Source organism: Dipodomys merriami, unplaced genomic scaffold (assembly GCF_024711535.1).
Source record: "Dipodomys merriami isolate MVZ:Mamm:240054 unplaced genomic scaffold, mDipMer1.0.p SCAF_12, whole genome shotgun sequence".
Classification (NCBI taxonomy): Eukaryota; Metazoa; Chordata; class Mammalia; order Rodentia; family Heteromyidae; genus Dipodomys; species Dipodomys merriami.
The window spans coordinates 1,316,009-1,460,187 of record NW_027202493.1 but is presented as its reverse complement, the minus strand read 5'-3'; the positions used below and the strand labels follow the sequence as shown (position 1 = coordinate 1,460,187).

Genomic DNA, 144,179 nt, shown 5'->3' with positions numbered 1-144,179 from the left:
CAGAGGGACAGAGCATGGGAGGTTGGTTTTCTATAACAGCAACTTTCCTTATCACTTTCTTTCATTGCCTTCCTGCATCAGATGTTCGGGGGAGATGGCAGGTCTCTCTGGATGACCTGGGACTGATTGTACCAGGTCCTTTCTAAAGAAAGACTTTAGAGGGGCTGGGAAGGTGGCTCAGTGGTAGAGCACTTGCCTTGCATGCCTGAGGCCCTGGGTTCGATTCCTCAGCACCACATAAGCAAAAAGAAAAAAGCCGGAAGTGGCGATGTGGCTCAAGTGGTAGAGCGCTAGCCTTGAGCTGAAGAGTTAAGGGACAGCGCCCAGGCCCAGAGTTCAGGCCCCACGACCAGACCTCCCCCCCCAAAAAAAAGACTTTAGAAACAGAAGACAAAGAATGTTGGCAAATTCCTATTTACTCTTTAATGGTCTGGCATGTCTAACAAAGGTCAGGTATGAACCAAAGCTGAAGTTGTTGCTATAATATTCATGTACATGTCAATCAATGCAGGTTTTGCTTATGTATCTTTTAATTCCTATAATAGTTTTCATCTTGTTTAAAACTAATGAATGTTTTCCATATGCCAGGTACTAATATGTGCTATGAGTACATTATTTGATTTAATATCCAGTGTAATCATCTGGGGTAGATATTTAGTTCCATTTCATAGATGTAGACTAGGTGTTTGGAAGGTAAATTGCTTGCCTAAGATCACAAAATTTGCTGAGTGGAGATACAAATATCTGCTTTTGACTCCAAAGCTTATTTTATTAGTCAACTAGGTTATTCAGTTTTGCTTAAGATACCTGACTCATTCAGCAGATTTGTGCAAGTACTACATTATGAGTCCCTAGGCGTATTAACTGTATGTCTTATCATGAAATGCCTTACACAGAGCAGGGAAATAATATTTGCCTATTAATCAAGCAGCAGCCTGTTGTACATACTGATCATCACAGACTATGTGGATTTGTTTCTCCCTTTTTATGTTGAAAATTTAAGAACTTACTGGAACATTGCAACAATAGCATACATACCTATTCCACCTAGATTTATTGTCATATTCTTTTTCTTTTTTAGACCATCTGAGAGTTTGTGGCAGACACACTTCTAAATATTTCAGCGTGTATTTCCTAAAAACAAGACCTTGTCTGCCTAACCAAGATACATCTCCTTCAGAAAACTTTGCATTGTTATAATACTGAGTAAGTTAGTCTTTATGTTGAAGTTTCTCCCTCCCTCTCTCCCTTTCTCCTTCCTTCCCTCTCTTCCTTTTTTTCTTTCTTCTCTGGGCCTGGGTGTTGTCCTGAGTTATTTTGCTTGAGGCTAGCTTTTTTGCTTGAGGCTAGTGTTCTACCACTTTAACCAGAGCTCCACTTCTTTCTTCTTTGGTAGTAAACTGGAAATTAGTTAACTTTCTTGCCCTGGGCCTAGTTTTAACCATGATCCTCAGATCTCAGCCTCCTAGGATTACAGGAACCAGCACTTAAGCTAGCCCTTTTCCTCCTTAATCTTTCATGAAGCCACATTTTTTTTTTTTTTAAAGTCTGGGCACACTTGTGTCACGATTAGAATTTGACTGCTTCCACAAGAATAGAGACAAATCACACTTTGGCAAGAACATTATCTTTTGTTCTGCACGCATCAGGTGGAGCGGGGTGCTTCTCAGTTTCTACCACTCCCGTGATGTTAAATTTGGTCACTTAAGGGTGATTTCCTTATGTACCATTACCCTTTTCTTTTTAGTAAATAATCTATGGGGTGACACTTTGAAACCACAGGAATACCCTCAGCCATTAATTATTTTGGCACCAATGTGAGTTTTTACTTCTGTAATTTCTCCTACGTTGATCACTTGGTTTTCTTCTCGAAAGAAAGGCCATTCCCTTGTCCACCTCCTTTCTTCCTTTGAATTATAACCTACTGATATCTTCGTGATCTTGATTACGTCATTTTCCCCCCTGGAAGCTTGTTTTCTCATCCTTAGGATGAGGAAAATAAGGATCGTATTCTTGAATTTTAGTCAGTCTGAAATGAAATTCCCATAAAGACCTGCAGAGAATCAAGGACGGTGTGATGCGCAGGAGTCACATCTTCTCTTCGCGCGGTCCCCCGCCCCTCCGTGGCAACTGTAGCTAGGTGCCTCGGGGCGATCTCGCGAGAAGGAGCCCCTGCAAGGCCGCGGTCCCTAGGCCTCTCCCTACCGCCCGCCCGTCCACACCCTCCTGCGCACGCGCCCGCGGAGTCGGACAGTTGGTGGCGAGTGTCGCCGGGCTGCTGAGCTAGGCGCCCGGACCCGCGACTCCGCGGCGCGCTCGCGTTCGGGGGCGGCAGGGCGCGCAGGCGCCGCGGGGGGGAGCGAGGCCGCGCAGGCGCGGACGGCGTTGGTTCGAAGAAGACCTTCTGCGTTGCCCTGGCGGAGCGGGCCGGGCCCTCGGGTTGTAGGTGAGGAGGATGGTGGCGTCGGGCCGGGCGGGGGGAGGAACCGGGGAGTGGTGGGCCGCAGTTGGGCGGAGACCGACAGTGGTAGGCCAACGAGGCCGGGACGGAGAGGCTAACGGGGCGCGGGGCCGGCCCCGCGAGGGACGCTGGCTCCTGCGGGACTGTGCTCGCCGGCGTCGGGGTGGAGCCGCCGCCGCTCCGGCTCTACCACCCGGCCCGCCCTGCGGCCAGGCCCGCTTCCCCAGTGCCAGGCCCGGGGGAAGGGTGGCTCCCGGGGAGGCTGAGTTCCGGAGCCCAGACCCCCTCCCCTCCCTGCCCTACCTGCCGCCCGCACGGGAAAGGGCGGCCGACGGCGGCGGGCGGGGCCGCCCTGGGACCCGCGGGAGGATGCTGGACGAGCAACCCGTGAATCAGAAACTGGGAACAAAAGGGGCTCGTTAAGTGGGAGGTTGTGTAGAGTGGAGTTACCTAGTTTACACCCCCATCACCGCGCGGGTCGAATGCAGCTCGTTGTACAGTGCACGTCTACAAATAAGTGAATTTTGTAGAGCTAACAGAAATGTGTAGTTGTCTCTCGAGTAATGCCGTCTTCGTGTCACCTCTATTTTTGCTTGATCATACCAGCAGTGCATTTGCCCTCTGTATCATGGGCCTGAAAAAGGAAGGTTGAAATGGGCAGAAGTGAGATCAGTAGTAAACTAAGCCAGCTACTTGGCCTGTACTAGTTTTGAAAAATAAAGCGAAATGCTGAATTATCTATATATGGATTCTTATTCATATTTCAGTGTGTGTCTTGTCGGTATGAAAAACCAGACTAAAGCTTTAAACACTTCTTAGTAGATATTAACTCCGTCTCTATACTGACCACCAAACGTGGGGGCTTGTGGCAAAGTTTTAACAGACATCAGCATTGATTGTGATCGTAAAGAGCAATAAAATCAAATTTGAACTGAGAACATGTAAAAAGTCCAGAATTGATCATTTGAGCAATTACGTTGTAAAATAATTGCTCTAGAGGTGAACTGTGCAATCCCCTTAGCTTATTGCAAAGTTTTATTATGGTTTGAGTTAGTACATCTGTGTCACTCTTAGTACCTTTACTGATTTATTTTCTGTGCTGGGAAATCAAACCTAAGGCCCCACACATAGTAAGCAAGCACTCTACCACTGAATTATGCCCCCTGCCCTCTTTTCTTTTACTTTATGTGTGGGTGTGTGCTGGTACTGAAGTGTGAATTCAGAGCTTGGGTGCTGTCCCTGAGCTTTATTGTTCAGGCTGGCATCCTACTCCTTGAGTCACAGCTCTACTTTACAAATTTGCTGGTTGGTTGGAGATAAAGAGTCTTATGGACTTTTCCTGCCCAGGCTGGCTTCGAATTGTGATCCTCAGATTTCAGCCCTCTGAGTAGCTAGGATTATAGCTGTGAGCTACCAGTATCCAGCTCATTTGTGTAATTTTTATATTATACTTTTTCCTCTTAACTTTATGTCATAGTGTCTGCTGTATGTGACAGGTTCAGGGTAAAGCACAGACTCAAAATGAAGTACATCATAGATGTATAGATAAAACTTAGCAGAAGTCTAGGTTAAGACTGGGACTTTTGGGGCTGGGAAGGTGGCTCAGTGGTAGAGCGCTCACCTTGCATGCTCAAAGTCCTGGGTTCGATTCCTCAGCACCACATAAGCAAAAAGAAAAAAGCCGGAAGTGGCGCTGTGGCTCAAGTGGTAGAGCGCTAGCCTTGAGCTGAAGAGCTGAGGGACAGCTCCCAGGCCCAGAGTTCAGGTCCCATGACCGGACCCAAAAAAAAAAAAAAAAAAGACTGGGACTTTTTATAAACAAATAGCTTATTTATTTCAATAGTTTGTATAGATAAATGATTCAGAAATACTAAGCAAAAGGGCTAGCTGAGACTCTGGATTTTTCTGGTATGTAAAATCCTGCTAATAAGACTGCTTGTGGTGGTTCTGTAATTCTTTAGACAGCTTTTGAGTCTGCAACAGGGAATAGATGAGAACTAACTACAAGAAGAGCCTTCCTTTATACAAAGAGGGCAAAGAAGGAATGTTGTGCTCAGTAGCGTTGGTGGCTCTGGAGAATTTGGTGTGAAGGTCATACTGGCAATATAAAAAAGCTGGGTAACTACAGAATAAAGCTAAAGCACCTTGGGTTTTCAATTTAAGTTCATACCATGTTAGGCTCTTTTCTATTTCTGGTTCATGGGTTAAATTACAACACTTTAGAAAGAGTTTTCGAAGAAAGACAATATTCTGGGTAAATATATTCAGTTGTCATAATTTTTTAATTAAAAATTTCAATTAGAGTTGTAAGTTTTTTTTTTTTGAAACAGTACCTTCTTTTGCAGCTCAAACTGGCCTTGAGTTTTTGATCCTCCTGCTTCAGCATCCTGAAAAGCTGGGATTATAGGCACTAACAAGCCCTATCGCCTGGCTTTCCCCCCCCCCCCCCCCTTGGTTAGTTGGTTAGGGGACTTGAAATCAGGGCCTGGGGGTTGTCCCTGAGCTCATTTGCTCAAGACTTGGTGCTCTACCACTTTGAGCCACAGCTCCACTTCTGGTTTTTTGGTAGTTAGAGATAAGAGTCTCATGGACTTTCCTGCCTGGGCTGGCTTTGAACTGTGATCCTCAGATCTCAGCCTCCTGAGTACTAGGATTATAGGTGTTGAGCCACCAGCACTGAGCATGTGGCTTCTTTTTAATGGTGTTGAGAATTGAACCCTAGTGTATATTATGCAGACATTTTGCCACTAAACTATGTTTCCAATTCCAGCCCTGAGGTGTTTGGCTGTATAGTTTTATGGTTTCTTAAAAAGTGTGCTTTGTCTCTCTACACAGCTTTTTGGCTGTTTGACAGGTTTTTCTAAGGTAAGTTTTGCATTTTATTTATAAAGTCAAGTTTATAAAACAAAGCATCTCTTTCAGACTGAGAACTTTGCATTCTTTGGAATTTAATCAGAAAGATAGATGGCCTCTGACTCTCATGAGAAAACTTTTAATTTCTAAAATTCTGGAAAGTTTTTCCAGGACCAGAATGCATTCTTTGAATTCTGATTGCATTAAGTGCATAAATTCAGTGACAGGGAAGAGGCAAAGACTGTGTACCTCTTAGGATCAAAGAGTAAGACATGCAATGAATGAATGTTTTTTGTTTTATTTTCATTTTTGCCAGTCTTGGGCCCTGAACTCTGGGCTTGGGTGTTGTCCTTGAGCTTCTTTTTTTTTTTTTTTTTTTTTGTCGGTCGTGGGGCTTGAACTCTGGGCCTGGGTGCTGTCCCTCAGCTCTTCAGCTCAAGGTGAGCGCTCTACCACTTGAGCTACAGTGCCACTTCTGCTTTTCTGGTGGTTTATTGGAGATAGGAGTCTCACGGTCTTTCCTGCCCGGGCTGGCTTTGAACCGCGATCCTCAGATCTCAGCCTCCTGAGTAGCTAGGATTACAGGTGTGAGCCACCAGCGCCCGGCTCTTGAGCTTCTTTTTGCACTAGCTCTACCACTTGAGCCACAGCTTCATTTCTGGCTTTTTAAAGTAGCTTATTGGAGATAAGAGTCTCATGGACTTTTTGCCTGGGCTGGCTTCATACTTTATTGCCTGGGCTAGCTTTGAACTGCCATCCTCACATCTCAGCCTCCTGAGTAGCTAGGATTACAGGTGTGAGCCACTGGCACCCGGCTAAATGAATATTCTTTTGTTTTCTTTCCTTTAAAAGATATGTGTAACACACCGACTTACTGTGACCTAGGAAAGGCTGCCAAGGATATCTTCAACAAGGGATATGGTAAGTAGGCATTTGAACATTTCCAGGTTAGCCTAAAGAGTTAGTGTTGAAGGCCTACTATGTGTAGGATACTGTTAATAAAATAAGGGTAAATAAATAATCTACTTCCCAGGTCTTAAGGAATAATTAACAGATTATTAGATCATATTCTTTTTTTTTTTTTTGCTGGTTGTGGGGCCTGAACTCTGGGCCTGAGTGCTGCCCCTCAGCTCTTTAGCTCAAGGCTAGTGCTCTACTACTGGAGCCACAGCCCCACTTCTGGCTTTTTCTGTTTATGTGGTGCTGAGGAATTGAACCCAGGGCTTCATGCATGCAAGGCAAGCGCTCTACCACTGAGCCACCTTCCCAGCCCCTAGATTTCATTCTTTAAAAGTATAGTCTCTTACAGCATAACAAGCAATTATGTACAAATACACATGTATATATATGTACATATTTTGTCTGTAACATGAAATAATATATGTATATAACACTTATATATCTTTTGGCTGGCCTTGGGGACAATGAAAGTACTTCCCATATAATTTTTTTTTCAGTTTTCATGAAGGGAAAGATAAAACTATATATATTCTTAGATTTAAATTTATTTTTTTTGCTGCACACATTTGGCTTTTTTTTTTTACTAATATTAATTATATTTTAACTTCGTGTATATATATCATCTGGTAATTTTCATTCTCAGAATTCTTTTTTGGTGCTGGTACTGGTGCTTGATCTCAGAGCCTGGGTGATGTCCCTGAGCTTTTTTGCTCAAGACTGGCACTTGAACCACAGCTTCACATCCAGTTTTTTTGCTGGTTAATTAGAGATAAGAGACTCACTAACTTTCTGGTTGGCTAGTTTTTTTTTTTTTTTTTTTTGGGTCCGGTCATGGGGCCTGAACTCTGGGCCTGGGTGCTGTCCCTCAGCTCTTCAGCTCAAGGCTAGCTCTCTACCACTTGAGCCACGGCACCACTTCCGGCTTTTTACTTTTTGCTTATGTGGTGCTGAGGAATCGAACCCAGGGCCTCATGCATGCAAGGCATGCACTCTACCACTGAGCCACCTTCCCAGCCCCTGGTTGGCTAGTTTTGAACAGAGATTTCCTCATATCTCAGCCTCCTGCTTGGCTAGTATTATAGTTAGAAGCCATTTACTGGCTCATTCTTGAAATGTTTTTCATTTGTTATTTAAAATTTTAAAGTATGTCTTTTTTTCATTTTGATGGGATTTAAAATTGCTCTTGGTTACAGTTCAGTTGGAATTGAACAGGAATACTATGTATTTTCATGTGATGGTACTATGTATTATTTTCATATTTGTTGAGTTAAAAGAAAACTGGAGTGTTACATTTTGTGCATTACTTTGTTTTTGTGTATTTGTATCTAGGGTTTGGCATGGTCAAAATAGATCTGAGAACCAAGTCTTGTAGTGGAGTGGTGAGTACCTAATACATTTTGGTAGATGTAGTGTAATTAACCTAAAGGAACTTGCTTTAAAATCATTGATTCACTATGTGAAGCAGTAGACTTTGGCACTATGTTATCTCCCGTACAGCTTAGTCCTACTCTCACATTTTAGACTATGATGTTGAATTCTGGGGGAGACATTGGTGCCTGTGATATAAAAGTATTCTGCATATTACTCTTAGAAGTTATAGAATATCAATAAAACCCCTTTTATACAATTAGTATGTATAAAAAGCAAGATTATCATATTTCATGAGTATGTATGTGTATTTACATATATGTAGGTGTGTATGTACTAAACTTCTATTTTCCATGGAGAAATGTAGTTAATCTGTTTCTCATGATTAAATGAAATGTAAAAATAAGATACATTTGTACATGTGTGTATATAGGTTTTCTACATTTTTTTTTTTCCTGTCAGTTGTGGAGCTTGAAGGCCAACTTGGTGCTGTCTCTGAGTTATTTTGTTCAAGGCCAGCATTTTGCCATTTTGAGCCAGAGTGCTGATAGAAAGCTGCTTTGTTCTCATAACTCAATGTTACTTCCATGGTTTGGCCCACTGACTACCCTTCTCCCTAGGGGATTTTCCCTAAATTCTCTAGCCCAGTCTCCAGCCCAGAATCTTAATCTAAACATGAAATTCTAATTCCCTACCCCCACCCCAGGTGATAGGCACCTGAATTTCTAGAAGCATATGGGGCAGAAGACTTAATAAAAGTTCCTGGACCTACCAGATCTGTACCATAAACTCAGGAGATTCTGAACACTTGAGCTCCCTGTGACCCTGCCCCCTCACCATGACCCTACTTAAACCCCTCCACCCCTGTTGCCATCTCGCCTGCCTCATGTCTCCTGACTCTTCTCAGGTCACCATGACATCTCTTTTCAACTCCTCATTAAAGTTGATCTGGTCTGTTGAAATCATTTTCTGCTCTTTCTTTATTCTGATACCCTCATGATTCAGTTTCCTAATAAGCACCACTTCCAGTTTTCTGGTAGTTTAATTGGAGTGTCATGGAATTTCCTGCATGGGCTGGCTTTGAATTGGGATCGTCAGATCTCAGCCTCCTGAGTAGCTAGTATTATAGGCATGAACCACCACTGCCTGGCTGTTCTACACTTTTTTTTGTTTTTGGTCATGGGGCTTGAACATTGGGCCTGGGAGCTGTCCATGAGCTCTTCAGCTCAAGGTGAGCATTCTGCGGCTTGACCCACAGTGCCACTTCTGGTTTTCTGGTGGTTAATAGGAGATAAGAGTCTCATAGACTTTCCTGCCCAGGCTGGCTTTGAACTGTGATCCTCAGATCTCAGCCTCCTGAGTAGCTAGGATTATAGGTGTTAGCTATCAGCGCTTGGCTGTTCTATACTTTTAAACTGATGTTTTTAACTTTTTTTCTTAGTGGAAATTAAGAATATGGTAAAGAGGGCTGGGAAGGTGGCTCAGTGGTAGAGTGCTTGCCTTGGTTCGATTCCTCAAGCACCACATAAGCAGAAAAAGCCGAAAGTGGTGCTATGGCTCAAGTGGCAGAGCAGAGCCTAGCCTTGAGCTGAAGAGCTGAGGGACAGTACCCAGGCCCAGAGTTCAGGCCCCACGACTGCTCCCCCCCCCCAAAAGAATATGGTAAAGAATATGTTGACATATTTTCAAGGTATCAGTCATAGACCTTTCAAAAATCTCTGCAAATAGAGCAGTTTTTATTTTTTAAAATTTTTTTTAAAAAATTATTTTTTTTCAGTTGTGGAGTTTGAACTCTGGGCCAGGGAGCTGTCCCTGAGCTCTTCAGCTAAAGGCGAGCAGTCTACCACTTGAGCCACAGTGCCACTTCCTGTTTTCAGGTAGTTAATTGGAGATAAGAGTCTCATGAACTTTCTTGCTTTGGCTGGCTTTGAACTGCAATTCTCAGATCTCAGCCTCCTGAGTAGCTAGGATTACAGGTGTGAGCCACCGGTGCCCAGCTAGAGCAGTTTTTATTAATTCACCTTATTTTCTGATTTCTCCTTATTGGCTGCATTTTTTGTTGGTATTTACTTATTCAAACCATGTGAATTTTATTTTTTAATATAATTTAATTAGAAGGATAAAAAGCATGTGAACCTCCATTGATATTTTGTATTGTATAGAGTACAACCTTGGTTTGTTACTTTCATTCTCTTGGTTTTTCTAGCATAAGTGGATAAATGGAGATACATACATACATACATACATACATACATATATATATATACATATATATATATATACATATATATGCATCTGCCTTATGAAGGTGGGCATATTATGTGTATAATTCTGGTAAAGACTGAAAAGTTATATGCATTTTGATTAGATTTTGAAATTTTTACAAGTTTGTATTACAAAAGTCATCAACTAAATTTTCTCTCCCTATCATGCTGCTGTGGTATGGTAATACTCATTCAGATGGTAAGGAACAAATGCTATTTTTATGCATGTTTTTGTGGTTGCTTGGTTTCTGGTACTGACTTAAAATAAATTTTATTCATTCACATTTCTTAGATTGTATCTAGGTGTTTTTTACTGTATGTTGCCTAATTGACAGTAACGTTTTTGTTGCTTACTGACATTTAATGTAGAGCTAAAAGTGTCATATGTATGTCATAAATGACGTTTTTACCTGATGACATTGTGAAATTAGAACACAACTGAATTAGAACAAAAATGATAATAGCAAGTAAGACATGTTGCCTATTCCATCACCTTAATTTTGTGTTTTCCCAATGACAAAACGAAGATTTATATCTGCTATACTTGTCATAAATGTAGAAATACTCAACACTGGATAGTTGGAGCTACTAAAAAAATTTTTTTCACATTAAAGAATTACTTTAACTGTTAAACATGACTAATATTTTATCAGTTTTTGGTAATGCTTTGCCCTAAGTATGCAGCATGATACTGGTTGAAAGCTTTCTGTAGGGTGTTGATAGAAGATCACAGTCTCCCACTGTTTCATTGCCTGTGGACTAGAGTTGGGCCATGATGTTTAGTAAAGGGAGAGCTCATTTTGTAGGCAGTAAGACAGAACTGCTCAGGTTTGGCAGCTTTTTATTGCTGTTGGCAGTATTTCAGAAATGGGCCAATCAACATGTTTTTTTTTTCCTTCCTTGACAGACATAGATTACCAGTGACAGGTGTTGACTGTTTCCCCCTTCTTGAAGAAGGTCTATTTTTAATTGCTGATGGTCATATGACTGAAAGGACACTTAAATTGGAAGGATATACTTGAGGCATTCCAGGAACTATTTGATAGGCCCATATTAGAAGACCACAGGCTGGTAGAGGGAACTGGGATAAATTAGCCCTCCATTTTATTATGAAAACAGACCATTGTAAATACCGAAATTACTTATGTTGAAAGTTTTGCAGATAGCTTTGGGACAAAAGCAGTGCTTAATGCCACTTTATACTTGATGGTTGTTAAAATGGTAAGCTTTATATTAAATGCATTTTTCCACAGTAAATTTCTGTCTGCCTGTCTTTGTCTATCTTGCAGAGCTGGGGATCAAACCCAAGACCTTTCACAAAGTAGGCAAGCACTGTACCACTATGGTATAGCCCTAGCCCACAAAAATCAAGTTTTAAAAAAGCATCAGGCTGAGGATGTAGCTCAATGGTACAGTACTTACCTGGTGTGTGTAAGTACTCTGTTTGATCCATAGTGAAACAAACAGAATGAGATGATAGTGTTTGGGGTTTTGTGGATCTCTAAATTTGATAGTTGTGTGAAATGTATTACAGAGATCATCTCTGTAGGCCATCAAAGAAAAATACTTAAGAAAGATGTTTAAGTATTTTTGTCTTTTTAGAAAAGACATTTGTTTATAGAAATATTTTTCTACTAGCTGGGTGCTGGTGGCTCATGCCTATAATCCTAGCTACTGAAGAGGCTGTAATCTGAGAATTGTGGCAGGAAAGTCCATTAGAAAGCCCACCAGAAAACTGAAAGTGGAGCTGTGACTCCCAGTGGTAGAGCACTAGCCTTGGGCAGAAAAGCTCAGGGATAGGGACCTGGCCCTGAGTTCAAGCCACACGACCAACAAAAATATATATGAATTTTTTCTGCTAAAGAAAAATATAGGGCTGGGAAGGTGGCTCAGTGGTAGAGCGCTTGCCTTGCATGCCTGAGGCCCTGAGTTTGATTCCTTAGCACCACATAAGCACAGAGAAAAAAGCCAGAAGTGGTGCTGTGGCTCAAGTGGTAGAGCTGTAGCCTTGAGCTGAAGAGCTGATGGACAGCGCCCAGGCCCAGAGTTCAGGCCCCACGACCAGACCCCCCCCCCAAAAAAAAAAAAAAAAAAAGAAAAAAATATATCCAGTGATAGTGAATGGAAAAATAAATATCAACCTTAGAGTGAAGTAATAGAAAGATGTAAAACTAGTTAAAATATTTAGAAAGAGAAAAAACAGGAACTGTGGTACTGTAGAGAAAGGGCTGTTGTGAAAAGTAAATTGTATTGGTTTCTGATGCAGTTGAACACTGCTTTGTAAGTGTTTTCTATTTTGTGGGATTATTTTAAAGTGATTTTTTTTTTCTTACCAGGAATTTTCTACTTCTGGTCATGCATATACTGATACAGGGAAAGCGTCAGGCAATCTAGAGACCAAGTATAAGGTCTGTAACTATGGACTTACCTTCACCCAAAAATGGAACACAGACAATACTCTTGGGACAGAGATCTCTTTGGAGAATAAGGTAAGAGAAACTATTAGAACTCACAGTTCATTATCTCTGGCACAAATGGAATGATGATTAAGCCTAAAATGTAATCTGAATGAGATCTTACAATCCTATATATTAGCTGTATTTCTTCTCTGTATGGGGCGTGTGTGTGTGTGGGGGGGGGTGTGGGTGTGTGTGGGTGTGTGTGGGTGTATGTGTGTGTCTTGTTTCTAGAAAATAAGACTTTGATTGTGAGTATGCTGGCACATTGCATCTTTGTTCTGACCAGTATTTATTCTGTTACATAGCTAAATCTCTCCTGAATAAAATACACTATTTATAGTAAGCTTAGTTTTATGAACATTGCAAAATTGGCTCTATAGAAAATTGTTCCTAAAATTCTTTAATGTTTTCAAGGAGAAAATATATTAGCAGATTCTTGTCAGGTGCTCACTGTGTACAGGGCACTGTTATTTAAGGTATGTCTGTATACTCATTGGCAAATGTAGATAATAAACAGGTTCACCTGAATAAGTTGTCTTATTAAGGATTGGGTTTTATTAAGGGATAGCAAGTTTATTATTATTTTCTTCTGATCGTGCAGCTTGAACTCAGGGTCTAGATACTGTTCCTGAGCTTTTTTTTTTTTTGGCTGGTCCTGGGGCTTGAACTCTGGGCCTGGCATCTGTTCCTGAGTCTCTCTTACTCAAGGATAGTGTTCTACCACTTGAGCCACAGCCACATTTCTGGCTTTTTCTGAGTAGTTTATTGGAGATAAAAGTCTCATGGACTTTCCTGCCCAGGCAGGCTGGCTTTGAACTGTGATCCTCAGATCTCAGCCTCCTGAGTAGCTAGGATTACAGGCATGAGCCACCGGGGCCTCGAGCTTTTTATAGAATATTTTTTATAGGAATATTTTTCTGCTAGCTGGGTGCTGATGGCTCATGCCTGTAATCCAGCTACTCAGGAGGCTCCAAAAGAGCTACTCTACCACTTGAGGCACAGCTCCACTTCTGGCTTTTTGCTGGTTGACTGGAGTTAAGAGTCTTATAGACTTCCTGCCTGGGCTGGCTTTGAACTGTGATCCTCAGATCTCTGTCTTCTGAGTCTTTAGGATTGATTAAAGGTGTGAGCCACCAGGTGCTGGTGGCAAGATTATTTGTCATGGAGAATTCTGTTCTTTTTGCACTGTAGTGTATGTTACTTGCTGTAATAGGATTTAGTGTATATGTTGTAACCTCCCTTCTTTTTGTGCCATTACTGGGACTTGAACTCAGGGCTTTATGTTCTCACTTCATCTTTTCACCCAAGGCAAGTGCTCTGCCACTTGAGCCCCAGCTACACTCTTGGCTTTTTGGTGGTTAATTGGAAATAAGAGTGTCACAACTTTCCTGCTTGGGCTAGCTTTTTGCTGTGATTCTCAGGTCTTATCTCCCAGGGATAAGCCATTTTTCCTTTTGAGAGGAAAAATACCCAACACACCTGAGGGGTCTGAGTTCCCAGGCTAATCTAGAACTCCTGGGTTTAAGGGTTGTTCTTCTTCTTTTTCTTTTTTTTTTTTTTTTTTTTTTGGGTCCAGTCGTGGGGCCTGAACTCTGGGCCTGGGCGCTGTCCCTCAACTCTTTAGCTCAAGGCTAGCACTCTACCACTTGAGCCACAGCACCAACTGGCTTTTTTTCTTTTTGCTTATGTGGTGCTGAGGAATCGAACCCAGGGCCTCAAGCATGTAAGGCAAGCGCTCTACCACTGAGCCACCTTCCCAGCCCCCTAAGGGTTCTTCTTAAATCATTAGGAGTCTGAGGATGAGGGGAGGAGTTAAGGGGATAGGGAAAGATTGGAGGTAATTATTTGTAATTTAATATGTAGCTCTTTCTTTTTTTGGTGATGTTACCGAAGTAGTCAGGAAACTTAAAATTTGTTTTTTCTTTTTTGAGTCAAAAGATTGAAAATTACTAATTGTTAATTTTAAATCTTTGTTTTTCAGTTGGCTGAAGGGTTGAAACTGACTCTTGATACCATATTTGTACCGAACACAGGGTAATTATCCAAGCCCTATTTCCTTAATTGTTTTGAAGCCTTAGAGCTTAATGTTTTATAACAGACTTGCAATAAAAAGTATAGAGGTAGGAGAACTCAGGAGACTGCTGTTAGAAACACTGAAACCCATGTAACGATAGAGTGTCCCCCATTTGAAAATTGAACAAATGAACAAGAATTTATAAATCTATTCCAGAGAAGCACACCATATAAAAGGTCTAAGATCTCGAAAATCTGCGTCCATAGCAATATCCTAAGTTTCCTAAAGATTGAGGGATGTAGTATTCTGCTGAGAAGGTAGTTTCTTAGGAGTGTAATCTAGACATATAACACTGTCACCTATGGGGTTTCTTTAGCCTTTATAAAACCACCCTGCACCTCAGTGTGTTTCCTCATGAAAATCGGGGATTGTGTCATGTCCTATCGTCTTGACATAGTCCCTACTGTATGAAGGATGGAGTGTGTAAATGCATATATATAACGACAACAAGTTATATAACAACAAGTTCTATCACTTTTTTTCTTTTTGGTCAGGTACCAGGGCTTGAACTTTTTTTTTTTGGTCAGTCGTGGGTCTTGAACTCTGGGCCTGGGTGCTGTTCCTCAGCTCTTCAGCTTTGAGCCACAGTGCCACTTCTGGTTTGGAGATAGAGTCTCACAGCTGGGCTGGGAAGGTGGCTCAGTGGTAGAGTGTTTGCCTTGCATGCCTGAAGCCCTGGGTTCGATTCCCCAGCATCACATAAGCAAAAAAAAGAAAAAACGCCAGAAGTGGCACTGTGGCTCAAGTGGTAGAGTGCTAGTCTTGAGCTGAAGAGCTGAGAGACAGTGCCCAGGCCCAGAGTTCAGGCCCCACGACTGGACCCCCAAAAAAAAAGAGTCTCACGGCTTTTCCTGCCTGAGCTGGCTTTGAACCGCGATCCTCAGATTTCAGCCTCCTGAGTAGCTAAGAGTACAGGCGTGAGCCACCTGTGCCAGGGCTTGAACTTTTGTACCTCCATATTCTTCTCAAAAAATGTACTTCTCTCCATAATAGATTAATAGTGTACTTTGGGTGTTACTCTTTGTGGTATTTGGGAACATTTAAAGAGATCTGATTTTGTGTGTGCGTATGCACATGCACGCGCACGCTGGTCTTGGGGCTTAAATTCAGGGCCTGTGCTATGTCCCTGAGCTTTTTGTGCTCAAGGTTAGTGCTCTACCACTTGAGCCATAGTTTTACTTCCAGTTTTTTTTTTTTTTTTTTGCTGCTTAATTGGAGATAAGAGTCTCACAGGACTTTCCTATCTAGGCTGGCTTCTAACTGTGATCCTCAGATCTCAGTCTCCCAAGTAGCTAGGATTACAGACATGAGCCACTGGTGCCCAGCAAGTTCTGATTTCTTATATATCTAAACATACATTTCCAGATTATTAATTTGGCACTAAAGCATCTTACTTTTTTTATATAAATACATTTGACAATGCTATATATACTTATGGGGTGATACTCAGTGTTTCAATACATTTGAATATTGTATAATGTTCAAATCAAGATTAGCCTATCCAAAGCTAGGTGCTGGTGGCTCATGCCTGTAATCCTAGCTACCCAGGAGGCTGAGATCTGAGGATCACGGTTCAAAGCCAGCCCAGGCAGGAAAGTCCGTGAGACTCTTATCTTCAATTAACCACTAGAAAACCGAAGTGGAGCTGTGGCTCAAGAGGTAGAGTGCTCGCCTTGAGCTGAAGAGCTAAGGAACAGCTCCTAGGCCCAGAGTTCAAGCCCCACAACCGACATTCATCTTTTTTATGTGTGTGTAGTGAAAACCTTCAAATTCTTTCTAGCTTTTTTGAGTTATACAGTTCATAATCTGTATTTGTCTCTACCATACAACAAAACATTAGAACTTATGTTTCGAGTCTTAACTATAACTTAGTACCCACTGACCATCCTGTTTCTCCAAGTTTATGTCTTCAGGAAATTATCAGATACCTTATTAATTGGGCTTATAGTGAGGAATATATAGTAATAGTATATCCACTTCTAATCTTAATCTTATTTTAGAGCTAATCTTATTTTAGAGCTAACTCATGTGAAACATTTTTACCAAATATATGCCATCTACCAAAATAATACTTACAATGGAAGAATGAGTCTTCGTATAAAGATTCTATAATAGAAACTCATTTTTGTTCTCATTGTTCTTTTTTTTTTTTTTTAATAGGAAGAAGAGTGGGAAATTGAAGGCCTCTTATAAACGGGATTGTTTCAGTCTTGGCAGTAATGTGGATATAGATTTTTCTGGACCAACCATCTATGGCTGGGCTGTGTTGGGTTTTGAAGGTTGGCTTGCTGGCTATCAGATGAGTTTTGACACAGCCAAATCCAAACTGTCTCAGAATAATTTTGCCCTGGGCTACAAGGCTGCAGACTTCCAGCTGCATACTCATGTGTAAGTGTAATTCAGTATAGCCGGGCAGTTTCTCCCAATTTCTGGTCATAAGCATGTTGAGAATGTCAGAGTGATGGTAATATACTTTGGTAGGTACCCAGCTTTGCTGTGCTCACTGGTTTTTAATTTTTTTTATTATTTTTTTTTATGTCAGTCATGGGGCTTGAACTCAGGTCTTAGATGCTGTCTCTGAACTATTTTTCAAGATTAGTAATCTACCACTTGAGCCACAGCTCCATTTCTGGCTGTTTTGTTATGTTTTTGGTGGTTAATTGAAGGTGTAAGAGTCTTTTGGACTTTCCTGTCCAGGCTGGCTTCCAACTATAATTCTCTCATCTTAGCCTCCTAAGTAGCTAGGATTACAGGCCTGAGCCACTGATGTCTGGCTTGCTGACAAAGCAAAGCATTATCAGAAAGCTTGTGCATTGAGTTCATTGTATTGTGCTACTGGTAGTTACTGGCCTCAGCCTTCTCCAGACTTTGGGAAGCTCTAGAATTTCTAGAAATGCCCCAGGGCATACATTACTCCTGATAAAAGGGACCTTTTAGAGATACTCTGCTTCCTGTGGTTTCTACATGTTGACCACTAAGAACACTCACCAAATTGATTTGAGTTTCCTGGAGTATGCCCAGTAATTCTGTGGAGGCTTTTAGGTATCTTTGATGAGAATCCAGCTATCCCTATTGCATGTAGAAGTTACAAGAGTCCTCTAAGCTGTCCTGAGTTCCAGTTACTCAGGTTGTATTCTGTTGGCTGAGTGAACTTGAACTTTTAAATTGTATTTTATCACTTGGCCTATTGGACACAGCAGCTATACTAGGAAGCAGAAGCAAAGAGCAAGTTGTATGTTTCTGAAATCTGGCAGACTGCTCTCCTTTAGATAGGTGCCAATTGATTTATGATGCTAGAGCAAAGTCACCCAGTGGTATATAAACAATGGTATCAAAAGGGAAGAAATGCTATTACTAGGAAAAACATTGGATACTTCAGAGCAGTAATTGAGGTATCCTACAGCAACACCTTTGGGTATTGTAAGGAATTTGCTTTCTCATTTGAAGAGTATGTTGTTAGTAAGATCCAGCATTACCTTATTTATATACTTTTGCTTCTCTGTTTTTGCAGAATCCTTATTGAATTCTACTTGAAGTATTTTAATTCTGTAAAAGAGAACTATAGATCATATTTACCTGAAGTGTCTGAATAATTAAAACATGTCTAAGTAATTTTACATTATACAGAGGAACCAAGTAAATAAATTAAGTGCTTATATTTTTTAATTCGATATTTATAAGTTGCTTCGTGGGATTTCATTTGTTTAGTAGCTGTTTATGCTGGAAGTTTACTTAAATCTGTAGTTGCAAAGTGGAATCTCTGTTTAAATAACCTTAGAATTTATTTCCTTGTCATAAGGAAGAATGGTACAGACTAATATTTATGGCTGTTTCTTACTCCATGAGAACAGGAATGATGGCACTGAATTTGGAGGCTCCATCTACCAGAAAGTTAATGAGAAGATTGAAACATCAATAAATCTTGCATGGACGGCTGGTAGCAACAATACCCGTTTTGGCATTGCTGCTAAATACAAGCTGGATTGTAGAACTTCTCTATCTGTAAGAATATGCTTCCAGATTGGATCTGCTCTTAGATTTTCATCCAGTTGTAAATGAATGTTGAGATATAGTTGTGGTTTCATGTTTTTTTATTAACTCTAATGAGCTAACTCATTAAGCATTAACATAACTGAAGTTTTTTTTATGCCTAAAGCAAAAAATGTGGGTTCTAGCCCTAGTCCCATTTATTTGACTGTGGTCTGAACTTATGATATAAGTTATCCATTTGGCCTCAGCATTTTCTTACTTAAAAACTCATAGGATTAGGTTATTTATGTCTATAACTATCATGATTCTTACTAATATTAATAGAATTGAACCCTTAAATATCAGGTACTGTGCTAAGGTTTTTCATGTATTATTTCATCTTCACAAATTTCTTCATGTGGTGAAAAGTGTTAATGCTCATCCAGGATTTCCTGAGGCTTAGAAACTAGGTTAAGACCAGTAGTAACTAACAATGCCAAGATTTGGACCCTTTTTTTCCTCTGTCAAAGATCATATACTGGCATCTCAAAGAATTTGATACACAGGGTGTTTATGCTTTAAAATTTTACTTAAGGACTTTAAAAGGTGTATTATTCTCACAGTTCCTACCTTTCCTACGAGTCTTATTGACGTAGGATTTATCTTTTTTTTTGGTTGGTCATGGGGCTTGAACTCTGGGCTTGGGTGCTGTCCCTGCGCTCTTCAGCTCAAGGTGAGCGCTCTACCACTTGAGCCACAGCGCTACTTCCGTTTTTTTTGTGGTTTATTGGAGTAAGAGTCTCACCGACTTTCCTGCCTGGGCTGGCTTTGAACCTTGATCCTCAGATCTCAGCCTCCTGAGTAGGATTACAGGCTTGAGCCACCGGCGCCTGGCTTTAGGATGTATCTTTTATCTATTCAGTTTTCAGTTTCAGTAATTCTAGATTGAACTCAAGGTGCTTTTTAGCTTAGGAAACTTTATGTGTGAAATAGTGGTTTTTTGGACTTTTAAATTATGAAATTGATTGTTTTCTATTTCCATCTCTTAATCTTAGGCTAAAGTAAATAATGCCAGCCTGATTGGACTGGGTTATACTCAGACTCTTCGGCCAGGTATGTAAGGGGATTAGGATAGAGAGTGGTAGAAGAATAATGAGATTAATTTAGAACAGCTTACAATAACCATGGGACCTTGACTCAGATTGTTTTATAGCAGACTGTTTTGATTTTTCAGGCAGAAAGTCTGAGAATTTAGAAAGTCTGAATATTCCTGTATATAATCAAGATGAGCTTACTATTGCCTTGGAGTTTGCTGCCCACTCATTAATACTAACCTCCAAATGTAATTCTTTGTGATACTTTACTCATTATAGACCAGAGATTTCTTTTAGATAGTCTCTGCTGGTTTAGTGTAGCTTATTTTAGCCATTGACTTTACTCAGAATTTCTAGAGAATTTTAGTCTGGTTATAATACTGACTGTAAGTGATTTTGGTGTTTTCTTCTTTCCAGGAGTCAAACTGACCCTATCAGCGTTAGTCGATGGGAAGAACTTCAACGCAGGAGGGCACAAGGTTGGGTTGGGATTTGAACTGGAAGCCTAGGTTGATTTTTGAGTAAAGCAGCAGATTTGTCCCTACAAGTGAAGAGAAATGAACCCACTATGTTTTGGCCTTAAAAATTCTTCTGTGAAATTTCAAGAGTGTGAACTTTTTATTCTTCCAAAGAATTGTAATCCTTCTTACACTGAAGTCTAGAGATTACAAGTCCATCTTAAGGGAGGTCCTTGAAGGCATGCCTGGAAGTTGTCATGTTTGTGCCACATTTCAATTGAGTTGTGCAGTGTTAATTTAAATGTGTTCCTCAGCGACAATGTAGTGTCATGTTAAAGGAAGTGACCCGACCCTCCAGTTTGCACATCACGCCCTGCATGTCCCACACTTTCTCATGACCTTTTCATACATTGGTCTCTGTGCTATAGTGGAATCTTTGGTTTTGCATCAGAGTAAAATAAAATAAACCCATCACATTTGGAACATAACTGCTTATCTGATTTACTAGTGGTAGATTTTTAAAAATATTTGATGTGATTTGTTTTGAGAAATAATTTCTCAGGTGGGGCTCATGTTTGAAGTGGTATGTCTCAAATAGTTGCGCTACTGACTGTCCCTTGCTCTTCTGTTTCCCACCCTGCTCTGTGAGGGCAGAGCAGTACCTCTGAGAAAACCTGGATTCCTATTGCGGGGTGCTAGTGAGTGTCACACTGACAGTGTTACAGAGCTGCTGAGAAGGCTTGCTCCAGGGTGTGAGTTTGTGAGATGAGGCAATGGGGGATATAGGAAAGGGAAGAGATATGGATAGAATGAGGTCATAATGGGGTACAAGAAGAAACATCTGGCTTTTCCAAGTCTTCAGGAAAGGAGGTTCTACGATTTGAACTCAGGTCCTTGAGCTTGCTGGTCCATACTTCCAGCCCTGGTTTTTTGTTTTTTCTTTTTGCTGGTTACTTTTGGGATAGGATCTTGTTTTCCTGCCCAGAAGAGTGCACCTGGGTGCATCCTACCAGTGTTAGGTTTCCCATTATGGCTAGGATAGCAGGCATGTGCTCTGCACCTAGCTTTCAGTTAAGGCATTCTCATGAAATTTCCTACCTGGGCTAGCCTTGAACTATGATCCTTCCAATTTCAAACTCCAAAGTAGCTTTCTTCAGTCCAGTGTGGTTAAGGCTAAGGGAGAGAAATAATGAGGACAGACTAAAGAGCTATCTTTGAGGCTGATTGTTACTTATAACCTAAATGAGATAAAGATTGTTGTATGTTTGCATTTTCTTCCCTTATGCTTTCTTATAGATGATTTAATTGTTAATTCAGAGTCAAAGAGCCACATTTTTGTACAAGAATCCAAATAGGAATTTAAGTATTAAAGTGCAGGCTGGCTAGGAATGTACTGAGTGTCCTCATCACTGAAGGAGCCACTAGGTTGAAAGGAAGCCCATGACTTGTGTCCACATACAATGTCGCCAGCATGAAATAATAACTGCAACCCTGAGTCCAGGAGTCTACAAGAAGTGTCCCAAAGCAGAACACCTCTGTGGTGTCTCATAGCTCCTCTGCCCACCTGAAACAGGCCCACACTGCCCACATGCGCTTCCCTCCCTCACTGACCTACTCCAGCTCTCCTCTACATCTCCCCTCCTCCCCCTTCCTGGCTAAGCTGAGGAGCTGCTATGATCACAGCCATCTGACTTCATGTTTTCAATTGATCTAGCACCCCAATCTCTACCACAGCCAGTGAGTTTGGCATCTTGGAGCAAAATGTGACATGTATATGTGTATGTATTTAATGATAGGGTGCTGTTTTGAGTCAGTGCCTCTTACAAATTTGCATCAAGGGAATAATCAGAGATGCACAAGGTTTATGAGTAAAGTTACTCAGTTCAGTGCTCTTTGAAATGGTAAAAAGTTGATAATCAAGTGTGCATCAGTAGGGCATTGGTTAAATAATCAGCTATTACAAATCATGTTTCTGAAATGTATAATGTTAAATAGAAGACAAGGTAAAAATGAACTTGTATTTTTAAAAAATATATTTGCAAATACAGGACTGTAATTTAAAAATGTTAATATTCATTATGTTAAAGAAGTAGAATTATACTTTTTTTTTTTGCCAGTCCTGGGGCTTGAACTCAGGGTCTGGGCATGTTGATGAGCTGCTTTTGCTCAAGGCTAGCACTCTACCACTTGAGCCACAGTGCCACTTCCGGCTTTTTCTGTTTATGTGGTACTGAGGAATTTAACCCAGGGCTTCATGCATGCTGGGCAAGCACTCTACCACTGAGCCACATTCACAAACTAGAATTAGAAATTTTAGTTTGTACTTTACTAAATGTTTCCAGTTTTTTTGTTTTGTTTTTTTTGGTCAGTCGTGGGCTTGAACTCTGGGCCTGGGCGCTGTCCCTCAGCTCTTCAGCTCAAGGCGAGTGTTCTACCACTTGAGCTACAGCGCCACTTCCGGTTTTCTGGTGGTTTATTGGAGATAGGAGTCTCAGTCTTTCCTGCCCCTGCTGGCTTTGAACCGCGATGTTCAGATCTCAGCCTCCTAAGTAGCTAGGATTACAGGCGTGAGCCACCAGCGCCCAGCTATATTTCCAGTTTTTTAAATTGGAATTTATGCCATGTTTAGGAGGAAACCCTCTATCAAGTGTCTCTAAGACAGAGGCCCTGGGGTAGCACAACAGGCAGCAAGTCCATCTGTGAGGGGGCCTGGGCCCAAGGCAGTAGCCAAGGATAAAGCATCACTTCCCTCTTGCTATTCTTGAGAGAGATAGAGAAGAGTACTGGTGTTACTTTTTGGAAATTTAATAGGCCTGAGGTTATTGAATGAGATTTTTATTTTGTTATAAAAGTTAATATGATGGGGCTGGGAAGGTGGCTCAGTGGTAGAGCGCTTGCCTTGCATGTCTGAGGCCCTGGGTTCGATTCCTCAGCACCACATAAGCAAAGAGAAAAAAGCTGGAAGTGGCGCTGTGGCTCAAGTGGTAGAGCGCTAGCTTTGAACTGAAGAGCTGAAGGACAGCGCCCAGGCCCAGAGTTCAGGCCCCACGACCGGACTCCTCCCCCTCCCCCCCAAAAAAAGTTAATATGATGTAGTAAATATTCTATCTGCATGTGACCAAGAAGGCATCATGGTCCATTTCTAGTCCACCTTCACATTCTGAGTATCTGCTCAAAGGATAGAGTTTCAAAGTTTCATTTGGTCATGAAATGTCCTTGGAAATTTGCTGCTGCTTGGCTGAGCCTCAGATTCGAGAACATGTATAGCAGGAGTTCTAAGAGTTGTAGCTATTTCTCTGTCATCCAATGTCATGTACACGTGTTTGAGGATGGGTGTGTTGTGGTAGGCCATCCTTCAGTTTAACCTGACCTTTGGTGGTGCATGCATGCCACTCTGTTCTGCTGCCTTTGCTGGTTTCCCCCTTTTTGTTCTCAGATACTGGTGTTCTCACTTAGGTACTGGCATTCAGGTTCTGTCCTCACCTTTGCTAGCTGTGCAACCTAGTTCTCCATGTGTATGCTTGTGGGAAGCACTTTTCCAACTTTGATCTGTTGCTCTGCTGCTCCTCTGGGTCCTTTTCATTACCTGTCCCGAATGGCGTGGCAGGGGTAATGTGCTCTGAGAGCAACTGACTCCAACACCTCCAGCTCATTCTTCCAGAGTGATTAGGGCAGTCTACTTCTTTTCTATGGTGTTCAGGAGTCTGTGATCCAGGCATGTGGACAAGGTAGATTAGTGTGTATGTGCTTTGAGTTGTAGTCCCTACCTTGTTGCGGAAGTTTTGTTTGTCTACTTAAAGCATGAGTCCAAATCTTAAGGTGGCATGGCAAGTGGGATGTCCTCTGATCCTTCTTCCTGGTGAGCCACACATACTACTCTGGCTTTGACCACCACTGCTTTCCTGAAGTCTGCCTACATCAGAGAAGTTCCTCCTGACCACCAGACCCTCATTTCAAATTGCCTGTCAGATGTTCTTCGGATGTCCAGAGCCAAAAATGAATGTGTGTCATCCATGCCCACTCTGCATGTGCATCTCACATTTCTACCTTTGCTCTGGGAACTTCCTGACCTCCCATAGTAACTCATCAGCTTCTCCCCAGGGCTGCGGCTCTCTGGAAATGCCTTCAGGATGACACTACTTTGCTATTTCTTTCTTGCCTCTCAACCCCACGAATACTGAGTTTCTAGTCAGGTCCATGCTAGGTGCCATAGGAGTAGTATGCACTCTGGATGTTTGCTGAACAAATGGTGGCAGATGACTCTGGTTTAGCTTCCTAGGACAACACATCTCTGCAAGGAAATTATAGCTCCCCACGATGATCTATGTATATGTAATTCACAACCATTTTGTGTGTGTGTGTGTGTGTGTGTGTGTGAAAGAGAGAGAGAGAGAGAGAGAGAGGAGAGAGAGATATGGGGCTTGACTCAGGGCTCTACCACTTGAGCCACAGCTCTACTTCCAGGTTGTTTTTTTTTTGGGGGGGGGTGGCGGTTAGAGTTAAGAGTCTCATGAGCTGCCTGCCCACACTGGTTTTGAACCATGATCTTCAGATCTCAGCCTCCTGAGTAGCTAGGATTATAGGCATGAACCATGGGCACCTGGGTCTCAAAACCTTTCTTGCAACTCTGCATTATGTTAGAATTTTGTTATTTCTCTGCTATTTAAAAGGTTCTGAAGATAAAATTGCAACTGAGCTTGACACCACTAGGTGTCACTGTTGGTTACTGTCAAACAAATGGAATAGCAGTACCTAGTCTGTTTTCTGCCCTTTTGATCTTTTTCCTTTCCCTAGACCCTCTAGTTTGGAGTATCAGACTCGGGATTACATTTAATCTCTAAATGCTATGTGTGGGTAAAGGCATGGAAAATTTCCATTCTACTCCCTTCACAAGCTAGTAGAGTTTTGTCTCCCACTCCTCCCCCCTACACACTGGGGTTTGAACTCAGGAAGGTGCTCCACCAATTTAGGCCCATAGCCAATTTTTACATTTTTCAAACAGGGTCTCGTGTTTTTTTTGCTAGGACCAGCTTGGCCCAGGAGTCCTATTTATATCTCTTGGATAGCTGGAGGGTTACTTACATCCAGCTTTTATTGGTTGAGATGGGGGAGGCATCCTTGCTTTTTACCCAGGCTATCCTTGAACCTCTATCCTTGATCCTCTCAACCTTCCAGTAGACGGGATTATAGATGAGAGTCACTGCACTTGATCCCTTAAGTAAACTTTGATCTCACTACCCAAAGAACTGCTAGTCATTTTCATTTTACCAGAAACTCCTTAATTAAAATAAATAAGCCCCTTCTTTTCTTGACTTTGTCCCAGTTCTCAAATCACCTATCCCGGGTCTCCCTGTGACCTTCCTACAGGCTGCTGTGTCTCCCTCCCCTGCCCCTGAGTTTAAATTTATCTTTGTGATACATGTATATTTTCAGTAACAATAAAAAATAGACTTGATATTTTGAACTAGGTTTACAAAAAAAGCAGAAAGTAGAGTGTTCCTATATACTCGTTCCCCTCTTCACTTGTAACCATAGTCTCCATTATTAATGGAGTAGCTTGTGAGCCCATAGTTTCCATCAGCATTCCATCTCGTAACCAACCCCCTTATGGAGGCTGCCGCTGATGGAAGCTGTAAGTAACTGAATTTCATAGCTTCTATTTTTTTGTGGAAACTGAAAGAAGAACATTAAATGTATACTTAGAAAAGGACTTCAGAGGCCAACTTTTGAGGGGTACTTTTTATTATAAATTTATTATGGTTGATTAATGAAAAATCACAATGAAGTACCAAGAAAATGTTTGTCAATATAAAAATTTTAGCAGCATTTCCAAAGTGTCAAGCTCTTACATTAGTTCTACTTCCTCCCTCTTGCTAGCAACAGAGAATCCAGTGCTCTCTATGAGCCTCAGCTGTTCTGATTAGTAAAGGCCCCGAGGAACTCAAACCCAGTGTATTTTGAATTCCTCAGCACCCAAATTTCTAGAACGTGAAAGCACACAAAAAGCCTCACTGGCTTTAATGTTTGAGACAAGATCTCAACTTTTCAACTGCAGGGGAAAACAGGGATGGAAGTTTCACTGGGATTTGATATGTAGTGCTTAGCCCTCATCCTGTACCTGTACATTCTCCACGCTGGTGACAGTGAAAGGCCACTGTAGTGCTGACTGGTATCTGGTATGTGGCAGCAGGGGGGCTGCTGATGAGGTGGGAATCCACAATGGGACATGTACATGGTGGGCAGCTGGTACTCAGCCACACCCTTTGCTCTTGGCAGATAAGAGCTTGGCTGGTCTTTCACACCCAGGCAAATGGGAGTGATGAGTGACAAGGGAGACAACAAGAAATATAATACTGGCAAACTATTCCCCTGCTTCTTTGGTACTTCCAAAATCCTCTGATCAAAAATGTATAAGGGAAGCACACCATTAAAATTACAGTTTTAAGTATTTACAAAAGAAAGTATATATTATACAGTAACCCATTTGTACTATGTGAACACATTCTGCCAGGAAAGCACTTGTGAGCCCCTGGCCCAGTTTTACATGGTACATGCAGGCCTGTGTACACTGGCCTGACTGTAACCCGGATCTGCTAGCTCACTTTTTTACAGTATAGAAAAGGGAAAAAAAATACCAGTTGGAAAAAGAAATTATTTTCCAATCTACACTTCGTTTCCAAAATGTTCTTAACATTTGCCACTGAAATTATGTACAAGATTTATTGAATATTGAATTCTAGGCAATAGTCTCCACTCCCATCTTGAGTATGTTTGAAATAATGCTATTTGGTATATATAATATATATTTAATATATAAGTAACTGCACCACATATCACCACGATACCAGTTTAATACATACTACTATGTACAGTAGTTAAGTTAGCTCTGGAAGATGAACCTCTGCAGCCTGGGAGAGCAGTGTGGCATGGGGCCATCTGAAAGGGATGTGCAGGGCTGAATGGGAGACAGCCATGCATGTGAGCGTGTGCACGCATGTGCGTGTGCATGTGTGAGAAAGAAAAGAGATATGTCAGGGCACATACCTCCCGCACACCCATGCTAGACTATCTACCATTTTACTTATTTACTGGTGGGAGGAAGACAAGTCACACCTATGGAAGGATCCCATACATGAGAAGAGCCATGACAGCAGCGCTGAATAACCCTGCCACCGGGACAGTCACAAACCAGGCCACAAAGATGTTCCGGAAGAGGCGCCAGTCCACGGCCTTCCGGGAGCGGATCCAGCCCACAGCAACCACTGATCCCACCTGGAGAAGCACGAACATTTTAAAGTGAAAATAGCATGTTTCAAGGTAAAATGCATAATCTATACCATCAATGTCAATGGCTAAGCATGGACATAGACATAAACATAAAATGAAGTTGCCCATTATTTTCCTTAGTTTGTAAAAAGCTTTTAAAGGTAGTTTTGATTGTTTGGGGAATATTTTATTTTAGTTTCCAGTCCTGCTGTACATTTTCACCTACATTCTGCATAAAAATGTATTATTGGATCTATAGGTAATGATGACTCATTAAATGGTTTGGTATAATAGATGAAAATCAAAATGTTAATAGAGTAGGTTTCCAAACACTTGCAGGTCACTTATGGTTTGTTAAATTTTTAAAAAGTAAAAGAGATATAGCTTTAAGTGTCCTAGAAAATGAAAATGATAAGAAAACACAATGTTGGCTGGTGCTGGTGGCTCATGCCTGTAATCTCAGGAGGCTGAAATCTGAGGATCATAGACAGAAAAGTCCGTGAAATTCTTATCTTCAATAAACCACTCAGAAAACTGGAAATGGCAGTTGCTCAAGTGGTAAAGCGCTAGCCTTGAGCTGAAGAGCTGAGGGACAGTGTTCAGGGCCCAGAGTTCAAGCCCCACGACTGACCGAAAAAAAAAAAAAAACAAACCAAAACACAATGTCCACATTTTATACCTCATATGAGAAGTATTTAAATTCAAAGAGTTAACAGTGCTCTTGGTCACACTGGAATTGGATATTTAATAATTCCATGAAAAATATGTTGTTTTTACTGATCTTCTCACACTTAATGGTGGCTAATGACATTCAAATAGGAAAGGCAATTCACAGCATCAGGAGTCTAACTGGAGAAAGGGAATCACTAAAAACTACAGTTTATTGAAAGGCGGTTAATCTGATATTCCACTAACCGAAGCCAAGATTAACCAGCAACTCTGGTGCATTTCCAGGGAAACAGCTAACTGCATATGGAAAGGGTCATCACAATGACCAGTTGTACTCAGTCTTTGGCTATAATTAGTATACTAAATTAGAAAATAATAGACAATGATTTTTCTATTTCCTAAGCAATGGCTAGATTCTGCAGATCCACGGAGCAGCATAGACAATAGCCTTCGAGTATAAAGTCTTCTGCTTCTTCCTTGTGCTAATCTATACATTCTTCTTTTCTTGTTAACACTTTTTTTTTTTAAAGAACATAATATAACCTTATAGCAAGTCTTTAGAAAGATCATGTAAAGAAGGGCAGACTTTTGGTGGAGATGCCTGAATTTCTTTAACCATTCCCAATTTGTTTCTATTTTTTCCTTATCAGAACTAGATCTACCGTGACATTTGTTCATATAGTTTATCTTTAGGCTTTAAAAGTAGTATTCTGTAAAAGAGATTACTAATTAGAATGCAACATTTAAAATATATCTTAAAATAATTTGACACTTTGAAATCTTAGGAACTCCCAATAAGTCAAATTCACCAAATTTTAGCACATTGCTGCAATATATGGAGAGAGATACATTTCCATTACAATAGCTGTCTTCTAAACAAGCCTTTCTTTTCTGCTAAAGTTTTAGCAATTTAGTCTTTATTTGCAACATGGTGACTTCCTCTTTCCCTGCCTATCATCTACTTTGAGAGTGTTCCTTCCTCGCCAGTGGGCTCAAAGTTGCCACACAACTTTGTGAAAGTTATTATGGTGTGAGACCTTCCATCATTCTGGGAATCTAGAACATTATAACCATCTCCTAAATTGTCCTCATGGATTACTGTCATTTTCTTTCTCTACATTTTGTGATGCTAGGGATGGAGTGCTACTTGCTCTGTCACTGAGCCACACACCAAGGCCTCAGATGTGTTCTACGACTGAGCTATACCATCAGTCCAATACATACAGCTATAATCATGACTGAGGCCGAACCTTCCCTTATTTACCCAGTGTCATTCCATCTGGTTTTTTTTTAAACTTATTATTTCTGTTTGAGGCTTAAACTCTAGGCCTGGGTGTTGTCCCTGAGCTCTTTAGCTCAAGGCTAGCACTCTACCACTTGAGCCACAGCGCGCTTCCTGCTCTTTTTGTTTATGTGGTGCTGAGGAATCGAACCCAGGGCCTCATGCATGTGGGGCAATCACTCTACCACTTAGTCACCTTCCCAGACCCTCCATCTAGTTTTTAACATCTTGTCATGATTTTTGCTTATTTATGTAGTGAAATCTAATGTGTCTCACACTTACTTTGTGATTATTATTGAATAATGTTATTAACTTTGTGATTCTTAATACAGAGATTTTTCTTAATCTAGTATTTGCTTTGTTTTGCTTCTTTCTAGTTTCATGCAATCAATAAGATAAGCTTATGCTTTTCTTCTGTGATTTCTACTTAGCTTGAATATCTGATATGTATTTAATTCCATTTTTAGTCTATTTTTTCTTTTTAAAACTTATTAGTTTAACAAAGCAGTTTGTAAATACAATATATCTTGATCGATGTTATCCCTTTCAACATTCTCACCCATCCCTCCTCTACTCTTCCTTCCTTCATCTTCTTAAATTTTTAGGATATACATTGGATTCTTGACTGCATTCTCGCCCTTTCTTCTCCCCTTTTCCTCTTCTCCTTTCCCCTTGACTCTACCCATCCCCTTTGAGTACTCATTTCCTGGTGTTTATTTTGTTTAACTTTTTATTTTACCTTCCCAAGAAATTACACTATTTGAGTTCTCCCTAAATATTCTAACATTTTAAAAGTAGATTTTATTATACATTTAAGGATATTTAAAAATACTGAAGCCATCAGATTTATGTTCATATATCTGAAGAGTTAATTTTGGTGCTAATTTTGTTTTTCTAGGTTTATATCTGTGTTACTTTCTGGTTAAGTTTTTCTTTTCTCTTTTTTTTGTTGGTTGTGGGGCCTGAACTCTGGGCTGGGCGCTGTCCCTCAGCTCTTCAGCTCAAGGCTAGTGCTCTCCCACTTGAGCCACAGCACCACTTCTGGCATTTTCTGCTTATGTAGTGCTGAAGAATTGAACCCAGGGCCTCATACATGCAAGGCAAGCACTCTACCACTGAGCCGCCTTCCCAGCCCAGTTTTTCCTTTTTCAAAATATGCCCATACTGGGTGCTGGAGGCTTACCCATATAATCTTAGATATTCGCGAGGCTGAAATCTGGAAGATTAATGTTCAAAGCAAGCTAGGGCAGAAAGAAAATTCATCTACAAAATAAGCAGCAAAAAGCTGGTCTGGAGATGTGGCTTAAGTGGCAGAATACCAGTTTAGCAAGCAAACTGAGCAAGCACAAAGCCCTGATTTCAAATGTCAGTACAGGCAAAATAAGGAATATAAATATATGCTGATATGACAGAACCCATCTCTTGGCTGTCTCTCAATTCTTACTTAAGTATTGACTTTTTAATTATTGTAGTTAAACATGTGTAACAAAATTAACCATCTTAAGTATTTCTAAGTGGACAAGTAATTCTAAGTGGACACTGTTGCATAATCATTCCAAAATGTAAAGTATAAAAATAAAAACAGTGAAGGCATCTGTGCACTGGTGGCTTACTCCTGTAATCCTAGCTACTCAGGAGGCTGAGATCTGAGGATCACAGTTCAAAGCCAGCCTGGGCAGGAACATCTGTGAGATCCTTAGCTCCAATTAACCACCAGAGAAAACCAGAATTGGTGCTGTGGCTTAAGTGGTAGAGTACTAGCCTTGAGCTGAAGAGCTGAAGGACAGACAGCGCCCAAGCCTAGACAGAGTTCAAGCCCCATGACAAAAAAAAAAGAACAGTGAAGGAAAAATAGGAGATAGGCCTTGCCCCCACCAACTTTTGGCTCCATATAATAGGTAATATGCTAGTGTCAGAATCTCTTCACTTTTCTTTTAAAATTGCCCTCCCCCACAACCTGTCTGTCCTTCCATTCACCCATCTTCATGGTACTGTGGTCTGAATCCAGAGCCTATGCATACTAGGCAAACACATGACCTACATTATTCGGTATTTGTTTTATATTTTGTTTTTAAGATAGGTTCTCACTAACTCTGCCTCAGCTGGCTTCAAACCTGTGAACCTTCTGAGTATCATTTTTTCCTACCAAAATAATATTACTTTGTAAAGTTCCAAGAAAAGTTCTGCTGGGGCTATCAGTGGGGAGAACAGATATTTACAGAACCTGCTTTTCTTGGTCAGCCACACAGCATGTCCCAGATTCCACCTAGGTCTGGACTTCCCCTATCTAGTACTCCCATTTCTTTGTAGAATTACTCTAAAGTAAGTGTTTTCTATAATTTTTTTTTGGGGGGGGGTCCAGTCGTGGGGCCTGAACTCTGGGCCTGGGCACTGTCCCTCAGCTCTTCAGCTCAAGGCTAGCGCTCTACCACTTGAGCCACAGTGCCACTTTTGGCTTTTTTCTTTTTGCTTATGTGGTGCTGAGGAATCGAACCCAAGGGCCTCAGGCATGCAAGGCAAGTGCTCTACCACTGAGCCACCTTCCCAGACCTGTGTTTTCTATAATTATGAAGGGATTTTCCTTTACATTTTTAAATTTGCTGACAAATGAGGTCTCAACTTTTGAATTTCTGAATGGGGCTTACTTTGTATCTAATGATATGTTCAAACACTGGTACTTTAGCCATATATCATAGATGGTTGCATTTGTTCTGAATGAATTGCTAGGTGAAAAATGCCACACATCCTTCTGGAGTTCCCTCAGCATACCGGGCAGAGCCCTGCCAGGCCAGGCCCTGCAGAACCAGGTGGTGGTAGTGGTGGGACAGGTTTGGTGACAAGCCCTGTTCACTAACCTTGAGCAGAGCTCAGCTCAGCAGATCTGTTTGGTCTTGCTTAAATGTTCTTAAATTTTTATGTCACTATTCATTGGTTACTTGTGTGATTTTAAAACTAGGTTTTATTATTAGGTTAATTCAGTATGTGCTTTAAAAGAATGTAGAAAAGATTATATAATGGAAAAATTATATCTTTAAAAAATGGAAAAGATTAACTAATGAATCTAGAATAGAAGAAAGAAAACTGTCCCTGTTGCCTTTTTGTTTATTAGGATGAGAATGTTATTGATTGAGGTAGTAGGGTTAGAACTCAGGGCCTTGCACAATTGCTTCTCTTGCTTTCTTGGCTTCCAGCTCCTCTTTTTTTCCCTGGTTATTTTGGAGATGGAATCTCATGAACTTTTCTACCAGGGCTGGCTTCAAACCATGATCTTTGGATCTCAGCCTCCTGAGTAGCTAAAATTACAGGTGTGAGCCACCAATGCCTTGTTAAATGATTTTTTTTTTTTTGAGAATTCTGTTGTGTCCTATTGTTCTGGTCTCCTACTTTTTTCCTCAGCATTTCTTATGTATATTTTTTCAGAAAGTAATGTACACTGTAGATTCTCAAAGTGGTAGCCACTAGCTTTGAGCATGAGAGCTCAGGGACAGCTCCCAGGCCCTGAGTTCAAGTCTTATGACTGACCAAAAAACAAACAAACAAAAAAAGTTCAGTAAAATAAAACAACAGGAAGCAGATACACAAAAGTGGTGAGGTGAGTTATGGAAAAATGGGTAGACAAATTAGAAGAGTAAAGAATGCAGTTAATCCAATGTAAATGGGAGAGAATGAGGGAAGGTGTGACACTGTCCAAAAAGAAATGTACTCTTTACCTGTCCTATATAACTACAATCCCTCTGTATATCATCTTTATAATAAAAAAAAATTTAAGTAAAAAAATAGAAGAATCCAATGTATAACCTACAAAACTAAGGAGTAGATGGGGAAAAGATGGTAGGAATGTTGATAATGGATGACATAGATTGAGATATACTGTATTTGTAAACTTCTTTGCTAAATGGCAACTCCTTTGTACAACTATTTAAAGATAATACAAAAAAAAGAAAGAAATAGGAAAAACCAGGTGTTGGTGGCTCACGCCTGTAATCTTAGCTACTTAGGAGGCTAAGATCTGAAGATCGTGGTTCAAAACTAGCCTGGGTAGAAAAGTCTGTGAGATTCTTATCTCCAGTAAAATATTCAGAAAAAGCTGGAAGTGGCTGGAAGTGACGCTTTGGCTCAAGTGGTAGAGTGCTAACCCTAAAAATAAAGAAGATCAGAGACAATGCTCAGGCTCTGAGTTAAGCCACAGGACTAGAAACAAAACAAAACAAAACAAAACCAGCTGGAACTGGAGCTTTGGCTCAAGTGGTAGAGTGCTAGTCTCAAGCAAAAAAGCTCAGGGACAGTGCCCAGTCCCTGAACTCAAGCCCTAAGACCAGCACAAAAATAAAAATTAAAAAAAAAAATTAAACTATGCACTTAGTCACAGAAGCATGAAGTAAACTTCTACCCAGAAAAATCCAAAAGCTCATCTTAAACAACAGCTTTCATATTTGTTTTCCTGCCAAGTTTTCAACTTTGCACAGGTTTTAATGGTGGTCCAACAAGAAACTTCAGTCTTTAGCATTAGATAACCATTTCTGAGCCTCTTGTGATTCTGTTAGACTCTACATAGATGTCCACATCCTTTGAATGTTTCCCCATTCCTGACTCACAGAGACCTTGTTCCCAATGCCTACACATAGTTTATGTACACACAGTAGTTGCTAGAAAGCCCGGCCCTGGCCTTGTCTTAAATGTGCTAGCTGACTTAGAACACCCTCGTAAATATCATCTGACCTTAACATCTGTGGCATTTGCTATCTATGTACAGGTGGTGCCTATTCATTAAGTAAAATCTGGACATAGCTCTTATTTTGTTGAGGCTGGTTGGTGTTTGTACCCAGGAGGTCCATGGGGAGGGAGATCTCAACATTATCTCCAGGTACCAGGAAACCTGGCTGAGGACCTGGCAGCTGTTCACATCTAATTCCCTAGTGCTCACAGCACCTGGAGCCCACTTCTTCTCATCATCCCTCAGGGCTCCTCCTGTTCCAACATTCCACCACCCTGACAACACACCACCCTCCTATCCAGCTCTGTCCAGCTGGCAGAGGGAATAGGATAGTACTCATTTGGAATCTACTGTAAGGCAAGAATCACTGTGAACATCATATTAAGGAAAAACCCAGAGACAACAGTCTTTGAATTCTGCCAAGCTGATTTGTTTCCTTCCATTCCTCTCTGCACGACAGAGGCCCAGCCCCCTGCCCTAGGGAAACACTGTCAGCTCTGAGGGGAACTCCAGTAAGGGTTAGTAGGGGAGGCCCAGGACTAACAGGGAATGGGGGTTGGAGAGGCACCATGGGAGGATAAGTGCTTAGTCAGGGTCAGACCCTGAGAAGGCTTAGTCTGAACAACAGAGGTTCACACTGAGGATCAGGAAAGACTCAAGGACAGTTGGAAGAAAGCAAATACCCATCTCCAACAATGCTGTGATAGAGCATTGCTCTTTCGCACATATCACCATGCACAGAATGCTGCCAGCTTTCCTGGGTTTTGTGTGTGCTCTGACTGCCCTGGCCTGCCCCGGCGGCTGGTGGCAGGCTGTCTCCCTTCACTGGCAGAGGCCTACCTTGCAGTGTGTGGTGCTCACAGGAAGCCCGATGTTGGAGGCGATCACCACGGTGAAGGCTGAGGCCAGCTCAATGGTGAAGCCACTGTGGGGAGTAGAGGAAGATATGTCACAGGTGCTCCTGCTCTCCTCCTCTAGTGCTACAGGCACTCCAGAACATTCTGTGGGTCAGCGCTGACTGCTGACTGGGCCAGATGAACATTAGCAGAAGAAACTGCTGCATAATGGCAACAGTTCACGCCAGGACTTCACATTATCCTGTTGCCAGCCCCAACAGCCTGCTTTCCTGATATGTTTTCAAAATCCACACACTGCAGGAACTGGGTCAGAAGTGCCTGCTGTGTAGTAAGATGATAGAGTAGTCATCTCTAAAGGAACAGGAAAAACTATGCCCTCATTTTTAAAATGTGCTCAGATGACTAATTTTTCTTCAAATTAATCTTCTAAAAGAATCTTTTGCTCAAATGAATTTCAAGAGGGGAAAACTAGGAACAAAAGGAAGTTGAATCCTCCAATCTCTTTTTTAAAGAGAAAAAATTTTCTTACAATGGGTAGTTCCAAATTTTAGTTACTTTCTCTCAGTTCTGTTTTAAGCTTGTTATTTAAGCTCTGAATAGACCTAAAGGCCCCACAGTTGAATGAAGCCTCTGACCTCACTTTTGACAACAAGGACATGTCCCATGTGGCTGAGCTTCCTGGACAATGGTCAAGTTAGCCCTGGAAGGACAGCAGATGGGAGCTGGTATGGCTGAATTATTTCTGGGAAAGTCAGTATTGTACTTTGGGTCTGGGATGTTCACCAAAGGCCCACACGTTCAGGTTATGTGAAGCCTGGCCCATCCATCTTTGGTGGGGGGAACCTTTATGAGGTGGGTCGCTGGGGATGTGGCACTCTTGCTCTTTGGTCCTTCTCCCATTGCTCCTCTGTCATTCTGTTCATCAGCCAGGGAGTGAGAAGTTTTGCTCTGCCATCTATTCCCTCTATGATGTACTTCCTTACCATAGCCCCAAGAATGAGGCCAACTATTGTGGACTAGCACTTTCCAAACTGTGAGCCAGAATGAACCCATTCTCTTCATAAACTGATTATCTCAGGTATTTTGTTAGAGTGACAGAGAGCTAACTAACACAGAAAAGAAGCCAGATGGGCTGTGGGGGCAGGAGAGTGGGCGCAGTTAGAGGATTCTGGAGATACAGATTCCAGGTGTGTGATGTTCATGTCCTGCCCTCTACACCTGCTCTCTGTACTTCCCACTGCATAAGGCCATCAGCAGGGGTGGATGGGGCTGCTGCCTGCTTGTCCTTTTCCCTTGCTGCCTGCTCTGTCTCTGTCAGCTTCCTTTATTCTACTGCCTCTCACAATAGGGCACTGGAGATGGAGGCACAGAGTGCCCTTTTCCTCAGGACTCTTGACATATTGACATAGGTCAGCAAAGCTCAGCAGGCAGTCGACCTCAGCTGTCAAACTGTCTTCCCATGCCACACCTGCTGGCTTAGCTCACCTGGATGGTGTGATCGGAGTGAGGTCCTTTCCCATGGTCTGGATCACTCTTCTCCCCCAAACCCAGAGACCTGTGCAGATTCCAGCTCCACCATAAAACAGCAGCCAGACAGGAGTGGCTGCTTCTTGCATTACTCCACCTTGTTTATAAATCAGCCACAAAGCCACCAGGGGACCAATGGCATTACTGGAAAGAAGAGAAGGTTACACAGATATAAACATGGCACTGTGGTTCTCAGTTGTGAGAATTACACTTATGTTCACCTGCAACATGCGGATATAGTATACAATCTAGTAGTAAAGAGTTTATTTCAGCATACTACAAAATTTGGAATTTTAGCCATTTTAAGTACATAGTTCAGCACTCAGGCCTTGAGTTCAAGCCCTAGTAGAATATACAGGTATAAAAAAAAGTTTGCATTGGGACAAAAGGTGAAACAATTCAGCAGTGATGCTCACTAGATACTATGTTGGAAATGAACTGTACAACTTGGGCGGAGGAGGGGAGTCAGGAAGGGAAAAACTGGGAGAAAATGAGGGAGTGACACTGTTCAAAAGGGAATATACTCATTACCTGATCTTTACAACACATTTTTTTATACATATAGTTCAGTAGTGTTAAGCATATTTAAATTGTTGTCAAACAGATTTCCATAAGTTTTTCTCTTGCAAATCTGAAATTCTGTACCCATTAAACAACAGCCCTGTGCCCTTCCCACTGATGCTGGCAACCAGCATTTTACTTTCTAGTTCTGTGCTGCTGATTACTTTAGATATCTTGTGTATTAGAATCAGATAGTATTTACCTTTTTGTTACCAACTCATCTTACTTAGTATTATGTCCTAAATGTAACAGGCACTCAGAACTGTTTGCTGACTAACTTAAAAGCTCATGAGCCAAGGTGTTTTGCAGCTTTGAAAACACACTTGAATAACAAGAATCCAAGTCCAGGGTCCATTGTCTTTTCTTAGATCACAGTTACTAACCTCCTAATGGTTCCCATCTGCTTCTCTTTAGTCTATTTGCTGAACAAAGACAGAGTCCTGGGAAATGAATACCACAGCAGTCTGCGCTAAGCCTCTGGTGGCTCCCTTTTTCTAAGTAAAAATACTTCATTTTGAAAATTTATTTTTTTCTTCCTGCTGTGTTGTCCAACTTGGCCTTTAATTCATGGACTCAAAAGAATTTCCTTTCCCCAGACTCTTAATAGCTGGGATTCCATTCTGCATGTGACCCTCACTTCCTGGTCTGGTAACTCCTAAGCACTCCAGACCTCCATGACCTCCTACTGACTAGTCTCTACTCTCCCCTCCAGGGCCTACCTCCAGTTTTTGCAACTGCTGCTCCCTTTTCCTATGTGGCTACCTGGCCTGGTCCCTCAATTCCTTCCCTGCACAGCCCATCCACACTGCACCCCTTGGGTTCCCAGATCCCTTCCTACTTTTCCATAAGCCTTCTCCTTGTCCAGCATGCTCTGTGCCTACCTGTGCGTTTACCATCTGCACAACTCTCCCGGGGGTGGGGGAGTAGGAATTTCTATTCATGCTCTTTATTGCTGAACCCTAGTGTCCAGTGCTAATTCCCAATGCATACTTCTTGTTTGATTTTGGTACTGGGGTTTGAATTCAAGACCTTGTGCTCATTAGGCAGGTGATCTATCACTTGTACCATACTCCAGCCCTTTTTGCACTGGTTGTTTCTTGGAGAGGGTTTCACACTTGTTGCTTGCCATCCTGGATCACTCTCCTACTTCTGTCTCACCCATAATAAGACAAGAAGTGTGGCCACCAAGGCAGGCCCCATGTTGCTTAGTGATTTAATGAATATAGTTACCTCACGTCATTGCCTCCGTGTGCGAAGGACCCAAAGCAGGCTGTGAGGACTTGCAGAAAATGGAACAGCAGGTGGACCTCAGGGGCATCCTTCTCCTGTTCCTCCTCTGCAGGGTCCTCCCGAGGCTGATCAGGGTCTGGAAGCTCTGACGCCAGCTTCATCTCCACACCACCCTCCTCAGCCTCGATCTCTGCTTCCGCTACCGCATTGCAGTAGCTGGAGTAGCTGTCATAGCGAAGTCTCTTCTTAGAATAGGCCACAGTGTCCCCCACCAGCTTCTCACTATCCTCCGGGGCCGAGGCTGAGTCAGCTGCCTTGAAAGTGGCGTGCACGGGCATCCCACAGATGGCTGCGGTGTAGCAGGTGTAGCTGTTGTTGCGCCGCAGCAGCCGGTAGTTGTTCTCAGGGGCCGGCTTCTCCTCGGAGCCCCGGTCCACGTGGATCTTATGCAGCAAGTCCTTGTAGAGCCCCGAGTCTTTGTGCACCGTGTGATACACGTGGCCGTCACTCCTTGTGTGGCTGTCGAAGCCAAATGTGCCGTTGGAGACGGGAGACTTGGCAGAGCTGGGCGTCATGGACAACGCCCTTCCTGGCAGGGATTTAGGAGAGTTTGGTTTAGGGCTGGGTGTGGCTCAGGAGTGGGACAGGTGACACCTATAGAAGGTCTAGAAGGTCTTATCCTCCAGCCTTCTCAATACAAAGCTGTCTACAAAAAAAAAATGCTCTCTAGCAGCTCATGGTATTGATGTCTGGAAGGCTGGATTATGGGTGATTTAAATATTTTTATTGACATACCAGGAGGGTCTCATCTCAACAAATCTATTCATGTATACAGTGCCTCTTGGTCCTAACTGACCCTTTACCATTTGATCTTAAAAGTAACTATAAATAATATATAGTAAGGCCAAAATTAAAACAAACTTGTGAACAGAGTAACACAGTATATCAAAAACAGTATTAAGGGGCTGGGAAGGTGGTTCAGTGGTAGAGTGCTTGCCTCGCATGCATGAGGCCCTGGGTTCGATTCTTCAGCACCACATAAGCAGAAAAAGCTGGAAGTGGTGCTGTGGCTCAAGTGGTAGAGCACTAGCCTTGAGCTGAAGAGCTGAGGGACAGCACTCAGGCCCAAAGTTCAGGCCCCACGACTGACAAAAAAAATGGTATTAAGTTCTGCTAACGAGAATCTTTTAGAAATCACTGCAACACTTTCTTTTTCTAATCAACAAAGGGAGGAACTTCATAAGGAATTTATTGCAGAACACCTTCATACATGAGACAGAGACCTGTTCAAGGGAGACTGAAGGGCTGTCTGCTTCCAAAAGGCCATTCATGCCCATCAGAGGCAGTGCCTGTGAGGTTAGCAGTGAAGTTGATGTGCTTACTTTGCAGGACTGGGAGTGTCCAGCATGTGCTTTTGGTTCAATCCTCACTACCGCAAACCCATCTACTTGCCTTGGGCTAAGTTTGAGTGAACTCCTGTGGAAAGCAGGTGCTGGCCTCCACCTTGCAGAGGCAGAAGCTGCATGGATAGAATGGGCAGGGACTGGAGCACTGTCCATCAGTGTTATGAGAGTAAAGGATGGCCTGGGATGGTCTGAAGAGTTTCTAGAGTCTCTGGATCTATGGCATAGTCATTAGGAGAAATGTCTTTAGTCTTCAGCAATTTGGTGAAGATAGGCTCAGGTAGCTGAGGGTGCTCAGTACAGACACTTGCTGTGTCAGACACCCACTATGTAGGCCTTGATGCCTTGGTAAGACTATAAAAAGCTCCTGGAGAAAATCACAGGCCAAGAGGAAGCCTCTCTCGGTAACTGTGGAACCATCTCGAGGTTGCTTAGGCCTCTAGGTTTTATTAAAACATAAAATTGGGGCACTGAGGAAAGAGCTCAATGGTAGAACATGAACTTAGTATGTGTGGATCATCTCCACCATCAAAATATACAACAGGAAATTGGAGGCTCTTTGTGCCTGCTCCCAGGTTCGGATGGTCATCCCTGAGAAGTTTCCTGACACACATAAACCCGGTTTCCAGGTAAGCCTTACCATATGAGGCCCGTGGGTGGTTCCCTGTAGATGTGCCCTCTAAGGCCCCTGTGGTCTCCCCAGGTGGCCCCGTGAGAGGGACAGTGCTGTCATCATTGGCCTTGGCACCTGGAAGCTCCCTAAAGACAGGAGATTCCACTTCTTGGACTTTACTGAGGCTTTCGTCAGATACTCGTGATAAAGCACCTTCTTTTTGTAATTTGCCTAGGAAAATAGAGTCGTAACTATAAATTCTGGAAGAGAATTCTTGCGACTGAATAATAATAATGAATGTTAGAAACTGTAGCACCTACTTTGATAACAAAACAACAAAAAAAGGTTCTATCTAGATTAAGAAAATAAAAGTAGAAATCAACTATGTGGAAAATTCAGCTGTTGAGGAAAAGACATGGGTACTTACGGTCTGAGTCAAGAGGGTTAGACATGTGACTTAGGCAACCTCAGAGGCAACATTCTGTACCCCTACCACTGACCAAGCTGATCTATGTTCTTAAACTGGCTGCAGAAGCCCTGAAATGTTTATCCATTTTCTCTTCAAAGAGATTTGTTCTAGCCATGGTGGTTTTCTTCTGGTAAATAAATTATTGGTCTCAGATTTTTTCATCATACCAAATTTTATGAAGGAAATAAAATTTTTAGGGAGGTCCTACTTACTTAAAAAATCCTTGACTTTAAAATGAAACAAGGATGGCAGGGAGATGGCTGGCACTTATAGTCCTAGCACTCAGGTATAGACTAGGTAAGAGGACTATTAGAGGCCAGGAGTTGAAGACCAGCTTAGGCAATACAGTGAGACACTGTCTCAAAACTGTAAAATAGCTGAGTGCTGGTGGCTTACACTTTGTAATCCTATTTGGGAAGTTGAAATTGGAAGGATCATGTTTTAAGGCCAGTCCTGGCAGAAAAATTCATAAGACCTCTTCTCAACCCACTACTAGGTACATAATTGAGATCCTAGCAAAACCAGGAAGCCTGATTGCAGTTCAGAAGTGCACATGAATAGGAAGAGAAATCCTACCCTAAAAATAACTAGTAGAAAAAAAATCAGAGCTGGAGGTGTGGCTAGTAGAATCACACTCAGTAACATAACAAAAAATGATGAGCGAAGGATTTCTAAAAAGCTGTTTTAAACCCCAATAGTTTCTTTTAAATCAAATCAAATACATAGTGCTGTTAACTCAATTATCTTGTTGTTTGGAAGTCATCTGGCACAAATTTCTACGTTCTCACAAAGAACTGAAAAGAAAACACTCACAGATAATCTCTGTCTATGTTGCTTGCTTCTACAGATAGTGCTAAGACTATGTCCTCTATGGCACAACAGAAAATGGACATAGGATCTCTGATCTCAAATTGTTTATAGTCTAGATGAGAGAAGACAGTATTTGTACAGGTAATAATAGATTAACATTTATATGAGGAAGTTATTTTCTTGATTGTAAATAAGCAACTGAAGCACAGTGAGATTAAGTTATTAGTCCACATTAAGTTATTGGCCTAAGTTTCCATAGGTAGTAAGTGGCAGAGCCAAGTTTAGATCTGCGGTCCATATCCTATGTATTATTTTTGTACTTAAAATAATACAAACAGAAGTGTATATTAGTACATCAAAATACACGACTGACGAAAAAGTCTCCTAGGAAGCAAGCAGGAGTATGAGAATTTCCTGCTGTGACATCATAGCCAGAGAGCTGGACAGCAAATATTTGAGGGCCTGAAGTTAAAGTTTAGTTATTAGGAGAATGTTTAAAAACCAAAGGATTTAGTGACACTTTAGCACTTCCCTTGGGGTAAATCAGGCAAGCAGTGCCAGTGGAGCTCATGGTCTGCACATATACTGGAGGTCATACTTACTCTCAAAAGAGACCTGGATCCAGATTTATGGGAAAGGAAGGAGGGTCTAGTTTTTAGCCCATTAACAACATGACTTTAAAAGTTATCATTTCTTAATACACACAGTAAACTGACTGCATGTGGGTGCTTGAGTCTTCAAAGATACACTGACTTGTACAGTCACCACCACAGGGAGATGTCAAGAAAGGAGTCAATCAGCCCCCCAAACTTGGATGGCACAGTCCAAATCGAATCACCAGTGACTGATCTGGTCTCTGACCCCACAGCTTTTCCCTTTTTACAGTCATCTAGATAAGAATCACAAACTAGATAATTTTTTCACTCAGCAAATGCCCTTGAGATTTAACCACATTGTTACAGGAACTGACAGTCTGTTGCTTTTACTTGGTGAGTAGCATTCCAGTGCATAGAGCACTAGTTTGTATATTCATTCTGTGCATAAACTGGTTTGTTTCCAGTTTCAAGTGAATATAAATAATATATAGGACCATAAAATGAAAGTATATCAAAATGAACTCCAAGAATTGGAAACAAGAGGTTCTAATTATGTCTTATATGTAGTTATTTCTTTTTTTTTCTGTTTTAGTTTTCTGTACCCTTTGTCTTGTATGTAAGTTTATCTGATTTGTGGAAGGGAAAGCGACTCACAGAAACAGCAGGACAAAGGATGAACTAATGCACTAGACACTATTATGGAAATGAACTTTACAACTTGGAAAGGAAGGGTGTGGGGAGGGGATAACAGTGTTTAAAAATAAATGCACTTTGCACTGGCTGAGAATGTGGTTCAGTAGTAGAGTGCTTGCCTAGCATATATGAAGCCCTGGGTTCCATTCCACTGTGGCTTAAGTAATAGAGTGCTATCCTTGAGCAAAAGAAGCTCAAGGAGTGCCCAGGCCCAGAGTTCAAGCCCCCAGGACTGGCCAAAAAAAACCCCCAAAACAAAAAAAAAACAACCCACTTCATTACCTTGCTTATGTAACTGTAACCCTCTTCTTTATCAGCTTTACAATAAAGATATTAAAAAAAATAAAAATACTAACTTGTTTATGCAAGTAAGGGCAAATGTACTTCAAAAACTTTGGGAATTATAAGAAAAAATAATGGTGCTACAAACATTCACAGATATTTGTGCTAGTTTAAATGTTCATTTCTCTAGGAGTGGGAAAGAGTATGTGATGGCAGCAAATTGCCCAACTGTCTTCCACTTCCTTCATGTGTGATGACTTGTTACACAGAAGTCTTAGATCAGGAGCATTTTGTAATTCAGAAGAATAAAAATGGCACCTACCTGCTATTTTCCTCCGCATCCATGGACACACAAAGAGCCACACAAAGAGGGCAAACAGCAGACCCACACCAAAGGAAATGAGCACTATTGCCCACACCGGAAGAGTCAGGCCCAGCACTGGGAAAGGAAAACCAACACACGTATCACTGGTGAACCTGCATATCAATGTGCTTTCTGTTCCCCAATCTTAAACAAACTACTCCCTGATTTTGTACTTAATAAAACTCTCAGACTAAAGACATAGATCAGCAGTAGAGTGCCTGGCATGCACAAGACCTTGTATTTAATCTCTACCACCATAAAAACAACCTCTCCCCCAAGCAACAACAAAAATGTCTCCCAACCAAAGCAAACATGTTGTTTGGGAATAGAAAGGCCACATGTTAAAGATACACTCCATGTAGTGGATATTATAGTCTTTCTAATTATCAAAATGCTACCGATTTGGTACAAAGAGCATATTAAGTTGGACATAAAGCTGTTAATTTCATCTTATGCTTGCATCCTGAGTAGACAAACATGGACGAGGCACAGTTTGGGCTACTACTGCCCTTCTGGTTTCCTGCTTGTTAGAAACTCTGCTTTGTAAATGGACTTGGTTCACTGGCCATGCACATAGGAATCTTTCTTAAATCAGCTTAGGAGTAAAACATTGTTCAAAGGACTCTGACCTTCGAATGTGACTCTCCTTTGAAGCATCAGCTTAAGGGATTACAACACAGAAAAACTTCCAATAAAACCAAATAATGCACACTGAGTAACAATTACACTAACCAATAAAAGAGCAGAAGTAGACATGGCTCAGGGACATCTTCCCTCAGCACTGCTTTGTCTGCATTTTGGCCATCTCCCCTTATGGGGCAACAAGCACCTACCAGACACAGTCTCAGAGTACAACCTGAATGTTAATGCACACACATAAACATACAACATATGACCAAAAATACCTACATAGCACAATCTGCAATGGTAAAATTCTGCAGAAAACTAATCAACTGTCATGGAAATGGAAAATAATTAGAGTGCACAGTCATACAGGGAAGCAGGTCTGTGTACAGGTAGGGAAAGAGGCCTGAGATTCTGTAAGTAATACAGCCAGCTATATGATGTAGATGCAACAGGGTAATCCCTGTTGAATGTGTGAACACACTTTCTTCTGGAAAACTAGATAGGCTCATTTCTTAGTACATATACTTTCACATTGTATATAAAATATATAATAGAATATTTGCGGGGGGGGGGTCCTGGGGTTTGAACTCAGGACCTGAGTGCTGACCCTGAGCTGTTTTGCTCAAGGTTAGCACTCTTGAGCCGCTTGAGCCACAGATCCACTTCTGGTATTTTGGTGGTTAATTGGCGATAAGAGTCTCATGGACTTTTCTGCCCAGGATGACTTTGAACCACGATCCTCAGCTCTCATTCTCCTGAGTAGCTAGGATTACAGGCATGAGCCACTGGCACCTGGCTAAAATATTGCTATAAATTAGTTATTATTGTTAAAAAATTATGGAACCCTTCACAAGTTTGCATGTCATATTTGTACAGGGCCATGCAAGACTTCTCTGTATTGTCCCAATGTTAGTGTATGTGCAGCCAAAGTAAGCACACTTGCAAATTATTAAACATTTTTACTTTTCTTTTTCTTTTATCCTTCTGATACTGGGATTTGAACTTGTACTTGTCACACTGCTTGCTTAGCTGGCGGCGCTATCACTTTAGCCATCCATACCTCGTGTTAAGCTTTTTTCCAGCTACTGTAGAGATGGGTTTCATAGACTTTTCTGCCTAGGCTGGCTTTGAACCTCAGTCCTCCAGCTCTCAGTCTCCCAAGTAGCTAGTATTATAGGTATGAGCCATTAGCTGAAATTTTATTTTTCCTTTTTTTTGGGGGGGGGGGAGTCCAGTCGTGGGGCCTGAACTCTGGGCCTGGACACTGTCCCTCAGCTCTTCAGCTCAAGGCTAGCGCTCTACCACTTGAGCCACAGCACCACTTCTGGCTTTTTTCTTTTTGCTTATGTGGTGCTGGGGAATCGAACCCAGGGCCTCAGGCATGCAAGGCAAGCACTCTACCACTGAGCCACCTTCCCAGCCCCTTTTCCTTCTTTTTTATTTGTGTGTGTGTGTGTATATATATATATATATATATATATATATATATATATATATATATATACACATATATACATATATATATACACATATATATATACACACACATATAATATATATATATATATATATATATATATATATATATATATATATATTAGTTGCACAAAGGGGTTTCAATGATGGTATTTTCACAATGCAGCCAATCAAATTTGCTCCCTCTCATTCCCCTTCCTTAAAACCATTTACATGGATTTCATTTTTCTATTTTCATATATGTGTTAAGTACTTTGACCACTTTCATTCTCAAAACCCTCTCTTTTTCCTTCCCTATTTGTTTCTTTTGAAAGAGTTATTTATGAAAACTTTGCTCATATATTTAGTGATGTAAGCTTTGTTACCTTATTATTTTATACAAACAAACCAGCTCAAAGTTACTCGAAAGTATTACTGAATATTTTGATAAGTGGAAGAGGTTTTAGGATGAGAAGCTGATATTAGAAATGGGGAGACAGAATTAATACATATAAATATTATAAACGAAACCCTAGAGCTCTAGCTCATGTACTAGCTAGGGAGTCACAGGTTGGAATCCCAGTACTTTTACTGGTTACCCCCAAACTCTAGTGACATTACCATGCCAGGCTGTGCTGTGTTAGCCAACAGCCAGGCTGTGCTGTGTTAATAGGCAGCCTGGCTCCCCACAGCTCTGCCTGTGAACCTGAGCCTGAACTGCTGGTAGAAACAGCACTCTCTCTATCCACTCTGGGGTATGCAGGCCGGTGGCCACAGCAGCTGGGCCTCTGTTTCATATCAGCATGTTAGTGTCTTCATACATGTGACAGGGTCACTCCAAGGCTGTTTCCTGTCCAACTGAGTGGTAGCTACTCATTGTCCACATCAAACTGATCTGCAAACATCCTACCCACCATTGGTTGCTTCCAAGCATTTGGTTTCTAAAGTGGTTTCCCCTTTGTGGCTTACTTGATAAAACTGTTACATGTGCTACTTTTGGCTTTGCCTACTGACCTGATCTAAGAGAGGCAAGGCCTGCATATTGTGGAGAAAGATAAATGATTTGGAATAAATTGTTTTTGTTAAATGAGTGAGCACTTTTGCTATCAAGCCCTATTTTTTAACATCCATGCTAAGCAGGCCCAAAATAAAAGTAAAGAGCATTTTCCCATGCTTCTCCTGAGCCAATCTCCATACTTCTAAGTCAGGGCCCACATGGTCCTACCAATCAAAATGGGAAAGTGAGGTTGGTTACAAGATTTCTGGATCCTTTACTTAGACAACAGGACACCGTATCACACCTGCCCTTTGTAACTTTGCTGTCATACCTTCCATTGACAGTGATTTGGTCTGGAAAATAGCCAGAAAATGATGAGATGACTCTCTGTGTCATGAGAAACTAGAGGGAAACAGACAACGCCTGGGGGCAGAAGGGTACAAATATGAGGGAAGAGGAGGAAGAAATGGAATCCAGAAAAATGGAGGGAATGCTGTTCATAGTAAGAGAGGACAGAGGACCAGGATGGAATAGCAAATTATCCTAGCAATAAAGAAATGTACTTAACAGATTAGCAAAGAACATTATTATTATTATTATTATTATTATTTATTTTTTGCCATTCCTGAGGCTTGAACTCAGAGCCTAGATGCTGTCCCTAACTCAAGACTAGTGCTCTACCATTTCAGCCATAGTTCCACTTCTGTTGTTGTTTTGTTTTATTTATTTATTTTTTGAATTCAGTGGTTAACTGGAGATGAGAGTCTCAGGGACTTTCCTCCTGGGCTAGCTTCAAACTACAATCCTCAAATCTCAGCCTCCTGAGAAGCTAGGATTACAGGCATGAGCCACCAAAGGCTGGCCACAATTATTTTTAACACCTACATAAAATAAATGAAATTGACATTTATGTTATCCAACTCCAAAGTAGACAATCAAGATTTGATAGTTAGAATCTATTCAGTACATTTAGTTTACAAAAGCACTAAGCCTGGAGTGATGGCTCACACTGGTAATTCTTCCCAGTACTTAGGAGGCTGAGGCAGGAGCATCATCATTTTCAGGACAGCCTGGGCTTTTAAAAGTTTTCTTCCTGTTTTTTTTTTTTTTTTTTTGTTAAAGGCTCTTGAATTAATATACACCTAAGGCAAAACATTTTTCAGGCTTTCACATTGTTTCCAAATAATTACACCTTCAGAGGGCACTGGGCCTGGCTCTAGATTCCTTCTGTGGAAAGACAAAATAGGGCACAGCTTGAATTGCTCCTGTCTACTCAGCCAAAAACAGCGTCCAGGCACCAGCACCGGGCTCTCACCCTCTGTTCTCTGCACCAGCCACTACATGGCCTTTCAGCTCAAGCTCCTTTCATTTTCTAAACAACAAAATATGATGAGTGATTTAGCCCTAACCTCAAATATCTTTACAATTCCGTCCCAAATCCCCGGAATATCAGATCATCATCCAAGTCATTTAAGGAAGAAATGAATACAACCTTTTATATATATAAAAAAAGATTCTATCTCCACTGTCATTACTTGATTTAACCTTTAGTTTTTCACAGGTCACGATCATTATTATGAGCTGTACAATGTCATATACCTCATACTTTTTTGTTTTAATTTTATATATAATACAGGCTTATTGTAAGGATATCACAAGGACCCACATGGAACTGTCTGATGTACAAATATGATATTCCCTGCTTGCACTCACTTCCCAAAGAAAAGTGTGTGTGGGGGGGACTATCTGCTGTTGTCTTTTCAGGCATTTTCTAGATCACTACAAATACACAGTGTGATGCTTGCATGGGTTTCTTTTTTAATGTTTTACCTCTTCATATAACAGCAATAGGATTACACTATGCACATGCTATGCTTTGTCACACAATGGTAGACTGTGGGCCACCCTTCTACACGTTCACACATGCACACATAGGTTGACTTGCTTTGCAGGTTCTCCTTACTAGCCTGCCTCACTTGAGAAAATTCACTTACTGGTCTTTGTTTTACACCAACTTTTCAAACATTTGAGGAACCACCAACAAAAAAGAAAGGCTGGGAAACTTAACAAAAACATATATTTAAAAAAATGCTAGCACTGGGGCTTAAACTCAGGACCTGATTGCTGTCTTTCAGAAGCCTTTTCATTCATGGCTGGTGCTCTACCACCTGCACCACAGCTCTACTTCTAGAATTTTGGTACTCGGAAATAAGAGTCTCACGAACTCTCCTACCAGAGCTGGCTTTGAACCTCAATCCTGATCTGTCTCCTAAAAAGTAGTTAGGATTACAGTTGTGAGCCACTGGCATTTGGCAAAAATATGAAGAATACTTTTGAAATAAAATATGGCCTCAGTTGTAGAGTGAGGAAAAAAAGAAAAGCTCAGGGACAGTACCCAGGCCCTGAGTTTTTGCCAGTACCCGCAAAAAAATAAAAGATTAAAAAAAAAAGAGTGACAGTAATGATCAACATTAAGAGCTTTTGATAAGTGGCAAGGCAAGAGGATCACTGTGGGGTTTGAGGTTACTAAACTGTAAGCTGCACTGGTGCCATTTTGGCTCCTTATTGAAATACAAGTTGCTGGACTGCAAGTATTTCCTAGGCTCATGCTTGGCCTAGAGAATCAAGTTACCAAGTGATACTGATGTGGCTGATTTTTGGCTCTCATTTGGACTTAGAAGCTCTCTTAACTACCAGAGGCTTAATCATGAGATCTATTTTGCCTACTCAAAGAGCTGTGATCAAGTAAAGCAACCTTTATCTAACCACTGAACAAAAACCAGGCCTCACAGAAAAGGTATTTTCAATGAAAAATAAACGTTTGGCTTGTATACAACTGAAGTACATAAGCACTTTATTTTCTAAGGTTATTTTTGGTTCTTGTTAATCATATTAAGGACAAAAATGCAAAGACTTTTTAAAGTGAAAACTCAAGTCTCTGAAGTATAAGAATGATTTTTGAGGTAAGTCATGTCAGATGCAAAGCACAACAAATCAAATTAGCTTAAGCTATAAACAACTTCACAATAATTTTGAGTGGAGGAACAGAAGAAACCAAAACGAAATACTATAACTCAACATCCAGCAAATCCCCATTTAACTCTTTTCCATGCATAACAATGCCACTAATCAAGATCTCTTAAGGTTGATAATTATTGTCACTCTTTTTTTTTTTTTTTTTTGCCAGTACTGGGGCTTGAACTCTGGGCCTGGGTGTTGTCCCTGAGCTTCCCCCCCCCCCCACTCCCCCACAAGGCTCACACTTGCCACAGCACCACTTCCAGCCTTTTTTTTTTGTTTTGTTTTTGAGTGGTTTACTGGAGGTAAGAGTCTCACAGACTTTCCTGCTCGGGCTGGCTTGGGACCACAATCCTCAGATCTCAGCCTCTTGAGTACCCAGGATCATACTGGTGAGCCACCAGCATCCAGTATTGCCATCATTTTTGTTGAAGAACTTTTATATTTTTATTTCTGTAGCTCCTACATATTGCATAAAAATATACTAATGAAGCAAGGAGCCTAGGAAGAATAAATTGTAGGCATATAACAAAGAAGGTATTTGTTAAGGGACAATGGACTTGGTCACTCTTCTCAGCTCAGCCTTGTCACAAATATGTCACTATGGCTACTTAAGCTACAGCTGGCAGGAAGATACCTATATGAGGAAAGAGTGTGTAATTAAAGGGCAAATGATAACCTTCAATGCTTGAAGAGAAAGTTTGGACCCACCTACTAGATAGTCTAAAAACAGAGTATTTTTAGAACCAAATATTAACAAATCTTTTTGTTGATTATTGCTGGAATGAAATAGTAGTCTTGTGAAGTCATGACCTTTCTTTTCTTCCTTGTCCTCCATATAAACCTGGAGGAAACCTGTCAAATTATGACTGAAAAAGATGCAGTGATAAATAGCCACTACCTAACACACATTAGGAGCTTACTTAGTTATATAAGGTCTTCAGTTTTGTTCTGGAGCTGACCTTGAACTATGATCCTCTTACCTGTACCCCACTGTGTAGCATGGATCACAGCATCACATGGTCATACCAGCCTTGTTAGTTGACATAAAGGTCTAATTAACTTCTCCCTGCTCTCCTTGAACCACAAAATCCTCCCCATCTCTGCTTCCCAAGTACCTGGGGTTTCAGGCCAGGCCCTACAGATGGCTTCTGAGCTCTCTACACCTGATTATCAAATGCTGCTACTTGCTTGTACTTGTGCTAGGTGTAGTGCTACCCTCTTCTCCTGGCCCACCAGAGCTCAGTGGTTATGCACAACATGAGACTCAGAAAGGCTCAATAAACTGCTAAGCAACACAGGTAGGTAACTAGTGGAATGGGGCTTTAAATGTTTAAATTCACTTGGTGCCTTGTAGTGTACATGTCTCTCAGCTACACAAAACAAGGAAATAAAAGTCACTACTCTATTTTACAGCTCTTGAATCATGAGCAATGCAAGTCAATACAAGTCAAGAAGGGCATCTTACCTGGTGCTCCTGTGTACATGATGGAAAAGACATTTATTGCTATCGTAGCAGCATAGAACAGAGGAAGTGCTCGAAGACCATTGGGAACGGGGTCTTCCTACGTGATAATGAGATAGAGTAAAGTCAGAACAGAGAGCATCAAACAGACAAATAATGGAAGACACTGCTACAGCAGTTTCTCCCAAAGGGATGCGGCTCTAAGGGCTGCCTGTAACCTGCTGCATGGGCCAAGGCCATCTCCATGTAGAGAAGTGCAGTTTCAGAGCCAGCATTGTGACAGCAGACACAGGAACACTAGAGTCACATGAGCTGATGTCAGATTTAGAAACAGAACAGCACTGTTACAGACACCCATGCCTGGGGACTGAAGCCCAGAGCTCAGAACCTTCTTCAAACCCGTGAAGCCAAGTTCAAGTTTGCCTCTAATTGTCTACGGCCAGCAAATATTCTGAGGCTGTAATATTTGAGAACTCACTAAGAGGTTGAAGGACTTAGTCAACATAGTACTACTGTTATATTTTTCATAAGTCTATGGCAGAGTATGTTTTAGCTATACAAAAATGCACAGTGCTGGGCTGGGAAAGTGGCTCAGTGGTAGAGTGCTTGCCTTGCATGCATGAGGCCCTGGGTTGGATTGCTCAGCACCACATAAGCAGAAAAGAAAAAAAAAAGCCAGAAGTGGTGCTATGGCTCAAGTGCTAGTACGCTAGCCTTGAGCTGAAGAGCTGAGGGACAGTGCTCAGGCCCAGAGTTCAGGCCCCACGACCGGACCCCCCCCCCAAAAAAAATGAAAAAAATAAAATAAAATACACAGTGAATATTCTCTTCCACATACTTTTCAAAATGTCTTCTTAAAGAAAAGAATTTAATCTCCAACTATTGTAAGTTAAGAAGAATTATGTGTTTTTATCTAATAAAGTATTTGTAACTTTAGGCTTTTGTGACAACATTCTCTCAATGTAATGCAAGAATGGACTGCATGTGTTTGAAGTTAACCACATCTGAGAAACAAACACGTAGGATTTCCTGAGTCTCCTCTGGCAGTTGTCATGGGCCCCCTTCATCACTCCCATTCAGTAGGAAGTAGCCAGAACACACCTCAATGCCCTCAATGTCTCAACAACAGTCAAGGAAAACTCGGGGGGGCGGGAGGGGGGGGAATAAAGGAAAGTATCAGCCAACTGGTTCAGGCCAGCTTGTCCCCATCTCAACCAGTGGCCACCATCCAGGAAAAGGTCTTGGGTCTTGCCATAACCCAAACTGGCCTTCCTACAAGCCACATTCTGTGGCTACCACCTAGAGGGTCTTACTTTTTTTTTTTTTTTTAACAAATCAATCACTATCTGAAAAATTGCCAAGAGGGAGGAGAAAAAGGTGGGAGGGGCAATACAAAACATTTGTTGAATAACTGGTTTCCTGGTCCCACTGCTCACTCTGCTGAGCGCCCTTTACTTTCTCTTTACTAAATAACCCTTATCAATTGTGCAAAAAAAAAAAAAAAAGTAGGATTTGTTATATGGTTTGCTTGCATGGCTGGTAGTCTACCACTTGAGCCATGCCTCCAGATTCGTTTTTTTTTTTTCTTTTTTTTTTTTTGATTTTATATTATTTTATTTGAGAACATACTGTACAGAGGGGTTACAATTACATGGGCAGGATAATGCATACATTTCTTACCAAGCATTGCAGCCTCCTCTTTTGTTTACCCATCACCTCCCTTCCCAGCCTCCCCCCTCCCCCCCACCCAATCATACTCCCCTCCCTCCAGATTCGTTTTTTGTTGGTTATATTGCATATGGAATCTAAGCAGACTTTTCTGCCTAGGCTGGCTCCAAACCATCATCTTCTCAGTCTTACCCTCCTGAGTAGGAAAGATTATAGGTATGAGCCACCAGTGCCTAACCAGAATTATAGTTTTAAGCAGGCCCACAGAGGATTTGTGAAGCACTCACATGGGCCAAGAACTCCTCAGTGTAGCACTGACACATAAATGTTACAAAAATAACCAATAATAAGAGAATGTTCTTGTAAACTTATATGAACATGTTGCCTAACATCAAGATAAAAAGGAAAATTAGGTGTAGAAACTGAGTTGAGTTCTAGAATTAAGGATTAGCAAAGACAATGTGAGAGACACATTGTGTGTCCAAAGATGAGGCTTTTTGCCGTCCTTAGGAACTGATGGCTGCCAGGTGCTGGTGGCTCACACTTGTAACCTAACTGTTCAGCAGGAGGGTGACATCTGAGAAATCATGTTTCAAAGCCAACCCAGACAGGCAAGTCTGTGAGACTCTTATCTCCAGTTAACCATCAAAAAAGCCAGAAGTGGAACTGTGCTTCAAGTGGAAAAAGGGCCAGCCTCAAGAGAAAATGCTAAGGGGATAGGTCTACTCAGGCCCTGGTTCCAAACTTCATTACTGGCAGGCAGGCAGGTATGCGCACACATGCACAAATTATCTTGACAGTTCTCAAGAGGACAGGCAGTGAGGTAAAGGAAATGTAAGGGCAGGAGCAGGACATGATTCAATTGACACAACTGTGTCGTGCTACAGCCAGGATAAAGAAGAGAAGGAAAGAGAAAACAGCAGGATGAATGGGCTGTAGCAAAGATGAGAGCCAGGCCAGTGTGCCTGAGCCAGCATGATGAACCCACAAAAGGACCCCGGGATGAACTGAAAAAAAGATAAGAGGATTTTCTGATGCTTATGACCTCTGGCTTCCAAAACCACTCAATAGTGGGTTTTTTTTTAAGGTAAAAAAAGTCTGAGTTTGTATTTTTAAACTGAATCACTTTATATTTTCCCAAACATCCTACTCTTTTTTGGTAGAGCATGGGATGGAATTCAGTACCTCACTTGTGCTAGACAAGTGCCTAGCTAAACTATACTCCTGACCAAATAACCTACTCTTAAAACTTGAAAGAAAATATCTCATTGAGACTCGTCTCCTTTTTTGTTCCAGTTTTCCTCCCGCTCTTTCTTTCCTCTCTGTCTATTCCTATCGGTCTCTCATCCAGGCATCCCTCAACTCTCTCTTACCAAATATTTAACAAGTGTCTTTAAAATACTAAGTATACTGGTATACAGTAGTAATTCAGACTGTCTTAGTGTCCATCCTCACAGACTGTTCAATCACACAGGCAGGTAAATGAACATAAAATGAAACACTGTACCATGCACCACACATAGTGCAACAGTGAGAACACAGAGATGTAGGAGTAAAAACCAGGTAACCAATCACTGGTGGTCTCCCAGGAAGTGACACCTGAAGGTAGAATCTGAGCAGAGGAAAGAAAAGACTGAATGCATGAAAATATGAGTGTGTGTTCAAAAAGAAACGTACTCATTACCTGACTATGTAACCGCAACCCTTCCGTACATCATCTTAACAATAATAAAAAAAAAAAAGGTGGGGAGTGCGAACACTAAAAGCCCTGAGAAGGAATGGTGAGAAATGAAATAGCAAGTGTGGACTTAGACAAGAGAAGAGTCCCTTCAGTTGAATAGTAGGCAATGCCAGGAAAAAAGAGCTTATTTTCAAGCAATAACAGTTGAAGGAAGGCATATATAGATACGCTCATGTGAGTGTGTAACTGGACTCCTGAAACTATACATTCTACCATACTGTAGAAACAATACATTGCCTCATAAGCATATACAGTTGTGACAGTTTAGTTACCTGCATGTGGTTGTTTTCTGAAAATATTTGAGATGAAATGAGGTGTATGACATTGTCACTGTGACACAGCATTGGGCTTCTAATAAGAGCTACTGAACATAAGGTGTTACCATAGTGCCTAGGGGATGGGATGGCTGAAATAACAACCAGTGACGAATGCTGGGTAGCATGCAGTGTGACACGTGTTAGGTAAATGCTGGACATGGTTCACATCCTCAGCAGCTTGGAACAGGAATAGCGACAGAGCTCATCACACTATGTAGCATGCAGTATGAAATTTTGAATTTTCCATTTAATATTTTTAGACCATGGGTGGCTGTGGGTAAGTGAAATAGCAGGAAGTACAATATAAATAAGGAAATACTACTATACAACACAACCAAAGGTAGACTTTATGGCTAATAAAACACTGCAACAAGTCAACCAAGAAGACATGTTGATAGTTTTAAGAATATAATATATAAACACACATAATGATGAAATATGTCAAAAAAGTTGATTACAGAGAATATACAATGGAGGTCACTAACAGAGTAAGAAGGAAATATGGAAGAATAGTGAATAATGGGTACAAAAGTATAGTTAGATAGGGAAGTAGTTTGCCACAGCTGAGATCTTCAATGTCCCCCTAAAGTCCCATATTATTAAAGGCTTGGTGTCCAGTCCATGGGACTAGTAGCTGGTGATCTGGGCCTAGTAGAATGAAATTAGGTCATTGAGATCACACTCTTAAAGGAAATGTGCCCTTCCTCTCTTTGCTTCTGGGCACCATGAGGTAAACAGGTTCCCTTCATCATAAACTCATGCCACGATACACCATGCTATCATAGGCCCAAAGCAAGACAGCCAAGTAACCATGGACTGCAATCTCTAAAATTTTGAGCCAAAATAACTTTCCTCCTTAAAAGTTATTATCTCATGATGTTAGGAAAATGAACCCTTAGATATGTATTTAAATGTTCTTTCATGTATTTGTTTCTAACTCATTTATAAGATTATTTCTTTGTAGCTTTGTATGTCCCTCCCCCACAGTATAACCCCTGCTTTCACTATAATTTGTCAGTATAATTTGTGGAGGAGATGGGGAAAAACAAGTTGTTTAAGGATACAGGTGGACCTGATGCAACTATGAGAAGTACAAGTTGTCATGTCAAAAACGAACTTTACAACTTTGGTGCGGGGGTGGGGGTGGGTGGGGGGGCGGGGGGAGGCTGGGAAGGGATGTGAAGGGTAAACAAAAGAGGAGGCTGCAATGCTTGATAAGAAATGTACTCATTATCTTGCCCATGTAATTGTAACCCCTCTGTACAGTATGTCCACAAAAAATTAAAATTAAAATTAAAAAAAAAAAGAAAAAAAAAGTTATTATCTCACGTATTTTGTCACAGAGATGGAAAGTTGCCTAAGACAGGGCTCTAATGTTACAAGGCACAAGAAATCAGTTTCCCAAAATAACTACTGAAGTATTTGAAGGTTCCAAATACATAGAAATGATAATATTTAAGGAAATGTAAATGCTATTACTCTGATTTGATTGATATATACATAAATTGAAATTGAACACTATCTCATACTTTATTATATTCATTTGAATTAAGAAAATAATTTTAAAAAGTTAAATAAAAATAATCATTTTTAAAATAATACTGATCTCAAATTTTATATCTTTAATCTTATATGACAAATGTATCCCCTGTATTTCTTTTTTTTTCCCCAATTACTTCCTCAAATTAAGTCATTATTTTGAGTTCATTTTATCTATTAGCAGGTACCTTTACATTTGGGTAAGGAGATTATCCAGTTGCTTTTAGTGATTAGTCAACTTCAAAATCTTAACATCATCTCATTTTATTTTATTTAGCAGTCAGGAAGTGATTATCTTTCATTTTTGAGGTCTAAGCACAGTTCCAGGGAGTGCTAACTAAGGAAAGAAGTCTCAAACTGAGTGCTAGTGTATGTAGGCCACTGGACACTTCTCTGGGGTTCACTCCAGCAACTTAGATGATAAAGCATGACCATAACTCCACTTTTAAGGCCCACTTAACAATGTGAATGCAATTCTCTTTCTAACTCCACCCAACATTAATTTCTGCTGAGCAGGACCAAAATTAGTTCTGAAATTTAATTTAAAAAATAACAGCATCCCTTACCTTTTTTAAGATGAACATTCTGATCAGTACAAACAGCACGCCAGACATGAAACCAGACAACAGTGGAGATATAAACCAAGAAGCAACTGAGTGATTAAAAAAAAATCTAATGAATGTTAAAATTCATATGTAATTATGGTCATGTTTATATAACACAATAATAACCAATATATTACATACATTAATAAATATTCTCAGAATTTTTTTTTACCTTAACTCAGAACTCTCCTGACTTCACTCATGCATAGCTCTACTCTAGCCATGTATAACTGGTTGTACTGCCAGGTCAGTAGATCACTATTCTTAAATTTTAGATTTAGAGACAGACTCCTTTGCTTCCCACTGAACCCTTTACCTGCTTTTCTTATCAATACATATGGAGACCAGGAACTTGATCCAATAGTGAGGTTATTTAAAAGCAGGCCACTTTGTATTTCCTTGCCAAGACCAGCCTGGTACTTTGATTTCTGACACCTAACAACTAGAACTCTAACTTTAGCATCAAGCCTTGCAGCTCCAAGCTATGGCTACACAGTATAAACATCTTGGAGGGAGGGGGGGTTAATAATCCGGTTATATTCTTGCTCTAACCCTAGAATTCTGATTGATTTTAAAGGTTTAGAATCAAGTCTAGCCATTAATATTTTTTAATTGCTCCCCTGGGTAGTTCTAACATTAGAGTTGAGAACTGAGGTTCCAGATCTAATGCAGTTTCCCTGGTGGTCTGTGTTCCTGCTTGGCAGGTCAGAAGCCAGTGTGACCTACAGCTTCTGAGGCCACAGTGAGCCTGATAAAAGACTGAACAGCCAAAAGCTAAGAGATGGGGTGAAGGAGTATTTTTACAGCCAGATGGGTTGGCATTACAGAGTTGATTTATAAACTGACATACTGCAGAGTCAGGAAGTCAGTTGTTAGATTTGTGGAAATGGGTACAGGCCTACAAGGAACACTAGTGCTTCTCCAAAGAGCGTAGACCGGATCATCTCTTTGTGTGTGTGTGGTTGCGGGGGCGGGGGAGGCGGGGAGAAGAGGGCTAGACCACTACCATCCATGTCTCTACTACTTGCTTTTTGCTGATTAATTGCAGATAAGATATCTCAGATTTATCTGTCTGGGCTGGTTTCAAGCTAAGATCCTCAAATCTTAGCCTCCTCAGATCTCAGCTAGGATTACAGGCATGAGCTTCTTTCTCATGCTTAGTTTGGATCATTTCTTGACCTCAGAGAGGTAAATGACAACAGGCTTTACCATGATCACAGATACTGACTCCTTGAGATTCAAGGCATTACCTTTACTCAAATTTATAGTCTTTCTCTGACTTCTACAATGATTTAAATAAAAATGTTCTTTTGCTTGGAAAGGCTAGATATTGATTTTCAAAGCTGGATGATGATGTAATGTTTTTTAAAGAGAAGAGTTAAAGAAGTTCACAGTTCACAGTCTCTAGTAAGAGAAATTTACAGGGAGACTGCATTACCCATATAATGTAGGTCTTCTAAACCTTAACATTTTAAGGGGAAAAGCACATGATAAAAACAACTTTTAATAAAACTTACTCTAGCAAAGGTAATTTTCCTTCTTATAGGTAAAAGAAAATGGCAATTACCAATCTTGACAAGCTCCATCCACTGCACACCCTTTGTACCAATTGCAACAAGTGAGAATCCTATAGTGGAGCCAACAATGCAGTGAGTTCCTGAAACTGGAAGTCTCAGGAAGGATGCAATCAGCTGCCAAACGGCTGAACCTATAGACAGAAAGATTAAAAAAAACAATCAGACATAAAGTAGAATCTGAGCCGACAACCAAGAGAAGAAATCCAAACTTGTTCTCCACAGCGACATCTCCCAGTTTAACTTCCTATGGAGTTTATTTACAAGTGCTAAGGTCCTTACAAAAATCACTCCACTTTAGTAAACCTTCTCAACACAGCAGGTAATAACTGTTTTATAGATTAATAACAAGATTAATAGATTATAGATTAATAACAAGCCTGTCCAAGGGTGCAGTTGGGCTACAATCAAGCAAGAAATAAAGTTTCTACTATACTTAGGAAAGTTTCTACTATACTTAGGAAAGAAAGGAAAATGACTGAGGGGAAGTTTTGTTACCATGCCTTTCATAATGAGGACTAGTGACAAGTTAGTCTATGTATGAGAGCACACTACCTTAGTACTTTTACTTAGTATTTTTATTATCATCCAAGAGTTATACAGAGCTTGCTTTTTGATTTTTGCCTCCTACAAGAAAAATAACCAAGACTCTGCTGGGTTTCTTAGGAGCTTCAAATGTGGCTTTGTATACTTTTACCTCCAGTCCATCATTCTTTTTAGGCTTCATGTTTTTCTAGGCTATAGTTCACCTCAGACACTTTCATAAGCAGATCAGATTTTGCAGTGAGTATTAAAAGCATCAGCTGTGAGAGATCACTTTTGGGGTACTTGTTGAAAAGCTTGTTCTGAACTGTATGGGAATGAAGAGGATGGCTGATAAGCTGGGCATATTATTATTTCCAATTAGCTCTGGAAACCTGGTTGCTTGGCAACAGAAGCAACTTTAAGCAGACCTCTGCATTTCCTTCAAACCTATCTGAACTACTGAAGGGTCATTTATGGTCCCAGTTTGTGAAGCAATGCGGACAGCTGATCCAACAGAGGTCGGGGCTGCTGACCTTTGGGCTGAAATCTTTGAGCTGAAGCCAGCTGTGACCCCATGTGTATCCTTAACACTTGTGCTGGGAGATGAAGGGGTTGTTACGCTGCCAAATGGTGATAGGCTCCATGGCTGTATTTGGGTTTTTCCTGGACAGTTCCTTAGGACTTACCTCTGAGGACTGGGCTCCACAGAGACTGATTGCTTTTAAAATGAAAGCAGACCTATAATCCTAACACTAAGGAGACAGAGGCAAGAGGACTTGAAGTTCTAGGCCAGCCTGGGCTACATAAATTCTGAGCCAGTATTGGCTATAAGACCTGTCTCAAAAAACAAAAACAAAACAACAAATCAAACAAAAAACAAAACAAAAAAATACTTTACCACTTTAATAGTGTGTGTGTGTGTGTGTGTGTGCGTGTGTGTCCATGGCGCATGCGAACGCGCATGGGACATGCCTGGGCTCATACTCAGGGCCTGGGCACATTCCCTGAGGTTTTTTGCTCAAAGCTAAAGCTCCACCACTTAAGCCACAGCTCCACTTTCAGCCTTTTGGTGATTAATTGAAGAGTCTCACAGACTTTCCTGCCTTGGCTAGCTCCAAATTGTGATCCTCAGATCTCAGCCTTCTGAGGAGCTAGGATTACAGGCGTGAGCCACCTGCATCTGGCTCCCCACCCTTTTTGCAAATTCCTCCAGTCATATTTTTGAAGGCAGCAAGAGAAACTTTCAGGAGCAGCTTTCAGTAAGGAAAGTCTGTGAGACTCATCTCCAATTAACCACCAGAAAACTGGAAGTGGCGCTGTGGCTCAAGTAGTAGAGCACTGGCCTTGAGCTGAAGCTGAGGGACAGCGCCCAGGCCCAGATCCACAACTGACAAAAAAACAAAAAAACCAAAAAAAGCAGGTGGGAATACTGGAAGAAAAAAAGAGGGGCCAGGGAAGACTGAAAAGATGAGGAACTGATGAAGGTAAGTGGGACTACAAGTGAGAAGAAGAGGAAAAATGGGATGTCTTATGTGAGGTAATGACATCGCACAAAGAGGGAACGGATAAGTCATGGGATGGATGAAACCTAGGGAAAGTAGGAGGTGGACATGCCTCAGGCAATGACAGAGCTAAGGCTCAGGGTCACACTGGAGGGGACCGCTAGGTGTGTGTCAGGGCGGGACACAGTGGAGCAAGCTGGAGGGCAAGCAGGGCTATGAAGACTTTAGGAGGATTGTGCTCAAGCCAATGGTTTCTTATGCTAGGATGAGTGCCTCAGAGGGAGAAGATGACAAGGTCTGAATTCCCTGTAAGATTTTGGAACCATTAGTGGATTCATACAAAGTAGATTGACTTGTTTTAAAGCTGAGTGACTCTCAAAATGAAGCTTGAGTGGCATTAACAATTCTTCTACTCAACCAACTTATTTCCAGCACAACTTTATCAGAAAGCACAGAGACCTATGGCTGAAGAAGTTACTAAGAAAATCAAGAAAAACAGAATAGAATAAAAGGATGGGCAGAGGGAGAAGAATTAGTAGACTTTAGAAGAGAGAGGGAGAAGTCAAGATCTGAACAGAATTAGCTTTTTGTCCAATAATGACCACCATATTAAATTCACATAGCTCCCATTTGTAAGGAATTCAATTTAAAAAATCTAGGTAACATACTTTTTTTTTTAAGAAGGGGTTTTGAGAGTCATATACCCACACATCAGAAAAAAAAAAAAAAAAAAAACGAGAAGAAAAAGAAGAAAGAAAGAAAAAAACCAAAGCAAACAATCTTTGTTATTCAAGCAAACCTCAAATTGCTTTGGTAAACCCAAACTATAGTTGAGGTAAAAATCCTTCATTCTTTCAGTAAAGAGCCAAAACTTAAAGGAGTGGGGTGGGAGGAAGACTAGAAACTGGAGAAATTATACTAAAAAATTAGTAATTATAATAGTAGTTATAAAAAAAATTAGTAGGTACATGAACTCAGTTCACAAAACTGGGTCAAAATGAAACCCTCCATATAGCCTCCTAACAAGGCTCCTACAAGCACAGCATCTCTTTAAGTCTTACCTAACAGGAAAGCTCCAGCTAGGCCTTGTTCTATCAGGATTTTTCTTTATTTCTTTAATACTTTTAGTAAGTCTTGTCCATATTACAACTGGCAAGGAAAACCTTAATTTTATTTTAATATGATTAAACCATAGTTATCTATACATGAATATCATGGATGAACTTAATAAAATAGTTACTTTTTTTTTTTTTTTTGTCGGTCGTGGGGCTTGAACTCTGGGCTTGGGCGCTTACGCTCTTCAGCTCAAGGTGAGTGCTCTACCACTTGAGCCACAGCGCCACTTCCCGTTTTCTAGTGGTTTATTGGAGTCTCATGGACTTTCCTGCCCGGGCTGGCTTTGAACTGTGATTCTCAGATCTCAGCCTCCTGAGTAGCTAGGATTACAGGTGTGAGCCACCAGCACCAGGCTAAAATAGTTACTTTTCTAAGGGAAGTTTCAATTAATTTGACTACACTGAGAAATATATACATAAAAAAGTAAGTAAAATTTAGTAATTACCATAGCTGTTGACATTAAAGCAGCCCTGGCTCTTCTATCTGTGTAACATAAAATATTAGAACTAGAAACCTCAGATCTTGAATTACCTGGCTACTGTACCTTTACTATTAAATACCTTAGCGTATCTTCTGACTAGGGGGCCTTCAATTGACTTATCTACAAAAAGATGGTGGGTTAACCTTCTCCACATGCTGGGTGCTTAAGGAATGCTAGTGACAAATGACTAGGGACCTGTAAAACATGACTGTGTTCTTGGTACACCAGCATCTTACCTCCCCCTGCAGGACTCTTCCTTTAAAAGGAGATGTCCTGTTGAAAGCACAAGGTGGTGGAAACCATCTCTAACCTCTTTTCCCTAACCAAATTACCCATAAAGATCAGCTGTCTGCTGTGACGGCATCTCTACCTAGAGGCAAACAGAGAGAGTCCTGTCAGCTGTACTTGGAGGTTCCTGCTTTGAATTTTCTTTCTGCTATAATAAAGGCAGAAAGGGAAGGCCTACACAGGGCTTCCTCTCTTAAAGTCACTATGGTAATGGAGAAATCACACTGTCCACCCAGCTAATTTTACTCACATTATCACTCACCTCAATTCTTCATCTGGGCAACTTATACCTAGTCATAAAGGATAGACATACAAGTGATCTTTTAGCCAGAAAGGAAAACATGCATATCAAATAAAGCTCCAAGGGGATAGAATCAGAAAATCCAAACAAAAGCCAACAAAAACATTACAAATAATGCAGAAGACCAGAATTTCTCAAAACATAAGCACTTGCTTAATATTCATTTGGTAATGGCTCTACAGTCAAAAAGTCAAATTAATAAATACTAGCATTTTCTTTGTTTGTTTCTTGGTGCTGGGACTAAACCCAAGACCTTGTTCATGTGTTCACTCACTAAGCAATACCCAAATCCAAAAAGTATTCTTCTTTTTGTTGGTGGTGGTACTAAGGCTTGAACTTAGGACCTGGGCCCTGTTCTTTAGCTTTTTCACTCAAGGATAGGGGTCTGCCACTTGAGCCATAGCTCCACTAAAAATATTCATATTATTTTGCAGTGCTGAGGGTTGAACTCAGGGTTTCATGCATGCTAGGCAAGTATATTAATTACTAAACCCCAAACATTATTTTTTGACAACTACATTTTCAAAATAGTGCATTCTGATGAAAAAAAGACAAGAAAAAATATGAATCAATATGTATGAAAATTTTATAGGTAAAAATTTTAAACAAGTCAGTGCTGGTGGCACAAACCTGTAATCTAGTGCTCAGGAGGCTACATCTGAGGATCATGGTTTGAAGCCCGGGCAGGAAAATTCAAGATACTCTTATCTCTAATTAACCACCTAAAGACCAGAAGAGGAACAATGGTTCCAGTGGTAGACCACTAGCCTTAAGTAAAATAACAACAACAACAACGATAATAAAGCTCAGGAACAGTATCCAAGCCCTGAGTTCCAGCCCTTGGACTAGTACATATGAAAAAAATAAAACAAATTCACATACATATTACTTCTTTAATAACCTTGAATAATCTAAAACAAAGTGCTATTCCACAAATCGTACTCATTTATTAAAAATCTATTTTAGCCACTTAAATTGCTAAATATTTGACAGTACTTTCTTGTTATTTAAATACTTATAAAAACCATAATTACTCTAAAGTGAAGAAGGCAAAAATCAGTAAAAACATAAAACCAAAACCAGTTTCTAAAAAGTTGAAACAAGGGTCCCACTTACAGAACAGGCAGAGGTAGCAGGGAGGCAGGTGGGTGGCCATACCTTCCCTTGCGGTAGGATTAAAGCTACTCACCAACCATTGCACTCACTTCCCCAGCCATAAGTGTTTTTACTGTCTCGTTGTACAGATTCACATCAATGATGCCTTTACGGATAGTCTCTCCTACTTTGGCTCCCAGTAGCACAGAGCCAATAGTTTCAAATATTGATGCCAGAATGCACGCCTGTCTCAAGGTCACCACACCAGAGCCCACAGCAGTACCGAAGGAATTGGCAACATCATTTGCACCAACAGAAAATGCCAAGATGAAAGCTATAATAAAACCCAAAATGACCATCCACAAATATTCATTCATATCCATTCTGGAAGATGAATTCCAAGGACTTTTCTTTCACAGAAATATTTTAAATAAACAAAGCTTGAGGTTAATAAGTTTGTAACACTGAGAGTTCTTGTAAACAGTTTGCTCTGGAAAGTGCCAGGCAATGTTGGAGCTGGAACAAACTGCTAACTGTTGGTTTTCAAACTACTGTCAGTACAGTTCATTTGGTTGTGTTCAGTCAGCGGTAAAACACATTCCATATTTTTTCTCTCAGACTGGGAAAGCTGTGATGTTGCCTCCTGTAACAAGAAAAAAAAAAGAATAGATCAATTACCTACTGCACCTGTAACATCTTGTTCTTTCAGAAATAAATGTTTGAGCCTGCCAATAGGATCTAACTTCAGCATGGGATAGATCTAAATATAAAACAGATTTATGGCAGATTACAATTACACTACTCTCCATATCAACCAAAAAAATAAAAAAAAATCAAGTTTCTGGACTGTCAGAGCATGATGCTCACTGTTGACTGATAATAGGCCAGTCTTATTAGGTAAAGTTTTTAAAGCAACTTGAAAACATATTTAGCCATGGTTTTCGGTCACATTTGTTCATTTGCTTCAAGTGAATAAAACACAGAGAAAAGAGCTATTAAAATTGAGTATTTGAAAATGTGTGGATTATCCCTAGTTCCTTGGAACAGTGATGATGAATCTGATTATGTGTTGCCATAGGGTGTGACCACTATCTATCTGCATTTTACATGAGGGCATGAACTCTCTGTCTTATGAGTACATCCTACAACAATCTCTGGATCCTATCACTTATGCAGCAATGATGAAAGTGAGAGTGGAAGGCACTCCATGGAGGTGCAGAGAGAGTTGGAAGATGTACTATCCCACATTTTCTCATCTTGCCTAGGAAAAAAGAGGCCTCACCATGGCTAGCAAAACCCCTGCCCATCCAGCAGCTCACTATCCTGGGCTCTTCCAGCCCTCACTCTGGCTTCTCATTACTCCCTGAAAAATCTCAGGGCTTTGGTACCCTAGGATCCTTCTGCCAGGGAAAGTCCTCCTGATAGCCACACAGCTTTCCTCTCACTGCACTGAGGCTAGGGCCTAGAGTAAATCCTAATCAGTATGTTGAATAAATAAGAAAGGAGTTTCCGGGCTGGGAAGGTGGCTCAGTGGTAAAGCGCTTGCATGGCATGCATGAGGCCCTGGGTTTGATTCCTCAGCACCACATAAGCAAAAAAGAAAAAAGCCAGAAGTGGCGCTGTGGCTCAAGTGGTAGAGCGCTAGCCTTGAGCTGAAGAGCTGAGGGACAGCACCCAGGCCCAGAGTTCAGGCCCCATGACCGGACACAAAAAAAAAAAAAAAAGAAAAAAGAAAAAAAGAAAGGAGCTTCCCTTTGCCATAAAACACACTTTGCAGTATAAATGTTAATTAAAAACCTTCATCATTACGATATCCTGTTACTATCTAATCAGGAGACCAAACTTGTATATTTTTTCAATGATGCTAGGCATACAATATGGTGTCTCATAAACATGGTTTCTTCATGCTTACTGAATTGAATCAGGCTCATATTCCATGTCACATACACTATAATATTTTGGTCAGTCAACAGGTATTTAGGAGGAGTATGTGTGAATTTTTATAGACCTTGTGATTATGGCAATGTTAACATTGGCTGGGGTGTAGATCACAGGTAAGCCCTTACCCAGCATGTGCAATGCCCTGGTTCAATCCCCAGCACAGAAAAACAAACAAAAAACACCAAAAGTTAATATACTAAAATGGTAATATTAACAGTAATGTAACTGATGATTTCCCCCCACCAAGCTATATACTGCAGTTACATATTTTTCAAATGGAAATAACAAGTCACCAAACTTACTAGGTAATATCAATGTCATGTTATAGACATAGAGTTAATAGAAAATATACACTGACAGTTTTATCATTTTCTAAGACTTATAGCCAATGCAGTTTTAGAGATAACAAGTATGACAAATGAGATACCATACTCAAGGCAAAAAGATAATATTCAATTGAAAAAGGTAATATTCAACTGAAAAAATTTTATTTAGCATTATGATAGGCACAGTAAATCTTCAACTAAAAATCAAAATGACAATGAATGTTATCTATTTTAAAATATACAAAGATTCTTCATGAAATCTTGACAGTCTAGGCTGCCAACAGGGAAAATAAAGACATTCAGTACATTATTTCTTGGAAACCTCCTTTGTACAGTAGCTGGAAATACAATGTAAGTGAAATGAAGGTGGTCCAGGCATGTATGGGACACAATGAAGGAGCAGACACTAAACAGATAATCACATAAACGTGCACCTCCAAACTGGTGATGGTGCCACGAAGGACACAGGTTGGGACATGAACTTATCTGAGAGTACAGTAAAGGCCAAGAATTCAGACAGCTAAATTCAGAGGAGTTGAGGTCTGTTAGGTATGATGTATGAAAGTATACTGACAGCTTGAAAAGTAGAATTTTGAAGGTAGAAAACAAATTAGTAGGGAAATACTGACTCTTGCAATAAATGATATAGAGGCAACATGTCACTGACCAAGTATCTGAAGGGGGAAAGTGTTAGATAGCTATCTCACAACAAAATACACAAAATATTTAAATGAACAAAAACCCCAAAAGAATTCAAAAGAAACATATAAATATGTACTTAATATTGGATGGAAAAATCTACATATGACATACATGCAATTAATAAAAGGAATCAAGCTAGAGAAGTGGCCCAAGTGGTAAAGCACCTGCTACTAAGCACAAGGCTCCAAGTTCAAGCCCCAGTCCTACCTTAAAAAGAAAAAAGGAATCAATATATATGAGAGGCAAAGAAGACTCAAATGTGGGAACAACACAGGAATGTCATCTCTCTCCTACAGCAGTGAATTTCAACAAAAATGCAGTACCGTTAACAATTTTCAGTCAGTGCCTTGATTCTTTCCAACTCCCCTAAAGGGCTTTTTATAAAAACAAAACAAAATTACTGCATAAAAACACAAAAAAATACCTAGAACAAATTTCTTCACTCTCTCCTACTAGAAAGTCTTCTTTATGGCTGTAATTCATAGGAATAAATGTCACAAGACATTCTTCAATTTTCAAAGAGCACATAATTTCTGCACTTGAGGGACAGTAAACCTGCCTTATTCACTGACTTATTACATACAGTTCTGATGAAGTATGGTTAAAAAAAGGTTAAAAATCAAAAGAAATTTTTAATTCCGTTGATAAAATGAAACTTTCAGTCTTGTGTTATCAGTCATGTTTAAATTGTTGTGTGATCTATTGTTTCTGCCCTTTATTTTGTGAAAATATGCCTCCCCAAAAGCAAATGATACCCTCAAAGCAAGGTAACAGTGAGTATGTTTAAGTGATAAATGTGAAAACCTGAGATCTGTTAAGCTGTGAAGCATTATGGGAAAAATGAATAACACATTTGTAATACAGAGCTGAATTCTCCATCCTGAACACGTATGGGTTTTCCTCAAGGGTGGTCTGCTTGGAACCATTTGCATGTAGATACCATGGCTCTATTTTATTCTAAAATGCACTAAAGGGTTTATAAACTCCTTTTCCCATATTTGAAATATGTTAACAAGATCCTCCCTGTTTTTGTTTTTTTTTTTACCATTACCTTCGATGCCTATGGGACAATATTCTCAACTTTCAATTCTTCCTCCTTATCCTGTTCCACTATCTCCACAAGCTGTACTTTTTTTCTCTAGGCCCAGTAAGGCCCCTCATAGGACCCTTAAGTGTTAGAGATCTGTTTTTTATTTTTATTTATTTATTGTTTTTGCAATGCTGAGGATCAAACCCAGGGCTTGGCTTGTACATGCTAGGCAAGTGCCCTACCGCTGAACTCCACCCCAGCCCAAATTGCACTGTAACTTCTTTTAGTGAGCATCAGATATAACTTGGCCTTAACCCAAACTGCAAATTTGAATTTTAAAGAAAAATTGAAAACAAATATTCTTACTTGTTACTGGACAAATTTACAAACTGTTTACTATTATCAGGCCTGGGCTCTGTCCCTGAGCTTTTTTGCTCAAGGCTAGTGCTCTACCACTTGAGCCACTTTTTGGTGGTTAATTGTCTCACAACCTTTCCTGACCGGGCTGGCTTCAAACTGTGGCTCTCAGATCTCAGCCTTCTGAGAGGCGAGGATTATAGGTATGAGCTTTCAGCACCTAGCTACAATGTTCTAATTTAAAAGCAGGAGGATTGGAAAAATATGATAAGAAACACATTTATGCCACATGAAGTTTAGATAAGTGGATTCTGCTGTGGAACACTGCTACATGTAACAACCAAAGGATTTTGCAGTTTTAAAGAATGGCTCATAGTCAATTTATAGTTCATGAGGAGTTTTTACTTGAAATTTCATGACTCAGATCAAGCTTTTCCTCCAAGATCATGTCCCCCATGCAGAGCACCATGGTACTGAAACCCAAAGAGCTTGACACCCACTCTCTAAAAACATAATTCTACTTTCCTTGAAGCTGAGTGAAATCTTGAAATATGAAGGCACAGATATCTCTTCAATATGTACTCTGCTATACACACTGGTAGAGTGGACTTCCTCAGACATGAAAATTTCTATCTTTTCCTAATAATACTGAAACAAAATGGAAGATTTACTTTTGGAATCTCATTTGCAGAACAGCATAGCAGAAGAATGACTTTAAAAAAAAAACATTTACCATGTGGATCTTATAATAAGCAGTTTCTAGTAACATTATTCAAGAAAACATCCACTTTGTACTTTCAAACTTAGATGGAATCAGCACCAATGCAGCTCTGAGACTTGCCTAACTACCTCAAATATCATATATCATATTCCCAAATATGCAAAGTACTCACAGGAACCTGAAAAAGGGCAGAAACAAAGAAGAAAGTAAAAAAGGGAGGGAAAGGAAGGGAAAAGGAAGGAAAAAAGGAAGAAAGGGAAGGAGAAAGAAAAGGGAGGAGAAAAGGAAAGGAAGGAAAAGGAAAGTGGCATTAGAAGGAAGGGCAAGACAATCAAACAAATGTCAGATCAGGCTTGGAACATAGGCACACAGAGACTGCAGCGCACTGACAGGTGAAGTGAGAAGATGGCATATTTTCTCATGAGGAATGGCCATGATCACATAGCCTGAGGTGAACAAGAAAGCTGACCTGAGCAAGCAAGCTGAAGAGTTGAACCCAAGGTCACTTTGCTGATATTCTGCCCCTTTATCTTCTTTTCTCTCTTAGGCTTAAAAAAGAAACATTTGTTCATATTGCCCAGAAAAGAGAACCCCAGGTTCATTCTTGTCCAGCAGGCTACTGGCTGTACTAGTCTGGGCAAATCACCTAAATGACTGAAAAATAGGTAAGATGGGACATAACTACTAGTTATGTGCATGGTAGAAGTGTTAACATGGTGACTTTTAGTATCATTAGCAGATAAAGCCCTGGGCATGGTTGGGAGTTGGGGCCTAATCCTACCGCTGCCAGTAATGAGTAGTTGAACGGGTGACTCAAACGCACGCTCTAACTCAATTTCATCATAATGGAGGTGGTGACAGCAAATGTTCTTTATAAAATTACTGTGAAGATCAAATCTAATTATGTACAAGTGTGTTTTGTACGTTGTGGTGTAACTCAAGTGACAGGGCTTTATGTAGTATTACTGTAGACACAAGAAAAACAAGGACCCAAGCCCTCTTAATCCATGTCCCTTCCTCTTAGCTACACAAGGATATCCAGGTACCTCCCCTGTCCCTGCTCTAATTCCTCCATGTAAAAACTCTGGACTTGTCCTTAGTTAAAAAGTGACACATTTACAAGCAGAAATGGTCAGATAAGTTGATGTTAAGCGAAATGAACCCCAAGGTAAGGACTCAAATGTTTTTTCTTTCTTGCTATTGTTTCTAACGTATTTATATTTCTTTGTTGCTTTGCATGTCCTTCTCCCACAGTATAACCCCTGTTTTCACTGTTTTTGATGTTGGTATAATTTGTGGAGGGGAAGGGAAAAACAAATTGTTTAAATAGGGATACAGGTGGATCCATTGCAACGATGAGATGTACAAGATGTTATGTCGAAAATGAACTTTACAACTTTGGCTTGGGGGGGGGGGAAGATGGGAAGGGGAAACAAAGGAGGAGGCAACAATGCTTGATAAGAAATGCACTCATTACCTTGCCCATGTAATTGTAACCCCTCTATACAGTATTTTCACACACACACAAAAAAGTTTTCTGAGAGGTGGAGGGAATTGAAGAGGTAAATATAAAAAGCCCTGCTTCCCCGAAACAGCTTAAAATGTAAAGCTATGTTGGAAGATAATTAGCGGTTTCTTACAAAACAAAACTTATGCTGACCACATAACCCAGAATCTTCATAGTGAGGTCTATTTATTCCAGATAAATGAAGATACTTGTCTACACAGGAAACTTTTTGTCTACATCTTGAGTTTTACTGCTATACATATCTGTCCAAACTAATGAAACTATATACTTAGGGCACAGAGCTTTATTGTACATAAGTTAGGCCTCAATAAAACTGATCTGAAAACAACACTGGTCAAAAAGGGTAATGTCTGCTTTTGATAGATTTCCTGACCTATATTGCAAGCTCCCTTCCCCCATCAGTGAAGTCCCCTAGGATTCTGTAACACAAAAAAAGGGGGAAAGTTATCTTTCAAAGAAAAAGGGAACTTCCATTCAGATACAATAAAACTAGTTACTTTAACCAACCAATAAAGGCTCAGGGACAGGTCATAACACCATATTTAAACAACAGCATCAAGGGCAAAGGGCAAATGCAGATCAAGTAGTTAAGGCACTGCCATAACATTGCAAACATGCCATTCCACTGGGAGCGATTCACAATATAACTCTTCCAAGGCTGGAGGTGAGAGATGGGCCTGCTGCGATTCACAATATAACTCTTCCAAGGCTGGAGGTGAGAGATGGGCCTGCTGCTATGTTAGAGCACTGATCTTCAAGCCAAGGACTGAGCTTCCATGAGGAAAAAGAACACTGGGCCTTCCATGTTGACAAGTCTCCAACATACCATCAGTGGGCTGGGAAAGTGACTTAGTGGTAGAGTGCTTGCCTAACATGCATGAAGCACTGGTTTCAATTCCTCAGTACCATATACACAGAAAAAGCCAGAAGTGGCACTGTGGCTCAAGTAGTAGAGTGCTAGCCTTGAGCAAAAGAAGCTCAGGGACAGTGCCTAGGCCCTGAGTTCAAGCCCCAAGACTGGCAAAACAAACAAACCAAAAGAAACCCAAAAAACAAAAAACCAACCCAACAACACAGAATCCCCAAGATGTAAGCATATGTATTAACATTTACATTTAGGGCAAATACAAACAGCAGCTGGAAATTACTACTGTGAAGGCCCACAGATGGAAGCTTCTGTAATCTTGACTTGTGGGCCCTTCATCGACCAAGTGCTTCAAGGAAGTCACTTAAAGTTTGAGAATAAACAAGTTACAACAAAAGTGTCACTTTCGTGGACCACTCCAATAACAACCCTAAAATTAGTTCTGGAGAGGATCTGCAGTGTCTGTGGTATAGGTAACGTCCTTTAATACTATCACCCAGGAGTAGTTAGATATGGTTTAGATAAGTCTAAGGAACACCTTTATGTCACATAGGAAGTAGTTTTTATAAACTTGCCAAAACTGGGTCAGACGATTCACAGTTCTAGGATCTATCCTCAATGAGGAATACCCAGCACAGTTGTCTTTATGGCATTAACCTCAAACATTTAAAAACACATGCAAAGAATTCTAAAAACGGGCAAATATCAATGTGAAAGATGTTTACTACAATGTCATTTATTATAATTGCAAAAAGGAGAAAACATCTAAGAAAATACTACCCACTTCTGGATATGTAATAGTTCATAATCACTAAAATAAGACAAACTGTGAGTTCTTCATGACATTAGCACATATGAATGCTAAGTGAAAAATGATTTGTTTAAAACAATGATATCAAGAGGTAAATAGCAGCTGTGTATATGGATGCATATCTATCTACAATCCCAGCTACTCTGGAAGTGTTGGAATGTCCCAGTCCAAGGCTGGCCTAGGCAAAAATGGAAGATGCTATCAAAAATACCTCAAAGTAAAAAGGACTGGGCATGTGGCTCAGGTGGTGGATCAATTGTTTTGCAAGTGTGAGAACAATTAGAGATAAGTAAGTGGGGAAGTTGTCCTCGCACTGAGAATGCAGTTCCAGGGGAAAAGATCTCAAATATATCTAAGAGAACTCATCCGCAAGGCTGAAGAAACAACAGTGCCTTCTCTAGATATTCTTCACTTTTGCGGGGGAGGAGGTGGCATTATCCAAAATTTTCTACTCTACTACTTTTAGCACAGGAAGACCATTCAATACTACAAGGGAAAATCATTAAAAAAAAATAATAAATAAGGAATGTTCTGGCCTTGCCTGGCCCCTTCTCTTAGCCTGTACTTTGCAGAATCTGCAAGGTCTTTCTTAGTCACACACAAGCCTTTTCTCACACCTTTCCTTCATCTTCATCTTTCTTATGTGCCCCTTGAGGTTTAGGCACTATCAGGACCAAACTGAATAAAGTGTACCTTTCTGGTGCCAACAACTTTGCAGGCCTTTAAAAAAAAAAAAAAACAACCATTAGCTGGGCGCCAGTGGCTCAGGCCTGTAATCCTAGCTACTCAGGAGGCTGAGATCTGAGGATCTTGGTTCAAAGCCAGCCCTGATCTTAGCTATGGTAAATAATGCTGCAATAAACATAGTTGTGCTGGTAGCTTTAGTGTGGTCTTGTTTGTAAACATTTGGGTAAATGCCCAAAAGTGGAACTGCTGGGTCATAGGGGAGCTCTATGTGGAGTCTTTTGAGGACCCTCCATGCTACTTTCCAAAGTGGTTGAACAATGCCCCTCAGTAGATGAATGGATCAAGAAAATGTGGTATATATACACAATAGAATTCTATGCCTCCATCAGAAAGAATGACATTGCCCCATTTGTTAGGAAATGGAAAGACTTGGAAAAAATTATATTAAGTGAAGTAAGCCAAGCCCAAAGAAACATAGGTCCCATGATTTCCCTTATTTGCAATATCTAGTATATGTATGAGTCAAGCAGAAAAGGTCAGATAAGGTGATGTTAGGAAAATGAACCCTAAGATAGGTATTTAAATGTTTTTTTTTCTTTCATGCATTTGTTTCTAACGCAATTATAAGATTATTTCTTTGTTGCTTTGTATGTCCCTCCCCCACAGTATAACCTGCTTTCACTGTATTTAATGTCGGTATAATTTGTGGAGGGAAAGGGGAAAAACAAGTCATTTAAATAAGGATACAGGTGGACCTGTTGCAACAATGAGAAGTACAAGTTGTCATGTCGAAAACGAACTTTACAACTTGGGGGGGGCAGGGAGCATTGGGTGGGGGGGGGAGGGAGGATGGGAAGGGATGGGAAGGGTAAACAAAGGAGGAGGCTACAATGCTTGATAAGAAATGTACACACTATCTTGCCCATGTAATTGTAACCCCTCTGTACAGTATTTTCACAATAAAAAAAAAAATTAAAAAAAAAAAGCCAGCCCAGACAGGAAAGTTTGTGAGACTCTTATCTCCATAAACCACTCAGAAAACCAGAAGTGGTGCTGTGGCTCAAGTGGTAGAGTGCTAGCCTTGAGCTGAAGAGCTGAGGGACAGCACTCAGGCCAAGAGTTCAAGCCCTAAGACCAACAAAAAAAAATCATTGAAGAAGCAACCTATAATTACTCGTTTTATTTCTTGTTCACAGAATTAGAGGATCAGAGAACATCAAAGTTTGAGGGAACCTTAGACATCATCTAGTCCAGTTTTGGTAATTTTGAAGACATGCTGGTCATAAATGAAGATGAAAGTGATTCTCTAAGTACATTCTCCAAGCACAAAGTCAGTACGATGCTAGGAGGAACTCCCAAGCAGTGACATTCCTATTTGACATTTATAGACCTTTTTCTTTCTTCCTTTCTTTTCTGAGATGCTTTTGCTATATGAACCTTGGCCTCACTGTTTTTTTTTTTTTTTTTTTTTGGTCAGTTGTGGAGCTTTAACTCTGGACCTGGGCACTGTCCCTCAGCTCTTCAGCTCAAGGTGAGCACTCTACCACTTAAGCCACAGTGCCATTTTCTAGTGGTTTCCTGGAGATAAGAGTCTCAAAGACTTTCCTGCCAGGACTGGCTTTGAACCATGATCCTCAGATCTCAGCCTCCCGAGTAGTTAGGATTACAGGTGTGAGCCACCAGTATTCAGCCTGGCCTCACTTTTGATCTCTTGATCTTCCTGTCTCCCTCCCAAATGCTAGGATTATAGGTATATGCTACCACTACTAGCTTATAAGACATTTAAAAATATTATCTTTAAGTAATTGTACGAAGAGTTTTCAATAAAACAAGTCAGTTTTGATGATAGTAGTTCCTATCTGGGAAGCTGAGATCCTTGGCCTATGCTGGGGTAGGAGGGGAGGGACTACAAGGTGAGATGAAGAGGATGGATTACAAAGATGGATATAGATCTTTTGTTCTTGGAAACTTATCAAGGTCATATGATGGTTTCAAGTCCAGTCCAACTCTATTATTCTTCAACAACTAGAAACCATAGGATTGGAAAGAGGCAGTTTCGCCTGCAACTGAGAACCACAAGGTTCTCCTGTGGTGAGAGTGCTGGAAATTTCTGATCCTTCCTCCAAGATCACTATGATGGCCTTTGTAAACTTACAGAAGGTGAACAAAACTTACTTTGTGTCATCTAAAGTTCTACTTTAGAAGGTCTGGGCCTTCTGTACCCTTTTCTTCCCTGGCCACACTCCTATCTTCCCTTCTTCTCTCTTTTCCTCCCCGGCCTCACTCCTACTATCTTTCCTTGTGACATTTAAGTATAGGTTTGGTGTTCTTTAGATATTTTCCACCCAGCCTGGCCTTTTCCTTCCTGAGGAGGTACTACATAAATCTATTAAGGAAATATATTTGTAATGGCTAAGAAAATAAACAATTAAAACGAGAAAGTTGATTTGGCACAAAGAAAGTTTAGTAGTTATGATATGACTTGATGGAAAATACTTTAAGTTGAAAGGTTGCCTCAGGAAGGTGATGGACACTGAAGGTGTGCAAGTGTAACTGGAATGAGGAGGTAAAACTAACTAAATGGGCCACTGCAATCTGAAATGAACCTCCGTTGAAAATGAGGAATTACCTGCAGAAACAGGTTTTAAAATTGATTGCTGCTATGCAAGCCTGTTTTAGGTTGGATGCTGGTTTGTTTGTTTGTTTGTTTTGTCAGCTATGGGGCTTGCACTCTGGGCCTGGGCGCTGTCCCTCAGCTCTTCAGCAAAAGGCTAGCCCTCTACCACTTGAGCCACAGGGCCACTTCCTTGAATGCCATTTGAAAGCAAAGTGTAAGAATGAATAGCCAAGCTTTATACATAGATTCTCACTCTAAAACAGAAAAGGCTGGTTGGCATATTTCTCTACTGCCTGCCCTTTTGTGTACACCATTGATGAACTCACCCTGGCCCTGGGTTTTGTCTTTTTTACTCAGAACCCAAAACAGATTTTCACAAACAAATTGCCTAACATATGAAATGTCTGTCAACTTTTAAACCTAGGATCACTAGTTCCAATGCTGTGTTCTAGAGTGTGAAGCAGTTTGGCCAAGTTCCAAGAGCTATATTGGGGAAATATTTTCCTCTCAGCCACAGTTTAAAATGGAACTATGCATGTAAATAGATATCTTGATTCTTATTTGCTTATTTTGTTCTGATAATTTGGGAAAGGGCTCAATAAAAATACAAATACAACTTGTAAAACCTTGATTCCTGGTAAATTCACATATTCTATTAATATAAATAGGATAGATTATCTTAAATATTTTCCATGCTTAACTTATAGCTGCATATTTCTATTCTCATACCAGCCATACTAGAAACCCATAAGCATTTGTTAGATATTACCTTCCAAGAATGGGATTAGCTAAAAATAACATAAATACAGTTTATAACATTTCTTTGAAAATTACTTCTTCATCCCAAGAGGAAGGCTGACACTTAACTACATCAAGAACTGGTTTCTGGGTTGGAAAGGTAGCTCAGTGGTAGGGTGCTTGCCTTGCATGCATGAGGCCCTTGGGTTCAATTCCTCAGCACCACATAAGCAGAAAAAGCCGGAAGTGGCACTGTGGCTCAAGTGGTAGAGCACTAGCCTTGAGCTGAAGAGCTGAGGGACAGCACCCAAGCCCAGAGTTCAGACCCCACAACCAACAACCAACCAAAAAAGAAAAGAAAAAAAAAAAAAAAAAAGAACTGGTTTCCTAGGCTGGTTTTTCCATTTCTGACTGACAGTGAGGCAGAGTGGCTTTGATGTAAACATTAAGACCTGTTGTTTTTTTTTTAAATAACTAGAAAGCAAACAGATATAAGCTGCTTTTTCATGGTATTTAATGTAAGTTCAAAAAAGAAAATACAGGGGCTGGGAAGGTGGCTCAGTGGTAGAGCGCTTGCCTTGCATGCATGAGGCCCTGGGTTCCATTCCTCAGCACCACATAAGCAAAAAGAAAAAAGCCGGATGTGGCACTATAGCTCTAGTGGTAGAGTGCTAGCCTTGAGCTGAAGAGCTGAGGGACAGCGCCCAGGCCCAGAGTTCAGGCCCCATGACCGGACCCCCCCCCCCAAAAAAAAAAAAGAAAATACAAAATCATTTATCACTATCTACTTAATAACCTATATGGGAATTTCTCTGCCTAGGGGAGATACAAATCACTATATTTAGTGTTACTTCATTCAGTCTAAATCACTTCCTTCAGTATTTCTTGGGAGGCAGGCCTGCTAGCAGCAGATTTTCTGTTCTTATTTAGTTGGAAAGGATCTTATTTTGTCTCCATCACTTCTTATTATATCATTGTGGCATGGGGATTGAACTCAAAGCTTTGTGCTTGCTAGGCAGGTGCTCTACTCCTTGAGTTATGACTCCAGTACTTTTTGCTATGGTTATTTTTGAGAGAAGGCCTCGCTTTTTTTCCTGGGCTGGGCTAGACCATAATTTTCATAATTATATTTCTAATTGTAGCCAAGATAACAGGCACCTGCCACATTGCCCAGATTTTTCTGTTGAGATGGGATCCTATGAAATTTGCTTAGGCTTACCTTGAACCTCAATTGTCCACATAACTGTGATTACAGATATGAGCCACTGGTACCTGACCTGCCTCCATCACTTCTGAAAAGAAAGCTTTGCTGGCTATGGGATTCTTACAACTCTTTTACTAGGTCATATTATTTCTTGTCTTCTGGTCTGTTTCTGAGCACATAATAGGGGATAGCCTTCTTGGAGTTCCACTATATGAAGAAAGTTCATGATTTGTAATATACGTTGTCCCACTCTGAAGGCAGCCTTTTTCTTCCATTATTTCCTTGATGCACAGAAGTTTTTAACTCAGATGTAGCCCAGTATTTATCTTTTGTTATATTCTAGGCTTTTTGGTGTCACTCTTCTATCTGGTTGTTTATATCTCTTTATAAATAATCTCTATTTAATAAATAATTGCCACAGTATCTTCTTTTAAGTATGGTTTTCTTGATAATGGCTAACTTGAAGTCCTTGTCTAAAAAATTAGTATTTGGACCCTCTCAGTCTCTATTGACTCCTTTCTTTTCCTTTTTCCTTTCCTTTTTTCTTTCTTTTCCTTTTCTTTCCTCCCTTCCTCCCTCCCTTTTTTTCCTTCCTTTCTCTCCCTTCCTATTTCTATTTCATTTTCTCTCATTCTTTTTCTTTAGTCCTAGAGATTAAATTCAGGGCCTCCTGATTGTTAGGTAAGCACTCCACCACTTGAGTCCCCCAACCCCTGCATCTATCCTGTAACTCTGGTTACTAAGACCTTCAATACCCAGAATCCTGCTATTCTTATTTGAGTTTTTGTATTTGGTGGAACTAATTCCGTGAAGCCTACCTTCCTGACAGTGTAGTCATTGCTATTCCTGCTCAGATTTTGTCCTTTGTTTTCATATTTCAGTTTGGCTTACCATGAGACTGCATAAGCTACTTATTACTCAAAGTTTTCTTAGTTTCCTTAGCCAGTTCCCAACCTTTCCTTTAGTGTGTGTGGCTTGCAGATGGCACTCATGTGTAGACCTTTTGGGAACTAGAATTATTCTATATTTTGTCTGAAGTAATGGCCATAAAAGCCTGTGAATGTGTCAGCCAGACAACTGGTGGCTCACCCCTGTAATTCTAGCTACCCAGGAAGCTAATATCTGAGAATCAAGGTTCAAAGCTAGCCTGTGCAGAAGAGTCTCTGAAATTCTTATTTATAGTTAACCACTAAAAAGCCTGAAGTAGATGTGTGGCTCAAAAGGTAGAGCTCATGCTTCAGAACTGGCATGCCTACAAGCACGCAGGCACGCATACGCGCACACCCACACACGCACGCGCACGCGCGCGCGCGCGCGCGCACACACACACACACACACACACACACCCCTCTGCGTGTATAAAAGCTCAGAGATACACACTAGAAAAAATGAATGTGCTGTAGTAAATTAAAAAGAAAATGTGACCAGTACTTATCTTTAGGACAAGACTTTTACAGCTGTCTACTCTTAAACTGTTGGACCCACTTTGACCATTGAATTCCTAGAAGTTGATGACTTAATATTTTAGCGTGAAGATAGAAAACAAGACCCTTTCAGATCACAATAAAGTCAAACTTTTAAAAACATCATCCTAGTACTTACTACTGAATATGATGTCAAGCTCTTATACCTGGTCAAGACAAGTTAGTTAATTGCTACTGACAAGCCTAGCAGAGCCTGAAGACATTACAACTTACAGAAGAAAGAAAACCTAACCAAATGTAAACAATAGTAGAGATGGCCAAAATTAGGCCTGACAGAAAGAGGTGAGTGGCCGGATGCTCTCCCTTCTAAGTCCCCAGGGGTGCTCCACTCTGACCAGAAGACTAGGGCAGAAAAATGACAACACATCCCAACAATTCTCTTTTCCAGTTCCAGCTGCCACTTTAATTTCAAGTCAAGTCTACAGCAATTACTCTTTTGTAAAACCCCTTTTAGCAAAGGGTTGTAACTCCTAACCTCCCACTATGTTAACTATGCTCTTAGTTTTCAGAAAAAAGATTAAAAAAACAAAGACAAATGAACAAAGGAATAAACAAGAAGAAATAAGATTGGTCCGGATCTTTAGAGATTCACTCATTTCCTTCCTACAAATGTCACATATGTGTGCATGCAAGTGTGTGCAATCAGACACAGACACAGACACAGACACACACGAATGAATGGTCAGAAGAAAATTTTAAGAACCAGCTCTGGGTTCCAGAAATCACTTGCTTATGAAAAACAAAGTTCAAACCATAAGCCAGGCCAACATATGGATAGATTTCTGTCAGTTTCTATAGACACTTTGGCACTTTAGCCCAATTGAAAGTATATTAAGTTCAGTCTCTATCTAAGGCTCTGTGTCCAAAACAACCTGGTAATAGCCTCTACTTCATTCTACTTCATGCCCAGGCTCAGGGGCAGACTCGAGAGTGAGACCCTTAAGATAACCCATCAAACATGCTTTTCTTATTTGTCACTGCACAAAGTAAGTTGGAGGGAGACTACTTGGAGGGGGACTACTGTTTTTGCTTAAGATGTTATTAAATCACCAGAAGACTATACCACTACCCTCACATAACCTGATCAAAGCCATATGCCACAGGGATATCCTAGTGGCATTTGAAAGAAATAACTTGACAGTCAGGACTCTCTTTAGAGGGCTCCCATTTTCAGTAAATACAAGGATTGTGTCCTGTACAAGGATCTATGCTTTGGTGACTTGTTCCTTCCCGTCATCCTCATCCCTATCCCTCAAGATATTTCCTTAGTTCTATTGCATATGGCTCAACCACACATTACTTTGCACTTAAGATGCTGAACTATGGTCTCTTCCCAAGTTCAAATGGGTAACTTAACCCTGGAAGTACTATTTTAATTTGCTTTAAAAATATGTTGGATCGAGGCTGGGAAGGTGGCTCAGTGGTAGAGCGCTTGCTCGATTCCCCAGCACCACATAAGCAAAAAGAAAAAAGCCGGAAGTGGCGCTGTGGCTCAAGTGGTAGAGCGCTAGCCTTGAGCTGAAGAGCTGAGGGACAGCGCCCAGGCCCAGAGTTCAGGCCCCATGACCGGACACCCCCCCCCAAAAAAATGTTGGATCCCAAATGCCTTTCTTTGCTCTCCAAATGCTATTCTACTCAATCTGACACCCTGGTCACTTTGAGATCAGTCTTAAATTCATTTAAGATCCAGAGTAGCAGTGAGCTTAGACCCGTACAGCCACTTTTAAGTACTACAGAATTAACCTTTATCAATCATCAATGCCACACATCAGTTTGTGTGGGTCTCTTTCCAAGAGATAACACCTCAATTTTTTTATTATAAAAACAGTATGTGCTGATATAAAAATTTGTAAATGCAGAAGGAAAAGACAAACAAGGAAAAATGATACTTGCCTACTATTACAAATTCATCTGGCCAGACATTACTTATATGACCCACTCCTTTTGCCCCCAAGCTACCACCAGTTTAAAAGTCTCCTAGAGGCTTCTACTCCTTTTTTTTTTTTTTTTTTTTGGTTGGTCGTGAACTCTGGGCCTGGGTGCTGTCCCTCAGCTCTTCAGCTCAAGGCGAGCGCTCTACCACTTGAGCTACAGCACCACTTCCGGTTTTCTGGTGGTTTATTGGAGATAGGAGTCTCATGGTCTCTCCTGCCCGGGCTGGCTTTGAACCGAGATCCTCAGATCTCAGCCTCCTGAGTAGCTAGGATTACAGGCGTGATCCACCAGTGCCGGGCGAGGCTTCTACTCCTTCTATTCAGTAGGCCACATTTTTCTTTCAGAAACATATATGTGCTTTCCCCTCCCTCCCTTCAACAATAGGGCTATAAATACATAATATTTAGGAACCTGCTAGTTTTACTCAATGTACATCTGTTATTTCAGATAGGCTGTCTAATGTTGCATTATTAGTGAACACAATACATCATTTAACTATACATTATTATACATATACTATAATTATATAATTAGGTAATTTTTGCATAGTCTATTTCCCCAGACATTTTCTTCACATTTTTTTCTACTAAAGAATTATGAGACAAAGTTTTAGACAAACTATTTAGCTACTTTCCTTTTTAATGGTACAAGTGTGAACAATCAATAAACTGATTTTAGTTTTCCAAGGAAGAAATATCAAGAACAAATGGCTATTCTATTATTTCTCTACACAGAAATGAAAATAGCCTTTGGGGATGGGACTAGCCAGAGGCCCTTCCACTGAGCTACATTCCCTAGTGCTGACCATGGCCTTTTGACTGCTAGCATTAAGAATTTGATTAAATGTACATTTGGAATTTTTCCCTATTCAATATTTTGTCATTGCAGTTTCACAGGTTAGGTTTTAAATAAATTATTTCTATTCAGGAACTAATTCACTGTTTAAAAATTCAGCCCTGGCTGTGTGCCAATGTCTCACACCTGTAATCCTACCTACTCAGGAGGCTGAGATCTAAGGATGCAGTTGAAAGCTACACCAGGCATAAAAAGTCTGTGAGACTCTTATCTCCAATTAACCACCAGAAAGTTGGAAGTGAAGCTGTGGCTCAACTGATAGAGCATCAGCCTTGCATGAAAAAGCTAAGGGACAGTACACTGGTCCTGAGTTCAAGCCCCATACACAAACAAAAAAATCTGCTGGACTGGTGAGAATACATATAGTGTGCAACCATTATGCTCCCACAGTGCTATATATTCTGAAAGATGTAGATTTGTATAAAGTACAACTCCATGCAGTTTGATGTCTGAAAGGTCAGTTTCCTCAAATATAAGATCCAAGGACTGAATATTACCATCATAAATGTACTTGCTACTTTGACTTGTCCCCTTACAAGGCAAAGCAGAATTTATGCCAAACTGTCTGCACCTGTCTTTTCTCACTTTAGGGACTTTTTCATACTCTGACAACATATGATTAACTAAGCCTATAGACGACAAAGATTCTACCTATGCAATTTTCAAATGTTAAATTAAGAGGGCCACAGTTCTTTGGCTAAGGGAGGACATGTTTTTTTTTTGGACATAGCAGTGTGTTAACTTGTATGATACTTTTTAAATAGTGCTGGCAAAAATTTGTCCTCAGATAACCCTTTTTCTGTGTATCACAAAAAGCTTTTATTATATTAAATGCTATACAAATAGACACAATCTCAGTGGTTTTGTTTCAATCCAAGGTAATTCGTCACAAAAAAGCCAAGAAGAATAAATAAAAGGGTAAATATATCACTAAATTATGATGCATTTACATGATGTGCAAAAGACCAGTATTGTTAGGGAGATGAGGAGATAAGTTTAGGAGTCACTGTTTTCATGGGAAGAGTAAGAATTGCCACCTGCCTGAGTGTCTAGATAACTCACAACATGGGAAAGAGATTCCTGCTGGTCTTGGACATAAAAGGAATAAATCTACGTTTTTTGTACTAGTTGCCTCTGATGTGACTCATTGGCTATTTGCTATAGAAATGGATATTGACATTGCTGCCCTTCCAGCAGAGATGCCATGAACAAACAATACATTATACATTTAGGGTTTTTGTTGTTGTTGTTGCTCCTACTTCTAGAGTGTCAGATGGCAAAGTTGATGAATGGTCCTTGAAGGTACACTAAATCACCTCACCCACTAATTCTTCTCCTCCAGAGGAAGTGACAGATTTGGTGAGGTGGGGAGAGTCATACTACCTCCTCAGGCTACTCTCTTCTGAAATGCCCTTCATGACTGTGTCAGAAATCTGTGACCTAAAATGATAGCAGGCTAACGTCAAGGGTCAAGGGATAGGCTATTTTGATTATTTTCCAGATCTGCCCAAATTTCCCTTCTGGTGGTTATGATAAAGCTCAATGGGTGGGGAGAGTCTATACTACAACCCTGTTAAGACAGAGTAAGCTATATTTGAGAGTGAAATACTACTATTCCCACACTATCTCACTGGATCCTAATTTTAAATGGTAATGTCAGGGTTGAGGATGTGGCTCAGTGGTAGTGTACTTGCCTAGAATGTATGAGGCCCTGGGTTCCAATTCCAACATTGCTGGAAATTTAAAAAAAAAAAAAAAGAAAGAAAGAAAAGAAAAGCAGGTATTAATCTTAAATTGCTGAATTCAGGAAAATAATTGCAAAATGTTCTTGGCTATTAATTTCTAAGTGACAAAAAGAAATCCAGAGCAAAGTGAGCGCTAGAGGGGATTTTAAGAGGTCATTTATCTCCTGGCTTCAGTGATAATATTGAAAACATTTCAAATAAACATAAACTCAGGTTTAGATAATTCCAGGGAAAACTCCACATTTAACAGAATCCAAACCCCCATTTTTAATATTTTATTTATTTGAATTTTTTGTATTGGTACTGGATTCAAACTCGGGACTTTAAACTTTTGGCCATGCTAGCACTCTACCAACTTGAGCCACACCTCCACTTCTGGCTTTTATTTTGCTGGTTAATGGCTCAAGTAGAACACCAGCCTCAAGTGAAAAAGCCAAGTAAAAGCACGAGGCATAGTGGAGCTGTGGCTCAAAGTGGTAGAGTGCTAGCCTTGAGCCAAAGAACTCATGGACAGCATCCAGGTCCTGAGTTCAAGCCCCACGACTAACAAAAAATACCACTGCAAAAAAGCATGAGGCAAGCTCTAATACCACTGCAAAAAAGCATGAGTTCAAGCCCTACTACCAGCAAAGGAAAAAAATAAAAGTCTGACCTGGCTAGCTTTGATCTTTGATAATCAGATCTCAGCATCCTGAGTAGCTAGAATTCCACCAGTGCTGGGCCAAATCCACTTTTTATAGTGTCCCTTTTCCTATCTCATCTATTGATCAGAATCACTTTGAAAACTGTTAAGAACATACTCTTCTGTCCCCTCCCCATTTCTGAATCAAAGGTTTGGGGTGGACCTGGGAACCTGTATTTCTCCCAAGTTCCCAGTCAGTGTGAATGCTGAGGGTGTAGGGTCATACCAATGGTGCCACTGTCCTGACCTGACTCTCTTGTTCTTCCGGGAAGCAGACAATGGCTAGTCATCATCAGTGCACTAAGGGCCAGACACTTGAATAACAATTCAAGGTCCCTCAGTCATCTTTTTTCTCTTCTCTAGGCTAATAGAAGTTCTCTAACCTCTTATTATCGGAATCGTTTTCTAACCCTTTAATCATATTTTGAGGTTCTTTATTGAGGCCTCTCCAAGATTCTTTTAGTTGTAGAGTCAACTGGCTGTGGCTAGTACAGAGAAAAGAGTGATTCACAAATTCATATGATATGCTCCTATATATTAATCTCCAATAGCTACACTCGCCTTACTAGCCCGTCTGAATCCTGTCTTCTGACTCCTTTATGAGCTGCAATAATGCTTTGGAGATCTTCATAAATCTATCTTCTGAGAAGGTCAAAGCTCTTGTTGAACTAATCTAACAATTGACTTGACATTCTAGACCAATTCAGGGCAAGGTAACAACAAGCTCAACCACAAATCAGTTCAAGAGAAAAGAGGGGATCTGCAACAGAAACCCAGATTTACAACTTAGTATCATTTCATAGAGAAAGCTACCTCTTTATTTTGAAGGTTTGACCTGAAGTTCAGCCCATCACATGACAAGAGTTTCAGGTACAAATGAAACTTATGAACTTCCCAGCGGGACAGTGACACGAATCGAAGGTGGTGGACAAGGCTGGAGGTCGGATTCCTCTGGGGAAGCAGCCTCATATCCAATCTGTCCCAATCCTACCTGCCCCAAACCTAGACGAACAGAAAGCTCAACTCATTTCACTCTCTCATTTCCTTTTCTCTTTTTTCATGTTCTTTGTCAGTGTAGTTCCAGTGAGTTGGGAGCCACTTTCTGGATGCTGCTGAGATTGAGAATGTGAATTGTGAGTGGAAACTATGTTCTCTTTGTGTACTATATGTGCTTGGGGATGTCTGATACATTCTATGATAACATGATTCCAGTGCTTCCTGAGAAATCTGTATTCTTGGGGGTGGGGGGGACACATATTTATATATGCAATAGGCAAGGGTGAAGGCTATTCTGCCCACAATGGAACCTGAATGTCATACAGCCTCTTCTAGCCAAATTGTTTTCTGAAAGAGAATATTATAGGGATGTGATCACTGAGCATTCAGTTCCAAACCAGAAAGCAATCTGTTATATAACGTTGTTCCTATATAGTCACATAGACAAGTTGCCTATTAAAACCTTGACCTGAGCTGGCCCCATTGGCTCACGCCTGTAATCCTAGCTACTCAGGAGGCTGAGATCTGAGGATCGGTTCAAAGCCAGCCCGGGCAGGAAAGACCCTGAGACTCCTATCTCCAATAAACCACCAGAAAACCGGAAGTGGCACTGTAGCCCAAGTGGTAGTATGCTTACCTTGAGTGAAGAGCTGAGGGGCAGCGCCCAGGCCCAGAGTTCAAGCCCCACTACCAACTAAAACAAAACAAAAAAACCTCGACCTGGGGGCTAGGGTGTGGCTTACTGGTATAGTGCTTGCCAGGCATGCTTGAGGGCCAGGTTTCGACCCCTAACAAAGCAGAAAAAAAAACCCCAAAACAAAACAAAACAAAACAAAAATCTACTTGTGGATAAAGAGGACTCAGATTAAAATTCTGCTTTTCCAAAAAAATTTTCAAAGCTGCAGAATAGAGTAATTACAGTAAAGCAAACCTATAGTTATCTGCAGTTATTCTGTTGAAGTCCCTGGGTCTTGGCATTTAGAGAGTAAAACTAGGGTCACAGGAAGGCAGCCAGTGAAAGCAGTAACCAAAGACCATAAGGACAGAGGTATACAATGACCTGCAGTAGGGGCACAGTACTGCCAGTACAGCAGTACACAGCACCTGGGTAGAAGTTGGAGGTTCTGGAGCCCTCCCTACAGGTTTCAAGTCTGGCCTTATTTCTTGGCATCTGGACTCTCCATTTGTGGCTGTGCTGATTGAGCTCCCTGTGATTGTCACATTCAAGGTCACAAGTTGAGAGCTTCCACCCACAAGGGAGCGGTGACAAAGATCACTTCATGGAGTAACCAGCTAAGAAGTACCAAAGGGAGTCATGGAACCAGCGAACACTGCAATCCAACACTGCCATTAAAATGATCTCCTCTTTCTCTCTCCTGGATCTCACTCAAACAGCACAAAAATTGTTAAAAATACTCAGAATGTGTTTATGCAAGTTTTAGCAAATGGTCCTAAAACACATGCTTCCTAATAGTAGAGAAGCCTACAGAAATGTATGTTAACTTAAAACAGGGGCAAATTCTAATCACCTTTTTTTCTTGGCCGAACTAAAAACTACAATCAATCAAAAGAATTTTAGCTTAAAAATAAAATAGAAAAAAAAATAGGAAAAAAAAAAAGAGCATACAACTACAGTACACTGTGAAAATACTCCACTAAGATTCTGACAGCATCTCATTAGCAACTAAAAGAACAAAGACGGCTTGGTTCTTTGGATAAAGTATATTTTATGAAACACCTATTAGAACCTAGTTCCTTTTCCTGCAGAAAATGACATTTGAGACTTTTCCATTATAATTAATCTGGACTAAAGATTTCAGCTCAATAAAAAAAAACCAAGCTTTAAAAAAAAGTTTCTTTCTAAAAATAGCCTAGGAATTCAGTTCTATTTTCTTTTCTTACATTCTTCTCCTACTAAATGTACCAAAGAAGCATTTCTTTTCATTGTTGACAACTTACGTCATTTGTATTTAAAATGAGACAATACATAAAAATAACAAAGAAGTCTTTAAATAAAGTTTTGCAAAATGAGAAAATGATCTTGTTAAAAATTTTTCATTAAAATCAATATTCCTGAAGCTGATATACTTTATATGCTAACTTTTTTTTGGTTCTGTATTGTAAGCAAGCTGATACCAATTTAATTTAAAATATTCTATATGAAAATCTTTAGTTTTCTTCAGTCCAAACTAAAACTTCTTAGATTAAGAGTAGTTAATAGAGACTTTCATAGCTTTTGGGCAATAATTCAACTCATCAGGAGACCCTTTAAGTTAACTCTCTAAAAATTTTCTCCAAAATTAATTTCTGTAAAATGTTTATCAGAGTATTTGGGACTATTTTTAGACATGGAATCCTCTTCATTAAGGCTGTCCATCTATACATTTAGCATTCCATGCTCGACAGACAATAACACTCTGTACCCCTTCGGTTATCAGAGAAAATAGCGCACAATGTTTACAGGAACCATTCTATTTCTCAAATATTTTAATAGATAAAATAAGTATTAAGCTACAGATTATTTCTGCAAAATAAAAATAAGAAAGAATCAAATACATTCTCTGGGTAAAGCTGAGTAAGACAGGATTCTTGCAGGCATACATATACATAAAAAAAATCTTGTGCCGCATTCTGAGATGGCCCTAAAACACCAACTGTGAAGTCTCCAGTTTTCCCAAGAGCTATAGGAGAGGCCCATTAGGAAGTTTACAGTTCAAAGATACAGAAGTCTTAAAAATTCCCCCAATACTTACAAGTAGCTTTAAAGGGAATGTGAACCACAATTCTTCAGAAGTCTGCTCTCCCAATCACAAGCACAATTTGAAGTCTAAAATAGATAACCTATCACATCAGGCCCAGAAGTCACATTTCAGCTTACTAACTTCTACTTGGGTAACAGTTTTACAACTCATAGAACAAACCCTGGCTAAAATTAACTGCAGCCAAGCAGCAGGCAGGAACACGCTGGTTTGTATCATGTGTGCCGGGATTTATTCACTAGGACAACATGGTGTCCTCTTAATGGGAAATTTGGCCAAGGGGCGTGCCCTGGTGAACAATACATAACATCATGATTATGCTGATTACTGAAGTCAGTCCAATAATACTAACTTCTTTTAAGTTGGTTTTGCAAGTACTGACAAAGAGAAAGAGCTTTCTCACAGCAGGCAATCACTTGCTTTTTAAGCACATTCAAATCAGACCAACTTTGGCAACAAGGTGGCAGTACTGCTTGCTCTTCATAAGGAAAAGCAAAGCAAAGGGACATTCTGTCAGATTATTTGAACGGTGGGATCAGAGGTGGTACTCTGTGAAACTCAATAGGCAACGAATCTATGTCCCAATGAGTCTCTTATAGAGTACCTCTAAAAAAGGTTATTTTTTTTTCTTTACAGACAAGGAACATTGAATCCGCTAGCTCTATGGCTTTGGTACCTCCTAAGGAGCTGCTATGAGGATACAGGTTCACTAATAAATCACAATTGAGAACAAACAGCTCAAACACTTACAAAAGGTATTATACTTGGCAACAAGCATTCTGGAGGGCATTAAACTGCATGGTGGCTAGAACTGGCTTTTACAGGTAAAAGACCATCCTCAATACTTTAAGCTCAAGCTAACAGCAAAAGACTCCAAGAATACAGCTGAATTTACAAAAACACAATGTAGAACACTACATTCTTTAAACAATAGAAAAATCCTCAGCAAGTACAACTTAAAAGCACAGAACTGCCCAGAACTTACTGTGCATGGCTCAGGTTAGTTTGCCTTAGGCATTTCAGTTTTGATAGCATGCTTTGTACTCATTGGTACTTCATGAAAATTACCAAAGCCCCTGACAAACATCAATTGAATCTCCAAATAGCTCTGGGAAATTCTCTTCCTTTTAAGCAGACATAAAGTAATTCAACACTACTCACTCCTAAAGCCTCTAGGATATACCCCCATAGAACTTTTCAGAACTGTTTGTTTTCCTATTTTAAAAATGCTATGTGTTACTCTACATCTCAGAACATTTATGAGAGAGAGAGAGAGAGAGAGAGAGAGAGAGAGAGAGAGAGAGAGAGAGAGAGAGAGAGAGAGAGAGTGTGTGTGTGTGAAATTATAACCTGGCTTTTTTTTAAAGGAACATTGTCGATCTGAGATATACATGCCCCAAATGGCAAAATGGTTAGTTTTTGTTGGCATAAACTGGTAATCACCAGCATGGCCCCCCTCTCCAGTTATTTACAAAGCTGTAGCTTGCATTTCTGACATCCCACGCTCACTACCCAGCCTCAAGCCACTGCAGCCAACAGTCCACCTCTGCACCAAGGCAGCTGGTTTGTACTCGATGTCATGGAGCCAAAGTCTCTGGAAGGGAAAAAGGTTGGCACTAATCAAAGAGGGCTGACCTCTAATTAATATGATTATTCTTAGTAATCCACAGCAAATCTTGCTCTGGAATTCCTAATGCAAAAGAGGACATTGTGAGGTTACTTTTAATATGATTATCTTATGTCAGAGTTCAGCAGAGAAGTCTCTAAGCATGGATGTTATTTCTGTCCTAATCCAGTAAGAAAAAACAAACTTGCTAAGTCCATAGCAAGTGCATAGGATTTTTGGTTAATATTTAACAGCTCCTATATCCATTCTACAGAAGCAGGAAATAGACATTTTTTAGTTCCTCCTATGTCAAAAAAAAGCTGTTTCCTCCAACAGCAGCCACACCTGTTTGAAATGCCTGAACCAAAACATTCCAAAGAAAACACTGCATCTTCCAATTTACATTAGTCATTGTGTTGCTTCTTTTCATTATAAAAAAAAAACAGGAGTCCACAGCCTTTTTGTTCCAAGTCCACTCATGACACTAGGAAAAATCTAGTATCATTAAAAGCATGGTAAAGTTCTCCATTTGTTCTTACCATTTGTGTGGGGGTGGGGGATGGAAGAAGTAGACAGCACTATGCAAGTGAAGGCAAGGATCTATGACACTTTCATCCTACCGGTCTGAGAAATTTTGAAAACACTATTTTTGGCTGGACATGGTGGGTCACACTTGCAATGCCAGCTACTCAGGAGGCAAAGATCAGAAGGATCTTGATTTGAGGCCAGCCTGGGGTGGAGAAAGAGTTAGCAAGACCCTTATTACAAACAATAATCTAGGTATGATAGTGAACAACTGTGGTCCCAACTATCTAGGAGATTCTTGGTAGGAAGATCATGGTCCAGTCAGACAATGCCAGACAAAAACCCAAGACCCGGGCTGGGAAGGTGGCTCAGTGGTAGAGCGCTTGCCTTGCATGCATGAGGCCCTGGGTTCGATTCCTCAGCACCACATAAGCAAAAAGAAAAAAGCTGGAAGTGGCGCTGTGGCTCAAGTGGTAGAGCGCTAGCCTTGAGCTGAAGACCTGAGGGACAGCACCCAGGCCCAGGCCCCACGACCAGACCCCCCCCCCAAAAAAAAACAAACCCAAGACCCTAGGCATAAAAAGTTAAACTAAAGCAAAATGGAAAGGAAGTGAAGCTCAAGTGGTAGAGCAACTGTCTAATAAGCACAAAACCCTGAATTCAAACCAAAGTACCACCAAAAGAAATGACTATTTTTATGAACTCATGCTAAAGAATTCACTTGGACACTAGTCTTCTAGAGCAGCTAGACAAGTAATTGAATATTTTAGATAAAATTTAAATAATATATTTAGCTCAATGTAGGATACTATCAACATGCAATGAATACAAAAATCATTAATAAGATAGCTTACTAATTTTTGTTTGTACTTGTATGTCAGATTGACTTTGTATTTACAATTACGGGGTGTTTCAAGTACTCAGCAACCACATGGCTTAGTGAGTATGATGTTAGGCAGCTCAAGACCAGTAATTTCTTTCTGGCAAGTTTCTAGACATGTACTCAATGCACATATATGTGGGCATAGTTCCCTTACATATACTCAGCAGACCACAACTGCAATGTTGGAGATAGGAAGATGAAAAGCATAGTTTTTGTCCCCAAGGATTCAAAGTCTAGAGGTTTTGTACTCTTAAGCTCTGACATAACATAAAATGTTTAGTATTTTCGGCGTATTTTTCTGGAGTGGTAATTTTCTTCATAACTTTATAAAAAAAAAATAGCCTGTAATCCAAAAACATGAAGAGACCCAAGGCTTTTCTGGCAGCTAGTAGGAAATAATGGAAGGCTAAGGGAAATAGAAGAACTAAGACAGAAGAGGTTATTTAGAAAGAAATGACTGAAAGGGTGTGAAAGCACCCAAAAGAAAGGAAAAAGGAAAGAAGAAATTTTTTATTTCTAGGCATGAGGCCAGGTTTCATAGAGTACAGTGTAGGGACATATAAAAGGGACACAGCTCTTGTTTCTGAAATGAGTATTATTTTCTATTGAAATGTAAAAATAGATGTTCTGGAGCAATAGAAGATTCTACATTTTATTTTGGAATTTTAGAAGTTTCACAGATCATAGAGAGGTCAATTATTAAAACATATCTAAATAGCGCATCAGGAAGTTTCCCATTCTGAGCTACATCTTCTAATTAGACCTGGTGATTTGATCCAACTACTGATGGTCTCTATGGTTCTTAGTTTTTCAGATGATGGCATAAATACTCATAGCCTTGAAAAAAATGAATGCTTAAAAACATAAATCCATTAAAGAGGAAATTCTCTATATGGTAGCTATGGAGTCAGAAATACCTGGGTTCAAAATGCAGTGCACGGCTACCAGATATGTAAACTCAGGTACCTGACTCATCTCTATTTCCTCCTCTGTAAAGGGGGACAATAATGCTGACATGAAAGGACAAAGTGAGAATTTAGTGAGGTGACACAGACTATCCACTGGCACATGGTGCACAATAAATGACCATGCCCATCATGACCTCAGCAATTCCATCACTGGCTCAGTACTTGCAAAGATTAATTTGGGTTATTTACTGAGTGAGGATTAAAGCCTCCCTACTTTTATAGCTCTAGGCTTCAAAAAATCACAAGTTGAAAGGAACTCTAAATGATTAAGCATTTCTACACAGCGGTCTACTTAATTTTTCTCTATTATATAACCTATGTCCCCAAATTTGGGATACTGACTAGAGAACACATAGAGACTGCCTACCTTGGTACACTGTGATGACAAGGCTCTCATTTGTTCCTGATGCTCATATACTTACCTTGGGCAGTTCCTTCCTACAACAGTTCTGGGCAAACAGAGATGAGAGCCTTGAAGTGTGCTGGCCCGCTGGGGCTTGCCCTTTCATGCTGCTCTTTGTAACCTTGAAATTGTTGGAGGAAGCAGCCCTGGCAGACCTATCTCTTCAACCAGTCAAGAAGAATGGGGGAAGAGAAAGGACAGCAAGGAGTTGCTGACTCCTTGTACCTGTTGACCTACTTGATGTATGAATGAGCCCCATCTCCAGGGCCACAAGCTCTATAAAACTCAAGTTGCTAGTTCACAAAAATGATCAACTGGGGAAGCTCAAACCCCAACCACCTAGGGGACCTTCAGAATTATGAGTCTCCAGGCTAGCCTTAGACTCAATTTCCTCCTGCCTCAGCTTCCTATGTGCTAAGATCACAGGTATGAGGTTCCATATCCAACTGTTGGTTTAAGCCACAGCTATTGTTTGAACATGTAAGAACATGTAATCAGTAAACATGTAAATCAGTACCAATTTATATATATATATATATATATTTATATATTTACATATCTGAACAGAGAATTTTGAAAAGAATAAACAACTTTTCTTCAGCAATAATTTCCCCTCGGTTGAACAATGATGTATGAAATAGCAAGAAAATTCTTCAAGACAGGTTTTGGGTTTTTTGTTTTTTTTTTTTGGTTGGTCGTGGGGCTTGAACTCTGGGCTTGGGTGCTATACCTAAGCTCTTCAGCTCAAGGTGAGTGCTCTACCACTTGAGCCATAGCGCCACTTCCGGTTTTCTAGTGGTTTTATTGGAGAAAAAAGTCTCACGGACTTTCCTAGCCTGGGCTGGCTTTGAACCATGATCCTCAGATCTCAGCCTCCTGAGTAGCTAGGATTGCAGGTGTGAGCCACCGGCGCCCAGCAAGACAGGTTTAATAGCTAAGATGGAATAAATTTATAACATCATTTATGTTAGAAAAGGTAGCATGAAAGAAAAGGTAGCACTATTATGCAAAAATTTATTTTATCAGGGGTATTTTTTTTTAAGTATTCTTTTGTGGATTCTGTTGGGAAATTCTATACTACTAATAGCCATTCATCCAATGAACATTTGTTAACAATTGACTGCTGGCACTAAAAACTCCCAAACCTTTGCAAGATTTGTATGAATGGCAAGATGACCACAATTACAATGGAAAATAATATGAAGACAGCTCTGCCTTAAAGAGACCTAGAATCCCATGTGAGAGAACAGTGTATGTAAACTTTTACCATATACACAAGTAATTAGTAAGCATCCAAAGGGTAAGAACTCATTTTGGTAAGAATGTAAGAAGAAAGCAAAGACATTTTGAATGAAATGACACTTGATCTGAGCCATGTGCGTGCTGATAATATTTCAATATCAAAAGGGGAAAGAACATTACACAGAAGCAACCATACAGCAAAAACAGGGAAGGAAGGAAGGAAGGAAGGAAGGAAGGAAGGAAGGAAGGAAGGAAGGAAGGAAGGAAGGAAAGAAGGAAGGAAGGAAGGAAGGAAGGAAGGAAGGAAGGAAGGAAGGAAGGAAGGCAGGAAGGCAGGAAGGCAGGAAGGCAGGAAGGCAGGCTACTGAATTTTAGGAAAGATCCTGGCGCCAAGTGCTGGTGGTTCACGCCTATAATCCTAGCTACTCAGGAGGCTGAGATCTGAGGATCACAGTTCAAAGCTAGCCTGGGCAGGAAAGTTCGTGAGACTCTTATCTCCAATTAACCATCAGAAAATGGGAAGTGGCACTGCAGCTCAAGTGGTAGAGTGCTCCCCTTGAGCTGAGGGACAGCACCCAGGCTTGGAGTTCAAGCCCTATGACCAACAGAAAGAAAAGGAAAAAGAAAGAGAGGGGCGGGGAGGGAGGGATAGGAAGGGAGGGAAAGAGGGAGGGAGGGAGGGAGGGAGGGAGGGAGGGAGGGAGGGAGGGAAGGAGGGAGGGAGAGGAGGGAAAGAAAGGAAGAGAAAGAAAGGAAGGAAGAAAGAAAGAGCTTGGATTCAGATTTCAGCTCCATCAACTGAAGCTGTTAGGTTACTTAATTTCTTCTAATCTAGGCTACAAAGTGCCCAGTGCGGGTGTGGGGTCTACATAAGAGGGCCTCAGTTCAAACTCTAGCCTTATCTGTGTTTCAGTCCCATTATCTCTAAAATGATATAATGTACACACTTCACAGTATTATTATGAAGATGAGTTTGGAAGAATGGTATGAACATTTTGTGAAAGTCACATTTATATACCCCAGCAAGATACAGGGAAGGAGGGAGGGAGGAGGGAAGGGAGGGAGAGAGGAAAAAAGAAAAAAAAAACCAAACCCTTTCTTTGGGGAGGTGAAGAGTCCAGGGCCTTATGCATCCTAGACAAGCTGCTAATTTCCAGCCCTAGACAGATAGAGATGTATAAGAATAAGATACCTAGATAAATATCACAAGTAACAGTTTCATCTATGTAGATGGTGCTAAAATATTTTTAAATGTTCTCTTTTCATCTTCCTTTTCCTGAGTTCATACATTTACACAAGAGTACACACTGCTCAGACATGTTTTCATGTCCTCCAACAACAGCCCTCACTAAGTTCAAAGGACTGAGGCTCACCTTTCCTCCTCCTGCCCACTGACCCCCCCCCCCCATACATATTGAAACTGGGGCTTCCTCCTTTCCTCTTGGGGTAGTAATTCTGTGCTTGGTGATACAAGATGCTAGGCTTGAAACTCCTAAAATCAGACAGCATATCCACCAGCTGTGTTCATGGTACATGATATGCATATTTTGAAAAGCAAGCAGGGCTTGTTAAGTGCAATCTGAACTTCTATAATATATTACGGATACACTAATCAAAAACAAGAAACCTAAAAAAACAAACAAACAAAAAAAAGAAACCTTAAGTGTCCTGTCACTTGAGATCTGGGAACAAAGTCAAACAACAGATTAGAGCCACAGTAATACAAAAGATAAGTTAACGGAACTTTACTAATTTCAGATACATTTCATAAAATTGCTATACATCCAAACTGAGAGTAATTTTTTTTGTACACAGTGCTGGGGATGGAACCCAGAACTTATCATGGAAGGCAAATACTGAACCATGAGTTACAGCCTCAGCCCGGAAAATACTTTCAAATGTTTTATTTCTTGGGTCTATCAGTAAAACGTTAATTCGAATCTCTTCTGTCTTTAAGATGAAAGTATTAAGATAAATACTAAGTTACACTGGAAAAAAGAATATTATATCTAAAGAAATAATATTCTTGCCAGATACCAGTGGTTCACACCTGCAATTCCAGCTACTCAGGAGGCTGAGATCTGAGTACTGTGGTTGCAAGGCAGCCCAGACAGGAAAGTCTGTTAGACTATTCTCTCCAATTAACCACCAGAAAACTAGAAGCAGCACTGTGGCTCAGAGTGGTAGAGCACTAACCTTAAGCAAAAAAGCTCAGAGAGAGCACCCAGGCCCTAAGTTCAAGTCCTAAGACCAACAACAAATAAAATAAAATAAAAATAAATAAAATAAATAAATAAAATAAAATAAATATCTTCTAAGTGACTTATTGATTAGAAGACTGAAAGGTCCTTTCCTATCACAAATCAAACTTCCCTACTAACTCTGTGCTGGACAGAATCTGAATTAATGAGCGGTGCTGCTGATAAATGTCTACTTCTCAATGTATTTCATCCAAATACAGGAAAACTATTCAATAGAACAAAATAGCAAACTATTGATTTCCCAAACATTTTGGTAAATTCATATGATGGAACTAATTCCTGTCATTTCAATCACAAGCAAATAAATCTGTCTCTAGATTATTTACCATCTCTTGTAAGACCTACCCTACCTCCTAACTTGAAAGTTGAGACTTTCTGAATGGAGGAGGCTGTACAAGAGTGCTTTACTAGAACTAGACCACTAAGCTCACTTGAATCAGCTCAAGGGGTGGCATTTACTAACTTACAAAGTTATTTAATAGAATTTTCTCTGCCCAACTGTAAAATAGAGGTAAGACTCCACCTCCTAGGGTTGTTGCAAAAACAACTTAGTACACATAAAATACACAGTACAGTGGTAACATAGATTTTAAAATTATACGTGTCTCTAGAAATTATATATATGTGTATATATGATCATATGCTAGACATGGAAACCAAGAACGATCCACAGTTGACCCCTGCAGTGGTAATTAGAGAATCTACTTTGCAGTTCCTCTGCTGTCTTATTTCTGGTAGACATGCCCAGGTAAGACCAAAAAGGCCCTCATACGAACGATCAAAGTCCCCAATTTTACTGTTAGTCTTTCCAGATGTATTCTCATGTCTCTTGCTACTGTTTCAAGATCAAGCTCCTGAACATCTGAACTTTTGTTTGAAGAGTAGATGTCCAACTATGTGACAGAAGACAATGCTCGGTACCAATATGCCAAGAGAGCTGTGAAATGAAGATTTTATTTTCTACTATTTATGATTTTGCTATGAATGGGTGTAATCTATTCCCATACCAAATAAACTGAGAAGTGGTCATTTTAGGGAAAATAGTTCAAAATCAAAATGGCATGAAAGAATGAAATATTCCTAACAAATTCTAATAGTAGTTGACTCCAAGTGTCCAGCAAGTAGCTAGTTTCAATAGTAGGGTATAGACCAGGTCTCTTGCTCAATGTATATAATTATATCCTAAAGCACAAATGATTTCATTTTTAAAAGTCCTCCAACAAATGCTCATTTTTTCAAAAAAGTTCACCTAGTAAATAAAAACAACCACCACCCAAACCTAGAAGAAGCAACAATTCAGCTCTAAGAACTATAATAGTCCAATGATTATAATAATCCAGGAGGCCATTTTCAGAAACACCAGTAACTGGCTACTTACACAAGCATCAGCTCACAAGAGTAATGGTACAGCTGTGGTTTTCTGTAAACTATACTATAGACAACTGTCCATCTTGGACTTAATGCTTTCATTGTAAAAGTTTGTTTCTTCTCTCCCTTGACATTATATTTGTCTCTCAAAATTGCCAGGAGAGAATGCATTGCCCAAGAAAATTATCCTTTTTTACTTTCCAAAATTAACAACTTTCACATAATCTATGTTCAAAAAAAGGAAGCTCTTAATGAAACCAGACTGCTTAAAGATTTTTACAAAACAAAACAAAGTTGGGAGCTAGTAACTCACACCTGGAATACTAATTACTCAGGAGGCTGAGATCTGAGATCTCGGTTTGAAGCCAGCCTAGAAAGTCTGTGAGACTCTCATCTCCAATAAACTACTCAGAAAAAGCTGGAAGTGGCACTCTGTCTCAAGTGGTAGAGTGCTAGCCTTGAGCACAAAGCAGTTTAGGGCAGTGTCCAGGTCCTGAGTACAAGCCCCAGGACTGGCAAAAAAAAAAAAAAAAAAGCAAATAACAACAACAAAAACAAAATAATACAACCCTTTTAAAATAAAAGGGAAATGTAAGCGTGTAACATTTAGAAATTCTAACCAACATTTGGATTTTGAAAAAGAAAAATACTTTTAATTCCTGATTATTAAAGGGAATGGAGGTAGGTAGACCAAATACTCTATCCATTTATATGATAGGTATCTGAGCTGTGGATACTTAAATCATATCAGACTAGTATTCACTACCTTTTCTTAAGCATTAATAAGTCATGGCTTCTCATTAGAGTTCTGTGGTAGGGATAAAGAATTAAGATAAAGAGAAACAATTAAGAACACACTTTAACAATAGTCAAGAGTCTCTCTGAGCTCATTCATTAAACAAAGCTAACTAAAAATCTAATCATGACAAAACAGGAATAATAAATCATGTTTAAGTTATAATTCTTTAGAATGTGTTAGACGATTCTCAGGCTCATGGAGAAAAAATAGTATTAAAAATAACCAAAGATTAAGGAAGCAGTTAAAAAACAAAATTAGAAACAATGTCTAAACTACTGTTCACAGAAGGGTATATTGAAATCAGTAACCAAGTTGAAGATAACCCAATGGACTAAATAGCTGCCACCATAATGGCTGATTCCCACCTCTCATTCAGGAATCTCCCAAGAGCCTCAGGAAGCAAATACAACATGACTCTGTGCTATTATATTCACCAATATTCAATGTTTGAGGATACTGCAAAAACTAGTCTTGACTTTCCTAGTTTCACACTTAACAGAGCTTTGATCTTTTTTTTTTTTACAAGCAGTAAAAGCAACACTAACAGACAATACCTCTGCTACATTTTGCTAACCATACATTCTCATTATTCTATATTTACTTACATTTTCTGATTCCCCAGAGCGGGCCTCTGTTACTTCTCACTTACCCATTGTGCTCTCAGCTTAACCTAGTGCCAAGCATGAAACAAGTAGAATCCTACCTTCAGAATACTCAGGGAAACTTACCTATAAATTATTATTAAGACAAAGTAAGTCCTGTAATGGGAACTGGTACCAAAGTAAGAAATGCATTTCTCCTTGGAAAGCTTGGGAAAGGTTTTGTAATAGACATAGCCAGCAGGGAAGATGATGAAAGGTAAAGCTTGATTAGGAAAAGAGAAGGCCCAGTGATAGGAATTATCTGGTATGAGTGGACAAGATGTGAATGGAAGGTGAATGGAAGGAATGTGTTGGGCTGGGAAGCCCACACATGCCTACTATCCAGTTAGTCCATTACTCTTGTGGCCTTGAGACTCTCTACTTTGGATACACATTAAAATCTGGGATGTTAAAATGCAGAATACTGATGCCAATCATTTGTTAACATCAGTTAATTGGTCTGCAATGGAGCATACCCACCAGTACTTTATAAAAACTTCCCATGAAATTCCAATATATGTCTAGCGGTGAGAATCATCACTGTAGGCAATGGGTCCACACAACTGAACAGGATGGTGGTACAAAAACTTTCAGAAAGAACTGTGGGGGCTGGGAAGGTGGCTCAGTGGTAGAGCACTTGCCTTGCATGCATGAGGCCCTGGGTTCGATTCCTCAGCACCACATAAGCAAAAAGAAAGAAGCCGGAAGTGGCGCTGTGGCTCAAGTGGTAGAGCGCTAGCCTTGAGCTGAAGAGCTGAGGGACAGTACCCAGGCCTAGAGCTCAGGCCCCACGACAAAAGAACTGTGAAGAGTAGATTCAAGGCAGAGAAACTAAAAGAGACAGATTGTGCCCAGCAGCCTGTGTTTTTGGACTCTCAATCATGCCATGCTAGGCCTTGGAATGGGAAAGCCACAGTGTGCTCAGTGGCAGCAGCCCCCAGTTTCCAAAATGACAAGGAGGAGATTAAGGATTTTAAGAGGAGCTTTTTTGTTTTCAGAATAGCCATTTTTATAACTTAAAAGATTGTTATACTGTTTAATTATTTGAAGAGTAATAGGAGTGATGTTGATTTCAAACCAATTAAGCAAATACTAGCAATACACTTGTGGAGATAGTAGGCAAGCTTAGGTACAAACATATGTAGGTGCTAAATAAATCCTGTTACAAATTCCATGGTATTTAATTTCCCAAGCCAGAATCCAGAACTAGTCTAATGGAATCATTATGTTATGTTTCCTGAGACCACCATTTCATAATGGTGAAATTTCCTTTTTTACTCATTCTTAGAGTCAAAAGATTTTAGGTTTTCTTTAAAGCAACAAAAATGAACTATTTGTCGTTCGTAGGGCCTGAACACTGGGCTGGGCACTGTCCCTCAGCTCTACAGCTCAAAGCTAATGCTCTACCACTAGAGCCACAGTGCCACTTCTGGCTTTTTCTGCTTATGTGCTACTGAAGAATCGAACCAGGGCCTCACGCATGCAAAGACAAGCATTCTACTACTGAGCCACCTTCCCAGCCCCCAAAAATGAACTCTTAAAAGCACACTATAGGGGCTGGGAAGGTGGCTCAGTGGTAGAGCGCTTACCTTGTATGAATGAGGGTTTGGGTTGGATACCTCAGCACCACATAAACAGAAAAGGCTGGAAGTGGTGCTATGGCTTACTTGGTAGAGCCCTAGCCTTGAACTGAAGAACTGAGGGACAGCACCCAGGCCCAGAGTTCAGGCCCTACGACCGGACCAAAAAAAAAAAAAGCACACTATACTGCAAGTCTATACTGTAAGTAACTTTAATTTTTAGCATCTTTGGAATTCCTGTACAACCAATTAGGTGGTCTTTAAGTCAAAAACATTCCTTCTACAACAAAAACCAACTGCAGAGGCTCCCTCTGGTAACCCAATTACTTTGGAGGTAAAGAGAGGATGTTATCCTCCAGTTTGAATATAGGAAAATGTTAGCAAGATCCTATCTCAAAAACAAAATAAAGACCTTTCATTTTTCTCAGTGGGGGGAGGATCTCAAGTAATACAGTACTTTCCTAGCATTTGCAAGGAAGTCCAATTTCCACCACTACAAAACATTTTTAAAACGAGACTATAGTTCCAGAATTTTCTTCTGTTTTAGAACTAAGGAAGCTGAAAGAAGAAAAATAATCTGAAGAAAAAAAAACTGGTAACATGACTCAAGTAAAAAGAGAGCCTACCTAGCAATGTGAGGCTAAGTTCAAATCCTAATACTGCCAACAACAACCACCACAAAATTTTTAGCAGTGTTAGCACTGTGTCAAGCCTGTAATCCTACTTATTTGAAGGGAGGTAGACATTCAGGAAGTGTGTGGCTTGAGGCCAGCATCAGGTGTAGGAGCTCACAAGATCCCATATTGACTAATGACCTGGTACAGTGGCAAAATGTCATTCCACTATGGAAGAAGCACAAATAGGAGATGGGCAGTCCAGGTTAATTTTTGAGACTCTATCTCAAAAATCACCAATTCAAAAAAGGACTAGCAGAGTACTACAAGTGTTAGAGTACTACAAGTGTTAGAGCACTTGCCTAACAAGTACAATGCCCTGTGTTCAAGTTCCACCAGTCTTAAGCCCTATTGGATTACCCTTCCTTACACCCACTGATAGAAGAACCAAGTCCTTAGTATTGCAATTCCATTCATTCATTCCACTATTTATTGAGCATTTACAGGTTCCACAAGGACTATACACCACTGTTAAGTCTTCCTATTTTCCGACCCACAACAGTTGCCACCACTGTGCTTCAGATCCAACAACAGAACTCTTTCAGCAGTGGTTACTCATGTGAATTCACTTACAATCTATCAGCTGTCTCCCTCCATTACCAATGTCTTGTCTAAAATATGGCTTACAGACTTGAACACACCTCGTCAAATGTGATCTAACTAAGCAACCAGCAGAGAAAATAGACTGCATATAATCTAGGCAGGCATGTAATATAGAACCTGAGCTGGGTCTGTTTTTAGCAGCCTCATCATAGAAATGGCTCATATAAGCTGGTGATCAAAAAAAATCTCAGTATTTTTCATCATGTGGACTTGAAAGAGACTGTAAAACTCTAAGAATTTCCCAACTTTAGCACAAGGCCAGCTATTAGTATAATTTATCTTGCTGATAGAACATTATAGCATGTATAAAATTTTAAAAAAGAACATATGACAACCTATTAGATTATTTTATTTGGTGCTGTGAGGGTTTAAACTCAGGGCCTCATGCTTACTAGACAAGTACCCCACCACTTGAGCCACTCATCAGCCCCCTTTTTATTTTGCAGTACTTATTTTTGAGACAGGGTCTCATTTTGTGCTCAGACTGACTTGGATTGTAAGTCTCCTATTTTTGCTATCAAAGCTGGGATGACAGATGCACACTGCCATACACAGTCATTTATCCTATAGCTGGATGACAGGCAATGCCCTTCATACCCAACCACTGGCTGAGATAGGGTCTCATGAGGTTTTTTTTTTTAAGCTGATCCATAAAACTTCAGTATCTTCAGATCTCAACCTCCCAAGTAGCAAGGAAATATGGGTCTCTGCACCCGGCCAGAACATTTTAAGTCTAGACTGTTATTTAAATTATTAGTCATCTCTCTTAGGTTTATATTTATCTAGAAATCAGGTATCACTTACTGTTATGTCAATCCAGATCTTTATAGAAAAAAAATGTGGCTAAAAACCACATATTGACAGGAACTTAAAAAGTTACTTACAGCATCTCTAGACTTAATACTACTCTTGGAGGCACATATTAACTGTTTTTAAACTTTCTTATGGCAAGTGATTTTCAAATTTGATACAAATTATAAAATATACATGTGTACACTGTTTTGCTTCATATTTCATGGTATGAACCTCCAGGAAGCCCATCCATAAGCTTCTGGTTAAGAAACTCCCCCAGTTATTTGAGGACCTATAAAAAGCATTCTGGTCACTACATATGAGAACTCAGCATTTCTAAATTGATTTGCTAACGTGTAATGCCCAAGTTATACTCCATAGGTACAAAGGAACTAGAAATCAATTAACATTAGTACAAGGTGTCCAGAAACTAAGAAATCTAACCAAAACCAAACTATGTGAATACTTTTAAAACAAAAGTACAAAAGGCCAGATCTACAAAGATAATGTTGTTTCAGTGTTGCTCCCAATAGTTAAGAGGAAGAAGAGGAGAGGGGAAAGGAGGAAGAAGAAGAGGAAGAAGATAAGGAGGAGGAGGCAGAGGGGGAGGAGGAGGAAGAGAATCACCCTGAATGTCCAAGATGGCTGAGTTTTAGGTTACATAAAGCTCAATCAAATGAGTCTTTATATTTATTCCTTTATCACACAGCAAATTCAATAGTACCCAATCTTGGTTAGACAGCAGAATTACCAGGGAAGCACTTAAAAACAAACAAACAAAAACAACAGTGATCGGGGCTGGAAAGGTGGCTCAGTGGTAGAGTGCTTGCTTTGCATGCATGAGGCCCTGGGTTCGATTCCTCAGCACCACATAAGCAAAAAGCCGGAAGTGGCGCTGTGGCTCAAGTGGTAGAGCACTAGCCTTGAGCTGAAGAGCTGAGGGACAGCGCCCAGGCCCAGAGTTCAGGCCCCACGACTGGACCAAAAAAAAAACAAAAAAACAAAAACAAAAAAACAAACAACAGTGATCTATTAGAATCTCTTCCAGAGATTGTAATTCAAGTGGCCCTGCATAGGTATGCACTATTTTGGAATCTAGCTACATATTCAAATGTGCAATCAGAGTAAAGAACATTGGTGTTTTACATTTCATTTTCTCCTCTTGCTGTTTTAAATAACAGATAACATTTGTAAGTACTACAATCTATCTACTTACACAGTGCCTGTCCACCATCCATAATTTATATTGTCCTTATGTTAACTTTAGATCTCAATCTAAAAGTCCCTTAAATTTATGACTATTTTCTAAGAACATTTCACATGTAAAACAGAATATTTTATTACTTTGGGAGCTTAGGATCCCAGATACTCTATTGGAAAACAACACTGCTCAATTAGTTGAACTGTTGTTGGACATTAGTCATTCAATCAATTCCTTGATAATCCTTCTATTTACATTACAACTATGGTGATATAGTTCCCCTATACAAAGTTAGCATTTTAGAAGTAATATTCTCCAGGAGAAAATGTCAAAATATGAAAATGGATTCACGAACAAAATGAAGTATTTGTTAGTACACATTATAGTACATAAGATAAAAACCTACACTTTATATTCATCATGTAAATTATACGTAAAAATATTTTAAAACAAATCCATTACTATTTATTACAGAAAACTATTTATAATGATTAGCAATAAGAAATAATTGCCCTTATACATCTATAAGTGCTGACTGCATTTGCATGTATATTCAAAGAAAGCCTATACTTAGCCATTAACTTATCTATTAACAAAAGCTTTGATTTAGCAAAAAAAAAGAAAGAAAGAAAGAAAAAAAAAGAAAAAAAAGCATTTATGCCAAAGAAATAAAAACTTACGTCTATATAAAATTTGGCACATAAATGTTCATAGTGACTTATAATAAAAAAAGAGTAAACATTTCAACTGTCCTGGTGTGGATAGATGGTTAAAACTGTGGTACATTCCCACTATGGAATACTGCTCAGTCATAAAAAAGGATGAGCAACTGATACAACAACCTATGGTTCTCAAGGACATCATAGAGTTAAAAAAATTCAATCTCATAATTTCACATGCTGTTGGATTCCATTTCTAGATCTTCAAAGTGTCAAAATTATAAAAATAGAGATTAAAACTGTTGGAAAGGATAGGCAAAGGGAACTTGGTGGTAATGTTTACACAAATCTATGTGATCAACCTGCACAGGACAACATACACACGTGCCAAACACAAGATGTAAAGCTAGTGAAATCTGAAGCGATGTAGATTATGCCATTGGCAACATTCTAGTTATGCTGTTATGCTGTAATTACATTCAAGAACTGAGTGAAGGGAATGTGTGATTACTCTGTAGTATTTGCAACTTTCTAAACAAAAAAAAAGGAAGGATGGGAAATAAAATGTAAAGTGAAAAGATAGAAATGGATAGAGAAAAATATGGTTGGAATAACACTGCTGGAGCATTTACTGTGTGCGTGGTACAATTAAACTTACTAAATCGAACAAGCAATAGATAAGGTGGTTGCTAATTAAGTACTTTTCTGGTGAGGAAAATTAAAGGTAAGAAAGATAAAGGTCAAAGCTAAGAAAACTAAAAGACTTTCCAAGAATATTTTAAGAAAAAGATATTATTGTATCCCAAGTCTTTAATGTAGTTTAAAAGAGTGTAAGTGAAACCCAGTAGAGCTCAATCTTTTGGTTTGGGGTTTTTTTTTGGTTCGGTCGTGGGGCCTGAACTCTGGGCCTGGGTGCTGTCCCTCAGCTCTTCAGCTCAAGGCTAGTGCGCTACCACTTGAGCCATAGCACCACTACCGGCTTTTTTTTTTTTTTTTCTGCTTATGTGGTGCTGAGGAATCGAACCCTGGGCCTCATGCATGCAAGGCAAGCACTCTACCACTGAGCCACCTTCCCAGCCCTAGAGCTCAATCTTAAATACACTCAGATTTACCACATACTATACTGAATACTATGTTTTCTGAGAACTTAAAATCCATATTGTATGTAACTAGGATAACTGGCTGTGTTTGAAACTGTGATTATTTTTTATGATTCTTGATTTTTGCTCAGAAACAAGAAGACAAGGGCTGAGAAGGTGGCTCAGTGGTAGAGCACTTGCCTTGCATGCATGAGGCCCTGGGTTCGATTCCTCAGCACCACATAAGCAGAAAAAGCCGGAAGTGGCGCTGTAGCTCAAGTGGTAGAGCACTAGCCTTGAGCTGAAGAGCTGAGGGACAGCGCCCAGGCCCAGAGTTCAGGCCCCACAACTGGCAAAAAAAAAAAAAAAAAAAAAAAGAAACAAGACAACACGAGTTCACTGAGTAGAAACAGGTAGATAAAAGAGAGCCAAAATTCAGAAATAACACGGAGAAGGTGTTCTACCTGGGAGGAAATCAGAGCTGATGGAGGACAAAAGGTCTATTGATAAAAGCAGGAGGCAAAGGGAAGCTAGCAAAGCTGGGACAAGGTAAGAAGTTCTAATACAGGTTTTGGTAAAACATAACCTGCATATAGTGAGCAATATCTCAAGGAAGGAGGATATTTATTTACAATAATTTAAGTAAAATCATGCAGTTAAGACTGGTTTCAGAGCTGAGACTGTGGCTTAGTGGGTGCTTGCCTAGCATGCATAAAGTCCTGGGTTTGATTCCTCAGTACCACATAAGCAGAAAAGTGACAGAGCACTAGCCTTAAGCAAAAGATGCTCAGGGACAGTGCTGAGGCCCTGAGTTCAAAAAAACAAAAAACAAAAAACATTCAAAACATTCAGTATCCCATAGGAAAAAAGCACAAGGAAATTTTCTGACTTTTTCAGGCCACTTCCAATTTAAGTGTGTGTGTGTGTGTGTGTGTGTGTGTGTGTGTGTGTGTGTGTGTGTGTGTGTGTGTGTGTGTGTGTGTGTGTGTGTGTGTGTGTGTGTGTGTGTGTGTGTGTGTGTGTGTGTGTGTGTGTGTGTGTGTGTGTGTGTGTGTGTGTGTGTGTGTGTGTGTGTGTGTGTGACTGACCTTTTTTGCTCAGTGCTACAGCTCTACCACTTAAGCCAGCTCCCCTTCTGGCTTTTCAGTGCTACAGCTCTACCACTTAAGCCAGCTCCCCTTCTGGCTTTTCCGTTGGTTAATTAGAAATAGTCTCACAGTTGGCTTCAAATCATGATCCTCAGATCATAGACTCCTATGTAGGATTACAGGAGTGAGTCACCACTAACTCTAGAGTCTTTTAAGGGCATATCAAACCCCAGAGGCAAAGCTAGGATAAATTCAATTGGTATTTAAGAACTTTGTTATTCTGATAGAAGAGCCTGATACAGAATTGTTTCTCTAAAAAGAAACCATGTCTCACTTAATTTTGAAGACCAAGTGAATGAAACCCAATTAAGATAGAATTAATCATTTGGAGAAATAATCACCCTTTTGAGGTATGGAGAGTCAAGGAATAGAAATAATTGTGTTGTTGAAGAAAAATAAAGCAATGGCTCTCCCTTCTGCCCTGGGAATCATCTCGATGTCACAGATCTTCTTCCTGTTAAGTCTTCTTACATGCAAGTGTTGTGATGATATGAACAAGTTGATTTTCTTAGAAGTGGCATAAAGTCTCAACTCAGGATACAGTGCGTAGAAATCTTCCTTGACATTCTGAAGTTTCTCTGCAAAGACCACCTGGAGTGGAAGGGCTCTCTCTACACAGTGGAAGTTGGAAAATCTAAAGAATTCTTGTTTCCCTATGCCCTTGGCAGGTCTTCCTCAGATGGAGAAGACATTTGGAAATGGCATTGGAAAACAGTGATTCATCCACTCTGTAGACCTCTGCCTCTGAAGGACTTGATAGGATATTAACTTGTATCTTCTGAATACAATCCCCAGTCTCCAGATTTTAGAGAAGCCATAACCTAGACAACTCTAGTGAACAGAGCCACTCTCTGGTCCCCAAGGATTATACACAGAACCAGTACTTTCATTAATACCAGATTCTTATACTTAATACAAAATGTTAACGTTTTTATAACTAAATATTCTCCCTGAATGGGATGTTTTTAAGGTATGGTAATGCTACTTTAACTATGCTGTGAAAAGATTTGGTTTTGAATAGATTTGCTTCAAAATAATATAGTCGTGGGGGAGTAGACAGGAGTTTTAAGCCAGATTAGCAACAAGTTAAAGCTGGATGATAAGGCCATGAGATTGTAACACAATTTTGTTTTCTTTAGTGTATGTTTGAAAATTTCTAACACTGTAAGCTTGTATAGTCTTACCACATATAAACTAAAAATTAAATCTCAATCAAATTAATCTTAAGTCTGAATTCAGAGATGTGTGCAGAAATTCAGATTTATTGGAGGCTTTGAGGCAAATCATATGAACTAGTAAGTTTTCTGTCTGAAATGCAGGGCTTGAATGTAATGATCTTTCTAAGGTCACTTTCAGGCCTAGAGTTTTACTTTAGGAATGCCATTTTCACATTTCAAAATTGGGTTTAAATTTACCTTTTGCTAACTGTCTATAGTAACTGGTGCTGTACTACTGAAATGGCAAAGGTATCTTTCAAGACAATGTGTGATCTCAAGGCAGCTCTTCAGGTCCATGGATAACACATCACCATCAGTCCTTATCACAGGAAAAAAAGATGAAGAGAGGTAACTTGGGAGGCACATAATTGTGTAATACACAGGTAAGTTAAAAGTCTGCTGGAGATACCTGTCAGAGTCACATGTCACAGAAAATATAAAATGGGCAGATCCGATGTACAGTAATTGTTCCTCAATACATTTATCATATTATATTCTCATAAACATGTCTCCTGAAGATTACTTGTCATAGTATGATTTATAAGTATGAAAAAAACTTACCTAAATAATACCAAAAAGTGATGGAGAAGTATATTACAGTGCATTCTTACATTGGAACACCATGCAGCTATTAAAGACACAAAGACATGCAGCTATGAAGACACAAACCTATAATGATGGGGATAGGACAAAAGAAACTAGAAACCAACTTAAAGCTCCCAACAGCCATTGGTCTGTAATGATATAAATGACTGGATTTAAAAAAATGAGTGGCAAAAGACAGACAAATCACCTGGACTGACTAATTCCAAATAATTTATATAGACTTGCCCTTCAAGGGTTAGAACCCAATTCCCCATTGTTGAGTGTGGGAAGCCAAGAAAGTATGGATTTAAAGTGGAGAAACCCTGTCAGAGCAAGGTGATGGATGCCAACATCAGCACTCAGCATGAATCTTTGAGATGATGTGATCAATGAATGTGTCCCTGACTTCTACAGTCTCTTCCTTGAAACTCCTAACTGCATCTATGAGGGAAGTAGACACAAGCGCCTCAACTGACAACATTCTACAAAACACAGACTAGAATATCTCAAAAGTGTGCAGGTCGTAAAAAAAAAAGGCAAGCCTGAGAATCTGTCATAGTCAAGGGCTAAAGAAGATATGAAAACTAACACAAGAGCCAAGGAGATATGAAAACTGAATGTAGTATGTTCTTGTGGATGGGAGGCTAAAATAGAAGACATGCAGGAAAATTACGGAAATCTGAATAAAGTGCATTCTTTTTAATAGTAATATACTGGTGCTAGCTCACTAATTTTAATAAATGTGGTATTATAAAATGCTAATGATGTAGAAGCTAGGTGGAGTATATTCTAACTCTATATCATTTTTGCAATGTTCTTTAAACTCTCAAAGAAAAAGTTGTTTTTACAAAGTGGAAATAGATTAAGCTATAGGCTTATAATGACATGGGATTACTGTCAAGATATGATCAATGGTCATATGCCTGAAATCTCAGGTACACAATAAATGGAGGTAGGATTGTAGTCCAGGACCAGCTCAGGCAAAACAGTGGGACCCTACCTGAAAAATGAACCAAAGGGACTGGAAGCATGGCTCAAGTTGTAAAGTACTTGTCTAGCATATGCAAGGCCCCAAGTTAAAAACCCAGGACCACAAAAATATAACATTATTATATAACTTATTAGTATTTTATTTTTATTTTTTTTGGGGGGGGGTCCGGTCGTGAGGCCTGAACTCTGGGCCTGGGTGCTGTCCCTCAGCTCTTCAGCTCAAGGCTAGCACTCTACCACTTGAGCCACAGCACCACTTCCGGCTTTTTTCTTTTTGCTTATATGGTGCTGAGAATCGAACCCAGGGCCTCAGGCATGCAAGGCAAGCGCTCTACCACTGAGCCACCTTCCCCGCCCCTTATTAGTATTTTAATAATACATGTATATGTACGCATTCACCAAAAGTCAAGAAAAGTATACACCAGTGGGTGCTTTTTTAGTGATTTTTCACTTTTTTATCCCTTTCTGTATTCTCCTGCTTTCCCAATACACACAAACTATTACTAGTACCATACTCTATTACTTTTACAATCATGGACGAAGTTTATTTTGGGAAAACATGGGTCTACAGCACATGACAGAATATTCCTTACCTCAAAATAGTATCTGCCTACCAAACAGCCAAAATGAGCCGGTGCCGGTGGCTCACACCTGTAATCCTAGCTACTCAGGAGGCTGAGATCTGAGAATCATGGTTCAAAGCCAGCCCAGGCAAGAAAGTCTGAGATTCTTATCTCCAATAAATCACCAGAAAACCAGAAGTGGCGCTGTGGCTCAAGCGGTAGAGTGCTGGCCTTGAGCTGAAGAGTACAAGGACAGCACCCAAGCCCAGAGTTCATGCCCCACAACTGACCAAAAAACAAAACAAAAAAAAACAGCCAAAATGTACTTTTTCAAAGGGAAAATGGTAGAAAGTCTAGAATTTAATCAGACTCAGAATAGCATCTTGATTCCATCACTTACACTATCAGGACTGGATAGAGCATAACCTCCCTCATTCCTCATACTTCAAAGACAGTATGACAAAGTTATTAATCTGTAGGACTTCTCTAACATTCATCTACCCATATAAACACGTTATATACTAAGTATATTTATATAGTATATAAAACATGGACCTGGTGCACTGGCACACATCTATAATCCTAGCTACTTGGGAGATGGAGATCAGAAAATTCATGATTTGAGGCCAACCTAGGCAAAAAAATTCAACTCAGTCACTAAAGAGATAAATGTGGTGGCACATGCCTGGCACTCCAGTTATGGTAGGAGAGGTAAATAGAAGGATCACAGTACAGGCTGGCCCAGAAATTTGAGACTATATTTGAAAATAATTAAAAGAAAAAAGAACCAGGGGTATGGCTCAAATGACAGAGTATTTGCCTACCAAGCAGGTGCTTGCTAAATTCAATCCCCAGTGACATCAGATTTTATCAGAAAATCATAAAAGTAGAATTAAATCTATGTCAATATCCTGACCATTATTATTATTATTATTATTGGCAATATTAATAAATAACAATCTGAGTAAAAATTAAAACTATTAAGAAAAACTTCATTTCTCAAGAGCAAAGATACAAACAGTACCTCCGCTCATTCTAAAACATATGTAGTTATTTCTCACTATTTCTAACTAGACCTTCATGATGGCAATTAGACATGCTGTGGAGTAACAAGCCCACACACACTGAGAATCTTCCAGTGAACACAACGGAAAGCCACTTTTGTAATCCTAACCAGCTTAAACTAAGCTTTAAAATATTACTGCTTCACTTCTTACTTTCTACAGGGTAGTTTGCCTATCTGTGAATATAATGGCAACACAAATTAATGCCAAGCATAAAATACACACTAACCTTATTAAGTCTCTTTATTCTATTATTTAAAACCATTTTGAGCCTGGCACTTATAAGGCTTATAATCCTACTCAGGAGGCTGAAATCTGAGGATCGTGGTTCAAAGCCAGGACAGGCAGAAAAGTCCATGAGATTCTTATTGCCAATTAAAAGACAAAAGTGGAATTGTGGCTCAGGTGGTAGAGAGCTAACTTGAAGCAAAAAAGCTCAAACCTCAAAAGCTCAAACCATGAGTTTGAGACTTAGAACTGGCACATACTTTTTTTTGGGGGGGGGGGTTGGTCATGGAGGGCCTGACTGTTATCCCTGAGTTGTCCGGTTTTGTGGTGGTCAACTGGAGATAAAGAGTTTCATGGACTTTCCTGCCCTGGCTGGTTTTGAACTGCAATCCTCAACTCTCAGCCTCCTAAGTAGCTAGGATTATAGATGTGAGCCACTGGCACCTGGCCAAAATTAATTTTTGAAAAGCTGTTTCAGGTGAGACTTCTTTTGTGTATGTGCCAGTCCTGGGGCTTGAACTTAGGGTTTGGGCACTGTTCCTGAGCTGTTTTGCTTAAGGCCAGTTCTCTTATCACTTAAGCCACAGCTCCACTTCCAGCTTTTTTGTGGTTAATAGGACATAAGAGTCTCGCAGACTTTCCTGTCCCTGCTGGTTTTGAACCATGATCCTCAGAACTCAGCATCCTGAGTAGCTAGAATTATAGGTGTGAGCCTCCCTGTGAGGCCAGAAAGGCATATGTTTTGATCTTTACTAAAGTCCTGGTTGGGAGTTTTAGCTCAGTATCTATCCATCTGTGTCTGTGGGAACTGTGGGGATGTGAGATCTGTAGATGCCTCAGTCCTTACATGAGGCAACCGTGCTCAATTCTCCCACACATTTTAAATCACCCCTTCAGGACTTAAAATACTAAATATAACATACATGCTAGTAAATAGTTGCTATACAGTACTGTGTAGAGAGTGATGATTTAAAAAAAAAAGTCTGTACGTGTTCAGTATAAGCACAATTTATTTCTAAAAATATATTTTGATCCAGGGTTGGCGGACTATGGATGAGCAACCAGTAGATACTGAAGGCCCACTGTGTTGATTTTTTAATTACTCCAATTAAAACCTTATAATGCAGAAAAATCACAACAGATAAATTGAGTTACACTATGAATTGGTGAATTTTTAAAAGGCCAAACAAACCAGATCAGAAAAATGAGTTTGTTCCAACTGAAAAATTTACCCAATCTGATTTATCATATGGTTAGGATATAGACCCAAATCTGAAAACTCAGTAACAACCAACCATACACAAAACAGTGTCAATCACTATGCCAATCTCTTCTACATCAGGAATTCAGATTGGTTTGTTTCTTTTAAATGAAGTTATTTTAAACAGAAGCTTTTGTTTGTGTAGGGGGAGCATTTTTGTTTGAGGCTAGTGCTCTTCCACTTGAACCACAGCTCCACTTCCAGTTTTGGGGTGGGTAGTTAGAGACATGAGTCTCACAGACCTTTTGCCCTGACTAGCTTCAAACTGCAATTCTCATATATCAGCCTCCTGAATAGCTAGGATTACATGCAAGAGCCACTAGTGCCCAACTTAAAACAATAGCTTTCAAAAACGAAGAAGTATCCAGATGTAGGTGGCTCTTGTAATCCCAGCTACTCAAGAGGCTGAGATTGTGGTTTGAAGCTAATTGGGCAGAAAAATCTTGATACTTTAGCTCTAATTATCTAGCAAAAAAACAAGCTAGAGGGCTAGGAAGGTGGTTCAGCAGTAGAATGCTTGCCTCGTATGCATGGCCCTGGGTTGGATTCCTCAGCACCACATAAACAGAAAAGGCTCAAGTGGTAAGTGCTACCCTTGAGCTGAAGAGCTGAGGGACAGTGCCCAGCCTAGAGTTCAAGCCCCACAATTGACAAAACAAAAAAACAAAAAAACAGTAGAGGTGTCAGAGTGCCAGATATGAACAATAAAGCCGAGCAGAGCTGAAGACACTGAGTTCAACCCCAGTTTCAGAGCACATATGCGCGCGTGCGCACACACACACACACACACACACACACACACACACACACACACACACACACACACACACACACACACACACACACACACACACACACACACACACACACACAGTTTATTCAAGTCTCAAACACATGCATCTAGAACCACAAAATCCACTCAGGTTCATATACATATTACCTAATGTAGGAACTATAACCGTAAAAGAATGATTTTATAACATATTCTGAAACTGCTGTATCTAATATTCTTTACTCCATAGTTCGCCAAAGTATTTCCTTCACAAACTTAGTCAAATAAGGCTGACATTCTTCTCAGTCTATAGTGCATTTTTTCAAATTTGTTCAACAGTTTCAAATTTAAACTTTGTTTATATATATATATATATATATATATATACATACATATGATTTATGGAAAGAGAAAAGTCACTAAGGGAGCTAGTAAGTGGATCAAGCTAAATAAACATCTTTTGGTAAGACTATAAATTATATGGTTGGTTTTTCTAAAAACCATAAAAGCAAGCATAAAATGGGAATTCCAAGCATTATGAGTAGCCACATTATCTGTTTAATTAGAGTCTAACTTTACAAAAAGCATTTTTTTCCTATGTCATGTTCTCTGTTGGTTTAGTCCTCCAAATTTGAAATAATAATTGAGTAAGAGACCATTCTGATATCTTATAGATTATCACTTGAATTCATATATGAACATTATGAATAGCACCATTTCACAAATGAAAACTTAATGATTTAGGTAATTTGTCCCATTCACAAAAGTAGCAAGTAACAGAAATTATCATCTCAGAATTTAGATACATATACCAATATACAAACACCAAATACTTGACCTTTTAAGGTTTATCATCTATACTTCCTAACCTCCCTTTAGTCCTGTACCTGTAAGAGTTATTAGGTATTCCTCAACATGTACCACAATGTATTACAACCATTCACTTATCAATAGTCCCCTACTCAATTATGAGCCTCCATAGAGTAGACCGAATCATCATCTCTAGTCCCAGAGCACAGACCAGATTCTCACCAAGACATCAATTCCTTGTTGGTGGTCTCTTGGTGCCTTTCATGCCTCCTTTCTAGCTGCTCATGGGAGATAACTATTACAATTCCCTCATCCACAAGTCACCCGCCAGCCACATCACAACAGAGAAGGCTCCAACAGAAAGAATACCCACTAAGACCAACCCCAAGCTGCAAGGCTGCTCTTAATATCTCAACACTACAGGTGATACAGGTTTTTCTTTTTTATATTTAAGTACTACACTCCCATTTTTCTACAGCATGCAGCCTTTAGACATAATAATAACTACACTACAGCACAGTTCCACATTTACATACAGGAATAAACACAGAAATGAAGGGAAATAAGAGAAAATGTAAATCAACAAGCAGCAAAAGATAAAGCCTTGTCACAAGCTATCTTTTCATTATAACACAACTAGAGCCAGACCACACACACAATTTATATGCTTTCTCAAGCAAGAAACTAACAAGTCAGCTGTTCATAGCATTTGAAAATGTTACAGTATAATTACAAAATGACACAGGATAATATTTAAGGGAGGAGACATCAAGTCTTCCAAAAGAAAAGGAAGATTAAGTCTGTTTTTTTTTTCTTAAACAGTAAAGGTCTTAGAACTTAAAGAGAAATGCAAAACTATATAAGATGCAATAGTAAATCTAGTAAATGGAATTACTGATACTTTTTATTCTTTTAGGGGACTTTTTACCTAAATAACAAACAACAAATGTTAAAAGTTCTGGTTTCAATTTTCCACATTTCCAGACATGAGTATTCACACAAGTCTTTTTTATATATTTATCATTCTTTTCCTGCATTTCCCCTGTCCCTACCCACCCTTTAGCTGTTCTTAAGTAACTTAAATATCTAACTCTTGAATAAATATCTAACTCTTGAATACAGTTAAAATGACAGCACCTTATGACTATCTTGACCCTCTTTAAGGTAGCTTTAGTCTTCTAGAATACTATTCTAATTCTTGGAAGCAAAAATTGCAGGAAGTTGAATGTTCCAAGAAAAGTTAATAATAATTGATTCATCCTTGGTACTCAGGAAACACACAGCAAGGATCTGTGTTCTGTGCAAGACTGACAACAAATCCATCCAGTAATACCTGCCACACAGGGACAAAGAAACAGGAAAAAAAGATTTCATGGAATAAATGCACAATGACAAAAACAGGAAGAAAATGTATTGGTTTGGAGCTGAGAAGGAACAGAGGTGGTAAGAACAGAGGACAGATCAATGAGTCACGTAGACAGAAGACTGAGGAACTGGACAGAATTGATGGGGATGGGAGTGGAATGTCAATGGACAAAGAAGTGAAACCAGCAGGAGCCAAAGCTGGTCAGTTGTAAGAAGTAAGAAAAAGCTTAGAGATGGCAGACTAGGAAGGAAGCACACCTATGTTGAGAGGGGAAAGAGCAGAAAGCATTCTAAATAGAATGAGCCCTTTTTTTATGGGAAAGGCAGAGAGTAGGCAAAATGTAAAGAATCAAAAGAAAAATTGTGAACAGATGAAAGGAATGTGTAAGGGCTGAGAAGGTGGCTCAGTGGTAGAGCGCTTGCCTCACATGCATGAGGCCCTGGGTTTGATTCCTTAGCACCACATAAGCAGAAAAAGCCAGAAGTGGCACTGTGGCTCAAGTGGTAGAGTGTTCGCCTTGAGCTGAAGAGCTGAGGGACAGCACCCAGGCCCAGAGTTCAGGCCCCATGACCAACAAGAAAGAAAGAAAGAAAGAAAGAAAGAAAGAAAGAAAGGAAGGAAGGAAGGAAGGAAGGAAGGAAGGAAGGAAGGAAGGAAGGAAGGAAGGAAGGAAGGAAGGAAGGAAGGAAGGAAGGAAGGAAGGAAAAGAAAGAAAGAAAGAAAGAAAGAAAGAAAGAAAGAAAGAAAGAAAGAAAGAAAGAAAGAAAGAAAGAAAGAAAGAAAGAAAGAAAGAAAGGTGCAAGAAGCCTCATGTGATAAGTAGACAGAGCAAAAAAGGAAAAGAATGAACAGAGGCCTACTGAGGAAGGAATACCAAAATTAACCAAGTGCTTTATAGAATTCTGCCTCATTAAATTAAAACTTTCTTTTCTTAGATTTCTCCTTATTAGGCAAAACTTGATTATAAGAGTAAAAACTTTCCTTAATTTTCAGAAGAGAAAATTATTGGTGAGTTAATTCAACATCAATTTGGACAAAGTCTTAATAAAAAGAGCTCACAACAATAACAATTTACTTACATCAAGTACCTCAAACCTTAACCAACAAGCAAATTTCTTACTTAAAATAGTACATATACATTAATACCCTTAATGACTTTAACAAAGGACTTTCACTTGTTAAATTCAACACCATCTTTTCCCTTATGCTTAGTAGCATTTGGAGAAATCCCTGCTTCTTATTGTCTCTCCCAATATACAAAAAGGAAGGGTAAGGTTTTTGCTAAAAAACAGTATGATGCAAATTTAGACCAATATTAAAAATTAAGTTCAAGGGGCTGGGAAGATGGCTCAATGGCAGAGTGCTTGCCTTGCATGCATGAGTCCCTGGGTTCGATTCCTCAGCACCACATAAGCAGAAAAAGCTGGAAATGGCACTGTGGCTCAAGTGGTAGAATGCTAGCCTTGAGCTGAAGAGCTGAGGGACAGCGCCCAGGCCCAGAGTTCAGGACCCACGACTGGCAAAAAAAAAAAAAAAATTAAGTTCAATTACTCATTCTATCTGGACTTCCCAGATAACAGAACATAGAGACCACTCTTCATTTCCATGTAGAAACTAAGAGCAAAATTAAACACTAAATAAAACATGGAAATAGTAAATAATAGCAGGCCTGAAAAGAGTGGAAATTATTTTTGATCCTGGAAAATAACATAGGGTAGAACAGAAAGTTTGCCAAAGATCTATGAATCTGTACTTCTATTTTAAAACTGAAAAAATGATAATTGTCAGTGACAAAAACTTGTTCAAGAAAGTAGGTGTGTACAGAGGCTGGAAAAAGATAAATAAATTGGAACTGAAGTCACAATGAAGCAGTATTATCACTATAGAGAAATAATTCATCCACACAACACTCTTTAGTGATTACTCAATAAGAGTGAATTTCTGAGGCTGGGAAGGTGGCTCAGTGGTAGAGCGCTTGCCTTGCATGCATGAGGCCCTGGGTTTGATTCCTCAGCACCACATAAGCAAAAAGAAAAAAGCCAGAAGTGGCACTGTGGCTCAAGTGGTAGAGCGCTAGCCTTGAGCTGAAGAGCTGAGGGACAGCGCCCAAACCCAGAATTCAGGCCCCATGACTGGGGCCCTCCCCCGAAAAAAGTGAAATTCTGGGAGCCCATATGCCATCCAATGGTTCCTATTTCTACTCCTTCTGATGTAATCTCTCTATCATTATAAAACACTGATCCTAAGTCAATTAACAGCTATTACAGTTGTGGAAAATAACTCACATATTATAAACAAAGTGGATGGGTTAACAGAGGTAAGCTAAGAAACACATAGGAAATGTCTACAATGTTATCATTTCTGTTTTCAGAATTATTTTCTTTCAGCTAGTCAAAGTCCTACATGGCATTGAAGTTGTTGCTTGAAATTCAACTTTTCTTCTGCTGTTTACCATTCTTCCATAAGAGTTCTTGGCCATCCAGTCTATTCTTGGGATGCTATTTCCTTCTGGAAACAGCTGCCACCCCACAGGCTTTGAGAGGCTTCTTGAAGGAATAAACCTGGTCTGTTGGTCTCTATTGAGTACACGCTGAAACTAGAGTCATCTCCATTTTCAAAGATGACATGGAAGCCAATCGTGCTATTTCCAAGGTAAGGTCCCTTAAAAAAGAAAAGTCAAGAATCAACCAGATTTTTAAAAAAACCTTAATAAGGAAGTGCAAATTCTCATACAATGTTTCATTTTAGCTGAGTGAAAAATAAGTAATTTCAATAAAGAAAAGTTAATGCATCATTTCAGCTTTAAAAATGCAATATTTTCAAAAAAAAAAAAAAGGTACCACAAAATACTGCAAATAATCAACAGTTCCTAAAATTAGTTTAAAAATCAATTAAAATTATCTGGAAATTTGTCACTGACCTCAGTCTTGCAACGGCCAGGATAAAACATTACCCTGCATTCATATCTCACTTGAAAATGGTATTTTTTTAAAAAGATGTTTTAAATTCTGCTGTAAAATAAGCCAACAAATTGATAGCCTAGAAAATGTTTTTCACCCATGAAATTCTGGAGTTTTGTATTATCTAGTGATAAAATGCTGATACTACCACATTCATTTTGCCTTGGTTTCCTTATCTACAAAATACAGGCTGTTTCTTTTACATGGAGAAGCTCAACAATCATTGAGGATAGTTTAAAACAGATGCCCAAGGGCCTATGGAACTTGATTTTCTGAAGTTCATCAAAGATAACTGACTTCTGTAGTAAATCCTAGACCACTCTGATGACAAATTAGATCAAGTTCAGCAGCCAGCTCCACAACCATAAAATTCACAAAATGGAGTAGTGACTTTATGAAATTCTAGTTTGATAGACTTAAAATAAATCAATCAGTGCATTATATTCTTTTTGTTAAAAACCCTCCATTCAAGGGAAGAGCCTAAAATAAAATCTACCAGGCCAAATGGATAAACACTTGACTATAGATTCTTTCAACTCAAAGTTTCAAATTAGTTCCTCAGATGTTTAAATGGAACACAAGCTGTGGGGCAATATTTAGAATTCCAAGATGCTTCTATGCAGGCCATCTCAAAGTGGGCGATGTTAAAATGACTGCCACCATGTCACTTCTTCGTTGATCAAATGATAAAGGAACCCCAAGACAGATGACAAGACCCTTTCCCCCTGGAAATGATATCTAATGCACAATACTGTACCTGTGTAGTGGTGTGTATCTTGCGTTCTAACCAGTTTGGTGGCCCATACTTTGTCCAAGGGCTTTTTTCCTCTGATTCCTGGGCAGAAGGCACAGTGAGGTATGCAGTCATTGCCATTTAGTAACCACTGATGCCAGGTGATCTTGGAGATATAATGTCATCCAACAAATGGATATTGAGCTGAACGTTCAGAGAATATCCTTTTCTTCATCTTCCTAGATTTTGTTTGAAGGTTCTGATCTAATTACAGATAGCTTTAAACTGACTTGATTTCAGCTTTGTCACCAAAACAACAGCACAATTTTTTATTTTTTCCACCAAAAGTATTACTTGTTTGAAGAGGATTCTTTCTCAACAGCTAAAAAAGTGTGATTAAAATTCCACAAAAGGACAAAACAAAAGGACAGAAGTACAGAAGTATACAGGAAACCTTGGAAACTTCCCATCACACCACATCATGATAAATCAACATTTTAGGACTTTAAATGTAGTAAATGTAAAAAATAAAGGAAGATAGCACGTCATCTAATACATTTGAAATAATTTTTTGACAGTAAATTTAAAAGTCACTGTCCTATGCCATGGTAAATCATTATCCTGGAATCCAATAGCTACCAAGAACTAAAATATTCGCTTAGCTTCTAGATTCAAGTTCAAATTCCAATTCCCCTTGTCTTTTAGTCATGTCTGGAAAATTCAGCACTGCATTTTAGAGCCACTACAAACTTTTGCGCTACTCTTAAATTTTATTTTATTTATTTATTTACTTATTTACTGTTGGTGTGGGGCCTGAACTCTGGGCCTGGGCACTGTCTCTTAGCGCTTCAGCTCAAGACTAGCACTTGAGCCACAGTGCCACTTCCAGCTTTTTCTGCTTATGTGGTACTGAGGAATCAAACCCAAGGCCTCATGCGTGCAAGGCAAACACTCTACTACTGAGCCACCTTTTCAGCCCAGTCTGAAATTTTAAAAGAAGCATCTTTAAGATACCAAGTATAGCTCAGAGGTAGAGTGCTTGTTTAGCATGTATAGGACCCTGGGTTAGAGTCACAGTACTGGACAGAAAAAAAAAAAAAAAGAACTTAAAATTAAAATGCACTTAGTACAGTTGCAAAAATAGTGTAAACTTTTAGATCTCTCTCTCCAAATTATAAAATAAACTCCTTAGAGAAGCCATGCTGACCCTGAAGCCAGGATGCCTACCCTTAGTACTTACATCATGCTCTTGGAAAAGAAACTTAATTACTTCATGGGGCCTCTACTTCCTCATTTGAAAGATGAGTAATAATTATACCTACTTCAAAGGCTGAAGATTATTATGAGCGTCAAATAAATTAACATGGAAAGGGGCTAGAGACAGTAGCTGGCACATTTGTAAATACTATGTGAATATTAGCTATTATTATGGTTTATTTAGCTACAAATTCTCTTACTGTTTCACAACAGTACACAGTCTCAAATATCTTGATGTTTCCTCATGTTAACTAATATTCACTCAGTAAGAACAGACAGACAGACCTACTTTCAATTTAGTAGGTAACAAGGCAGTTCTCAAAAACAGACCATATGAAACGGGGTGCCAGTGGTTCACACCTGTAATCCTAGCTACTCAAGAGACTGAGACCTGAGTATTGCAGTTCAAAGCCAGCCCAGGCAGGAAAGTCCATGAGACTCTTTTCTCCAATAAACCACCAGAAATCCAGAAGTAGCACTGTGGCTCAAGCGGTAGAGCACTAGCCTTGAGCTGAAGAGCTGAGGGGCAGTGCCCAGGCCCAGAGTCCAAGACCAACAAAAAAATAAAAATAAAAATAGACCAGTTAAACTTCTCTAGACCATATTCCCTGGTCTGGAGAGGCTTATATTTTGAGTGAGGAAACGGTCTATATGAAACATTCATGTACAATACAAAGTCATACAAGATTAAAGAGCACAGTGTGAACAGTGAATGCTCAGAAAACTTGTCTGGCTACAGAAAAAGCTAGATGGCCCCCCATCTAAAGGAAAGAGGGATCATCACCAACTGCAACAGAAAAGCCCATTACTTGCTAACCACTTTCCATTTTCCAGGCTCTGTCTAGACCCTGGGAATAGTAAAAAAATGTAGAAACAACTCTGCGTTCTGGGAGTTAACAAAAAGTCCACGTAAGAGCCAAACTTTGTGTGTGTGTGTATGTGATGCTAAGGATGAACCCAAGGATTCAGGCACCCTAGGCAAGCAAGCACTCTATCACTGAACTATACCCTTAGCCTAACAGAGCCAAGTTTTGAAGTTAAGGATTGAAAAGGCTTGTCTTCTTATCACAGGACATACAACATCACTTAAACACCTTGCAGACAAGAGCTAATAATATTACAATACTGTAGTATTCTACCAATAACAGAAAAATGGTGATCATAAACAAGTCAATTTTTTTCATATAGTATATTCTCCATCTGCTCCTGTTTATAAAGCACTTTCTATATGAATAATGTAAAAGACTTATGAACATAGTCATATTATTGGAATAAGTTTTGTTAGTAGCTCATAAATAGTTCAAAAGAAAGCCTACTAATGCTTTGAGTATTCCTTCCCTCATTTTTTTTACCTTCCTTTACCTCATGCACGAGTGACAGCTCACAAATAGCAAAGCTGGAAACATGACTGTAGATGCTTGTATGCTGCAAGGTGCTGGTGGCTCAAGCCCATAATCCTAGCTACTCAGGAGGCTGAAATTTGAGGATCGAAGTCCAAAGCCAGCCCTGGCAGAAATTATCTGTGAGACTCTTGTCTCCAATTAACTACCAAAAAGGAGAAGTGGAGAACTGGCTTAAGTAGTAGAGCACCAGCCTAGAGTGAAAAAGCCATGTGAAAGCTCATAGCCTTGAGTTCAAGCTCCAGAACCAGCACAAAAAAAGAAACCAACAACAACAAAAACCAAATACTTGTGTGTGGAGGCAAGAAGTCACAAAGCATAATAGTCACTTCCAAAGAAAATGTGCTTATTTTTCTACTTAGATCTTTCCATTGATGACAACTCTGACACCTTTCTATGGATCATGTCTTCAGATAAAGAAAACTTTTGTAACTCCAACTAGCAAACCTTTCCCAATCTTTTCCCCTTCCCAATGAGGAACTGAACCACTAGAATTGTCTGATAGGTAAGCTCCAACATGCCTGTTAACCACAAAGAACAAACACCTCCAAGGACCTTCCTCACCTTCTCCAGTTCTTCCAGTCAATTGTACACTCACAGATACAAGCTTTATACTACCCTAGTCTTCATAAAAATAAATGTTTCTGGAACTGCTATGCCTATTAAAATCATTAAATCCTATTTTTGTAAACACAGTTAAAACAATATAATTACGGAAGCCAAACTACTTAATTAAATGCAATCAAAACCTTAATTTTCTTAATGTATAAAGTACTAGACTCAATAGGGAATACATGTTCTAGAAATGTAAAGTTTAGCTGAATGCCAGTAGCTGAGGCCTGTAATCCTAGCTACTTGAAGGCTGAGATCTGAGGATACGGGCACAAAGCCAGCTGGGGCAGGAAACTTACTTCCTATTAAACTGTAAAAAGCTCTAAGTGGAGCTATGGCTCAAGTAGTAATGTGCTAGTTTTGGGCATAAAAACTCAGGGGTCACATATAGGCCATAAGTTCAAGTCCTAGGACATGTGTGCACGCATGTGCATGCTCGCACACACCCACACACATGCACACAACCACAAACACACACAGATAAGATATAAAGTTAAGCTAAAAAATAAGACACATAAATCTTTCACATTATCTACAATATGGAAAATATAACATTTTAAAACCATACTTGATGAAACTGTGCAATTCCACCAAAGTAAAACAGCTCACTACTTTTTATTTTCTTAGTTTGGTATTGGAAAAAGTCTTCATGTTTCATTAAATCACTTGTTTGCTCACAATTAGGAATTTCACTAAGAAATGAAATTTTTTGGAAAGAAGGGGCCTTTAGAGAAGGCCAATAAGGCTTTCTACTCTTTTCCTATGTCCTAGCATAGCTTGCTTGCTCATTGGGTGACAAATGTTATGTAATGAGAACTAGGATGAATAAGAGGTATATGACTTTGGAAACAATTGAATACTCAAATAAAGGGAATTACAATTCTGTGAGTTTTTAAGACTGTCTTCAACTTGAAAACCATATTCACTTAACTGAGTTACTTTATATTGCCAATACCTGTATTTACAAAAGTGGAATTAAATAAAGTGTATTAAATACACTTAATTCCACATCTGAACGCATTCACATCAAACTCATGTACTCAAATATTTCTGAACAATGTACACATATGCAAAAAATTATTAAATGAGATAAAACTATTTAGACCATTTGGCACAGGCTTAGCAAAGAATACTCAATACTTTTATTACTGTTCCTAATTTTCCAAATTTAGTCTCAAATGGTTACAAAATTACATACGTGATCACGCGTGTATACGTAAACAAACGTACTGCATATACACTACTGTATTCTAATACTGGCATGTTACTATACTAATAATCTTCATGTAATCAAAGGCGAGGTTAATTGTAATAGATGACCCATAAAAGAAAGCCACAAAGGCAAAAAAAAAAAAACTTTGAAAGGGGCACCTTATTAACTGTAAGCTCTTATCTCTGTTTAACAATTAAGAATATAATCGCTACTGGCCTAGTCTGAATTATAATGGTCAGCTGATCCTGGAGAACTTGCTCCAAAAGAATAGTTAGACCTCAAGCACGTGGACAAGTGTACCCACCATGCAAATCTGATCACTTAAGTACCGATGTTGAAATCGTACAGAAATTCATCATGTCTTTTGCTGGAAAACGCATTTTTCAAGTAACTACAAAAAACTACACACACACACATCATCATCATCATCATCTAATCTCAAAAGTCATCCAATCTAACTGTTATGGGCACTAAGGCCAGTTTATAAGTATTTCAATAGTCTCGGCCACGCGTCGTTTATTATGATGGAGAAGATGCAAAGGCAGTTCGCAGATCACAAGCTTCCTAGAGGGTACACTTAAATACTGACAGTAACCGGAGGCCATCAACAACACAGCAAGTCCTGTTCGGACGTCCCCAGCTCGGCCGCGCTCCCCCGGCCCCGGCCACCGCCTCGGCCCACGCCAGGGCGTTCAGGCCGAGGGGGCGGGACGCGGTCGGGCCCGGGCCAGTGCCCGTCCCGCTACTTCCCGTCCGCTCGAGCGGAGGCACCGCGCCGCCCCGCACGCGACTCTAGATCCACGTGGACATCAAGCACGGCGACCAGGGACCCCGCACGGCAAGCCGCGCCGCGCCGGCCCCGCGCTGACCTCCCCCGGCTGGGGTAGGGGCTGCGGGGCGCGCGGGCCGGGCCGGGCCGGGCCGGGCGGCGGCGACGCGAGGAGGGAAGGGCCCCCACTCCACTCACGCGCCCAGGCGGCCCCCGGGCCGTCACTGAGTCTGCCGCGTACAAAAACTGAAAAGAGGAAAAAGACGGAAAGAAGGGGAAAAAAAAAAAAAAAGACCTGGCTCCTCGTCTCATCCGGAAACCGACGGGCCGGCAGGAAATGACGAAGCCGAGGTCGTCCGGGTCCGCTCGGTAACCGGCTCCCGCGCCCAGCGCGACTCCGGGGAACAGCCCCGCGCGCGCGGCCGGCCTCGTGCGCTCCGGAGCCGTCGGCGTGAGTGCGGCCCCGCCCGCCGGCTCGCGTCACCGCCCCGCCCCGCGCCGCCCGGCTCCGCCGGCAGCGCGCGACCCGCGGCCAGGAACGGGGTGGGGCCCGGGACGCCGGCCGGCGGGGGAGACCCCCTGGCGGGAGGGTGACCGGGCTGGGGCTGGGTGGGAGCCGCGGGCGGGCTGATGTCTATCCGCAGGACCAGGGGATCCTCCACCTGTCTTCCCAGTTCGGAACCTCCCTGGGCCCCACCCCGTCCCTACCCGGGGCGTCGTGGGGACTCGGGGCTGCAGCTCTGCAGCAAGGGCAGGTGTGAGAGTAGGCCGGGTGGCTGGGGCCTGTCAAGCCCGCCGGACTCAGTTGTCTTCCAAGAAGAGATCTCTCAAGGTTGGGGTGGTGGCTGAAAGAGTTCAGGTTTGGGCCTCAGAAGTGTGTGTTAGCCCGGCCCCTTTGTTCCCTAGCCTTTGCCGCCTTGGGCAAGTTCTGTCGCCTCTGGGGCCACCTGCGCTTCCGCTTCTGGGAAATGGAGCTGTAGTGCCTCCCAGCAAGGTTGTCTGGAAAACCACACGAATATGACCCATCTAGGTTAGCTACCGTAGTCCTGTTAGCTTGTTCTTTTCTGCTTCACGAACCCAAACTTCCAGTGTTTCAGGGGCAAGAGAAAGAAAACCCTATTTATTATGCAAAGGATTTTGTTAAGAACGGCCTAAGGATCCAATCTGGATTTGTATCAGAAAAGAACAAGGTTCTAACTGAGAGATTAAAAATAACATTACAGTCACGATGACAAGGGATGCTCAATTTTAGAACTGCCTAGACATGGTAGCAGGAACCCAAGTCAGGACTCTAAATTTAAAACAGGATATAGTCACATGAGAAAATCCAGAGGAGGGGAGGAGTTTTATTTTTCCATCTAAAAGTTTATCAACCTAAAAACAAGCCCTAGTTGACATACTTTAGTAACTTTATCTGTAGAATATTCATGTTTACATGAGACTTATTTTTCCATCCTCCTGCTTGAAATAATTACATCATAGGAAAAAATGTCGGGAAAACAGATCCATTTTCTCACAAGACCCCTGAATGACACTCTAAGCACAAGACTAGCTGTGTTGGTTATCTTGTTGAAATATTAACTTGCTAGAAATGGACCATTGTACTAACCCTTGAACATTTTACTTTAGACTCGAGGGCTGTATGCATTAACCATTCCACAAGTTTGTGTACACTTGCTTAGACTGTGGGAGGCTGGGAGGGGATGAGCAAAGTTCAGGCCACTATGTGGGCCCTGGGTTTGCACTATGACCTTACCATTCTATGTTCTTGACAGTCATGATTGAAGACTGAGCAGGAAGGAAAAGGCTACCCTCTGCAAATCTTTCATAACTGAATTCCTAAAAATAACTCGAGTACATGTCCCTGGAACCATGGAATAGTGTCAATGCATACCAGTGATGTTGTATAATATGTGCTGTATAATTGTCATGGTAAAATTTTACCACTCTGGGACAACAGTAATTAGAAATCTTTCAAAATGTAATTAGAAGATGACAAATTTATAGTAGGAGGAAATCAAGCCCTGGGTAGGAATCTACAGTTTACAGAGTGGCATATGAACAAAAATTTGCCAAAAGTTGAACTAAGAAAGTAGCCTGGTTCAGATCCACTCAGGCATTAGAAAAAAGATGGGAAACACTTTGGTAATGTGTCAACAAATGATACCTGCACAGTGTCCCTGTATCTGATGTCATTCTTTTGCCCTGTTTCTCTTCCTTTGTTAATATTTCTTGGAAAGGCACTGCTCTTGGTGCACAATTGTCTGAGCTTTCTGTAACATCTCAAACCATACTCTATTAAATTTTTTTCTTCCATTACTGGGGCTTGAACTCAGGGCCTGGGAGCTGTTCCTTATCTTTTTCACTAAGGACAGTCTCTACCACTTGAGTTATGGCTCCACTTCTAGTTGCTTTTCGGTGGTAAGTTGGAAATAAGAATTTCATGGACTTTTTTTCCTTATTTGGCTTTGAACCACAGTCCTCAGATCTCAGCCTCCTAAGTAGCTAGGGTTGCAGGTGTGAGCTACTGGTACCTGTCTTTTTTTGGTTTTGTTTGTTTTGTTATCAAACATAGTCATTGTTTTCAGATGTTTGGGGACCTACTATGCTAACTTAGAACAAAGTGATTGTCATGAGTAGCCATTTAACAAATTTCTGACAGGGCAAGGAAAATTTCTCTGTTGAAAAAAAAAATTCACTGTTGGTATCTGTTGAATATAAACAGTGTCCTTGTTTAAAAAAAAATTAGCCAGGGAACAATAAAAATAGAACGTTAAATTATAAAATGTTTGTAAGTTCAACATTTAAATATTACTTAAACATTAGACTAGATCCAATTTTAACATTTTGGCATCAGCAATGGTTGAAATTCCAGAAATCCTAAAGATAATTATAGTGTCTGCTCTTCAGAAGCCTCCACCTCTAAAATTGGCTGATTGCTGACTACAAATCATAATGAAGGGCAGAGAACCTCTAATTCAGTTTAAAACAGTAAGATCTAAACAGGTGAGTATACCACATACCCCTGCACCTTCCACTCTCAGAAAGTCAATCTCTAGTCCAGAGGAATTGGGTCTAGCTAATGCTTAATATTTAGATGTTGAGCTTACAATTTTTAAAAAGTAATTTAAAGCACTTTTTATTGTTCATTCCCTGGCTTTTTTTTTTAAGATCAGTGTTTATATTCAACAAATGCCAATGTGTGTTTTAGAAAAGTACATCTTGCCATTGTTAGGCGTTTAAGTTAAATGGCTATTTGGTGACATTCACTTTATTCTAAATGAGCAGAGCAGGTCCTGGAAGATCTGACAAAGACATCAGGGGTCAAAAGAGGAAAATATGTCATCTAGCTTAGAGACTTCTCTTGAAATTTAATTCATTTTATATTGGAACAAGTGAGAAGAAAGAAAAGTATATACTTACTAATTTAATATCTACATTAATAAACATTTGGGTGGCTTCCCAGATAGACTGAAAGGTATTTTAGTGGAAGAATTTCAGCAATGCCTTCAGGCTGGATGAAAATTACAAAACAGCTTTTTGGACATTCCAGATCCTTTACTTGGTATTTAAAAAAAAGTCTGTCTTGCCAGGCGCCGGTGGCTCATGCCTGTAATTCTAGCTACTCAGGAGGCTGAGATCTGAGGATTCAAAGCCAGCCCGGGCAGGAAAGTTCGTGAGACTCTATCTCCAATAAACTCCTAGAAAACCGGAAGTGGTGCTGTGGCTCTAGCAGTAGAGCACTTGCCTTGAGCTGAAGAGCACAAGGACAGCGCCCAAGCCCAGAGTTCAAGCCCTACGACCGACAAAAAAAAAAGTCTGTCTTAGTCTAAGAAACAGTAGTACACTATCACCTATCATTTGTTCCATTGTTTTTATAGAGTATCTGAAGCAACCCTTTTGCCTTTCTTTCATATAGTAGGTCATATTACTTAGACTTACCTTTTATGTCTAACAAAAGTGAGGCGCTCTGCTTTGTTGGAAAAATTTAATTAACGTCTCAAATACAAATAAATATTCTTTTACTTGCTATTTGATACACTTGTGATTACCACTCAGCTTTCTATGGGAATGTTCAAAGAATGCACTTCCTTGAGAGAAGTCACAGCTGTATAAATAGCAAAAAGTAACTTTTTATCCCATAGTTTTCTCCAGCTAAGTTTGGGACAGCAGGTCCAAACTAGATCCAGTCCAGGCTTACAGGGGTGTTGGAGGCATGCAGAAGAGCAGGGAGCGCTAGCTGCCTCTTCTTTTCCAGATTGCTGTCACGGGAGCCATGATGTCCTCTTCTAACATGTCAGACATATTTGAATCTCTGTTTTAAAGGATTTTTCTACTTTCATCTGGGTATTAGTTACAGTTTGGAAACTGTGCAATCATATTTTGACCTCCATCCTTTTAGCAACATTATTTTTTGTCACACATTTTAACCTTTCTGTAGAAACTGTAATGTTTCTAAGTAAGGGAAATGTGTTATGTCCCTTAATGACCAGACTGAAAATATTTCAGGCTCTGTGGGCAGTGAGGCAAATTGAAGTTATTATGTAGGTACTTGGTATCATTTTAAGTGTACCCACTTAAAGGGTGCAGAGGTAGGGGAACCCACTCAGTGTCAGAATACTTAGCATATGAGAGGTCCTGGGTTCCATCCCTAGCATCTACATCAATGATATGTGCCCATTTAGAAATGTGAAACCACTTTTGATTTGCAAGCCATACAGAAATACTTAGATATGGATATGTTTGCATATGTTTTCTTTCCTAGAAGCCTATGGCTGGAAGTTACGGAGCAATGGGTGATGATGGTTCTATTGATTATACCGTTCATGAGGCCTGGAATGAAGCCACCAATGTGTACTTGATTGTAATCCTTGTTAGCTTTGGGCTCTTCATGTATGCTAAGAGGTAAATTTGCAAGTGTCTCAGAGTAGATAAGAAACGTGCAGTTTAAGAGGTTTGCAGGCTTTTAAAAAATTGTGCTTAATGCTTAATAATAATTTCAGTAGAAATTTTGTTTCTGTTATGAAAGGGATTATATACTCTTGTCTCCTTGATCTGTTTGGCTTTTAAAACCCTTACTTTAAGAGATGAATATTAAGTCCAGAGAAGGCAATGATTGGGAGGATCATGGCTCAAGACCAGGCAGGCAAACGGTCCAAGAAAGCCCCATCTCAATGAATAATGCTGGGCATAGTAGTGTGTGTTTTTGATCCCAGTTACATGGGAGACTGTAGGTAGGAGGATGGTGACCTGAAGCCACAAGGAAAAAAGACCCTATCCCCAAATAAAGGAGGATGTGCAGGGAGGTATAGGGTACCTGCCTACCAAATATGAGGCCAAACCCCAGTATTGCAAAAAGGAAGGCAAAAAGCTCTCAACAGAGCCAGCTGCTGTAAACCTCTAGTGTGATATCCGTTGGTTTGGGGGTTTTTGTTTGTTTGTTTTTAATTCTGGTCCTGGGGCTTGAACTTAGAGCCTGGTTGCTAACCAGGAGAATTTTCCCTCAAGGTTAGCACTCTACCACTTACTTGAGCCATAACTCCAATTCTTGCCTTTTGGTAGTTAATGGGAGATAAAATTCTCATGGATTTTCTAATTTAAGTTTCCTTCTCCATCTTTCCTGGTTCCTTTCCCTAAGTGTAGTAAGTAACAATGATGATAATAATAATAATGAAAAATAAGAGAAGGATGTACTTTAAGGAGGAAAATCATTTGGACTGACTTGTATCTGCTTATAGCCACACACTTCAGGGAGGCTCCTTCCAAGGTTAAAAAAAATAACAACTGTAGGCAGTTCAGAGCAATGAATGCTTCAGATATATATATATATATATATATATGCATGCCTGGGAATAGCTCGGAGCCCACACTGGGTCTCAGGTGCACGCAGTCACCACCATTCCTGGCCAGGTGGCTGTCCTTAAGCAGCCAGACAAGTGGCCACCTGGACTCTATAAACAATTGAGTAGGAGAAGTGCCACATGTCCTCCTTAGTCTGCTTGCAGGTAGCAGCTGTTTTCTAAAACAAGGCACCACCTCCCCACTTAATGTTTTAAAAGCAGAGGCACACTCTTATTATTTAAAATGCTCCACTAAGACTAATTTAAGAAACACATTTATTCATAGATTTGCCAGTTTAAGGCCTACTCACATTTAGGGTCTTTTCCAGCTGATAATTTTATCTTTATTTGGATAACATAAGAACAAGGGTAAATGAGATGTTTTGTTATTTATACATTTTTTTTCATAGAATGGCTTTTTAGGGGCAAATTACTTTTTATATTAATTGGATGTTTTTAGCATTTCTTCTTCTTAACAGCTCCAAAGCTTTACATGACAGCCTGATAATTTTACTTAAAAAAAAAAAAGAATGCTTGAACCAAAGAAATAGCTCACAAAAGCAAAATGTAACATAAAGTGAACTTCTAAAATCTAGCTTCTGATTTCTGAGATTTCAAGAATATTACACGCATTCAAACAAACCTCTTCTGCATTGTTTTAGGAATAAAAGAAAAATTATGAGGATATTCAGTGTGCCATCTTCAGAAGAGACTTTGTCAGAGCCCAACTTTTATGACACAATGAACAAAATTCGCTTACGCCAACAACTGGAAATGTATTCTATTTGTAAGTGTATTCTGTGCTTAACTATATACATAGCATATTTTAAATGGTCTCTGGGATTGACTCTAGTTAGCAAAAGGTTATAAAAATAGACATTTATAAAAGTTAATGTCTTTTTTCAGAAGCTAAACACAATTTCAGCAAAGGTACTTTATCTTGGTGTATCATTGCACCCTTTGTACAGGGCCGTTCCAAGACCTGAGATGTACCCCAGCAACATGTTCAGATGATTGTAGTCTTGCAAATTTTGCAAAAATTGAGATTTTTAACCATCAGTAAAGACTTTTTATCTCTTCCTATTCTAATTTTTCTTCATTTTCTTTTTCCCTCATATGAAGTGGTATTGAAGCCAAATTACTGCAAACCAAAGTCATATGGGAATGGCTTCCAGACAGGATATGTGACATCATTATGCAAAGCTAGAAGTCACATCTCAGTACCACTGTGCCTGCAGCACTGAGCACTGCCAACACTAACAAATGAGATGTACAGAAGAAATAGTTTAGAACTTGTGGAGCTGCAAGGAATTACACATTTAAGCTATAGTTTTTTTATGCCTCTATTTAAGAGTGTGGTGTGCTGTCCCTTGTGTTCTCTAAGTGAGGATACAAGTGAGCAAGATGTATATATACTAGCATACTACATCTGTAAAGTCAAGTGATCAAAACATCTTTCATTATCTACATCACTAAAAGTATTCTATGCAAACATAGAAGGAGGCACAGGACGATTCACACCAGCTTATTGACTTCTGTTGTTTTCATGGCCACCATTTGGAGTTTAGGGAGAAAAGATTGGTTAATTTTAAAGAAAAATGTCCACAGTAAAAACTGAAGTCTATGTGTTCACATGCATTCACATAAAAAGAAGCAAAACAAGATGAACAGCAAGATGTTACTAGCATATGTGTCAGGCCTAGTGGAACTTGAGTGAATGTAAGTGTATATAATGTACTGACAAGTACTCTTTATAAAGTGGTATATTTTCATATAATCCGCATTTTTCACCTCAATTATTTCTAATACCTAACACAATATAAATGCTATTTTAAATGGCTGCTCTACTATGTTGGGACTAACAAGAGAAAAGTTCAGTACAAATATTTTTTTTTCAATTCATGGTTGAACCAATGAAAACTGAGGTCAGCTGTTCATATTTCAATTAGTACCTTTCCTCTGAATAGATTGTACCCAAACGATTAGCAGTAGTGGTTCCTTTGGAGAGAAAATGAGGAGGGGTGCTTGCTATAAGATACCCAGTGGGAGGCAAGACACTTCTCACTGCCTCCTCCCCTTTTGCTCCTTCTGCACCTGGCACAATATTCATGTGTCATCAGTGCAAAATAAGAAAACTTAGCATAATTTGTGGTAGTCTAAAGGCAGAAACAACACAAATATCTGTGCAGATGAATGGATAAATAAAACATAGTTCATACATATCATAGAATATTATTCAGTTTAAAAAGAAGGGAATTCTGACCCATGTTACCACATAAATTAACCTGGAAGATGATAGGCTAAATGAAATAAGCCAGTTCAGATGGATAAAATACTGTATTATTTTACTTAGATGAGACAAAGCATAGAAACAGAAAGTAGAATAGTGGCTATCTGGGCCAAGAAGGGAAACATGTAGGAAGTTCTCCTTTAGCAGTACAGAGTTGAGTTTGGATGGATAGTAGTAGTATTTGCCTAGCAGTGTAAGTGTACTTACTGTTACAAACTCTATACCTAAAATGGTTAAGATTGGGCTGGGAAGGTGGCTCAGTGGTAGAGTGCTTGCCTTGCATGCATGAGGCCCTGGGTTCAGTTCCTTAGCACCACATAAGCAGAAAAAGCTGGAAGTGGTGCTGTTGCTCAAGTACTAGAGCACTAGCCTTGAGCTGAAGAAAGAGTTGAGGGACAGCACCCAGGCCCAGAGTTCAGGCCCCACAATCCACCAAAAAAAAAAAAAAAAAAACTAAACTAAAATGGTTAAGATGCTAGATTTTATGTATATTTAACAACAATAAAAATGCTTTAAAAGTTTAAGTATTTTTAATTGTATGGAGCCAAAAAGAAAATTAGAAGTAAAGGGCAAAGACATGACTCAACTGGTAGAGCACTCGCCCAGCAAGTACAGTGCCCTAGATTCAGTCTCCATTACTGCCCAGAAAAAGAAAATTACGAGCAAAGAATGAAGTTTTTTATTGATGCTATTCAAGATAGAAGTTCTCTGATGAAAGAGGTGACATTGATCAAGATTGTACTTATAAACTGACATGTTTAATTGAAACCCCTTTGTATAGCTACTTAAATAAATAAGACAAATTCTCTCTTACCAGTAATATCTTCATGATATAAATAAACCCATTTTTGGTGAGAATAATGAAATTTACCAGAATTGCTGTTTGTAAGGTTTTTTTTCCTTTTTTTTACTATTGCTATAACAAATGACCACAAACTCATGGCTTAAAACAAGACAAATGCATCATCTATCATTTTCATGGTTAAAAGTCCTATAACAGTTTCCTTATAATTTCTCATAGCATTTTTTCCTTTTCTTTTTTTGTCAGTCGTGGGGCTTGAACTCTGGGCTTGGGCGCTTTCCTTGCACTCTCCAGCTCAAGGCAAGCGCTCTACCCTACCGCTTGAGCCACAGCACCACTTCTGGTTTTCAGGGGGGCGGGGGGGGGGATGGATTGGAGTATTAGAGATAAGAGACTTGAGGACTTTCCTGCCCAGGCTGGCTTTGAACGGTGATTATCAGATCTCAGCCTCATGAGTACCTAGGATTATAGGCGTGAGCCACCAACGCCTGGCTATTGTCTCATAGCTTTTAAATCTGTTTCCATGGGCTGGGAAGGTGGCTCAGTGGTACAGCGCTTGCCTTGCATGCCTGAGGCCCTGGGTTCAATTCTTCAGCACCACATAAGCAAAAAGAAAAAAGCTGGAAGTGGCACTGTGGCTCAAGTGGTAGAGTGCTCGCCTTGAGCTGAATTGCTGAGGGACAGCGCCCAGGCCCAGAGTTTAGGCCCCACGACTGGACCCTAAATAAATAAATAAAAATAAACCTGTCTCCATTTCCTGGTTATCTGATTCCTGCATCTTTGAAGTCAGGAGCATTGTGTCTTCTGTACTCACAGATTCCCCTCTCTGTGTAGATTTATAGCCAAGAAAGGGTCTCTGATTTCAGGAGTCAAGGAAATTACTTTGAACTAAGTAATTCTGAGTAATCTCCCATCTCTAGTTTCTTATATCAACCATATCTTCAAGTGCCTATGAGAAGTGCTCTATAAGGTAACATAGTCACAAATTGTTTGGTAGCCATTCTCATAAACAAGAATAAATGTTTGGATTTGCACATTTCAGTAAATGTGTAGTAGATCATTGTTGGGGTTCATGATATATTTTGCCCTGAGAAAGTCTGTCAGTTAAAGAGGAAATAGCAAACAAAAAGCTTTTTCTTAAGGAGAACTTCCAGTTATGAGCTTTAAAGCCACAAAAACTCTTATCTAAGTACCATAAACAAGTACTAACTCTTAGCTAGGTAAAACTTAAGGGAGGAGGTTGAAAGTTTTAAAGCTAGCAGTTAAATGACATTATCAAAGATTTTTAACCTCTACATCCTTTTTAGTTTCAGATTAAAATAGTTTTTCTTCAATAAGTTTCTTCAGAAGAGACAGAATTGGCTGGGTGCCAGTGGCTCAGGCCTGTAATCCTAACTACTTAGGAGGCTGAGATCTGAGGATCATGGCTCAAAGCCAGCCCGGGTAGAAAAGTCTGTGAGACTCTTATCTCCAATTAAAACCACCAGAAAACTGGAAGTGGCACTGTGGTTCAAGTGATAGAGCGCTTGCCTTGAACTGAAGAGCTAAGGATAGCGCCCAGGCCCAGAATTCAAGCCCCATGACCGACCAAAAAAAAAAAAAAAAAAAAAAAAGAAGAAGAGACAGAATTGCATATATTTTTTTCTTAAGTTGATAATGATGACATTTATGTTGAATAATTCTATTGGGTGTATAAATAAAAATATAGTCAAATTCCTATGGTTTGAGCAAAATCATTATTAACTTAAGGTGGAAATAAAGAATAAGAAACAAATAAATTAGAAAAAGTTAATAGCTTAATTAATGTTTACCCTATATTATATTTATTTTTAGGTGATAGGGAAGTATATCAAAAAAGAAATATGGCAAAGAAGCAGAGCAGGTGGCCATAGAAATACCCTATGTTTTAAAGTTCTGAGTAATACTGATACATGAAAAACAATAAAGTGGACATGTGCAGTGCTGAGAATTAGATTATCCTCTAATGGGAGATAATGGGAGGTAATTAACTTCCTGTAAAGAAACAGAGCTGTAGCTAGGCACTGGTGGCTCAAACTTATAATCCTAGCTACTTAGGAGGCTGAGATCAGGATTGTTGTTCAAAGCCAGCTCAGGCTGGAAAATCTGCATAACTCTTCCTCTCCATTTAACACAAATAAAAAAGAAAGAAAGAAAGAAAAGAAAAGAAAAAGAAAAACGGAAATAGAGGTGTAGCTCAAATAGTGGAGCACCAACCTTGAGTGCAAAAAAAGCTAAGACAGTGTCCCAGCACTGATTTCAAGCTCCACTACCAGCATTTATACACACACACAAACACACACAAGAGAATTGCTTAATTTTAAACTAATTATTTGCTGAGAATCACAACTTCACTCTGATTTAATGAGTAACTAGGAATTATTTTGCAGTTTATTAATTTTATCTCTTTCTCTCTTCTTTTTTTCAATAGCAAGGAAGTATGACTATCAGCAGCCACAAAGCCAAGCTGACAGCGTGCAGTTGTCTTTGGAATAAATGAGCAGCAGAGGGAATTGTGAAGCTTTGCAGCAACATTCTCCCCATCCTTCTTTAATGAACCCATCATGTCTACAATGAATTCTGTCCATATAAAGTCACTTTACTTGTGACTTTCCCACATTTTTTGTATTATGTGTTGCTTTTCAACTTGCCTTTTCCTGTCACTTGTTGCACAGTGCAAAAGGGCTCAGAAGGCCTGAACACAAACAGATCCTACATACTCAGGAAAGTGAGCATAACCAGAGAGGTTTTCCCTTGTGAGAATCAGTAAGAAACAAAACTTATTTCTGGAAGCAAGAATCCTGGAGCTTGTATCACCTTGATTAGAATGTTCTTGCAAAATTATAATCTAGTCATTGAAATAACTTCCTCTTAGATTATATTCTGTTTTAAGTCAACATCAGTAACAGACTAATTGTGTCTTCTTATGATTAGTGACTTTTAAACTCCATTAATGATCATTGCTTTTATAGAACTTCTGTAGTACACTGTAGACCTGGTAGTGTTTGTACATCAGGAGGCACAGCATCTGCTACCTTTCTATAACTGGATTTCTCCCTTCATCATGTTCCCAGGAGGAGTTTTACTTTGTTTTACTTCAGTCCTGTCCCATCAGGAGTGGCTTCTCTAGGCTAGGCCGGGCCATGCTTTGGGCATCAGGGCCCCTTTGCCTTGGTGTTGGCCGCTTGCTTTCTCAGTCATACCACTGTAGTTGTTTAGTGTTGCAGTCTAATTTCTTCTGCTTATTGAATAAGAAGTTTTTTTTTGGAAGACCCTCTTGTCTTACACCATTTTATATTGTACAACAAAGTATTTTTAACTAATTTTCCATATTTATCTAAAAGCTGGCTAAAAATAGTGGTTGGGAAGTTCTGCTATACATGTAACTCAAAGAATCTGTCTCTGAATTAAAGCTACTCTTAATTTTAAAAGTTAGTCTTATTTCTAGTATTATTTCCTTTGTCTTTGTTTTGTTTTTGTTTCTGTTTTGTTTTTGAGACAGGGTCTTCCAGTGTAGCCTACACTGGCCCCAAACTTGTGATTCTTCTGCCTCTGCTTCCAGAATGTTAGCATTACTGGCATGTGTCATCATGCCTCTTCTTTTCTCATTTTTAATATGAAATTAAAAAGCAATTTTTTATAAAAATTAAGTTTTAGACCGAACAAAATCATTCAGGGAAATTACATTTACTTTTAAAACATATATATGTATATATCTATATGTCTCTATCTCTCCACATATATATTATATTACAAGATGCTTAATTGGACAAATGGCTAGAAGTAGCAGAGTAACCTGGGGACAGTCTTAAACTTTTCTTTGTCTTAGGGGAACTCCCTAGTGTTTTCATGAGCAGAGAACTTAATGGAGAGCAGCAGTGTTTAGGTACATTGATGATGTACTATCTGGACACATCATGAAACTGGCTATTTCAAATGATTTGTAAAAATAATGTATGTGAATAAATAGAAATCACAATGAAATTGATTGTTTTATTTGCATCTATTAGAAAGAGACTGATATAATTAAAAAGTGGAAGATGAGTGAACCACCAACCGTGGCAAGTGAGGAGATGAATTCCTCCTCATTTTTCCCTTAAAGTTAAATATGGGAATCACAACATCCCACTGGCAGGAACAGCAGCAAGTCCAACTTTGAAGTCTCTTCCCTGCTTCCACAGCTGAGCTGGGAGAAGGGTGGAAGCCCTGCAGTCACACTTCAAAGTGACACCAGCTGCCCCACCGAGGATTCCACAGAACTGTTTTCTTTGGAAGAAAAATGGAGTGACTAAGAAGCTAGTAATGAGCACTCCTGTTCTGTACCTTGTTTCTTCACCCTTCTTAAGATTCAGCTTATCTTAAGATAAGCACTGGTCAGACTCTGTGGGCTCCCAGCTCAAGTATGTTAGATGACGGCATAATTATCTGATGCCAGCCAGCTGTACCAAGGGAATAAATTAGCTTCCAAAGGGCATAGGTGTTTGCCACTGGCCTCACACTGTCAGGTTGAGGTTTTTGCATAATTCATCTCAAATGCAGGCATAAGTAAAATTACGACATTAAGAAGTTTATGCATTCTATAGAAATAAGATAAAATGATGCCAATAGTAATTTCAGGTATAGACAATAAGAATAAATTTAGGCTGGAAAATATCATTAAGAAGTGAAGGAACAAGAGTGTTGTATGGAGGCAATACTCCATGTATTTTCCATGGGTGGACACATAGACCTGGGCTAGTGAGGTGTCACGTTCCATGGGATATTCTTTTTTTTTTTTTAATTTAATTTAATTTTATTTGAGAACATACTGTACAGAGGGGTTACAATTACATGGGCAGGATAATGCATACATTTCTTACCAAGCATTGCAGCCTCCTCCTTTGTTTACCCTTCACCTCCCTTCCCAGCCTCCCCCCTCCCCCCCACCCAATCATACCCCCCCCCACACTGACATTGTAAAGCTGGTTTTGACATGACATTTTGTACTTATCATTGTTGCAACAGGTCCACCTGAATCCTTAAACGACTTGTTTGTCCCCATCTCCTCCACATGTTATACTGACATCAAATATAGTGAAAGCGGAGGTTACACTGTGGGGGAGGGACATACAAAGCAACAAAGAAATAATCTTATAAATGCGTTAGAAACACATGCATGAAAGAAACGAAAACATTAAAATACATATTTAAGGGTTCATTTTCCTAACCTCACATTATCTGACCTTTTCCGCTTGACTCATACCTATACTAGATATTGCAAATAAGGGAAACCATGGGACCTATGTTTCTTTGGGCCTGGCTTACTTCACTTAATATAATTTTTTCCAAACCTTTCCATTTCCTAACAAATGGGGAAATGTCATTCTTTCTGATGGAGGCATAGAATTCCATTGTGTATATATACCACATTTTCTTGATCCGTTCATCTACTGAGGGGCATCTGGGTTGGTTCCATATCTTAGCTATGGTAAATAATGCTGTAATAAACATAGTTGTGCTGGTAGCTTTAGTGTGGTCTTGTTTGTAAACATTTGGGTAAATGCCCAAAAGTGGGATTGCTGGATCATAGGGGAGATCTATGTGAAGTCTTTTGAGGAACCTCCATACTGCTTTCCAAAGTGGTTGAACAAGTTTACATTCCCACCAACAATGAAGTAAGGTTCCTTTCTGTCCACATCCCCTCCAGCATCTGTTGTTGTTAGAGTTCTTGATTTTTGCTGTTCTAACTGGAGTGAGGTGATATCTCAATGTTGTTTTGATTTGCATTTCTTTGATGGCTAGGGATGTTGAACATTTCTTCATGTGTCTATTGGCCAGCCTTCTTTCTTCTTCAGAGAAGCTTCTCTTTAAGTCTTTCGCCCACTTATTTACTGGGCAGTTGTTTCTTTGAGGATTTGTTGTTGGGTGGTTTAATTTTTTGAGTTCCAAGTATATTTTAGATATGAGACCCTTGTCCGTTGTATGGCTAGTAAAGATCTTCTCCCAATCGGTGGGCTTTCTATTGATCTTGCTAGCTATGTCATTTGCCCTGCAGAAGCTCTGCAACCTTATGCAATCCCATTTGTCCAACCTTTCTTTGATTTGTTGTGCTTCCGGGTCTCTATTCAGAAAATTTCGGCCTGAGCCAAGGAGACCTAGGGTTTCTCCTATTCCATCCTGTAATGTTTTCAGAGTGTCTGCTTTGAGTTCAAGGTCTTTGATCCATTTGGAGTTGATTCTGGTGCAGGGTGATATATAAGGATCAGATGACATGATCTTGTATTTAAAGAATCCCATAGACTCCACTCCCAAATTACTCAAGCTGATTCAAAACTTTGGCAAAGTAGCAGGTTATAAAATTAACCCCCCAAAATCAATGGCTTTTCTGTATGCCAACAATGAGAAAAGTGTGGCTGAAATTAGGAAAGCAACTCCATTTGTAATAGCCCCACAAAAAATAAAATACCTAGGAATTAACTTAACTAAAGAAGTGAAGGACCTCTATGATGAAAACTTTAAAATCTTGAAAAAGGAAATCAACACAGAACTTAAAAAATGGCAAAACCTCCCATGCTCCTGGATTGGCAAGATTAACATCGTGAAAATGGCAATACTTCCCAAGGCTATCTACAAATTCAACGCGATACCTATCAAAATTCCACCCTCATTCTTCAAGGAAATAGAAGAGGCAATCCAAAAATTCATATGGAACAATAAAAGACCCCAAATAGCAAAAACGCTCCTCAACGGAAAGAACACTGCTGGAGGAATATCAATACCAAATTTCAAACTCTACTATAAAGCCATAGTAATCAAAACAGCTTGGTATTGGCATAAGAACAGACCTCAGGACCAATGGAATAGAATTGAAAACCCAGAAATGAACCTACAGACCTATAGCCATCTAATCTTCGATAAGGAAGCTAAAACAATAGAATGGAAGAAAGACAGCCTCTTCAGTAAATGGTGCTGGCAAAATTGGTTAACTACATGTAGAAAACTAAACCATGGGATATTCTGATCCAATAGCAGAATCAGGATGGAAATAGGTACTAAACAGAAATAAAGGCACGTGGCTTACCTCTACCTTTTCTTCAAAATGGGACCATGTTATAAAGACTGGAACTTTTTTCCCTGCTTAATTCAAATCAAATTTACACAAGACCATAAAGTGTCCCCTGTGAGGATTGGACAGGCCTTGTGTGAGGATTTGCCACCAGCAATGAGTAGTGAGCTAGAACCACGGTGCAGAACCCTGAAGAATACTGGAGCAGAGATGGAAACTTTCCTTGACTTCTAACTCTATGTAAGAATTCAGAATTGGATTCTATACTAATGTATTCCCTACCTTTATGTATACACAGTAAAAACCTAAAACCACTATTCAAAGTAGTAACATTCTACCTTGAAGATAGAAGGAAAGACGAGAGAAGCCACTCATTGGCCAGGTACATAAAACAGGTCATGTTATGCCTTTGTTCACCTGCTTCATATTTAATGTTTATGGCTCCAGAGTTTCCAGTCTTCCAAACAGAAACAAAAGTCTTACTTAATGAATCCATCTTTAGGATTTCCATTAAAATGTCTTCTTCAAAAAACAGATTCCAATTAGCTGAAGCAAGCTGATTGCTTCAAGCTGCAACCAGCTTGATGTTAAGATGTATCTGCAAATACTTTTGGCTTAAAAAATCTTAATCTCTTAAGAAAATGCATCCTATCAATGAGAAGTACAAGTCATTATGTCGAAAACGAACTTTACAACTTTGGTGAGGGGTGGGGGTTGAGAATTGGGTGGGAGGGGGCAGAGGGACGGGATGGGAAGGGGAAACAAAGGAGGAGGCTACAATGCTTGATAAGAAATGTACTCATTATCTTGCACATGTAATTGTAACCCCTCTGTACAGTATTTTCACAATAAAAAAAAGAAAATGCATCCTATAAATGTACTTATGAGAACAAATTAATGAAAGTTTTATTATTCACATTATGTTCAAGGTGGGAGGAAGGGATTATAAGTGTCTCAAGTACCTTTTTATTTAAGGTTTAAAAAAGTCAGGCCCAGCACATGTAGCTCAGTGTAGAGTGCTTTTCTGGAATCCAAAGTGACTGCAATGATTGAAGATTTTCAAGTGCTTTTCCAGGAGTTTGGAACAGGCTTGAAAATACCTTAGTTTTTCTGATCTTGGTGTCTTTAACCTTGAAGAGGGATGAAATAGGTAAATTTAAGGCTAATCAACCTTCTATTTACATATATATATATACATACATATAAGTATACATATACATCTATGTACTTGTGTGAGTTTAGGGCCTCATGCTTGTTAAGCAAGTTATCTACCCCTTGAGCCTTACCCTCATCTTTTTTTTTTTGCTTTAGTTAAGTTTTATATAGTGTCTCAAGGTTTTGCTCAGGGCCAGTCTCAGGCACAGTCCACCTACCTACCCCTACAATGCAGCTAGGATCACAGATACGTACCACTATGCCCAGCTTATTAGTTAAGATTGAGGTCTAACTAGTTTTTTGCTTGGGCTAGCCTTGAACTACAGTCACCCAATTGCTGTCTTTTGAGTAGCTAGAATGACATCTACGTGCTACCAGACCTGGTATAGACATTATTTAAGTGGTTAACATGTATATGTACACAGCTGAGCAGGAATCTGACCTGAAGTTCTAGAGACTAAAGGAGGCAGACAAATGAATGAAGAGATGTCAAGATTTATTCTTCTTACTTACTATGTATCTTTTTTTCTTTTTTGTTTTTTGGTTTTTGGTTTTTGTTTTTTTTGTTTTTAGCAAAAGCAGCCTTCAAGTCCTCTTTTTACTATTAAAATGTTTAGATAGGAGCTGGGAAGATGGCTCAGTGGTAAAGCGCTTGCCTTGCATGCCAGAGGCCCTGGGTTCGATTCCTCAGCATCACATAAGCAAAAAGAAAAAAGCCAGAAGTGGTGCTGTGGCTCAAGTGGTAGAGCGCTAGCCTTGAGCTGAAGAGCTGAGGGACAGCGCCCAGGCCCAGAGTTCAGGCCCCATAACCAGACCCCCCCCCCAAAAATAAATAAAACGTTTATATAAATAACATACTTTTAGGTAAATGACAATTTGAAGGATTTGTTAGCATCAGATCGGCTATAGATGAATGCTAAAGAAAGCTCTGATCTAAAGAGAAATGATAACATGGAAAACTCAGATCTAAGCATAATGAACAAACAGCTGGGGAAAGATTATGACAGAACTAGTGGGGGCTTTCAGCAAGTTGGGATTAAAATCATATAGGAGTTCCGTATACTATTGCAACACTTTAATGAGCTTAAAATTGATTGTTTTAGCTGGGCATTAGTGGTTCACACATGTAATCCTAGCTACTCAGGAGGGTGGCATCTGAAAATTGTAGTGCAAAGCCAGTTTTTGAGGAAAGTTTTTGAGGCTCTTATCTCCAGTTAACCACCAAAAAGCTGGAAATAAAACTGTCTCAAATGGTAAAGTGCCAGCCTTGAGTGACAAAATGAAGAGACAGCACCCAGACCTTGAGTTTAAGGCCTAGTACTCACACACACACACAAATTTGCTTTTTTGGAAAAAAAAACATTTATAAATTAATTTCTTAGCAAACCAGAGGATTTTGTATATGTCATACAAATCATCAGCAAGATTGAAAAACAAGAAAGTTGCCTGTATTAGTCTATTTCCTATTGCCATCACAAAATACTTGGAGCTGGAAACTTTATTTTAAAAGAAGGTTTATACAGCTTACAGTTTTTAAGCCTAGACATTGAAGATAGAGCCACTGCATTAATTCAGGGTAACCTGATGAGGGTGCTCTTGGTTATATCAGATCATACGGCAAAGTAGAAAAACAGAATGTAAAGGGATCAGTCTTGCTCTTTCTTTTATTTTTTATTTTTTTTATTTTTTTGGTCCAGTCATGGGGCCTGAACTCTGGGCCTGGGCGCTGTCCCTCAGCTCTTCAGCTCAAGGCTAGCACTCTACCACTTGAGCCACAGCGCCACTTCTGGCTTTTTTTTTTCTGCTTATATGGTGCTGAGGAATTGAACCCAGGGCCTCATGCATGCAAGGTAAGCGCTGTACCACTGAGCCACCTTCCCAGCCCAAGCCTTCCTCTTTCATAACAACTTTCTGGGTAGAACTCACCAGTGTCATGAGAACTGTTGCCAAACACTCTCCCACTGGGTACCATAACCTATTAATATCACCTTAACAGAGACCAACCCATAAACTCTTGCAGGGGGAAAAAAAAAGAAACAAAGCATTCAAAGCACAGTCCAGTGTATCTTAGACACCAATGCTTCATTCTTCTGTTATTTAATCCTGTGAGAAACACACTCAAGAATAAACTAGGAGATATAAAGTATAGTGAAAGCTAGACTTAAATCACAATCTTGAAAGATTGGGTGTCTGATGGGCGGAGACACTTAGTTTATAACAAATAAATTATTTATTCCCCAATTTGAAAGTCCCTCCCTTCAGGTTTTTTGTTTTGTTTCGTGTGTGTGTGTTTGGTCATGGGGCCTGAACTCTGGACCTGGGCACTGTCCTTCAGCTCTTCAGCTCAAGGCTCTACCACTTGAGCCATAGTGCCACTTCTGGCTTTTTCTGCTTATGTGGTGCTGAGGAATCAAACCCAGGGCCTTATGCATCCAAAGCAAGCACTCTACCACTGAGCCACCTTCTCAGCCCCTCCCTTCAGTTTTTATTTGTTTGTTTGTTTTTGTTTGTTTGTTTGTTTGCTAATTTCACCATGAACACCCTTTGGGGTTGGTTGAATTTAGAAAAAGGTTTTGTTTCCACACACCATCTCTCCCCACCACCATCTTCATTCTTTTTTGTGGAGAAAGCTCTTTTGGTATGTGCTTTCTAGCACATACTCGTTTTATTCCCACTACTAGTTAACACTCCCCCCCCAATTTCTTTCTTTTTATTATTAATTTTTTATTGTAAAAATGTACAGAGGGGTTACAGTTACATGAGTAGGGTAATGAGTACATTTCATAGCGAGCATTGTTACCTCCTCGTGTATTTTTTCCCTACCATCACTTCCCTCCCGACCTCCTCAACTCCTCTCCCCCCCTACCCCCCGACATTATAAAGTTGATTTTCAAGATAGTGTCCTGTACATCTCATCGTCACAATGGGTCAGTCTGCATCCTCATTTAAGCATCTGCAATATCCCTTCCCCTCCCCAAATTACATAAAAATATACATAAATGTATATACAAGGAGCACCAGCATCAAATCTAGTGAAAACAGGGGTTATACCATGGGGGAAGAACGTACAATAGAAACAAAAGAATCACATAGTATATTGTAAGTACATTAAAAAAACTAGCAAGAAAGAGAAAAAACAAAAAACAAAAAAACCTCTTGTGTCCCTGTCTTGGGGTACATTTTGCCTAACATTATCTCATATGG

General features: G+C 39.9%; 3 protein-coding genes and 1 non-coding gene across 10 annotated transcripts; 2 read left to right on the top strand and 2 right to left on the bottom strand.

The window, feature by feature from the left end:
- The first annotated feature begins 2,229 nt into the window (after positions 1-2,229).
- Positions 2,230-20,448, top strand: Vdac3 (voltage dependent anion channel 3). 2 transcript variants are annotated; one of them, XM_070016074.1, is made up of 10 exons: positions 2,230-2,446; positions 5,297-5,326; positions 6,167-6,235; positions 7,604-7,653; positions 12,243-12,395; positions 14,347-14,399; positions 16,600-16,827; positions 18,291-18,441; positions 19,464-19,521; positions 19,920-20,448. In XM_070016074.1, exons 3-10 carry the CDS (start codon positions 6,169-6,171, stop codon positions 20,009-20,011), a joined length of 852 nt encoding a protein of 283 aa, XP_069872175.1. In that variant the 5' UTR covers positions 2,230-2,446; positions 5,297-5,326; positions 6,167-6,168; the 3' UTR covers positions 20,012-20,448. The 2 variants fall into 2 exon arrangements, with proteins under 2 accessions (XP_069872175.1, XP_069872176.1); XM_070016075.1 differs by lacking the exon at positions 5,297-5,326 and having other exon boundaries at positions 2,233-2,446.
- Positions 20,449-25,684: 5,236 nt separating this feature from the next.
- Positions 25,685-124,592, bottom strand: Slc20a2 (solute carrier family 20 member 2). 4 transcript variants are annotated; one of them, XM_070016069.1, is made up of 12 exons: positions 118,599-119,434; positions 117,334-117,542; positions 63,705-64,253; positions 58,296-58,436; positions 56,690-56,775; positions 50,862-50,958; positions 43,255-43,371; positions 40,110-40,313; positions 38,067-38,655; positions 36,234-36,419; positions 34,732-34,816; positions 25,685-27,232 (listed from the first exon to the last, which is right to left on the bottom strand). In XM_070016069.1, exons 3-12 carry the CDS (start codon positions 63,991-63,993, stop codon positions 27,074-27,076), a joined length of 1,953 nt encoding a protein of 650 aa, XP_069872170.1. In that variant the 5' UTR covers positions 63,994-64,253; positions 117,334-117,542; positions 118,599-119,434; the 3' UTR covers positions 25,685-27,073. The 4 variants fall into 4 exon arrangements, with proteins under 4 accessions (XP_069872170.1, XP_069872171.1, XP_069872169.1 ...); XM_070016070.1 differs by lacking the exons at positions 117,334-117,542; positions 118,599-119,434 and adding an exon at positions 124,534-124,592; XM_070016068.1 differs by lacking the exons at positions 117,334-117,542; positions 118,599-119,434 and adding an exon at positions 124,121-124,208.
- Positions 44,755-44,860, bottom strand: LOC138823464 (U6 spliceosomal RNA). The gene has a single exon (XR_011370819.1). It is a non-coding gene; the product is annotated as a U6 spliceosomal RNA (small nuclear RNA).
- Positions 123,829-136,759, top strand: Smim19 (small integral membrane protein 19). Of its 3 annotated transcripts, none has more exons than XM_070016072.1 (4): positions 123,829-123,939; positions 128,591-128,730; positions 130,328-130,452; positions 135,207-136,759. In XM_070016072.1, exons 2-4 carry the CDS (start codon positions 128,597-128,599, stop codon positions 135,269-135,271), a joined length of 324 nt encoding a protein of 107 aa, XP_069872173.1. In that variant the 5' UTR covers positions 123,829-123,939; positions 128,591-128,596; the 3' UTR covers positions 135,272-136,759. The 3 variants fall into 3 exon arrangements, with proteins under 3 accessions (XP_069872173.1, XP_069872174.1, XP_069872172.1); XM_070016073.1 differs by lacking the exon at positions 123,829-123,939 and adding an exon at positions 124,131-124,194; XM_070016071.1 differs by lacking the exon at positions 123,829-123,939 and adding an exon at positions 124,188-124,276.
- The last annotated feature ends 7,420 nt before the right edge of the window (positions 136,760-144,179 follow it).

What these genes read in the sequence shown, in the direction of transcription:
- Vdac3 (XM_070016074.1), top strand. Translation starts at nt 6,169, where the DNA reads ATGTGTAACACACCGACTTACTGTGACCTAGGAAAGGCTGCCAAGGAT. An exon ending in ATATTTGTACCGAACACAGG is followed by an intron (nt 14,400 to 16,599) that starts GTAATTATCCAA and finishes TTTTTTTAATAG; the next exon opens with GAAGAAGAGTGGGAAATTGA. An exon ending in ATTGTAGAACTTCTCTATCT is followed by an intron (nt 18,442 to 19,463) that starts GTAAGAATATGC and finishes TCTTAATCTTAG; the next exon opens with GCTAAAGTAAATAATGCCAG.
- Slc20a2 (XM_070016070.1), bottom strand. Translation starts at nt 63,993, where the DNA reads ATGGATATGAATGAATATTTGTGGATGGTCATTTTGGGTTTTATTATA. An exon ending in GGAAGTGAGTGCAATGGTTG is followed by an intron (nt 58,437 to 63,704) that starts GTGAGTAGCTTT and finishes TTCTGTCTATAG; the next exon opens with GTTCAGCCGTTTGGCAGCTG. An exon ending in CACGGAGGCAATGACGTGAG is followed by an intron (nt 36,420 to 38,066) that starts GTAACTATATTC and finishes TCTTCTTTCCAG; the next exon opens with TAATGCCATTGGTCCCCTGG.
- Smim19 (XM_070016072.1), top strand. Translation starts at nt 128,597, where the DNA reads ATGGCTGGAAGTTACGGAGCAATGGGTGATGATGGTTCTATTGATTAT. An exon ending in CTCTTCATGTATGCTAAGAG is followed by an intron (nt 128,731 to 130,327) that starts GTAAATTTGCAA and finishes GCATTGTTTTAG; the next exon opens with GAATAAAAGAAAAATTATGA. An exon ending in ACTGGAAATGTATTCTATTT is followed by an intron (nt 130,453 to 135,206) that starts GTAAGTGTATTC and finishes TTTTTTCAATAG; the next exon opens with CAAGGAAGTATGACTATCAG.